Consider the following 144179-nt stretch of genomic DNA (forward strand, 5'->3'; position numbering starts at 1 on the left):
CATGCAAAATGACTTTGTTATGCGTCAACAAGTGCCTGAATTTTTTAAGGCCTTTTACAACAGCAAGGACATGTTTCTCAATGAAACTATACCTTTGCTCATGTTCTTCTAATCCTTTTCTGAAGAATGTGATTGGCTATTCCAATCCTTCCACATTTTTTTGTACTAACATAGCTAAAATCACGTCATGACTACCGTATGCATAAAGAATAAAATCCTTACCAAAATCAGGATTGATCAAAATGGGTGCTGCCACTAATGCATCCTTAATGGCTTGAAAATTCTCTTTGGCCTCCTTTGTCCATATGAAAACTACATTCTTTTTAAGCATGGCTATTAATGGCTTGAAAAGAGATGCGATATCAGGTAGAAACCTTTGTACAAAATTATTACGGCCGATGAAACTTTGAAGGCCTTTTTTGTGTTGTGGTAGAGGCAGCTCCAAAATTGCTGCAACTCATTCATGGTCTATTGTGATGCCTGACTTAGATACAATGTATCCAAGTAATTTTCCCTCATGCAAATAAAATATACTCTTTTTTGGATTTAATGCGATGCCAAAATTTTTGCAGCGCTCAAAGATTTATCTTAGGTGATCAATATGATCTGCTATTTCTTGTGAATAAATAGTGACATTGTCTAGATAGACTAAGAAAAATCTATACATCAGATTACTAAACACCATTTCCATGGCTTTCTAAAAGGTTACTCCAGCATTGGACAATCCGAATGGCATTCTCTTGTATGCCATTGTTCTCCATTTTGTTGTGAATGTTGTCTTGAACTGATCTTCCACCTTCACCAAGATTTGATTATAACCCGAGTATCCATCCAACAAAGAAAACCTTTTAGCCCCTGATACACACTGTAATATCTCCTCCATGGATGGAAGTGGGTGTCTATCCTTCAGCGAGACTCTATTCAAGTCTCTGAAATGCACCTACAGCCGTAACTCTCCATTTTTCTTCCTTACTGGGACCAAGTTAGCAACCCAGCTCATGTGTTTGATAGGGAGAATTATCTTACTTTCAATCAACCTGAACACTTCCTTTTGCATCAAAGGTTCCAGCTTAGGATTGATCAGCCTTTGCTTTTACCGAACTGGTTTAGCTGCTAGTTCCAGCTCTATTGTATGCTGTGCAAGCCCTGGATTGAATCCTTTTAAGTTGTTGTATTGCCAAGAAAAGACATCATATAATTCTTGGAAAAAATGAAGAAAAGCCTCCTTTTCTTTGGCTAAATTCACTTTGCCAAATTTTAGGCATTTACCCAGTGCAATTTCTAAATCTGCATACTAGTTCTCTTTGACCAGCAAGTTCTCTTTTCTAGGTTTTAGCTGACCATCTAAATTATAAATGCTTTCTAGCGTTACTAAACCCCTTGGAAACTTGTTGCTTTTTAGTTGTATCACCTAATCGCCATACTGATCTTTATATCTCTGCTAGTTAGAATTGGCAAAAACGTCTTCTTCTAGCAAAAATTGCAGAATTTGTTCATCACTGTTAAAAACTTGCCAACTAACTTCATTATCAGGAATGGAAGGCTTGGTGATGATTCTTATATGATGCTGATCAATATGTGCAGACACGTTGTTGACAATGTCATATTGGGCTCCTACAGTTGCCAGTCTATTGGCATGCTGGTTTTCTTTTCTAGGAACAACTAGTATATTAAATGCATCAAAATTTTCTAGTAAATCCCAAACACGATGTCTATAAGATTTTAAAATGTCATTTTTTGTAGCACTCAGAGATCTGATTTGATTTACTACTAGTTCACTATCACCATACACACTCAAGCACTTAACATTGCATTTTCTTGCCCATTCTAATCCCTGAATTAACCCTTTGTACTCTGCTGTATTATTGGTACAAGAAAAACTGAATCTAAAAGCAGCATAGTACCTATCATTGTTGAGTGAAACTAGCATGACGCCTCCACCAGCACCTTGTTTACCCCTTGAACCATCAAAAAACATGCTCCATAGCTAATCTTGGGACTCCTCCAACTAATTGGCGGGTTTGACTAGATTGGGAACAACTTCATTTTGTTCATGTATAATATAGGTCCCTAAGTCAGCATTTTTCATATGGTAAAACTGGTTTTCATAGGTCTGACTTGATGCCCATTCATCAAGAAGAATATCTGGGACATCATCTAGCTGGGTTCGACTTTCAATAGCTGTATGACACTCTGCTTTGTCAAATGTAAGTAGGTTTACATTGACAACACTAGGAACATAAGGCTCTATGTGGTTTTTTGCAAGTAACTCAGATTTAATCATCACTTTTGTGCCATATCTAGTCCTAAAAATCATGTGGGACCAATCGGATGATAGGTAACCACCAATCTTTGCTATGAAATCTCTAGACAAACAGATGGCAAAGTATGGAGGTAAATCTATAACATAGAGATCCTGCTGAATGGAAAAATTAGGATAGGCATGAAGGGTGACACTTGCATCTCTAATCACACCTATAGTACCCATGGATGTCCCATCAAGTTGAACAACACCCTTTTCAATGGGTTGGTATTTTAGTCCTAATTGGTCAACTATCTTTTTTGGTATGACTGAGCTTGTAGCTCCACTATCTACCATATAGTTATGGACTAGTTTAACGCCAATGATCAAGGAAAGATAGAAAGGATGTAGTTTTATTACCTTATTTGGCTCTATGGAAATTTTATTGCTATCCTCCTCCTTTTCATCAGTGTTGGTTAACACCACTCTTGTTGGTTCATCCATCACCCTTACGGGATTTGCTTCATCTAAGAGAGCCTTTTGCAAGATATCCACTTGACCAGGGATGGCTAAAGTCTCCCACATTGACATGGATGCGTTCATCTTCTTCATGTTCTCCATGATATTAAATGGTGCATCAAAGTGTGATTTCTGATGTGCTTTAAAAGCACCATGCTCTATTGGCTTGTGAACAGTTTCCTTGGCAACAAGAACGTGAGTGTCTCCCACTGCATTTGTGGCACTTGATGATGGCTCAACAGTATTAGGTAGTCTACCCTTATTTTCTGTTTTCTCTATTTCAAGGGCTCTTTTCTTAGCTCAGGTATTTGCTGATATTGGTGAGTCATTATTGACTGCACAAAACTCATCTTTCTTCTAGTTAAGGAAACTGGTTTCAGGAGTAGGTACATCATGCTGCTGTTCAGTTGCATCATAAGTGACATTTTGCTGTCCTACCACTGTATTTTGTACGATCAATTCCTGATTTATAACCCCATTGGTACATGTGGCTTGATTATGTGGTTCACTACAAGGATAACACCACTCGAAGTCCACTGCAAGGTTATTTTGCATGGGCACTATGTTTCTTACTAGATTTGTAGCATTAAGAGGGGTTGGGTTATAAGGTCAGAAAGGCCTTTGATTGATATTTTGCCTATAACCCATTGCATTACCTTGAAATGGTTGTCTTTTTCCTTGGGCCTGACCTTGATTTTGCTTTAGGTAAGGCGGATTTGCAACTAGATTCTACTGTTGGTAAGGCAGCCTAGGCTAGAACTGTTGTTTTTTAAGATTAACCAGCTTGTTACTAAAATTTTGCATCATATTTTTGATCTTGAGCTGATTGTTTTTAATCTCTTGTAGCTCTTGTGAAGGGCCTGCAGTACCCGAAGGGCCTGCCATGGTAATTTCTTGGCTGGGAACAATAGGTAACTAGTTAAATGGTGGAATTGTCAATGGTATATTTGGGTGGATGTCTAGAAAAATGGGCATTGGAGGCCTAGGGGCTATTTTACCAACCTGGATAAGACTATTTTTAGCTCTAATGGTGATATCATAAGCTTGAGGTAGTGAAACACCTCCCATAGATTGATATATCACTATTTAAGCTTCTCAAATAATAAAGAAAAACATGATCAGCTGAAGGTCTTACTGTAATGGGTATTCTAGTCTAGGTTCTTTGAAACCAGTTGTTAAAATCCATCATTTGCTCTTGTGTCACTTGCTTTATAGTTGTGAGCTGCTCTACTAGTGACAAGAAGTCAGGCTTGTCTTCAAATTTTTTTGTCGAAGTGTCACCCAAGGCATCCCATGAGCCTATGGAGCCAACAGTTAGGCTTCTGAACCACTGTAATGCTTTCCCCTTTAAAGATGCTGCCAACAACTTAGTAGCCACATCCTCCTCTATAACATGATGTACGTTGCACAAAATAGCAACATCCCTTATGTGCTCATAAGCTGTAGTCTAGTTTTCTCAAGTAAAATCTGGTAGACTCTTCAATGCTACAAGTGGTATGTCATGATGTTGGGTGAAATTCAAGGGGCTCCCTTGATTAAAAGGCACAAAAGCAAACTGTCTCACCATTGGTGGAGGTTGCTGCACACACTACTCCACTGGTTGTCGCTGTACAGGTTGTTGTTGAGTAGGAACACTATGTTGAAAGCTTGTATTTGTTGTACTAACTGGTATAAAACCAGTGTTTGCTGAATTTTTAGTAGAGTCAGCACATATGTCAAATGATTCAATACTAACTGATGGACTTGCTGAATGTCTAACTTTCCCTTGGCGTGTTCTACTGTATAAATGAACACCAGGGCCTGAAAGTTGCCTTCTTGATGCTGGCTTCACTCTGGCAAGACTCCTTCCACGTCTTTTTGGAGTTTCTAGCTGTAGATATTCAAAAGAACTAGAACTTCGTGTTTGTATCTTTCTCATAAATTCATCATTTCTCGCTGGCTAGTTGAAACATGGTCTTTAGCTGTACCAGCACAGTTGGAAAATGTATTCAAGTCCCACCAAGCATGCCAAAACTGTTAAGTTTCAGCATTTGTACCCTTTACTGAACTGAAAAATGTTTAGTAACCCTTACTTAACATGGGATTCATTTCACTATATGGGACTGGACAATGAGATGAAACCTCCAGATTCTAGGTCGGCTCCTATTGAATCTCTTCGTGATAACCTCTTGAAACTTAAAGAAAGCTTGAGGGAAAAGGGGAAGAAGATACTAAAAACAAAAACCTAAACCTTAAGTCTAAACTACGGAAGTGATACACCAAAGAGGGATATGGAAATGTAACCCACATGTGACAAAGAGGATAATATAGCTTTATAAACACAAATGAAGTACAACTTCCTATAAAGGCTTGCACAAATGATTTATAATAAGGTTTTCCACTAGAACTACAAAAAGAAAGACAAAATAATACCTCCCTTTGACTAATTTCACCCAAAAACACATGTTATAACCTACAAACAAACTTACTGTTCTACACAAAGGTGCTAAAATGAGATACAAAAACAAGGAATAATGAAACATTCACAAGTTAACCTATCTAATCATTTAAAAAGCACACAGAAATTGTAGAAAAGCAAAGGGCTCACTGATAACTTCACCAAGCATAATCACACTGCTGCAACCTATATTATATCTCCAGAAATGAATTATAGACTCTATAGAATGAAGTCCAAGACTTAGAGATTAGCCACAAACTTCCATCCACCAATCAACAACACTAAAATGAGTTGAAAAACTCATAGTTAACATCTTTTTTTTTAACTGCATTTTACCAAAAGCCATAAATGTTGGGTCGGATTCAACCCCAAAGACCAAACTTGAGTCTTTGAAAAGACTTCAAAAGGTGTAAAAAATAGCCCCAAAAGGCATGGCCTAGTAATATCATCAACTACCCCTCATAACTGCAGTCACATCTCCTAGCAGGCCTCCAAAAGTCTCAAAAATGCAATAACTCTCCTAGACCAGACCAATAACTCTGCCAAAGTATCTTGTTTTGAATTTTAAAGCTAAAGAAAATATTTTAATCCTTTATCACATTTAATTAGTAATTCATTTATCTAGTCAACATTAAATATTAATTAGATAAATGAATCATAAAAGCATTTGATACTTATATCAATTAATAATAATAACACATAATCCACAATTCTTTATTCATTTATTTATTTATAATATATATGATTATTGTATTAATGGTATTATTAAGTGATGAGTTAAATCGCTCAATAACATTATTAACACAATTGATAATATATATTATAAATAAATAAATTATGGACTATGTAATTTTATTAATAAGCGATATAAGTGTCACAGGATAAAAATATTTATTATGTAATTTATTATTATTATTATTTTAAATATTGATTAGACTAATGATATTATTAAAGCGACTCAAAAAACATCACTTAATAATCTCATTAATATAGTCAATATGTAAAAATAAAGATAATAAATGATATAATAGACAATTAAAAGTGATAGGATTAAAACACTTGTTCTACTTCGATAAGCAAAGGGCAAGAATGTTTGGCAGAGTTATATACCTTATAAAAGGTATGCTTTGAAAGGCCATGTTTGGAATTAGTAAGGAACACCCATAGGATAGGAAAATAAGACTTAGGAAATATTATAAAAAAACATTTCTCACAAATGCCGACCGAAAGAAGAAGCTTCTATGAGCATATGAAACCTAAAAAGACATTAAAGCATTTCATTTTGACACTTTCATTATTTAGAGAAGGCTCTGCTACTATCATGAGGAAAATGAGGGTTCGCTGGAGCCTGTGTGATGACATTTTGTAGCTCGAATCTGGACTTTCTAGGCACTTTCATGTGATATCACTGCTGTTGGAGGTAAAGCCATTCATTTCTTCCATTGTCTTTATCTGTTGGGCTGCTATAACAGAAGAAAATGAGAGAAAGGTTACTTGCTGTGTGTTTTCTGCTCCTTTCTTTCAAATTTATTCTTTTTTTATTTGTTGGCTACCATAGAAGGAAAGAGAACAAGTTGTTGAAGCTTTTTTGAAGCTTTTGGGGTTCAAGTCTGACCATTTTCTGTGCATTTTTGTCATCCAAGATTGTTGAGTCTTCTGATTATGACCACCATGAAATTATTTTGCTTGCTGTTTGGGCACCATTTCACTTCTATTTGCAACTGTTATATGGGTTTTGGACCCCATTTCCGCCCCATCTCTACTGTAGTTAAACACCAGACACCTCAACTCATGGCACAAAAATGCACTTAGTAAGCATTGTTTTATCTTAGCATGCTTAAAAATAATGAAAATGTTTTATTTATTTATTTCCTTTCATGTGGGTTTCTCATTGCTACATTCAGTAATTCTCTCTATGCATCCTGAATATATGCAATTTTCCTTTTAAAACACTAGTCCATAAAAAAAAAAAAGTGCTTGTTTTGGTTCTCTTTTGAGAACTCACTTGTAACTGCTCATCTCCCTTCCAAGCCTTCTGCCCAGATTTTCTTTCTTTAGCTTCCTCCTCCTTACATTGCTTCTACAGTTTGAATTCAATCTAACTTAGTTTTCTCAATGAAAACTCTGTTGGCATCTTGAACTTAATTTTGGGAATCTTGTGCTCTTCCATCAAACTTACATTTTTGGTCTTCTGAACATCTGGATCAGCATTGGTGCTTGTTGCAGGGGTTTGACAGGAGCTTTCTTGTGTGTGCTTCACATATGCTACTATAGGTGTATGTTTCAACATTTATCATTTTTTAAAGGTTGTGCTGGAAGATTAATTCTGAAAGTCATATTTGTTTCCATATTTAAAGACAAAAATAAAATGGGGTTTCTCCTATAGCATTAGCTTTTGTTTGATACCAATATCCTGCTGCCTTCAAAGTATGAGATGGATATTTGGAAACCACACTTCCTTTTCCCAATTTCATTTAATCCTACTAATGAATTTATAGGAGAAGATTATTTTTCATTTATAGAAATTGGTGTTCTAGCTCCTATGCCCTATTCACACCATTTCTTCATGGCCTTATAGCTCTATATTGACAATGTTTATGAAGGCAAATCTTATGCTGAAAAATCTAAAAAACCTCAAGTCAGCCACCTCATGATGTAAAAATGTCAGCATCAGTGAAAGAAAAATTGTATTTTCCTTTCTCAATGAATTTAGCCAGCTCTTCTATTCCATTTTTGTCTATAAAATAGTCATTCTTGCCATTATATCACTGTTTTGTCCTTTGATATGCATGTTTAAAAGATGGAAACAACATTCCTCAGTATCCCTATTTGCTTGTTGCACATGTTTATAAATAACTTCATAATAAGATTTTTTAGTCTATTCATCTTCTCTATCTCATAGCATATCTTATGAGGTTCGAGCACGGGCTCATGACGCTCACGAATGGTTTTATTTCTTTTAGCATTGAATGCCAATATCACTGTTTGTTTTCTTTCATGATGGGATGCATTGACAGGTAGAATATGTAGTTGTAGAGGTAGGTAGTCATTGCTTAGATTCCTTGAGATCTAACATTAGTTGCTTTATGTTTTTTGCAGCTGCTAGAGAGCATGGAGCTTAGAGCTGGACAAGTGCGGTAGGAAAAGAAACCATAACCAGTCAAAGCAACAAGCAATGACTAGTTATCTCTATTCCTATTTCTTTCATGTATATATTTATCTATTAGTGTATTTCTTGATGAAAGATAATTAATCAGTTATCCTCATGGCTTGTGTGAGATTTTCTCCATTCAACACGTTAATTCATTCATATTGAAAAAATGAAAATTGTATGTATTAGTGATGATCTATACAATGAACATTTGTATCTCTTTTGTGCATGGTTTCATAAATGATTGCAAAATGATAAAAATGAATAGAAAATAAATACTTTCTTTTGCAATGTTTTTTGCGACGTCACTTGAAGTAAAAATTCAGCATGTGTGAAATTTTGGTAACATGTACTACATATTGCAATTTTCCAATCATGGATCTATACAATGTTTGATTAACCTTAGTTGATTCACCATTCTTTGATAGTTTGAGTGTTGTTACCATAGACCTATACTTACTGGTTTTGAATCCTCAAGTCCAAATTTTTTTCAATATCTCCTTGATATATTTTGACTGAGTAATATATATACCATACTTCATTTGATATACTTGTAGTCCCACAAAGAATTTAATCTCACCAAACATTGACATTTCAAACTCTTGCTTCATCTAATTTGCAAAATCTTTACAGAGAGTATCTTGTCCTCCAAATATAATATCATCAATAAATATCTTAGATAATAGTATACCTTTTTCTTCATCTATCTTCATGTACAAAGTGTTGTTATCATCTATCCTTTCAAATCCAATCTTAACAAGATAAGTATGAATTCTCTCATACCATGTTCTTGGTGCTTGTTTCAATCCATACAGGACTTTGTGCAATTTTCATACCATGTTCTTACTATTTTTTTCCACAAAACCTTCTGGCTATCCTATGTAGACTTCTTCTTCTATTATTCCATTTAGAAATGCAGACTTAACATCCATCTAATAGACTTAAAAACCTTTATATGCGGCATAAGCAAGCAGAATTCTTACTCCTTCCATTCTTGCAATGGGGGAAAATGTTTCACCATAGTCAATTCCTTCTTCTTGAGCATACCCTTTGCAAAGTAGTCTTGCTTTATTTCTTGTCACTTTACCATTATCATCTAACTTGTTCGTGAATACCAATTTTGTGCCAATCACATTCTTGTCCTCTAGTCTTGGAGCTAGACTCTAAGTCTTGTTCTTTTCTATCTGCTAAATTTTTTCTTCCATAGCCTTGTACCAATCATCATCTTCTAATGCCTCTCTCACTGTCTTAGGTTCCTTCATGCTTAGAAAATGTGCTTCACCTCTCAACCTATTTCTTGTCATTGGCCTTGCATCTTTGTCTCTAATGATTTGATTTACAGGATGATGTCTTTTGACATATTTGGACAATCTAGGCTTAGTTCTTATAGCTCCATTTGGTCTCTCAGCTTCTGTATCACTATGTGCATCTTTGTCAGGTATCTTAGCATCTCTTTTATGTGTGATAATCTTAGAGTCAAATTGTACATTAACCTCATTTTGCAACTCAACCTCTGAATGCAACTCAACATTCACATGATGTGACTTAGAAGTTGTTGAAACTTGTTGTTGACTTGTTGCATGATTTGTGACATCTTCTTCAGTAGGCATTCCTTCATAATAGTATGCAAATGTCTTGTATTCTTTTGGTTCTTTTGTAGTTTCAACCTCGTGCTTTTTTAAGCTCATCAAAATTCACATTTGCACTTTCCACAATTTTGTTAGTGTTAGTAATCAAACACTTATAAGCTTTACCTCTTGTGGAGTAACAAAGGAATATACCTTTTTTTCTCTTCGCATCAAAATTTCCACTCCTTACATCTTTGAGAATATAGCATTTTCTTCCAAATACCTTAATATATTTCACATTAGGTGGATGACCATACCATAGTTGAAAACATATTGAGTACCTTTCTTTACTTGCACATGTTTCAAAGTGTATAATGCAGTACTTACAGCTTCTCTCTAGTATTTTAGAGCAAAAATTTTCTCCATCATTAGTGTTCTAGCATAGTCCATTGTTGACCTATTTCTTCTTTCAGCAATTCCATTTTGTGGATGGGTCCTCGGTGCTAATGTCTATCTCTTGATTCCTCTGTCATTGTAGAACATCCCAAGTTCATGTGAAGTGAATTCTCCTCCTCTGTCTGATCTTAAACATTTCAAGATCTTACCTGTTTCTTTCTCAACTCTTGCCAAGTACCATTTAAACATTTGAAAAGCATCTAATTTTTTTTTAAGAAACATGACTATCATCATTCTAAAGTAATCATCAAAAAGTAGCATTATATACCTGTCTCCTTTGTAGCTTTGCACTTCAATAGGTCCACACAAATTAGTATGAACAATTTAAATTATTTTCTTAGAGGTGTAAGATTTACTTTTAAAGCTTTACTTTGTCATCTTTCCTAGGTAACATTGTTTTCACATTATGTTTTCTGGTTTCTTTAACTTAGGAAAACCTCTAACTCTTTTCATGTTACTTATACTAATCAGATTATCAAAGTTAACATGACATAATCTCCTGTGCCAAAGCCATACATCATCAAATTTTTCAATAAGACAAGTAGCATCTTCTATATCCAAATACAAAAGATTACTCCTAGTTTAATCACCTTTTCCATTTAGATTTCCATTTGTATCATATATCTTGGCTGATTTGTTTTCAAACTCAACTTTGCATCCCAAATTATTCAATTGTGACAAACTTAACAAGTAATAATTCAAACCTTCAACATTGTAAGCATTATCACATGTGATCTTGTCTATAAGCTTGATAGACCCTTTTCCTTTTATTAAACATGGTGAGTCATTACCAAATCTTACAGTATTTGTACCATAATAGGTTAAGGTAATGAACTTACTTTTGTCTCTACTCAGGTGATGTGAGCATCTACTATCAATGATCCATTTGTCATTTTGTTCACACTAGTCATAAGTGTAATAGCCTCATCCTCATCTAATTCATCCTTCATTGCAACATATACCACTTCATCATCATTTTCATTAGAGTCATTTTCATTAGAAATGTAGCATGATTTCTTGCCTTTATCTCTGTAGTCTCTTCCATCATCTTCTCTTCTATTTTTGTGCTTGTTCCCTTCTCTAAAGTTCTTCTTCTGCATACATCTTATTGCAATTAAAACAAATAAAAGACATCTTATCTTTGAATTTACCTTTTCCTTTATGAAATTTCCTTGCTAACAATGCCTCCAATTGTTCAATGTCTTCCTCATCTGTACTACTGTCATTGGATGCATACTTTATCTTTCTTTTCTTCTTCTTTGGCTTTACCTACTTAGAATCCTTCAGCAACAATTTTGCTTTGAAAGTTGATTTATTACTCTCTAGTTGGTAGTTGTCAAAATTGGATAACTCAAATGCAGTGAGTCTACCCACCAGACCTTCAAGGGTTAAATCATTTCGTGGTATACATCTTAACTCTTGAATTGTAGACACTCTAATGGAAAACATAGGAAATAATGTTCTCAAAACTTTACTTAGCATAGTATCATCATCTATTTTATCAGTTGCACCTTTTATTGCACTAACAACTTCTTTTATTCTAGCAACATATTGAGCAATGTTTTCACCTTCTTCCATTCTCATGTCATCAAACTTACCTCTGAGGCTCTCTGACTTAACTCTTGGAACATTTTTGTCTCCTCCATAGATGGTGGTTAGGGCATCACACATCTAATTTGTATTTTTAAGGTCTTTGATATCATCAAACTTAGCATAGCTCAAGGAAGAGGCTCCTGTTGGTTCAACACATTCTACTATAGTGCAAGTTTGTGCATAATCTCTAAGTCTGCCACGGTGTAGCTTCATCAAACTTTGCCATGCTGGAAAGTTATCTTTGTTTAGCTTGGGTACCTCTCTTTTTGACATCTTGATCTTTATGCTTTTAGTACCTTGAAACTAATCCTCTTAAGAAACTATGCATTGATACCAATTGTTGGAATTCTTTTTATATTAACTAAGGGGGGAGGGTGAATTAGTTAATCAAGGTCCAAATGTCAAAATAAAACCCCATTTTTAATTCAGTGAACCCATATGACATTCTTAACCATGCATGCATTCCTTGTGTGTTAGCCAAAACTAATATGTTACTGTTAAACTAACATGTAGAAATGTAAAGCATAAAACACAACACATCCATTAGTACAGTTGACACAATGATTTAATGTGGAAACCCAATTTGGAAAAAAAAAACTAGTAACATGCTACTCCTTTCTCACTCTTCTAAAGTGATACCTTGTTAAAGGCCAACCCTATTAAAGGTTACAACACACACTATTAAATGTGACCCGGTTAAGGGATTTCAATCACCTTGTTAAAAGTGAGCCTTGTTAGAGGACTTTAGGACATTCACTTGGAATGCCACCTTGTTAAAGGATTTTCCAATGACTATTAAGTCAATCTTTCTCCAAAGGATTTTACCCTAATATGATACAATTGTTAGAGAGTAACAATAGAGTTTGATCTGATACAACTTACAACCTTACTTGCAAATTATAGATCACTATTTAGTCCTCAAATTTTCTTAGCTTCTAATCTTTGTAGTTCTAATAGCTTGTTCACTCTTCAAGAATTCATCCTTCTCTAGCCTTCTTGTTTAGCTCACCATTGAAAACTTCTTTTTTTGGGTCACTTGATGAAGCAAACCCTCTTCCTTCACCTTATCAGATTTTCACATTCAAAATATCTCTGACCTCCAACTAACATCCAACTTAGCTTCATGACCAAACATCCCTAGATATAAGGAATTAGAACTCCTTTCCCCCCTCATTATCCATCTCAAAATTTAGGGTTTTCGATGGATTAGGTAGGATACAATGTATCTACCACATATCTTGTCTTCTCTAGAAACTTCTCTTTGAATTTTCCTCCAAAACAATTTACATAATATTATGTGCCTCTAGCTTATCAATCTTATCTTCCTCTTGATTCACAAGTTCCAAGAAAAAAAACTTGTCAGCTTTTATTTGGCGAATCTTTGATCTTATTCATAATGCAATAGCTTGGCATTATCAATTTACTAATGCTTCACACATACTACATTAATTGGCATCAACTAGATTTTAATAGTGCTCGGCACATACTAAAAATTACTTGGCATCTACTAACATTCTTGACACCTATTAGTTTGCTTGACATCCACTAGAAATTGCTTTCACTTGGCTCCAGTTGACTTTTTTCTTAGCTTGCACTAACTTTACTTGACACCTTCTATCAACTTGGTCAAGCTTAGAAAATGAACCTTGTCCAATCTTTTTCTTCTAAACTCTCTAAGTGTAGCCAAACATTTTATAACCCTAAGTAGATCATCAAGAGATTATGTTATCACTGTCTTAACTAATTCTTGCACTTCAATACATAACCATAACTCAACCTTTCCTCTAGATACTTTTATTACATCTTGTTGATCAAATCCTCTTCATCAATCAACTAAGTGATAGTGCTTGAAACATATAAGCAATTGTCTTACCAACATATAGTAGGTTTGACATTAGTGACAAAACAATGATTGAAAACACTTCTTCATCAATAACATCTTTCTACTCAAATGATCTTTTCGATCATATATCAAAAAAAAATTTGACCATAACTATCTTTAAATTCTTATCAAAGTTCAAAAATTGTTGATTTCAAAAAAAAGGTGTCCACTTATACCCCCCTTTTGGTAGCACAACTTGGTGCACTTACTTGTATACATTTTTCAACCATGCCTTGCGTACATGCCAGATACATAGAAGTACTTGACAATTGAAGGATAATCTACAACTTAAATTACAAACATTTATAAGTATAATTCTCAAAAAATTAATTATTAAACTATAAATTAAATATGAAATATATAGTTTTAAAAATTACATGTTAAATATGAATTCATAAATATAATTGGAGAGTAATAAAACCTGATTGCTTCAATCTCTACACTAGCATCATCCTTTATAATTCCATTGATTTTCCAATATCCTTTACATTGTTAGTCTCTTTTGTAGACTTTTGCTAGCCATCCATTTATGTACTCTACATTATTTCTTGAGGATATGGCCCATGCAATAGGTACACTAGCCTCTTGTTTGTCAAATACAAGAAATGAATATAACTCATACTACACAAGAAGAAATCAATGATAAATTAAGATGCAATTTTGATTAAATAGAAATAGGTTTTAAAGGACCTAAAACCTTATACATAGTAACAAAAATCTAAAAAGATAAGAAAAAAGCTAACAAAAAGGTATAAAATTATAGATCAACATAAGTTGGGCCTCCAAAAAGAGCAAATAGTAGGCCACCCAAAAACACATCTGTAAAGGAGAGCAAAAAGATAGCAAAAGACCAGCACCTGACAAGCTAGATAGTCTTTATCAGGTCAACAACTTGGTCTGCTAGAATGTGCATATTCTTCATAGTGGCCTTCACCTTTTCCATCTCGTTCACTTCCTCATTCTTCTTAGATTTATCCCAAGTGTGCTTAGTAGGACCCTAGTTCTCTACTACCAATGAGGAGTCTTTTCCTTTGTCTTGCTCAAAGTTTTTCAAAAGATTGCCCACATTCTCTGCCATAGTCTTTAGAGATTTTCTAGTATTGTCTGCCATTTTCTTGATCATCTTTCCAATATTGTTCAATTTGGCTTCTAGTCTAGTAACCTTCCCTTGATTATCACTATTAGCCTTCTCCAACACCCTATTTTTAACTTCAACCTATGGAATCTTGTACATAAGATTTTTGACTTCTTCAGCATTTCCAATTACCTCTAAGAGTTGGTCAATATGTTGTCCTAGGGTATGCTCTCCTCTGGCTAGTTTGCTAACCTACTCCACTACCTTACCAATAAACTACATTTTCTATTTCAGGATGCCAATCTCCTCCAGAATGGTCCCAAGGTTTCCTAACAAAATTTTGGATGAACCAATCACACCCTCTATTTTATCATCAAAATCTAGATTTTACTCTTGAACCCCCTCATCCTCTTTCTTTGGCTCCACACTCTTCATAGCATTATAAATATTCTCCTCTTGAAGCCTTAAAGATTTTCACTTCCTCTCCATTCTATGACCTAAAAGTTCATCATTAGATGGGGTAGAAGTCGAAACATCATTGTGATCCTTGAAACCCTTTCCTTGACCACCACTCCTCTTCTTCTAGTAATCTCTCATCATTTCCTCCACAAAATCACTTTTTTGATCAAACTCTCTCCCTTCAACCATATTCTTCTTCTTCTTCTTGTGAGAGCTACCCCTAAAACCTCTTTTCAAACTCTTGCTACCCCTCTCTGCCTCATCTTGAGTATCCGAGTCATAACCTTTCTCCAGGAGACTTCCCTCCATGTCATATTCTACTGCCTTCAAGCTACATCTAGGTTTCATAGCCTTTTTGGATTTTAACACCTTCATAACAAGAACCATAAGGCCCTCATGACACACATGTTCTCTATTCAGATCATTTTGAATTTCCTAGATGGAGAAGCTCAAATAAAAGGGGAAATTGATCCTCACATCATGCCTAAAGTAATTAGCTAACATAAAATGATACCCATATAGCTTGATAAATCTACCATCCAAAGTAAGGTACTCCATAATGACAAACAATAGAAGCAGCAAGAAACAAAGGCTAGGTTGAAATAAGAATTACCTATTTTCACTGGTTAGTTTCTTTCATTCTCTGACTCCACAAATTCATTAATGGCCCTATCTGATAGCTTCCTATCCTGATAAAATTTGATGCTATCTATATCCAACCCCATAGCCTCCACTATCACCTCTTCAATCACTTACATATGCTAGTTTCCAACCATGATAGATTCATCCCTCCAAGTTTTGATGAATTGCTGAGTAATGGCTGGATTATTATCTTTGAGCCTTTCCATATAACCTATGAAATTCTTGTGCCTTAAAATGTCCTAGACCTCCATTTTCTTCATCCACTCCTTGCAACTTGCCAGTTCCACTCTGTTCCTTTTTCCTCCCGTATTCCTCCCTTCAATGTCACTAGATTTCTCTCTCTGAAGCACCTGATACACACTACTACCAAAAACAATACCACATTCGAAGTACAAAATGGTAACAACAACCCATAATCTATGCAAAATAAAGCTTAGCTTTCTAAAAATTGTAACCTAGTACACCTTGAGAGTGATCAACACATAATTACAAATCTCTGACACCATCATTCTTAAAACATTTTTTCTTATACCTCAATTTATCATAATCGATAAATTGGTGCCCATTAGTAGGTAAAGGTTCATTATTATCCCAAATAACTTTATACTCACTTAAGCATACCACGTTAGTTGCCCAATTAGTAGTATGATTAGCTTTCCTATAGCTGTGGGTGATAATACATATATCAAAAGAACTAAAAATATGTATAGACTAAAAAATATTATTACTAATAGTACATAAGGGTTGAGTAATTTTATTAAGACAATCTGTTATGTTGAGAGAGTCTCCTTCCACCCAAACCTTCATCAAATTCAAAATCTTTGCATAAATAAGACCATGAAGAGTAGCACAAGCTTCAGCTATGTGATTAGTTTGACTACCAATAGGAATAGCTAAGCAACCACTTTATCAACATAAGAATTCCTAATAATAACTCCACACCAAAAAATGCTCGGGTTCCCTTTAGAAGCCCCGTCAAAGTTTATCTTGAAACAGTTCATTGGAGGGTTGTTCCATCTAGCACTATCCCTTAGATTAGGTTTCTATTTATCCTTACACAAGCTCCTTAGGTTCCATTTATGAAACACGCAGTCTTCCCAATCATTATGAGGTTGTTGTCCCGAACCATTAGTTTTAATTTTCTCTATTATAAGGGCCTTGATTTTATGAAAAACTTGATCTGAACTAGATTCCCCTCCTCCAAAGACCCTATCATTTCACTCCTTCCAAATACCCCAGCAAAGGTAAGGAAGAATGAAATCCCATAGTTTTAATATCAAAGCATTCTTTGAAGGAGGTTTCCAACTAGTAAAGAACAATTGAATAGTAGCAGGGAAAACCCAATCCATATGCAATAAGTTACAAACCTTATCCCAAAGCTTTTTAGTAAAGGAGCAATGCAAAGTAATATGGTTGACTAATTCACAATCATTCTTGCAAAGAACACACCTTTTGATAATGATGAAGTGTCTCTTCATTAAATTGTCAAGAGTCAATATATTATTCTACAAAAGAATCCAAAAGAAGTTATTAATTTTGGGTGTCAAGCCTTTCACCCAAGCCTTAGCCCAAAAAGGTTCTTTATATAAGTAAAAAGAATTAGCATACACTGAGGATATAGAAAATATTCCACTAGGATCTAACTTCCATATCAGATCATCCTCCTTTTGACTTAAAGAGACAACATTCAAACACTTATTAAGATCAACCAAGTTATCATTCACCCTGTTAAGGTCCAACCACATATCATTCTTCCAATAATCCACCAAAAAATTAATAATAAGATTCTTATATTGCTCCATATAAGTGTTCCACCTTGGGTCATCACAAAGTGGGTGGTCCAAGATCCAAATATCTTCCCAAAAGAGAATTGTTCTTCTATTTCTCACCTTCCATCTAACCCCTTTCCTTATAATGTTTTTAGATTTTTGAGCATTTTTCTAGATCATGGATCCCCCTTGTTCCAAATCAATATTAAGGAAATGATTAAAATCATAGTTATCCCTATTATATTTATCAACCCAGATGTTCTTCCATTCCCCTTCCTCTTTGTGCTATCTTGATAATAATTTGGCCAATAAAAATTCATTCATTGTAGTAATTCTTCTCAAACCAAGCCCACCCTTATTATGGGACATAAAAAAATTTTCCCAAGCAATGAGTGGTAATCTTTTTCTATCTTTGTTCCAGTCCATAAGAAGGTCTTCTAAATTTTCTCAATAGCCACAACAAATATCCTCAAAATTTTAAAAACACATAGAGTGAAACACTTTGCAAGGTAGACTTGAACACAATTACCTTTCCAGCCTAGCTTAGGAGGAAGCCTTTCCAACAAGTAAGTTTCAAGTGAATTTTATCAATCAATGAGTTTGAAAAGCTATCAAGAGGGTTTAAACCTAGAAGTAACAACATATAGGATCTAGGAAGAGAGCCAATCTCAGAGACAATAATCTTTTTGATTTTATTTTTCCTGGCCTCACTAATATTAATAAAGTACATCACACTTTTGCTCCAATTAATGATTTGGCCAAAAGCATTGCCATAATCAACCAAAGCTTATTTGATATTCCTAGCATTTCTAACCAAGGCCTCCCCCATAACTATAGATTCATCAAGAAATTATTGATGAGAGCATATCAAAGCAAAAGAGGAAGGATTAAGACCCACAAAGTCCCCCTTCGTCACCATATTTTCCACAAATCTCCCCAAACATTTAGCCAAAAGAATGAAAAGAATAGACGAAATTAGGTCTCCCTATCTAAGACCCCTAGAGGCCTTAAAGAATAGATAGGAGATCCATTAACAAGCATCAAGAAGGAAGCTGACTAAACCAACATGAGAATCAAATCCTAAAATATCTTATTAAACCCAAACACTTCAATACCTCAGAGAAGGAAGTTCCAATCCACTCTATCATAAGCTTTGGAAAGGTCAAGCTTAAGAAGAAACCCTTATTTATTGGACACTAAAAGGGAGTGAATATTCTCATGAATAGTAATAATGGAATCCAAAATCTATCTGGCAGGTGAACCCATTTTGTTGTTTAGAAATGACAACTAGAAGAAGAGCAGAATTCTAAGGGTCAACACTTTGGAAATAATCTTATAAAAGAATTACATAGGTTGAGAGGCCTAAATTGATCCAAGCTATCCACTCCCAGCTTCTTCAGGATAAGAGTAATGAAAGTACCATTCACTTCTTTAAGAATATTCCTAGAACGAAAGAATTCCTTAACCCCATTACAAACATTTGAACCAATGATGTTCTAGTACTGATGAAAGAATAGAAATAGGACACCATCAGGACCAAGGGCTTTATCTCCCTCAAAAGAGAAAATAGACTTGGAAATCTCATCTAAGGAAGGGATAGAAGTGAGAAAATTATTATGATCCTCAGTGACACAAGAAGGGATAAAATCAAGAAACAAATTCTGCTTTCCAAATTGAAATCGGGGTCACCTTGACGTAAGTTACTAAAAAACTCCTTAGCCTCCCTTTTAATAACCTCCTCATTTTCAGTAAATCCCTCTTTTATGTTAAGTCTTGAAATTATGTATAATAAAATTGTGATTTAGTGAAAGTAGAATATAATTGTTGTAAACAAATGATTAGTTTCATTAAATAAAAAAACATTTTTATTGATATTAATTAATTTTATTGATTCTAGTATTAAAATTATTTTAATTTAATTAAATTTTGATTTATTGATAGTAAAAATTAAGTTAAAATATTGAAAGAAGTAAAATAATATTAACTAATGTTAAAATTTAAGAGAAAGTGAAGTTCTATATAGTTTAAAAGATTTTAAAGTTATTAATATTAATAAGATTATTAATTTATCTTTAGTTGAAAATATATTTCGTAACATTTAATAACATAGGTCTATTACATAAATGTAATGCTTCTTGTGAAGAGAAATAATGACTTTGTTTTTCATAATTTGAATTATTGTATGAAATTGACATTTTGGGTATTCAATTGAAGGTATTTTAGTAAAAATAAAAATAATTTTTTAATTATTTTAATTAAATATTTACTAGGCACATATGTGTGACAGTATATGACTTCACTTATATATATGTATGTATGTATGTATGTATGTGTGAGGCCTCACCCTGACCCTTCGTAGCCTTAGTTGTTACTTTATCATTTTGATACTCACGACTCGGGATGTCGAGACATTATCTGATGCATAGAACATACTTTATTATTTCATGTTGTGTGATGTTATTTTCAGATATATTTGATGATTGTCATTTAATGTTTCATATATATGTATGTTGATGAAATCAGTAATGTAGGATTGATATTTTGGTTAAGGATATTTTAATTGGTTAAGAATTAAGTAGGATGAAACAAACCCTGATTGATGTATGTTTCAATTTATGTAAATTTTTGATACGTATATATGTACATGTGATTTTTGGGACTACTGATGTGTGCAATGAGTGTGCGAATATTTTAGCCCAGGAAACTGATGGAGGAACATAACTGATCTCTATGTGTTAATTTTGGAAACCTTGTTGTTCGTAGTTCAAGTATTTTAAATTGAGATGTATGTATGTATCCTTATGTGATCAGTAAATGTGAATGTCTCGTAATTATGTTCTTTTAGTGTCGCTTGACACTCATAAATTGGTTATGTTCTTCAGTATGCCAAATTAAGGTTAGTTGTGTTACCTTTGGACCTAAGTCGGTGTAAGTTAGTGTCAGTTTGCTAATTGAGTTCTTAATCGAGGTTAGTCATCCCTAATCTAGATTAGTGCTTAATCTGCATTGTTAGAATTGTTAGTTGGTCTTAATTTATTTCCTAGCTTTTTTTTGGCTCTAAACCTTTTTCTAAGGCTTTAAATCATGGAATAATTATACCCAAGGGGTATGGGTATGGGTTAGGGGTCTTTTCCAACCCCTAAGCCCCTTTTGTTGACTTTGGAGATCACTCAAAAAGTCCCTTTTTGCCTTTGTGCGAAAATTGCTTGTGGTTATCATGAGTTGTCTTACCCCACCTCCTTTTAGTGTCTAACCATAGTGAGGGTAGAGTTAGGAGTTTCTAGAATTGCTAGTGGGTGGGAGACATTATTGATCCCCTTTGGTGGTTGAGTTTGAGGCTTATTTTAGAGGCCTTTGTTGGACTAGTGGAGGTTGTTACCCAATCTCTACATTTAGAGAGAAGCTTTTGAAGGTTGAAGGAAGGAAGTGGAAACTCTACTCAAACTTGTTCATTGCCATTACCTCTTTGTGAAGGTTGGAGTTCTCATCTCCCTTGTTCAGATTTCATTCTTGTTTCATGCTTATGCTACCTTGCTGTTGTTTCAATGTTTGTATGTTTGTGGGTATGTTGGGAAGCTTTGGAAACCATGTTATTTTTGGTTGATTTCCTTTCATGTTTATGTTGCAATTTTGAGATTTTTCTTGCATGGGTGTTTTTGGTATTACTCACCCTTGGAGAGGGCAGAAGTGACCAATTTTAGGAAAGGTCTATTTAGTCAGACTCCATCCAGTGTAGAGTCTCTTCTCAAGATGAGAAGAGGGAGAAAGGGTAGGGTGTTATGGGACCCTACCTGTCAGCACAAACCTGGTATGATTCTGGTATGTTGAAATGGAAGAACGAAAGTTCTTGGTATATAGCCCCGATTGGGCATCTGTATTGTGTTGTGCTTGACTTCTCCTGGTTGGAAGAATCCACCTTTTCCTATTTTTGATTTATTGTGAATCCTATTGTGTAAACCATGTATGATTATGCTTGTTTGATTGTCTTTTGGTTATGCTTGGTTGTCACCCAATCAGATTTTGTTCCCTCTATGGTTCTAGAAATGTATTGCAAAATTGGATGTGGAACCCTTGTTGAGCGTCATGAAGGAAATTTCATTTAAGTGTTGTAATTCAGGATTGAATCCTATGTAAGTCGTATCTCAAAACTTTGTTGGATTGGCAATGAAGCTGAGTTTTCTTCCTGATTCTTTCCCGACTGAGCCTTTGAATCAGGTTGGCCAATAAAATTGGTGTTAAGTATAATTTCTTGTCATGTGATTTAATCGTAAATTTTAAATTGAATGGATGCATATCAAAATAGGATAGAATTATGATGATATGATTTTAATTAAGCAAATTTTTCTAGTATTCCTTGTATGATATATGTGAAAAACTATGTTGGGGAAAGGATAATGGTTAAGGTTGATTTAGTTTAATCCAAGTTATTTAGAAGATCAAACTAATCAAGTATTATTGTGACAAGATTATTAACACCATGTTTAAATCCATTCAATTCTACTCCCTTGTATAAGTGATGGAAGGATATTGATCAAAGTATGATTTGTGAATGCTCCTACATGAAATTTGGTGTGAATTGAATGACGAATTTAGTCCTTGGTTAATCTATTTTAGATGTGATAAGAAAGTGTATTAAGAAGGAAAGTTTAGTTTCTGTGATTATTGGAATTAGATCAATTCCTGCATTGTGCTTTATATGGATAATTAAATCTCTTGACTTATTAATTTATAAGTAGTCTTCATAGATTTACCTTAAAAAAAATATATATATATAACCCCCTCCTAGTTAATAATCAACTTCAAAATTCTTACTTAGAAAAATATAAGACAAAAAAAAAAAATGTGCTAAGAGAGCAAAAAACTCTCTGGATTTTGTATGGGGAGCAATTTAAATGCTCCCCCTTGAGACAGAGAATCTATTAGATTCTCTTATTATCTTATTGTTTTGTGAATATTGTTTGTTTTAAACTAAATATAATAATGGAAGAAACAAAGAAATTTAAGAAAAAGAAAATTCCAATATAACAAATATCCTAACTTACCTAAGAAACTTTATGTCATCAATGTCTAGCTTTCCCCTTAGGCATCAGTTTGAGATTTGATAGAAAGGGGGGGGGGGGGGGGGGGTTTAATTTATCAAAGTCTTTTGTCATCATGAGGATGACGTTATTCACCCCTGCCCTTTCATAACTCCTGCTAACTTCGGTATTAGAGTTTAGTGTTTAAATTTGTTAAGTTTTTAAAGAAAGTTTGCTTTTCTCCTTGGGTGGCCATCTCGGTTTTCACCCAAGACATGTGAGTGTGGGGGAGGGGACTATCACTGACGTAGGTCAATGTACTTGGGAAGCGCTCTGAAGTGCTCAAGTACTTGTGGTAAGAATGTTTAGGGTGATGGGTTGGCATCATATTTTTTGGCAAGAAAGTTTAAAGTACATGGTGTTTAACTTTGCTATGTTATTCTCCCTTGGTCTTAGGTAAGCGCTCCATTTTGGGGTCAATTTGACATGGGAGTAGGGTAGGATGTGAGGAGTAGTTGGTGTATGCGATTTCTAGGGGTTAGCTGTTAGTTAGTAGGCAGGTTTAGTTAGTAGTTTTATAGTTGTGTTAGGATATTATGTTAGTTTAGTTTGTTGAGAGTAGTATTAAATCTAAATGTAATTTTAGATTCAGTGTAGTTAGTAATTTAAAATATGGCTTAGTTTAGTTTAGAGTTAATTTTAATTAGTATAGTTTATCTTTAGTTTTAAGTTATTTAATTTTTTAGCATGTTAGTTTAGTCTAGTTTTTTCTATATATTGTTAAAGTATAATTAGTTTAATTTAATAAAGTTTTAAGGTTATTTTATGTTTTGTTAAGGACTTCTATTGTTAATTGTTAATAATTTTTAATTACATAGTTATGTTTACTTTTGTAAATACTAATTTAGTTAGTTTTAATTTAAACGTAATCTAATTATTTTATTTTACCATTAAGTAGATTAAATTTATCGATTAATTGGTTATTTAAATAAGTTTTAATGTAGGTTTGATTAATTTGATATTGCAAGTAATTTTAAATCTGAATTCATTTACATTGTTATTTAAGAAATTTTTATTACATATCATTATAAGTTAATGTAATATCATAATTTTATCAATATTAATCTAATAACGAAAATTTCAAAATTTTAACGATGTTATCGTCTTCATGTTTAAAATCTTAAGACGTAACAAAGAGAACCTTTACTTAAACTATGATCGCAAAACTTATCAAACATGAGTATTATAATAATTATTAAAATTAGAAAAAAGAAAAATCATAATAATAGTTTGTGTGTTTTTGCCCTCGTAGTTTGGGCATGACATTTTGGTATCAGAGCTCGTGTTTCAACACTAGGAACCTTAAACCCTTACGCTTCTGAAATTTAAAACTAAACATTAAAATGTGTAGGATGCCTCCTATTACTTGAAGCAACCCACGAGGCAGAGGTTGCAAGGTGAGCGGTGGTAGAGCGGGACGGGGAGATGGACCACCTCCACCACCACCACCTCCACCACCACCGAATCTGAACAAAGACATTATAGATGCACTTCAAACATTGATTGGTGTAGTTCAGCAGAGAGTAGTACCTGTGGTTCAGCCAGTTCAATAGATTCCAGTAGTGGAAGCAGAGGGACCCAGAGGAGGCGAGCCCAGAGGAAAAGAGAGGACTAGGAGTTCCCCACCGAGATAGTTAGAGGGGAAAGATGAGCATGAAGGTGAGTCAATACACTAGAGAGGACCCCCACTTGTCAGACCTCCTAAACATATAGGAGATGATATCAGGGAATTGATTCGACTTGGGCCACCATTATTTACGGGTACCACTGAGGGAACAATAGCAGAGGCATGGTTGCAGAGCCTACAGTTGTGCTTTGGATTACAACCCTATGGGAGTAATCTAAAGGCACGCCTAGCAGTTCATCAGTTGAGAGGGGATGCCTCCAATTGGTGGCATCAGGAGGAGATCATAGGTGGAGTGAGGATGGATACCCTCACATGGGAATCATTCCTAGAAATATTTTGAGAGAGGTGCTTATCAGAGCATTTTTGATAGAAACAGATAGAGGAGTTCCATTATCTTTATCAGAGAGGTCTTATAGTGGCTCAGTATGAGAGTAGGTTTCTCAAGCTCCTCCCTTATGTAGAATACATGAAGGACGAGAAACTATGAGTACATCGCTTTATCATGGGTTTGAATTTCTCACTTCAGGGTCCAGTTTGGATGGCCTTCCCTACCACCTTCAGATAGGCAGTGGAGATAGCACTAGTGGCAGAGGATACTCGGGATAGACAGGAATCATGGGATCGATCTCAGATTTGAAACTCTACCCGGTAGAAAACCCCTTGGAAAGGGAATCAGAACTATACACCAGGGTCCTCTAAGGGCCAATAGTCTCAGTAGTAGCAAGTACTCTCACAGGGTTACCAGGGCTCCGAGCCCAGGCAGTGGTAGTCATAGCAGGATAATAAAGTACATACACCACAGTCACAGTCAGTGCAGACTCAGCAGTCTTCCCAAGGTGGATACAATGGGTCTAGTAGGTTAGGAGGCCCACAATAGTTAGGATCACAGGATACACGATCTTATACCCGAGGGCCATGCTATGCTTGTGGTGGCATGGGTCATATAGCTAGAGAGTGTCGACAGGGATAGTCATCCAGTGGTCAGAGAGGGGCTTTTTCAAAGCCGACAGTGGGAGACTTGGGCAGGTCCCACAGAGTTTTTACAGCAGTTGACAACCGCCAGATTGAGCATCAAGGTATAGTTATTGAGGCTACAAGTGGAGTTGGTTGGCCAATTAGTGCTAGAGACTATCCATATTATTTCTTGACAGACCCTAGCTCCTTGAGGTTGAGAGCTGGACCAAGTTAGGGTCTAATAGGAATGTTGAGATCAGGTCATGATCTCTTGGGAGGATGCAGCACGGATGTGATCTCTATACCCTTGTCTTTTGATGAACTCTAGGAGGAAGTTCATGCTTAGTGGGGGAGGATGTGAGGCCTCGCCCCGACCCTTCGTAGCCTTAGTTGTTACTTTATCATTTTGATACTCAGGACTCGAGATGTCGAGACATTATTTGATGCTTAGAACATACTTTATTATTTCATGTTGTGTGATGTTATTTTCAGATATATTTGATGATTGTCATTTAATGTTTCATATATATGTATGTTGATGAAATCAGTAATGTAGGATTGATATTTTGGTTAAGGATATTTTAATTGGTTAAGAATTAAGTAGGATGAAACAAACCCTGATTGATGTATGTTTCAATTTATGTAAATTTCTGATACGTATATATGTACATGTGATTTTCGGGACTACTGATGTGTGCAATGAGTGTGCAGATATTTTAGCCCAGGAAACCGATGGAGGAAAATAACTGATCTCTATGTGTTAATTTTGGAAACCTTGTTGTTTGTAGTTCAAGTATTTTAAATTGAGATGTATGTATGTATCATTATGTGATCAGTAAATGTGAATGTCTCATAATTATGTTCTTTTAGTGTCGCTTGACACTCGTAAATTGGTTATGTTCTTCAGTATGCTGAATTAGGGTTAGTTGTGTTACCTTTGGACCTAAGTCAGTGTAAGTTAGTGTCAGTTTGCTAACTGAGTTCTTAATCAAGGTTAGTCATCCCTAATACGAATTAGTGCTAAATCTGCATTGTTAGAATTGTTAGTTGGTCTTAATTTATTTCCTAGCTTTTTTTTGGCTCTAAACCTTTTTCTAAGGCTTTAGATCATGGAATAATTATACCCAAGGGGTATGGGTATGGGTTAGGGGTCTTTTCCAACCCCTAAGCCCCTTTTGTTGACTTTGGAAATCACTCAAAAAGTCCCTTTTTGCCTTTGTGCGAAAATTGCTTGTGGTTATCATGAGTTGTCTTACCCACCCTCCTTTTAGTGTCTAACCATAGTGAGGGTAGAGTTAGGAGTTTCTAGAATTGCTAGTGGGTGGGAGAAGTTATTGATCCCCTTTGGTGGTTGAGTTTGAGGCTTATTTTAGAGGCCTTTGTTGGACTAGTGGAGGTTGTTACCCAATCTCTACATTTAGAGAGAAGCTTTTGAAGGTTGAAGGAAGGAAGTGGAAACTCTACTCAAACTTGTTCATTGCCATTACCTCTTTGTGAAGGTTGGAGTTTTCATCTCCCTTGTTCAAATTTCATTCTTGTTTCATGCTTATGCTACCTTGCTGTTGTTTCAATGTTTGTATGTTTGTGGGTATGTTGGGAAGCTTTGGAAACCATGTTATTTTTGGTTGATTTCCTTTCATGTTTATGTTGCAATTTTGAGATTTTTCTTGCATGGGTGTTTTGGTATTACTCACCCTTGGAGAGGGCAGAAGTGACCAATTTTGGGAAAGGTCTATTTAGTCAGACTCCATCCAGTGTAGAGTCTCTTCTCAAGATGAGAAGAGGGAGAAAGGGTAGGGTGTTATGGGACCCTACCTGTCAACACAAACCTGGTATGATTCTGGTATGTTGAAATGGAAGAACGAAAGTTTTTGGTATATAGCCCTGATTGGGCATCTGTTTGTTGTTGTGTTTGACTTCTCCTGGTTGGAAGAATCCACCTTTTCCTAGTTTTGATTCATTGTGAATCCTATTGTGTAAATCATGTATGATTATGCTTGTTTGATTGTCTCTTGGTTATGCTTGGTTGTCACCCGATCAGATTTTGTTCCCTCCATGGTCCTAGAAATGTATTGCAAAATTGGATGTGGAACCCTTGTTGAGGCTCATGAAGGAAATTTCATTTAAGTGTTGTAATTCAGGATTGAATCCTATGTAAGTTGTATCTCAAAACTTTGTTGGATTGGCAACAAAGTCGGGTTTTCTTCTTGATTCTTTCCCGGCTGAGCCTTTGAATCAGGTTGGCCAATAAAATTGGTGTTAAGTATAATTGCTTGTCATGTGATTTAATCATAAATTTTAAATTGAATGGATGCATATCAAAATAGGATGGAATTATGATGATATGATTTTAATTAAGCAATTTTTTCTAGTATTCCTTGTATGATATATGTGAAAAACTATGTTGGATAAAGGATAATGGTTAAGGTTGATTTAGTTTAATCCAAGTTATTTAGAATATCAAACTAATCAAGTATTATTGTGACAAGATTATTAACACCATGTTTAAATCCATTCAATTCTACTCCCTTGTATAAGTGATGGAAGGATATTGATCAAAGTATGATCTGTGAATGCTCCTACTTGAAATTTGGTGTGAATTGAATGACAAGTTTAGTCCTTGGTTAATCTATTTTAGATGTGATAAGAAAGTGTATTAAGAAGGAAAGTTCAGTTTTTGTGATTATTGGAATTAGATCAATTCCTGCATTGTGGTTTATATGGATAATTAAATCTCTTGATTTATTAATTTGTAAGTAGTCTTCATAGATTTACCTTAAAATATATATATATATATATATATATATATATATATAACCCCCTCCTAGTTAATAATCAACTTCAAAATTCTTACTTAGAAAAATATAAGACAAAAAAAAAAAGTGCCAAGAGAGCAAAAAACTCTCTGGATTTTGTATGGGGAGCAATTTAAATGCTTCCCCTTGAGATAGAGAATCTATTAGATTCTCTTATTATCTTATTGTTTTGTGAATATTGTTTGTTTTAAACTAAATATAATAATGGAAGAAACAAAGAAATTTAAGAAAAAGAAAATTCCAATATAACAAATATCCTAACTTACCTAAGAAACTTTATCTCATCAATGTCTAGCTTTCCCCTTGGGCGTTAGTTTGAGATTTGATAGAAAGGAGGGGGGGGTTTAATTTATCAAAGTCTTTTGTCATCATGAGGATGATGTTATTCAACCCTACCCTTTCATAACTCCCGCTAACTTTGGTATTGAGTTTAGTGTTTAAATTTGTTAAGTTTTTAAAGCAAGTTTGCTTTTCTCCTTGGGCGGCCATCTCGGTTTTTACCCAAGACATGTGAGTATGGGGGAGGGGACTATCACTGACACAGGTTAATGTACTTGGGAAGCTCTCTGAAGCACTCACGTACTTGTAGTAAGAATGTTTAGGGTGATGGGTTGGCATCAAATTTTTTGGCAGGAAAGTTTAAAGTACATGGTGTTTAACTTTGCTATGTTATTCTCCCTTGGTCTTAGGTAAGCGCTCCATTTTGGGGTTGATTTGACATAGGAGTAGGGTAGGATATGAGGAGTAGTTGGTGTATGTGTTTTTTAGGGGTTAGGTGTTAGTTAGTAGGTAGGTTTAGTTAGTAGTTATATAGTTGTGTTAGGATATTATGTTAGTTTAGTTTGTTGAGAGTAGTATTAAATCTAAATGTAATTTTAGATTCAATGTAGTTAGTAATTTAAAATATGGCTTAGTTTAGTTTAGAGTTAATTTTAATTAGTATAGTTTATCTTTAGTTTGAAGTTATTTAATTTTTTAGCATGTTAGTTTAGTCTAGTTTTTTCTATATATTGTTAAAGTATAATTAGTTTAATTTAATAAAGTTTTAAGGTTATTTTATGTTTCGTTAAGGACTTCTATTGTTAATTGTTAATAATTTTTAGTTACATAGTTATGTTTAATTTTGTAAATACTAATTTAGTTAGTTTTAATTTAAATGTAATCTAATTGTTTTATTTTACCATTAAGTAGATTAAATTTATCAATTAATTGGCTATTTAAATAAGTTTTAATGTAGGTTTGATTAATTTGATATTGCAAGTAATTTTAAATCCGAATTCATGTACATTGTTATTTAAGTAATTTTTATTGCATATCATTATAAGTTAATGTAATATCATAATTTTATCGATATTAATCTAATAATGAAAGTTTCAAAATTTTAACGATGTTATCGTCTTCATGTTTAAAATCTTAAGATGTAACGTAGAGAACCTTTACTTAAACTATGATCGCAAAACTTATCAAATGTGAGTATTATAATAATTATTAAAATTAGAAAAAATAAAAAAGTCATAATAATAGTTTGTGTGTTTTTGCCCTCGTAGTTTGGGCATGACAGTATGTATGTATGTATTCATTCATTCTTGTCTAGCTTTATTGTTTCTAAATTATTTCAAATGTTTAATATTTAATTTTTGTAACTACTAATATAAATTTATCTTCTAAATCTTTGTTGGAATGGTAGAATCTAACAAACATATATAGAAAGGTCATTTTAAGCTATATTGAATCTATTGCAACTATAAAAATATTTAAAACAAATGTGTATAGTATTATGTAAATTACAAATATATTAACACCCACAGCCTCATTTTTTCCATTTACAAACTGAAAAAAATCTTTCGTAAACAATAAACAATAATAACATCTTAAACAGTGATGTAAAAATATATTTCTTAAACAGTAAACAATAATGTTGATCTTAAACTTAGAAAATAAACAATAAACAATGATCTTAACAAATCTTTAGTAAACAATAATAACATCTTAGATCTAAAAATACCAATGTTTACTTTTATTACAAATATATTAACACCGAGGCCCTCATTTTTCCCATTCACAAACCAGAAAAAATTATTCTGATAATGTTTGATAATACATAAAATTCATAACTAAAAAAATGTCTAAAGACTACCTACCTCTTCTAGCACTCAGTCCTCCCTCTTCCAACACTCTATCCTCTTCCAACCCCTTCCAACACTTTGTTTGACTCCAACACTCTACCCTCTCTCACCTACTAGAAAAAATTGAGAAATTTATTGATCGAGCTTTCTCCCTCCATTTTCAATGAATTGCAACCTTCCTAGGCCATTTTGAAAATATCAAGTCATAATGCCATAATTGTTTGGTATCACCTACACATAAAGATTGGACTATAGGCTCAAGGAACTATAGTAGTGTTTAATGAAAAGACTGGAGGTGACTACAATGTACTATGCCTAAGGCATGGGGGATGACCACCTTCATGATGGACCCCATGCATCTCATCCAACTCGAATGGGGCAATGGCTAAAACCCAAACTAAAACATAAGGGAGAATGCCATTGACATGCACGTCCCATACCCATACATGTTTGTGTCCTACTCCATCATCCTTTCTATACCATGTCTAGATTTGACAGAAAAATTTGACATTTTAGTCATGGTCATTTGTTCAACATTTGTATAGGTTCAAGGTTATATTTGAATTTGAACTTTAAATCACTATCTCCTGCCTGGTCCACCCATAATACATTCGACAAGCTCAGTTCTATGAAATATTTATTTTTGTCTTGCATCACCTACCAAAGTAGCATTTTGCTTTGATGTTCTCTTCACTCTCTATTGCTTCTTACTTTGATGTTACTTCATATGAAAATGAGGATTTGGATGGATTCATACTACATGCACTAGAAGAAGAAATAGTGAGGCTCTATGGACTTGTCCACATGGAGCACAAAACATATTAATAAGATGAGGACCTCCTTCTATGAAACTTTTTGCACCACTTAAATGAAGATTTTTTATTTTCATCAAAGTTGGGAGGTGTTAAAAAAGTATTGAAGTTAAATCACCAAGGAGAAGATATTCAAAACTCTGCAAAGTAGATTAAGCTTACCTATATTTAGTTACAATATTAATCAAATCTATGCACTCAACCAAAGAATTTGTTAAGATGTTGGCCAAAGAATAATAAAAACTAAAGTGATGAGATATATGAACCAATTCAAGGGTAAAATAGTAGTGTACATAAATAAAAAGATCTTATAAAATGTAGCATCAATGATGTTTAAAATATTGGGATAATAGCACTATATGATCAAATGAAGCTTGGATGTTTAAATTGTTGCAATAGTATTATTGTATTGTTAAATGAATCTTGGTTGTTTTTGTTTATTTTGCAGTAAAAAAAAAATATTAAAATATGTTAGATATTATATAAGTCTTTTGTTTTTAAAAATGATCCTATGATAAAATTTCACATTTAATATTATTGGATTTGTATATAACAAGTAAATTTGTGGAAAATACATTAAGTACAAATTTCATAAGATTATCTCAAAAAAAAGTATCACGGTTCCAAAAATGACATTTAGGGGACTCTTTAAATTTGGTTATAAACTAGGGTTGAAGTTTTGATGTAGAAAAATTAGTGTACATTCAAAACTATAACAAGTGTCATGTAGTTGCGTTACTTGCCATTTTAGTGATTTGTAATACAAATAGAAGTGTATAAGAATAGTAATAGTTTTTATTATAAGATTATTATTTTTGTTTGTTAGTAGCTAAAATTTAAGGTAATAATTGTTTATTTTAATTTTAAAACTAAAATTTTATTTGAAGTATAATATTTGCTCATGTAATTCAAAATAGTTTTGTTAAGCCGTGAGATGATTAATGTACTTGAATTTAGATTTATAAATTTAGATTTATAAATATATCCTATTTTAATTAATCTAATTATCATCAATTTAATTGTTCAATTTATTAAAAGCTTTAGAAATATAAAGAATAGATTTTCATTAAAGTTGAAATTTTTTAAAAAATCATGTTCATGATAGGAAAATTAAATAAAAGTAATCTTGTAGTAAAATAAACAATAATGAAAATCTATAAAAATAAATACTAGCCCAAAAATTTAGCATAAAAAAATACAATATGGAAATCCTTCCAAAAAAAGGGCTCCTATAACACAAAAATGACTCAACCAATCATATAATTTGTTTAATAAAAAAAACTCAAATATAAATAATATAACTTTAGACATATTTGAATTATTAAAAAAGCTAGTTGCATGTTATTGGTTGAAATGATAGAAATTAATTAAGTTTTCAGGAAACTAGATGCAATAGTATTTGCCTATGACAAGTACAATAAGAGAGTTTGGTCTTTATTTAATAAATAAAAAGAGAGTTTTGTCTCTATAATGGTGTGTATTTCTTTAGAATTTGTAAAATAAAAAATTAATTAAAATTATTAAAGTGGGTCAAAATCATGCTTACTATATTTTTCTGAATTTTAAGATAAGAACAAAAATTCATTTATAAATAAAATGAGAGTTTTGTTTGTGTAAAGATGAGTATTTATTTACAATTTGTAAAATAAAAAATTAATCAAACTATTAAATAGGGGCATAATCATGTTTAGTATTTTTTTTTGAGTTTTAAGATAAGCGTTTAACAAAAAGTTAAGATAAGTTCAAATGAGAAAGAAACAAGCAATACAAGAAATAGTTCGCATTAATTAATAAATATTTTAAATACTATTGTATAGGGAACAATATTATGCATGTCTCACATACAAAAGCTTAAAATACAAAATATTCAAGAGTTTCTCATAGTTGAAATATATAACATAACTGATATCTTTGAATGGGTCAAATTAGATGCATCATAAATGTAGCACATATAGACATACATTGTTAACTCTATGTATATGGGTTAGGGTTAGGAATAAAACCATCTTTTATCAACATGTTTAAATAATGTCTGATAACATTTAGACTATACTTATAGATATATAATAAAAAATATATGCTTTTGGAAAAATGCAAAGAAATAAGAATGCATCATGAAATATAATATTTGAGATTTTTGTGGGATCATTTCTCCACATTTTAACTCAAAAATTACAACAATATATCATCATGATAATGAAAAAATAAATTTTAAAAATATTACTATTTCAAGGTTGTATTATTTATATGCATACTACTTCTTTATATGCATAGATATTTTACAAGAGGGCTTGGCTCTATTAGTGATTCTAGACTTTTATGAAACTTGGGTTTCCATAGAATGTGTAAAGGTGGGAGAGATTAAATGGGCATCTAGTGTTAATTGGCTCATTGAATGTAAGAGAGTACATTATTGGCAATAGAGGATATCCATTGTTGACATGGTTAATTACACCTTTCAGTAGAGGTCTAAAAACTAGTCAAAGAGAATTCAATTTTAAGTTGTCATCAATACATATTATGGTAGAAGTGCATTTGGTAGGCCAAAAAAATGTGGCAAATTTTTGAATGTGGTATCCAAATTTGGATGTAGTTCCAAAAACTATTTTTTTTTTTTTGTATATTGCATAATATGACATTAAATGTGCTAGATGAAGATGATACATGTGATTATGTTTTTTACAAAAGAAAGAAAAATATGCCAACTAATGAGTCATTGGATCTAGTTGCAATGATTCCTCAATAAGCATTAATGACTTTTGTAAATGGTGACATTAATAATGTAAGCATGTAGAGCTATTAAGAAATAAAAAGTTAATGGTAATTTGAATCTATTTTGTAAAATTTAATATTAGTTTTTGTCAAGTTGAATGTGTTGCAAATTGATATAGTTTTTTTTATGATGTATAATATAATAAAAAGGTACAAAAATATATACACAAAAATTGATAAAAGTGAAATACGTATAACTTTCAAATAATGTAAATAAATTTTAAAATAAATTATTAGTATTCTAAAGAAACTCATATACAAAGTAATTTACCAATTAAGAACACAAGAGACACCAGTTTCAACATTGATACCCAATATGGGAAAAACCACCAATGTAACTTTTTTCACTCTTCTGAAGTGAGCCCTATAAGGAGCCAACCCTGTTAAAGGTTACAAAAACACATTGTTAGGTGTGACCCTGTTAAAGGATTTAATCACCCTGTTAGGAGTGGCCTTGCTAGAGGTCTTTAGAACAATTCAACTGAACTGTCACCTTGTTAGAGGATTTATTGAATGGCTATTAAACCAACTCTGTTAAGAGATTTTGAATACACTGTTACAATGGTTAGAAAGAAACAATGAAATGACCTGATATAATATGCAACTTATCTTTGCTGATTGCAGATCTCTGTTATGCTTGACTGGATCCTTACTGATCAAATACAACTTTGTAGCTCCTTTAACACATCTGATCCTCCATCAAACTTTTCTCAACATTCGCCTCTTCATACTATAATTCACATTCATAACTTTTTCATAATCACACACTTTAATTCATAACTTGAATGACCATATATACGTTTTAGATTATCTTAGTCGGCTCAAATCACTGACTAAAACAAACAATTACAATAGTCGGCTAAAAGTAATTAATTAGAAAATCCCTATACTGGCCGACCTAGCACGATGAACTTTGTTCAGAAAATAATTCCTGTGTTAACCGACTGAGCTCAGTTGATACAGTGAACTTTGTGACAAACCATCAATCACTGGGAGAACTCAATAATTACTGAGTTTCCTGAGATAACCAAGTGAGCTCGGTGGAAACTAACCTTTGGAGACCGAGTGAAGCTTGGTTAACACTAACTTTTCCATAATTCATTTGATGACCGAGTGAGCTCGGTGGAAACTAACCTTTGGAGACCGAGTGAAGCTCGGTTAACACTGGCTTTTCACATTTCTTTCGCTGACTGAGTTAGCTCAGTTAACACTGTCTTCCACATTTCCTTTGATGACCGAGTGAGCTCAGTTGGTACTATCAATTGCATTGCAGACTGTCTGAGCTCGGTGAATTTGGGACTAATGACTGATATGACTTTTGTGTGACATCAAGGACAAAATTATCCAAAAATCTCCCTCTTTGGCATTGATGGCAACACAACATGTCATAAAAAAAAAAAAATTTTGAAAACAAGTTCAACAATATAACAGACTTCTCCCTCTTTCAATAATCTCCCTCTATTAAGGGACTTCATGGAAAACTTTTCAAAACTTCACAAATTTCAGAAGGATATGACAGTAAAATCTCTCCCTCTTTGACAACACATGCCAAAGACAATAGAAGTTAAGTGATTTATAATGTACCTTTAGTATTGATTCATATGCAATGATTTCTAATGAAATTGCATCAATAGATAGATCTTCAATCCTGTATACGTTGATGCATTACTAGAACTTATTTCTAGTGGATTTCAGATAGGGGAATGACCCCTAACTTACCTCTGAGATACAAAAATGCATCCTTAGGTAAAGGCTTTGTGAATATGTCAGCAATTTGTTCTTTTGTATGGACATATTCCAATCTGATCTCCTTGTCTTGTACCAACTCTTTGACAAAATGATATTTTATTGCAATATGCTTGGTCTTGGAATGCATCACTGGATTCTTAGATATGTTGATTGCACTAGTATTGTCACAGAACATGACAATTGGTTCTTTGATTTCCATCTTTATTCTCTGCAATAACTGCTTAAACCAAACAATATTTGAATAGTTTACTGCTACAGCAACATACTCTGCCTTTGCTGTAGATTGGGATGTACAATTCTACTTTTTGCTTGTCCAGGAAACCAATCTTTTTCCAAGAAAGAATGCTCCTCCACTTGTGCTTTTTCTGTCATCAAGGTTTCTTGCCCAATCAACATCAGTAAACACTTTCAAATCCAAATTACCTCCAAATTTGTACCATAATCCATAATCTGTAGTTCCTTTCAAATATCTCATTGTTCTTTTGATTGCCATCAAGTGAGTTTCTCTTGGCTTTGCTGAAAATCTTGCAACAATACCAACTGCAAGGGCAATATTTGGCCTGGTATGAACTATGTATTACAATTTTCCAATCATAGATCTATACAATGTTTGATCTACCTCTTTGGTTTCATCATCTTTGGTAAGTTTCAATCCAGTACACATTGGAGTTCCAACAGGTTTATAGTCCTCCATACCAAACTTTTTCAATATCTCCTTGATATGTTTTGATTGAGTGATGTAGATGCCATTCTTATTTTGTTAAATTTGAAGACCAAAAAAGAATTTTATTTCACCAAACATAGACATTTCAAATTCTTTGTTCATTTGTTCTAAAAATTCTTTGCAAAGATCATCATGCCCTGTGAAAATAGTATCATCTACAAATATTTCTGCCAAGACAATCTTATTATCTGGTCCTTCCTTTATATACAAGCTACTATTATCATTAGTTCTTTGAAAACCAATATGAATAAGATAGTTATGCAATCTTTCATAGCATGTTCTAGGGGCTTGTTTTAGACCATACAATGCCTTATGTAATTTGCAGGCCACGTCCCTTTTATTTGGATCAACAAAGCCTTTAGGTTGTTCAATGTAAACCTCTTCATCTAATATTCCATTGAGGAATGCTGACTTGACATCCATCTGATAAACTCTGAATCCTTTGTGAGTAGCATATGCAAGTAAAGTTTCGACTCCTTCCAATCTTGCAACAGGAGCAAAGGTTTCTCCATAATCTATGGCTTCTTCTTGAGAGTATCCTTTGCATACCAATCAAGCTTTGATTTTGGATACTTTACCATCTTCAGTCAACTTGTTTCTGAATACCCACTTGGTTCCAATTACATTCTTATTTTTAGGCCTGGGTACTAGAGTCCATGTCTTGTTCTTCTCTATCTGTTCTATTTCCTTGTTCATTGCCTCAATCCAACTATCATTTGTTAATGCATCTTTAATGCTTCTAGGTTCAAAATCAGCAAGTAAACAAGTATTTTTCAATTTGCTTCTTGTCAAAGTTCCTTCAGACTTGTCTCCAATGATCTGATTTGGTGCATGATGCCTTCTGACATATTTAGCTAATATAGGTTCTTTGCCTCTTAAATGAGTTTCATTGCTATCTCCTTGTGCTTCAATATCATGTTCAGGCTATTCTGGTTCGGTAAGAATTGGCTCAAGTGCTTCAGACTCGGTAGATACTTGCTCGGTAGTGTCTGAATGTTGTTGTGGCTTGTTTTGAACTTTTTGCAGCTCAGTTACTGATGACTCAGGAGATGAGGATTCTTGAGTGAATGATATGCTTGGTATAGTATCTGGTTCAATGTAAACAAATCTTCTATAATTCTCAGGTACCCTTTTGTTTTCTTTTTCAGATTTGTCTGCAAACTCATCAGCTTTCACATGTGCACTTTCTATAACTTTGTGAGTGGATAGATTTAAACATCTATATTCTTTGCTTTTGCAAGAATATCCTAAAAATATTCCTTCATCACCTTTTACGTCAAATTTTTCTTTTCTTGATTCTTTCAAAATATAACATTTTCTTCCAAATACTTTTAGATAACTTACATTGGGTTTGTAGCCATACCATAATTCATAGGGAGTTTTGAATGAGTCCTTCTTCAACTGTACTCAGTTTAAGGTATGAACTGTAGTGCTGATGGCTTCCTTCCAGTATTTGATAGCAACCTTCTTTTCTATCATCAAGGTTCTTGCACAATCCATAATGGATCTGTTTCTTCTTTCAACTATTCCATTTTGTTCAGGAGTTCCTGGTGTTGAGACCTATATTTTAATACCTTTTCAATGTAGAAGTTGTTGAATTCATGTGAGATGAATTCACCACCTCTATCTGACCTTAAGAATTTTAGTCTTTTTCCTGTTTCTTTTTCTACTCTTGCTAAATACCATTTGAATTTCTCAAATGCTTCTGATTTGTTCCTTAGATACATGACAGTCATCATTCTTGAGTAGTTATCAACAAAAAGAATGAAAAAATTTTCTCTAGTATAGCTTTCTATTCCAATGGGTCCACATAAATCAGTATGCATAATTTCATATATATCTTCAGACTAATAGTTCTTACTTTTAAAACTAGTCTTTCCCATTTTACCAATCTGACAATTCTTGCATAGTCCAACCTCAGGTTTCTTAATGTTAGGAATGCCTCTTACCTTTTTGAATTTGCTTATTTTTACCAACTTATCAAAATTGACATGACACAACCTTTTATGCCATAACCAACTTTCTTCAATTTGAGCAATAAAACATGAGCATTCACTAAGTTCTAGATAGAACAAGTTACCTTTAGTTTGGGTGCCAGATCCTATTAGCTTTCCTTGCTCATTCAACAGTCTTGCTTTTCCATGCATGAATTCCACCTTGAATCCAATATTGAGTAACTGTGCCACACTTAGCAAATTATGTTTAAGACCTTCAACCCAATAGGCATTATTACATATAAGTTCTTTGGTTAGACAAATTCTTCCTCTTCCTTTTATGAAACAAGGTTCATTATTACCAAACCTTACACTGCCACCATCATAGTATTCAAACTGATCAAACTTAGTTTTATCACCAGTCATATGATGTGAGCAACCACTCTCTATAATCCATGTATCATTCTTACTTACATGAGAGACAAGTGCCATTTTATCTTCCTCATCACTGTTAGAATCATCTTTAATGGCAATATAAACAATTTCATCCTCACTATTATCAGAATCTTTAGAATTTTCAGCCATGAAGCATGATTTCTTACCTTTGTTCTTGGATGTTTTGAAGTCTTTCTTGTCATTCCATTTTTAATCTTTCTTTTCATCATCATTTTTCTTGTTTGGGCACCTTGCTACAATATGACCAATTTTTTCACAAGAAAAATAGATTAGAGGAAATTTACCTTTGTATTTTCCTCTGCTTCTAGAGTATTTTCTTGCTAGGAGAGCTTCAATCACTTCGAGATCACTGTCTGAACTTTGGCTTGATTCATCTTCACTTTCTGACTAAGATTCCTTCTCCTTTTTGTTTTTCCCTTTGAGTGAGAGCTTGTCTTGAAATGCTGATTCAATGTTTTTGGAGGTTGGAACATAGTTGTCAAAGTTATCTAGTTCAAATGCAGTTAGTCTTCCAACTATGGCCTCAAGATTTATCTGATGATTTGCTTCACACCTTCTTTCCTGAATTGCAGAAACTCTGATTGCATAAACATGAAGCAAGGTTATGAGAACTTTGCTTATAACTGTTTCTCCTTTGATATCACCTCCAGATGCTCTGATTGCACTCACACATTCTTTAACTCTTTCAACATATTTTGCAATGTTTTCATCCTCATTTGATCAAATTGTCCTCTTAGACTTTTTGCTTTTTCTCTTCTTACATTATCATCTCCTCCATAGATCTCTTTTAGCTTGTTCCACATCTCAAAGGTAGTTGTGTAGTCCTTAATGTCATCAAATTCTTCATAACTGAGAGCGGATGCTATGTCTATCATCATATTGTTGTGAGTCTTCTTTTCAACAATGTCATTGACAGACAATGTGCCAGGAGGTTCTTCATATTTTTCTTCAAGGTATTCTAGTCCAGTATCACCAACAGTAGCCAGATGAAGTCTCATCAATCCTTTCCATGTGGAGAAGTCATCTCTGTTGAGTTTTGGAATTTCTCTTTTTTAAGACATCTTGATCTTAGGCTTAGATCCTTGAAATCTTTTCTTGCAAGCACTAAAAGATCTGATACCAATTGTTGGAAATGAGAATAGAGTAACTGAGAGGGGGAGGGGGCAAATCAGTTACTACAAAAACTTTCCACAGTCCCTAAGATGTATGAATATACCTTTGATCTGATTAATAAAATGTTGAAACTTGATAATGCAGAAAATGATAAATATTAAGAACTGATATGATATCATGCACAAAGTAATTTAGTAATTAAGAACACAAGAGACACCAGCTTTAACGTTGAAACCCAATATGGGAAAAACCACCAATGTAACTTTTTTTCACTCTTCTGAAGTGAGCCCTGTTAGGAGCCAACCCTGTTAAAGGTTACAAAAACACACTATTAGGTGTGACCCTATTAAAGGATTTAATCACCCTGTTAGGAGTCTCCTTGCTAGAGGTCTTTAGAACAATTCAACTGAACTGTCACCTTGTTAAAGGATTTATTGAATGGCTATTAAACCAACTCTGTTAAGAGATTTTGAATACACTGTTACAATGGTTAGAAAGCAACAATGAAATGACCTGATATAATATGCAACTTATCTTTGTTGATTGCAGATCTCTGTTATGCTTGACTGGATCCTTACTGATCAAATACAACTTTGCAGCTCCTTTAACACATCTGATCCTCCATTAGACTTTTCTCAACATTCACCTCTTCATACTATAATTTGCATTCATAACTTTTTCATAATCACATAGTTTAATTCATAACTTGAATGACCATATATACCTTTTAGATTATCTTAGTCAGCTCAAATCACTGACTAAAAAAAACAATTACAATAGTTGGCTAAAAGTAATTAATTAGCAAATCCCTATACTAGCCGACCCAACACGGTGAAATTTGTTCAGAAAATAATTCTTGTGTTAACCGACTGAGCTCGGTTGATACAACGAACTTCGTGACAAATCATCAATCACTGGGAGAACTTGGTAATTATTGAGTTTCCTTAGATAACCGAGTGAACTCAGTGGAAACTAACCTTTGGAGACCGAGTGAAGCTCGGTTAACACTAACTTTTCCATAATTCATTTGATGACCGAGTGAGCTCGGTGGAAACTAACCTTTGGAGACTGAGTGAAGCTTGGTTAACATTGACTTTTCCATAATTCATTTGATGACCGAGTGAGCTCGATGGAAACTAACCTTTGGAGACTGAGTGAAGCTCGATTAACACTAACTTTTCACATTTCCTTCATTGACTGAGTTAGCTCAGTTAACACTGTCTTCCACATTTTCTTTGATGACCGAGTGAGCTCGGTTGGTACTATAAATTGCATTGCAGACTATCTGAGCTCGGTGAACTTGAGACTAATGACTAATATGACTTTTGTGTGACATCAAGGACAACATTATCCAACAAATGGGTCTCTCTATTTGTATGCCTCCATAATAACCACTAATAGAGAGAGAAATAACATCAAAGTAGAACATTGCTTTAGTAGGTGATGCGAGATAGAAATAAATATTTCATACAACTGAGCTCGTCAAATGTATTATGGGTAGATCAGGCAGGAGACAATGATTTGAGGTTCAAATTTAAATATAACCTTGAACTTGCACAAATGTCGATCAAATGACCATGGCTAAAATATCAAATCTTGTTGTCAAATCTAGACATAGTACAGAAAGGATGCCAGAGCATGCCACAGACATGTATGGGTATGGGACATGCATGGCAATGACATTCTCCCTTACATTCTAGTTTGGGTTTTAGCCATTTCTACTCCATACATTCCATGAACCCATGCCCCCTCCACACAATGCATTATGCACTTTGATGCAGTATCTTAGTGTATAGGAAAGGACTAACATTGTCAGCTTCTTAATTATTAGTCCCCACCTCTTAAATATTATTTTCTGTAGTAGGCAAGAAAATATAGCATTCAATGCACTTCAACTTTTTAATTGGTTTGTCCAATTAGAACAATTTATTATTCAAATAGTTTTGAACTATAAAGTTTGCATATTTAATGCATTAAAAATAATTCAACACAATATATTTATTGATAATTTGATTGGTTATTTTCTGCTACAGTAGAGAGTGCAACTTTTACATATGTTTGTCCAATCTAAATAGTTTATTATTCAATTACTTTTTGGAACTATAACATTTTAATATATATTATAATTGAAATAATTCACAAAAATATATTTATTGACAATTTGATTGGTTGTTTTGTTATACAATTTAATTATAACTGTAGACTTTTTATTCAAATTTTTAACATTTTATTTGCAATTTTAATTTATGTTGATTTTTTTATAATCTAGAAGAAATTATTTATCTAGCATGTTTTTGTTTTTTTGATCTATAAATGGTTGAAGCCTAGATTAATTATTATTTGTTAAGCTAGGGTGGATTCAAACCCATGACCTCCCACATGAGAGGCTCACAAGTTACCATTGCATCATAGACTTTTGCCTATTTACCTAGCATGTTCATAAAATAAATCTATCCTCAATATTTGGTACCTTCAAGATAATGAGAAATTCTAAAAGTATTTTATTTTTTCTAAAAAAAACTATAACATTTATCATAATTATTAAACAAAACTTTGCATTGATATTACTTATTTCCATTAAACTCAACAAAACTCAAAACTACTATCCACAACACAAATCAAAACTACTAAACTACTATAGGTAGGAACTAGATGCATTGCATCTTTGTTAAAATAGTATTTTTATTTCAAACTTCTTTCAACACTTAGTTCTTTTTTTACTTACCTTTTTCTCATGCATTCTCTTGGTTTATCAAATATTTTTTATTAATTTAAGATTAAGATAATTATAGAAAATCTAATTCTTTATATTGTATAATAAATAATATTTAATAAAGGATATTTAATTATAATTTTTTTTAAAGGTAAATATAATGATGAAATTTGATATTTATAAATCAATTAAAAAATTATTAAAAAATTATTTTATTTAATTAATGAATGTAAAATGATATTTAGATTATAGAAAATAAATAAAATAAATAAATGATATAAAAAAATATAGAGAAAATAAAAACTTTCCATGACAATTCATATATTAATTATTTTTATATCCACTATACTCAATTAAGTTCTCTTACATGAAAACAAAATAAAATTTAAATTTATCAAAATCTAATAATATATCATCCAAAATAAACAAATAATTAAATATATACATGTGTGTGTGTGTGTGTGTGCATACATACATACATACATACATACATACATACATATACATATATATATGTGTGTGTGTGTGTGTGTGTGTGTGTGTGTGTGTGTGTGTGTGTGTGTGTGTGTGTACATTTATACACACACACACACACACACATGTATATATATATGTGTGTGTGTGTGTGTATATATTTACATATGTACATATGTGTATGTATATGTGTATATATATATACATATATACATATATATACATATACATATACATATATATACATATATACATATACATATATACATACATATATACATATATACATACATACATACATACATACATATATACATACATATATACATACCACTAGTAAATTTGGGCTTGAATTTCGACACAAAAAGGTCAAACTTTTGACAAGAGTAGGTCGATAAGGCGACCAAGCTTGTTGTCGGTCTTTTTTGGTTAGATTTTTGCCACATACATTTTGCATCAAAATTTTGACAACATAAAGGTCGACTTATCGACACAAATTTTGTCTCATTCACTGGTCCAAGCTGAACTGATATTACCTCATTTGCCAGTAGTGCTCGTCAAAATTTTGACGTAAACCTTCATAGTGGTGCGTCAAAATTGCGATGAATCCAATTCACATTTCTCCTCTGGTGGCATATACGTGACACCAAAGTGGGCCAGTTTTGTGTCAAAATTTTGACCAAAATATTGCATTTTTGCCAAAATTGTGACGAAAGCGTTTTACATTTTTCTGTCGGTGCCATACTCGCGAAGCCAAAGTGAACCAGTTTTCATCAAAATTTCGACCAAAATATTGCATTTGTGTCAAAATTGAGACGAAGATATGTAGAAATTTCAATGAGCTATCCCATTTATTCTAAAATCTTTGCTCTCATAGGAGACTTCTAAACTGCACAAAACTTGATTCTAAAGCATAATTGCTTGGTGCATGAGAGTCAGGGTAGCGTGCACATTTCTATATCCACACCATTGTTTCGTTTGTCACATGATTTATTTCATACAAAATAATGGGAAGGAGGAAGAAATGTGCACGATATCCTGAGTCTCCACCGAGCAATTATGCTTTACAACTCAAATTTTGTGCAGTTTAAATGGCTCCTATGAGAGAAAAGCCTTTGTAATAATTGGCACAACACCTCTAAATTTTGGTTCATGTAGGGAAGAATAAAATTAGGAAAGAATTATTTATTAGGAATGAAGCCAATAATTTCATCTATTTTTCAAACAGATAAACGTGACAAAAAAACTTACAGTCCCAATCACATCATCATAAGAGCACATATATAACTATAACTATGTCTAAAACCAACATAATTTACAAATATCCACAATTCAAATATTATCCTTTGATGTTTTCTTTGATGCAAAGTATTAAGTCAACTATGTTATTGCCTTGGATGTAATATCGAACTGTCATTAGGCTAAAGACTGCAACAAGATTTACGATTTACAAATGCAAGAAAAACTACCCAACCAAAGTAGAAAATGACATGAAAAGTTAACAATCTATCAATTAACAATCTAGATGAAATATTTCTAGCAATTGAACTATACATTATAGAAACAAAAAATTGCCTTAAAATTGACACCTCACCAGTTGTTCATTTGCATCCATAATGGCTTCACAAAAGTTGAAAGCTTACGATTTGTCAACAACACAAAAAGCACTCGTAGTTCAGCTGCATCAATAAAACTAAAGTACTTCAATTGCATGGTGAGGGCAAGAGACTGTCAATATCGATTATGGAGTTGCAGATAGGTAAGAGATAAACATAAAAAGGTAGTACAAGATTTTAATAGCAATTGTGTTTATTTTATTATTTTACTAGATGAAAATTTTAGTGCTAATGCATGTCATTTGTCTTGTTAGGTGTGTTGATATTTGATTCAGTTTAGTTTGGATCACTTTTTAGTTCATTATTCTTGCATATAGTTATTGCATTTTTTTGCAACTAGAAAGAAAGATTTAGTAAACTAACTGAACCTTTCATAAAATGATGAATTACATGGATCCTTTAGAAACTCAATAATTGCAATTAAATAGCTGAAACTTGGACATCATGTATCATTTAGGGATTGCAAATGGATTTAGAAATTATTCTAAAATATTGTGTTTGTAGAAAAACACAAGAAAAGATGTGCAGTCAATAGACACTTAATAAAACTGATTTAAGTGCAAGTACTATGCAACCATTGAGAAATCCAAGTATGCTTAAGGGTTGAGGGTAGTAGGGAGGAATTATGTACGTAGTTAATAGTAGTGCAACATAGACTGGTTATGAGGGGCACTATGTTATACACAGTTCTACGTTATGGGCACTTTGTGGAATAAGCAATGACAAAGAATTAGGGCATCATTTAAGTATTCTAGGTGGTACTGCAAAATTGCTAAAATTGTTGCCACATGGTCTGGACAGAGAAATAAATTCCACATCCTTCAATCTAACCTTAGTTCTCTTTTGAAACTCTGAGTGGATTTGTGTGTTAAAGCTTTCCTAGCATTGATTGTAATAGCAAGAATGGATATTCAAAGACTATTGCAATGAAGGAAGTATCCTAGTAGAGATACAAATGGTATTGGGGAATATCAATGATGATGGAATAAAAGCCTTACAATCCTCTCAAGGTGATGGGATTGGGCCTTAAACTCATCCTGTACAATGCTTGAGCATATCCCAGTGTAGCTCCAACAGACCAACCAATTGATCCATACTGCATCTGAAACTTATACCTACAAAATCAACATTAGAATGAATCATTCAACATTGACAAAAGCCTTAAGAAAAATAATGTCACAAATTACTGATTCTTCAAACTAAACCTGATAACCAATTCCAAATAGGGGCATAAATAATTGCAATAAATTGTAGGAACTATTTTAGTGCAAATTTGCGACTTATAGGTAACAAGCTAGTTAGTTAGACAAATCATGTATGATAATTTTATGAACTTTGTTGTTCAAAATTTTGTTGTTCAATAGTTTCTTGGTTAGATCAACATTTTAAATCATACACTATGATCCATCATCAAAATAAATGAGTCAGAAATTTAATTATATAAACTTTTGCGAAAGATTTTGCATTACCTGCATTTCTCTGAGAGTTTAAGCTTATGGAAGTTGAACCAAGAGTCACCAGTTTCTACAATGACAACTGTCTCATTTGATAGCATGGCCTACAAATAAGAAGTGTTTACTCATTTATCTATAGGAACAAAAACAAAACCAAGGATTGAAGTACCAACTGAACATAAGTCATTTTATGATATGTAGTGATTCTCAATAATTTTACCTAGATGTGTTTGAATAACAATTTGACTCTAAGAGCCTCCTTTGGAGCACCTTTCAAGAGAACACTATGAGGCACAAATATATGCTAATAATTATTGAAGGCCATTGTATTGTGCTTCAACTTCTTTGCGATGGCTTCTAAGAAGTCTTTCATTAATATACACCCAAAAGTAGGTCCATTTGTGATAGTTACTAGATTAGTCTGCACAATTGTAACTTTCTCCTTCTTCAAGAGTAATGAATATCCCATTGAGCTATATTCATTAAAAATGGGCCCTGCAAATAAGTAAGCATCTATAGACTCAACTATTTCAGCACAAAATGCAGTATCGACTACACCCCAGTAAGTTCTTATGAAATGTGGAAGAGTCTCTGAAACTGTACCCTTAGTCGATGGCATTGCGGTCACAACATAACCTAAAGCATTTTTCAATTCCGTAAATGCATCTTTTTCCTTAACAAACCTTAGCTTTGGACCCCTAACCAACACTTGCTTAACTGTTGCATTTAGGAAATCTATAGTTGTTTCCACAGCTACTTCCAAACTTCTTGGATTGCTTAGCCTATAGTTCATGCTAGCCAAAAAAACTATTTTAAAAAAAAGTAACAAGTGGCTTCAAATGCAATGAGCAATGCAAGATTCTAAATAATGATGCTAAAAAAAGTAGAATCAAATCAAAAAGTCCATGTAGAAGAAACTAATTTACCTAAAAGGAGGAAAAAAGCCCACTTGGGAGTGAGCCATAATGGAATAGGCTCATCACAGAATGTATGGTGTGGAATGCCAGGGAGATTATAGCTAATGCTGATATAAACTGGCTTACTCTCAATAAGCACTACAAAAATGGCATGATCAGTAGCTTCACAATTTTTCTTAGTAGTTTTGGGTCATTAAATTGGATAGAAAATTGATAGTAAAATGTGAAAGAGAACACACATAATGTCACATCAAAATAAGTTTGCATCCTACATATGAGTATGCATCAAAACTGAATTTTTACCTCCTCAATCTATCTGTATCAATAAAGAAATAAGATGTTTTTGTAATACAAAATTCTTTAACCCTATTCGACTGTAATCTTTCAAACCTGCAAAATAAAACAAAATCCATAAGAACTAAAATAAAAGGATTTATTTCTAACAAAAAATCACATATGCTTTGTATATACCTTAGGACATGATACAAGCTGTTTCACAAGCAACACTAAACATTCCAATTTTTTTCTCATTTACTAGAGTGATGATAAACTATATGCAAAGTAGAAATAGTGCAACATAATAGATGATTAGTATCTAGAATTTTTAATACTAAAAATTATAAAGAATTTAATCCTTACAAGTGTCGTTGCCTAAGAGAATGCAACCCAAGTTTATCATGATCTCTGCAACATTCATTGCATAGGGAATATCCTACTTATTTGCAAACACCAATAACACTGCATCTTGTAGTTCATCTTGCAAGAACAAGAAACTTAAATGATAAAAAATAATTCTACGGATAACATGAAAATAATTGTTAAAAGAATGAGGCCAATTTTACACATAATAACCAAAGTTGCCACCCATGAGAAAGACATGAAATCTTCTTGATCCATTTTCCAATTGTATTTATACAATCCTAAAAATTCACTTTGATAGTTCTGACTAATTATTGTTGGAAGGATTTTATTTTCTTCATCAAACGAGTGTATATTGTAGTCTTGGCTTCTTGTATTTTTCAAGATAGTATCATTACTCGTCTAGTATTGTTCAATCTAAAAGGATGATATTGATATGTTGTTTTTCTATAATAGCCAAAACAAGGGGTTGTTAACCTTTACACAAACAAGGGATGAAAGCATAAACATAGGGCATCAACAACACAACAAAATAAACCTTTTCCTATGCACTTGGACAAAAGTCTAAGAAATGCTATTGTTAGGATTGCAACAAAGGAAACTCCACTACAACCTATCAAAAAGGCCCAAGATTGATTATTTAAGAGTCAGCATTATCAGTAGAATTTTGTTCAAAATAGAAGTGGGAGTAGTAACTTCAACAACATAGGCCACAAGGCTAGTGGATATCACACCTGAAATACGGTCTAACATCCAAAATTGTGACAAGAATGGAAGCGATAGAAGTCTAGCTCAGACCAATAGCATGAGAAGCATCAATATAATCAAAGAAAGTTTCTTCTTCATTAGAAAACAAGTCCTCAAAAGGAAAATCTAAAACATAATCAAAAGCTCTAATTGGAAATGGTCATTTCCCACGGCCCTCCATCAAGTGACAACACCTATCCAACACAAAATGGCAATCATTAGGCATGTATCCTATAGAGATGCAATCTCTACAAAAAAATGGAAAACTCTCATATTCAATGCTTCACCCGTGGCCTCTCATCAACCACGATTGAAGTGGAGAGATCTCTATTTCAACTAGAATACAAACATAGAATAGCCCAAAATTATACTAGATCCATCCAATTTTTGGAACTAGCAAAGGGAATTTCCAATGGTCTTGGGCAAAACAACTCACAAAAGTGAAATGAATATGAGGAAGGAAAACCCAAACATAACTCACATAGGTATAGCTCAATGTCACCAAACATTAGGGACTTCAAAGAATTAGTCACCCAATGGTGTAAATCTTAGAGGCACTAAAGACTCTAAGAATTTATAGACCATACTTATGCACTGATAAAAGTTCATGTTATCACCACAAAATAGGACAAACTTTGCATAAGACTTGACAGCCCAAGCATAGCTCCTTCAACCAAAATTTGATAGACAATTATCTAAAGCATTCAACGGGTTTAGAACCACCAACAAGAGAAAATATCCTAGCACCTAGAAGTGTAGCTTAGCGCTACACTAGGAGAGTCAAACCCCAACAAAAACCATCCAATGGATCTCTTCTGATGGGGTGTGTTATGAGTATATTAAGTTCCCCTCTTTCTCTAGAGTGGAAAACATCATGAATTTTGAGTTTAGATCTATGTTATGTAATACTGCTTTACTCATGTTTAGAGACCCTTACAGTATATTCAGAGATAATTATTATATTTACTCTATAATAAATGGCAATGTAATAGCATACTAGCATCAGAGTTCATAACTCACATCAAAAGTGGTTAGTTACACAAGAAGAAGCATCGAACATGGGACATGAGAAACAAATTCAGATTGATTTGTCCTCTATTATCAGAGGATCATAGTAAGGCACAACACAAATTCTCAAATATAAATAATAGTCAACTGTCATTTTACTTAGATCCCTATGAAAATGTAGCATTGAAATACAATATACATTGGATTTAGGAATTTGGTTGACAACCAAAATCAATTGAATTGAAATAAGAAACTTTACCAAAGAATCAACTAAATATGTAATTTTAAGCATATTTTGCTACTCAAAATGTTATGACTTCTTCCTTCTTGACCTTAAACTCATGACATTTTCTAGTTTTACAAGGGGAAACACGATCTCTCCAACTGTTAGTTCTAAATGGCTTCCACCTTAGGCACATAGAGTTTTTGAACTAGATAGATAAAATACACAGCCATGCTGAAGACCATGGAAATAGAGGATAACATGAAAAATACCAAACAACAAGTTGGATGATGATGAAGACTACAGTGAAGGTTGAAGATCCTAGACATCATCAATTAATACCAAACTACCAAATGGAGTATACAAACTTGAAAAGATAAGACACACCTTACAACTAAATGAAACTCTAGAAGATACCATCAAATGGCATGACATTGAATCATTACCAATAAATGAATACAATATAGAGAAGCTACTAGATATGGTATTTCTATTCATTTTTCAAATAAAAGAGTGCAATAGGTATGCAACCACAACTAAGGAAAGTGCAATTTCACACCATTTGCCATGTTGATGTTGAGATACTAACCTGTGCAATCCAATCTCCCAAGGAATAGATAGTACCACTTATCGCCATCTTTGCCAAAACAAAATTTTGTCATAAAGCGATGTTAGAATAGTTACTAAAATGGTCATAAATTATGTTGTTATAGTAAAAGAATACTTTAACTTAAGAAAAAAAACTATACAATATTAAAACATGATATTGTGCTTTAAAAACTAAAAAGGTATCTGTAACAAAGAACTTCATTTCGACTTGCTAATTGGTTGTCACTATTAACTATAAGCTTTCAAATTAAAATTTGAGCTTCACTTGGTTTCGAGAATAGTTAAATATTCTCTACTTAACAGGGCCAGCCACGTGAAGGTGGAAGCTCATTTGCCCCCCGCCCCCCCCCCCCCCCCTCGACATCACTCTAAATTCCCTATTAACATTTAATAACATTCAATTCATCCATTTTTGAAATATAACATTCAATCATTATAATCACATGATAACATTCATTAACACGTAAAATTCATAAACACACAACATTCATGAATAATTCAAAAGTAAGTCATTCATGAATAATTCATTAACACAATATTCATTAACACCCAATATTAATGAATAATATTCATTAACACAATATTCATTAACAATATTCAAGAGTAAGTCATTCATGAATAATCATATCTTTTTTGCTTTCTTTCTGTATCTTTTTTCATAAAATTTTTAAGAGGAATATCAATGTCCTCGTCATCCCCATTAACATTTAATAACATTCAATTCATCCATTTTTGAAATATAGCATTCAATCATTATAATCACATGATAACATTCATTAACACATAAAATTCATAAACACACAACATTCGTGAATAATTCATTAACATGCAACATTCAAGAGTAAGTCATTCCTAAATAATTCATTAACACCCAACATTAATGAATAATATTCATTAACAATATTCAAGAGTAAGTCATTCATGAATAATCATTTCTTTTTTGCTCTCTTGCCGTTTATTTTTTTCATAAAATTTCTAAGAGGAATATCAATGTCCTCGTCATCACTCTCCTGTATTGGTTCTAACACATGTCTCCTCCTCATCCGTTCAAGAACATCATGAGGCCATTGCACCAAAGGGGGGTCTGCTGCAATAAAAAGTACTCCATGAGTTAAATTCACACCATTTTATATTAGTGAATTACGAGTTTTATTTAAGTAAAAGAACTATAAATCAATAAATTAATTTAAAAGAACAAAACATAGATTTTCTTTACTTGAATGTGAGACATGATCTACCTAATGATCAGTCTGAACATCCTTCAGCACTCATTCAGCACGACATGATTCTATATCCTCAACACAAAAAGGTTACACCAAGTTCAATTAAAGATGTTAAATTGTATTAATAATTATATAATTAGTTTTAAATAACAAATGAGCACCTCCATCGATAGTACAATGCACATCAGGGGCTTCATGATGTTGCATATGATCTATGTCACGATTAATAGGCTTCATTACAATGTCATGCACATTATTATCAAATAAATTGTTGCTCAAGTATTCAATTTATAATATATATGTTGGCATATTTACCTATGCACTTGATGCAAGAGACTATTTGGTTGGGGCAATGGAAGTTTTCCGTAGGCATTCAGCCACTGCTACATAGCCTTGCTTGAAGGCAATTTTTTTGTGTTCTTCTGTGGCCTCCAGATTAAAATCAGCACCCTGCATTTTTTTATTAATTAAAAAAATTATTTCCATTTTATAAATCATTTTTCTTTGCAATTCATTTATTGCTACTTACAATGCGTGCTTTAATTTTCAAATATCCCCTAGAGCCAAGTCTATGCTGCCCAACCTTTTCTAGCCTCACCTTTGTTGCCTTTGATGTGTCTTGAAATCTATGAAAAGTTTGAAATATGTTAGATGATATAGATATAAAGATCAGTACTAAATGGTGGATTATTATACGGTATGAAGGTTTTAGCATAAAGTAGCATGTTCCACCAAAAATATGAAAAAAGAGAAGAAATTATAGCATCATACCTTTAATTGACATGTGTAATCATGCTATTTATCCATGGAGTTCATGCTAAGTATTTATCCATATTCTAACATGCCTCTCCATAAAATTACACATCAATTTTGACAGTCTATATTATCCATTGTCACACAAAGTAAACGATAAGCTAAAAGTTGAAATAGCTAGTAGATTTTATAGATTAAATTTTTATCCCTACATTCCACACTCAAAGTGTTTTTATCCCCAAGGCTAGAATAGGTATAAACTTGAGGGCGGATGTCAGATTTAAGATTGTTTTAGTAGCATTCCTTTTTACCCGTACCTGAAAAGTAAGTATTTTTTTCTTTTCAATTCAAAATACATCACCTTTGTGCATAAAGTGCTTCTTTAGCCTCCACACTGCATGGAACTGATTTTATAAATGGTGGTTGTAACTGAAACAAAATCCCCACTGATTTGCTAAGATAACTAGCAACTAATAGGAACTACCTAGCATTGTTCCAACAAAAGACTCATGACTTAAGACTTGTCTTAATCTATGTTAATTTTGATTGCTTCTAGCAGTGGAGCACCATTCAGAATGTTTGAGAAGATCAGAAACATTACATCATAGTTTGGAGGATGTTTCGTATAGTCTACATCCACAATAAATTATTTAAAAATTGACACTTGGATAGAAAACTATTTAGATAAGCTTCAACTATTCTTAAAAGTCACATAGTAAAAGAAGAATTAAGGATAGAAAAAAATAAGAAGTCAACTTTAACACTTTTACTGTAGAAATTAAGAAAATTAGTACGAGAAAAAATTGTCACAAGAACTACCAGTGGCCATTATAATGGTATCTCCTCCCTCAAAGGATGTTCTTGTGGTTCCTGAACATCAAGGTGTGGTGCCTGACTAATTACCCCTATAGGATAAGTTATATGAGGAAATGAATGTGTGGCCAAATGCTCTATGTACTAGGGAGTGACACCATCATTCACTACATCTAGAAAGTAGTCCCACCTATAAATGGTAAGGCCACTAACATCTTCCATACATCTAATTGTGTCCAATTTAGGAGAACAACCTTTCTTTACCTCCTTGGTGAAGCAGGTGTAACTATAGTACTCCTGTGGTATACTATATTGATAGTTGAACTGTCTCTAGACATGGGTTAGCGGAAATCTCTCTATCTTCAATGAAGAATGGCCATTCAGTGGCTAAGATACCAACATGAATCCTAGCTAGGAGAAGACATCATCTTATGGCTCTATGCCTAGCCATGGTCTATAGGTAACATACATAATGTCATCCAAATGAAGTCTCGAATAGTTTGTCTTACCTAGTGTAGGCTAGATAATCTCTCCACAATACCAATAAATATAAATCTACAAGTGTTGTTGTTAGTCCTCAAAGATAGGAATGTGATTGTTGTCTTTAACTTGTGTTTTTGGCATTGAACGTGATGCTTATTACTTTTAGGAGACTGACCATTAGCAAAATTCTTGCAAAGTTTTTCAAAAAAATTGTACTTGTCATTACAATTACTGAATATCATTTATCACCTATACTGCTAACACATACAACTATGGTACATCTGGTTGAGAATTACTATATTTTCAAGACATAATATAGCTATATGTGAAGTTATAAGTGCACTATTTATATCTTATGTAGGATTTATGCCCAGATTGAGATATATACAGTTGTGTTAGCATTGAGATTGAGATTTATAAGCAATTGTGTTAGCATATGAATTTACGATTTATAAGCAGTTGTGTTAGTTATATCTTATGTAAGATTTATGCCCAGATTGAGATTGAGATTGATATTTATAAGAAATTGTGTCAGCATATGAATTACATACCTTTCATCAATAGATAGATTAAATTGAGCTAGTTGAAATTGTTGATACTGAAGTTGAATCCTAAATTTTCTCATTAATGTACTAGTAGTTAATACTATTGCATACCTTTTCGGATTTGCTTGCATACTTTCTTTTGGATTTTTTGGTGTACTTTCTTTTGGATGTTCCCTTTTCTCCTTTGCATCCAAAATGAACTCATTCCAGTCACTCACTAAAACAAAGGGAGGACACTCGTACTTTGGGTTTAGGACGAGGCTCTTTCTATATGTGTCCCTCACAACCTTAAGATGTCTGGAAGCTTTTTGTAACAATTTCTTTTGATCAAAAATATTACTACCAAACTCATGCTCTATATCTTTGATGAGCTCATCTTTTAATTTTTGATCTTGGTAGTTCCACCTTTTAAGAAAAAACACAAAATTGTTAGATATAGCTAGTATAAGAAAAGACCCAAATGAAAGGAAACATGTTGCACCAATTAATGATATGAAAAAAAAAAGGGATAAAATTAGTTTAGTTATGATGTTCCACCTTTTATGTATGGTGGGTCCGAATCTTCGCAGCGTGAGGTCATAAAGCCTCCTATAAAATGTATTGTTTCCTGCAAAAAAATGTCATGGGATAATTAATAGTAAGAACCATTAAAATGAATCATGAGAAGAATACTTTTTATAGTGAATAAAAAATATATAAAATGAGATACATTTCATCTTTTTAGTGATCTATTTCAGGGTTGGAGGATCAACTTGACCAAAATTGACCAAAAAAGAAGATTGGAAAAAAATTTAAAATGTCTAAAATCAGTCAAACTCTACCAGGGTTCTATTGCTGCTGTTTTGAAACTAAAAAATGTACCATTTGATGGATTAGTAATAATAAATTAATTTAGATGACCACTAAATCAAAAAATACCTGGAATAATTAGTTTCAACATTATGTGCTCTCTCTTTATGGACAACCAAGGAGGTATTTTATTGTTGATAACAAAAATAGGCCACACTGAGTAAGTAGATCTCATCTCTCCATAAGGATTGACACCGTCTGCTGCCAATGAAAGCTTGAGATTATGAGGTTCTTCTTTAAAGTGTAGCCATTTTCCCTCTAATTCCTTAAATGCCGAACCATCTGTAGGCATTCGCATAATGTCATCTTGACTTCTATTGCATGCATGGTAATCCATAAATTGTGCCAAGATATTGCACTTGAATAATCGTTGCAGACGTGGAATAACGGGAATATGCCAAAGAACCTTGTGAGGCACCTTTTTTGTTAATCTATCTGATTGATATCTACTGATATGACAAGTAGGGCATTGTGTTGCAAATTCATGATTTTTATGATATATAATATGATCGTTCGGACATGCATCTATTGTTTGATACTCCATTCCAATATCTTTCATGATGGCAGATAATTCTCGGTATGAGCAAGGTAGAATGTTTGATGGTGGTAACAAACACTCACCTATCAACCTACAACCAAAAATATAATTTCTTAATTTAAAGAATATTAATTGCTACACGAACCCAATGTTAATTGTAAGGGAACTATGAGTAAAATAATGAAAGAAGATGGCATACCTTAACATACGTGTCATTGCTACATTGGATAAACCATTGATAACCTTCAAGTTCACCAATAGCAATACAGTGGCAAGAAGAGTTATTTTGGAGCCTTCATATAGGGACTAGTGGGCCTTCTCAAGTAAAGGTACATCAAACTCTGCATCATTATCACCATCATCATTATCATCATTATCATCTTGATCATCGTGATCATTTTGATCATCATGATCTTCATCATCCTAATCTTCTTCCATGGTATGATTACCTTCTACTTCAATATTCACACCTCCATGTTCCCTCATTTGGAAATCCGCATTCTCCAAATTGTCATGGTCCATAACATGAAACTAAGGGATGTTGACCTATATGAAAATGATGACCTTATATTAACCATGACCATGATGTCATCATCAAATCATGTCTTATGTAATTTATAAACTATTAAAATACATACCAATGTGCGATACTCATTTCCCCATTCAATGTGACCATGTTGCCTACAATGTTGCTCAGCTGTTTTGATTAGATATCTTCAAGTCTTTTAGCCCTTACACATTTTGCAAGGACAATAAAATTTTCCATCACCTTTTCTTTTTAAGTTAGACCATAGTCTAGCAATTGTCTCCCTATTTTTTTGTGCATTGATATCATCAAACATGGTCTTTCTTGAATGTAATGACTTGTTGGTGGAAGAAGGATGATTTGTTTGCAACTTGTAGATGGAGTAGTAAGAGGAAGACTCATATAAAAAGGAGTTAGGTCTCTAAACCAAGTAGGAGTTAGGACATGTTGGAGTGAGGTCAGCCCAAGATATTTTGGAATCTTGAAGAACCTAGTAAAGGGTATCTGGAAAGGTGAAAATAAACAAGTATTTTTAAAGCTACAAAGGAGGAATCGAGAGCATTATAAATAATGAAGAAGAAACTTAAATCCATACAACTTCACCTCTATTTACAATTAGACCTTTCTGCAAGTGAAATATGACAATATACAAAATTTCCAATCACATTTTCACTTAAAAAAGAACACCAAATATACCTTTGCTACAATATCTTCTTCAAATTCTTCACTATCAAATTCTTTAGAACTATAAACTCCTATGCAGAAAAAAGATGAGATGTAATCAGTAATTTTTGATGGGCAATATTTAAACAAATCAACTATCAAAAAAACAATTTATGAAATTCAATTGCTTTATTATGTACTGAAGACTTGGCAAGATGTTCCCAAGTCTATCTATAGAATGCCTATCTGCATGGTTGTTTGCAAATAGTCTAGTATGGTGCCGCTTTTGAACAACAAAAAATATGACTGGGGCTGGTAATTTGGCTCAAGAGATGCACAAGCTTGTTGACACCACAGAACTTTTAGTTCATCATATACCATTCAGCTATCTTCTTTAACAAAATCCAAAGAGAATACAAACAAACTAATGAGCTGTGTCTATCTCAATTGAATAGCAAGTACTATAGTGAGTATTAGGAAACTAACCTTGCGAATAACATCCAGTTCATAAAGTATTAGGAAAGTGACCTTGCTAATTAGTTTGACATAGATTGGTGAATAGAAAATTCATAATAAAAATCTGATTTTTTTCCACACTTGTTCAAACCATATACTGAAACAACAAAAAATGAATTGTATACAAAGACCATATTGTAGGCTATCCAAGTTGAAAGTGAATAGATGACCTTTATGGGGTGCTGTACCAAGCGGAGCAAGTATGTGAGAGCTTGAAGATGAAGGGATCCTATTTTAGGGCCAATATTTGGTGGTTTCGAGGAGCCAAGGGAGAACCTTTGATGCTAAGTCTTAGTTATGTAGACTTTGGCGAATCTGGTGAGCTTTCTACGAGTTTGTACCTATTGTATCAACAGCCACTATGCCCTATTTCAGACCTTCAATATTCTGATTGACATCAATTATAAGTGTGCATCCAGATGTTAGCTACAATTGATTGGGGTGGCTTTTAGTGTGTATCAGTCTAATTTGACATGTGTGATGGCAATATCAAGGTGTTATCAGTATCTTACATTATTTAGAAGAGGTGTAGTTCAGTGGGTAAATGTTTGATCATTGTGGGAATGGTATTCTATGCTTTCTGTTAGGTTAATTTGTGTTGTTGCAGCAGTCTGATTTTATAATTTGAATGTTGTATCAGTTTGTTTCAATAATGTTCTTGTTATTTTGCTATATTGTAATGCATCTCGCTATAATGTCCCCTTTTTGACATGACATTCAATAATAAAAATAAAAAGTAAAAATATAAAAAATTAAAATAACATGTAATATAATTATAATTTAATTAAGTTTAGTGAATGATCAAAATGAATGCAATAAAGAGTTATGAGTATTGAAGGATTAAGATATAAAGGAGAGACCATTCTATGAGAAGAGAACATGAAGGAAGCAAACAATCATTTGGAAATAAATTATTATTCCGTGAGGCAACAATGAAGGGTGGCGACTCAATTCCTTTTGAAGGGTGGCAATTCTTTTATAAATAAAATATAAAAGGAAGATCAATAGAAATTCACCATCAAATGTTATTTCATTCAACTAGATACAAAATTAGAAATCCATTCAAGAATCAATTTATGAAATCATTACACACCAATATATCAAAGTAGCATTCATTCAATCATCACTATCAATATTTTTTAAATCATCAATCCTGAATCCATCAAAGTAAACCATTCAGTTGTCCACCTATCATCAATTGGGAATCAAATATCAAAATAACCAAACAATCAAACCAGCAAGCAAATAATCAGTCACTTATACAGGCAAATATCAACTATTCGAGTATCAACCATTCTAGCATCCAATCATTTAAATATTTATAATTAAGACATCAATTGGTTAAGCATCCATCCATCAATCCTTCAAGAAACGATAATAAAGAGAAATCAGACAATTGACAATGATCTATCAAATACATCAAGATATTGGTTTTGAATTCTAGTTAGTACTTGCAAACTGGACAGGTTTTGGGCCCATAGGGTAGGCTAAGGATTTGAGGCAATATTTATGATACATATTCCACAAAAATTAGCATAATTGGTATAAATACTAGGTCGTTGCTGCAGAGCGTAAAAACTAGTTGATTAAGACATTTAGCAATTCCTAATTTGGGTACTCCATTTCAATTTGTTTAAATTGTTTTGTCCAACGTAGGTTGATGCTTTTTAGTTTCAACATTGAAACCCAAAGTGTCATATTTGGTAGGAATGTTTGTTCTTATAGCCTTAAATTCATTGACTGTGATTTTAAGAAAAATCTACGGTGAGACTTCTTTTTCAGATGCATGATGAGAAATGATTTCCACATTGAAAAGTTTTATGAGAATTCATAGGTTCAATAGCTATGTCTTTTCTAGGGCTTATAGCATCTCTTCTTTTGAATTTATGCAAGTGACAAAGTATGAGAAGGGTAGACTTTAGCAATGGCTATTGCTTTTGTTATTATTCCATTGTTTATTATTTTTCTTATCTCATATCTATGTTTATTTTACATTTTACATTTCCACATAAATTGTAGCCTGAGGGGCCACACCTTTTTGTATTGATTTAAGAAAAAAGATCACACATAAGGGTGCATCTATAGCTAACTACTTAACATATAGAATAATACTAACAAAAAGGTTCATATTCATTCTCAAACATATTAAATTGTACATTAGCATAGCCACCAGGGCTAGCCTCCAAAAGCAATCTAGAAAATTTCCACTATTCAGAAGGGTGACAAGAATCATAGTCCATCTTGCAAAAAACATTTTCCAGATCGATACACAGGCTTTCTCAAGAGTATAGAGAATAGCCCAAGCTTCCATCTAATTTTTAGAATGAGTACTTAAGGAAGTAGAAAAGGAAAACTTAAACAGGGCTTAAAGTTCCACTACTAGTACCACCCATTCCCGTTGGACATGGATTACTCCTTGAAAACCCATCTATATTGATTTTGAGGAAATCATTTGGGAGGGGAGACACTAACCTAGATGGTTCAATTTCTTGACTTGCTAAACTCTGGGACCAAACCTATTTTGTGAAGAAAGAGAAAAGCATTGATCCAAGTGATTAGCAATGTGGAGATCCAAATGAATAGTTGACTGAGATAGCTCTTGTTTCAACAGACCACCCTCTCATGAAATCTCATTCATATTATAATCTTGCACGATCTTATCATAGCAAAGGTGATTATGAAATTGCTGGCCGCTACTACATGGCATCAGACAAGGAAAGCCAGAAGCCACAAGATTTTGTGTTGCCATACTTTGGGTTGGGACAGGTTAAATGAAATTGGGAGATCTTAAGAGTTCTCTCTCAAATTTTGAAAAGGTTCTGGAGGTTCACCCTGAGAACTGTGAGAGCTTGAAAGCTATAGGCCATATATATGCTCAACAAGGGCAGTGAGAGAAGGCTTTGGAAATTCTAAGAAAGGAAACTCGCATAGATCCACGTGATGCTCATTCCTTTATTAAGATGGGTGACTTATTGATTTCAGCAGACCCCGGTGTAGCCTTAGATTCTCTTAACACAACAAAGTCTCTTCTGAAGAAGAGCAAAGAAGATGTACCCATTGAATTGTTGAACAACACTAGGGTTCTTCATTTTGAGCGTGATGAACTAGAGTTGGCTCAAAAAACTTTCATGGAGGCATTAGGAAATGGTGTTTGGGTTGAATTCATCAATAAAAGCCCCAGTATATATTTTGAAGTTTTTCTTGTGTGTTTAAAGGACATGACATTCTTCCATCAACTAGAAGAAGAAGGTGTTTCACTTGAGTTGCCATGGGATAAAGTAAAAACACTATTTAAATTGAGTTTCTTTTTGAATACCATTTAAATATAATTTAAAATATGAATTTATCCATGAGAAATCCAATGAATAGGTGCTCCTGCATCATAGAAAGAGATGCTGATGCAAGGTATGATGTTACTGACTTCCCTCTTAGCACCCTAGTCCACCAACTCATACATGAAACCATGGGGCAAACAAGAAAAAATGTTGGATTTAAAAGCTTTTTTGATCGGTTATTAGGAGTATGAATGAGGTCTGCATGTCAGATTCAAATGAAGCCCTAAGATTCATTCAAAACCCCCACACCAATATCGACATAGGGGCTTCGAGTGAAGCCCCTTGGGACCTTCATTCAAAGATTTGGCTTCATTTGAAGCCCCTAAAATTTAGCTTCCCCACTTTCCATCTAATTTCTTCATTATGGAAAGTGGGAACCATTATTGTGGCACTACCCAGGAACAAAATTTTATCACCTAATTTTCCTTTTGTTGACTTCATGATCTTTCTATGAAGAAAATAAAATAATAACTAACATTTTCTATGTTTCAAACTTCTATGTTGACTAAAAAACATCTACTGAAATAACTTTATTTGACAAATTCCATTAAAAAATTATAACCTTTTTCAACCTAGACTTATATTAGACATTTTATAAGTTACACTAGATTAACATGTTTAAAAGTAACTACACATATCTAAATGTGTGCACTACATAAGTGTGCGATAAAAATATATATGTATATTTCAATCTATCTTGACATATGTTCATAATCACTCATATGAAAAGGAATGTATTCAAATATTTCAAGGTCATCTTTGTCATTTGGCTCCCCAAAAATGTGCATACAAGTAACTAAATATTATAGAAAGTCAAGTATTCAAACTATTTGCTAAATGTTACAAGTGAATCATAGATCGTTCATTGTTGAATATATAAAATATTTCATTTACCACAGAATAACTATTTTCTAAATGAAAACTTTCATACATGGGATGAAGCATTTTGGTTGTTTGAAAGTCTATTGGACATTGTGAGCTTGCATAAAAAATATTACAATAGTCCTTGAATGCTTGAATGTTCTTTTTTCACCTATAAGTAGTGGTGAATATAGAAATAATGAGACATTTTATTTAATCTACTATATGGATTTGAAGCAAAAAAAATTATTATGGCAACTCAATGCAAAGGAAAATCAATATATTTAATTTAAAATAGTCTAAAATGTGTTCATACAAAAACTATAAATGATTATCCCTATTTAATTGATCTTTATATATTCCTAGTTTTTCAGCTAATGACCAGCCAAATGAAGCCCATAAAGACAACAAGACACAATTTATACCCAAATTAGCATTTTAGAATATTATGAGTGAACCACTTTTCTTTCTTTGTAGCCTATTTTATCTTGGAAATAGGATACCAAATCATGTTGTTATCCTTGATTTATAATCTTATCCTAGTTGATATTTTCTAACAAAAAATTCAATAATCTATTTAGATAACTTGTCTTTTATAGTGTTAACCATTCTCCAAAAATACATATTTTTTTTCTAAAAATATCTTCGAACTCAATGGAAAGCTCATGATTCAACTACCTCTTGTCTCCTATTGAGGTATTTTGGGGATGATATAATAAATAATTCATTCCATCCTACATTGGTAATACTTCTTATTTGGTGAATACATCATTTCATCAAAAAGATTCTTTGTGTGGTAAACCTTTAGTATTTTACCTATACAGTAGATAGATCAGAAGCAACAACATATTTAAATAAACTAAATATCTCTAGAAACATATATGTATATATGTAAAATGTAAATCAAATCAATCTAGAATATTTTCAAGATATAAGTTAAATTCTCATGGATCATTTAGAAGTCATATGTCACAAAAATCTTCAAGTGGGTTACAATTTCTTATTTTTGAAAAATAAATCAAATATTGAATAAATTTGAACCTAAGATTTATTTAAAATAATTTTAAGATATATATTCAATAAAAAAATAAAAAAATAAAAGATAATAGAACTATATCATTGAACATAAGAGGAACAAAATTTCATCACTTGATTTTCCTTTTGTTGACTTCAAAATCTTTCTGCGAAACAAATAAAAAACAAATAACATTTTCTACGTTTCAAACTTCTATGTTGACTACAAAACATCTTCTCAAATAACTATATTTGGTGAATTCAATTTAAAAGATTAGAACCATTTTCAACATAAACTTATACTAGATTTTCAACAATTTTCAAACTTCTATTTTGACTACAAAAGATCTCTTGGAATATAGATCATCCATTGTTGAATATGTAAAATATTTCATATACCATACTATTTAATCTTGCCAGGCTATTTGAATAGCTACATGACATTGAAAAAGAAAATCTTTTGTACAGGCTAATATTGTTCAAGTTTCTTGATTATGTGGATGCATATCTATGATTTGCAGCCATGGCCTAGGCTTGAAATGAGATCCAACTAAGCCTAGAATTGATTGGGGAGGCACTTAAGGTGGACAAAACCTCAGTAAATGTGATTACCATGCTTGGCAATCTAGAACTGAAAACAGATGACTGGCTTAAAGTAAAAGAAACAATTAAAACTGCACAAAATGTATCAGATGGTAAGGATGCTTATGCTGACATTTCTCTTGGAAACTAGAATTATTTTGCAGCTTCACGCAATGAGAAGAAGGATCCAAATGCGGAGGGAATACATCTTGATAAGGCTAGGGAACTGTATTGTAAAGTGTTGGCTCAAAGACCTGGAAATGTCTATGTTGCAAATGGGGCAGGCATTGTGCTAGCCGAAAGGGGTAATTTTGATATTGCAAAGGAAATTTTCACATAGGTTCAAGAAGCTGCAGCAGGAAACATCTTTGTTCAGATGCCTGATGTGTGGGTATATCTAGCACATGTTTACTTTGCAGAAGGACAGTTTGGGCTTGCAGTGAAAATGTATCAAAATTGTTTGAGAAAATTCTATTTTGGCACTGACACCCAAATTTTATTATATTTATGTAATACCCCGCCAAGGGATCCAAAGAATTTCACTAAGTTTGCCAAAGAAGTTTTTTTAAAACATGAAAGTAAAACTATTCATAACACTTGCGGAAGTAATAGAAACAATTTGAATGAAAGTAACATAACATAGATACATAACAGATTACATTCTTTAAGGATCCCTTAACGTTGTATCACATCTAAATTAACTATTCATCTAACATCACATCCTTATGAAATAACAATGATACATCCAATGTTCCTAACCAATATACAAGTGTCCTTTTAGAATTTATATTTTAGTTTAGCTTAATCATCCACTGCACATTTTAAAAGGTATAAAAGAGTAATCATCCATGTAAATAAAGTTCATCATCATCCAATATTAATCCATGATGCAATTAAAGTAAACGAAACCACATATCATACATGATACATAATCATCATAAAGATATAAACATCCATCATAAAAGATAACCATATATCATAAACATAATTAACTAAGTGCATGGTTCCTCCCAACCATAAATAGCATCATTAGACCATCGTGGATCCTAGCCATCCCTCCGTGCATAACATTCCAAAGCACCGAAGAGATCATCGGTATTAACATAGTAGAAATGTCACTCCTAAAACATCCTACTAACATGCAAAGTAAAGCATAGGATATCATCATCTAACATATGCAAATCATCAATATAAGAAACATACCAATAAATACATCCATCATAAGGTATATCATCTATCATAATGCTCCATGATAAAAAAAAAGATAAATACCAACCAAAAATACTCCAGCCACAATGTCTTAGATGGATCTCAAATGATAAGAGTGGAAAAACACTACCACCCGACCGCATGGAACCTAAGTGGTCCACTCCCACCGTGCTGAGGAGATAATCTCAAGTCCCAAATAGGCTATCAAAACCACAAAGAAAAAATTTCTAATAGTCCAAGAATCCTAAAAGTATACTACTCAAAGGTTCCAACACACACAAAATTGACATCTAATTCCCAGAGGCACAACAATGACATGTAGGAAACCTACTATGCAAGCGGAAAAGTGTCATCGCATTTATCACGTACAAGTTACCCTGGCAGTTAGCTAAACTCCACAAGTCCATATTGATCTCATGCGGCCGCTAGTATCCTCTCATATTGATGAGGCATACTACGAAATGCACGGTTGCAACCATGTGTTCTCACTACTCCCATCCTAGCCTGTACAAGCACTCAAGGCATGGGCGAGAACATCAAAAAAAAATATTTTTTTAGGTTCATTTAATCCCCATTTAGTGTGTAAATGTTATCACTTATTAACCAAACTTACAATGAGTTACCCTGGCAGCCACTTAGGGCCCCAACCCCCATTGCAAGCCACTTCTTGACACTACAAGTAGATTACCTACCCTAAGCTCATGGAATCATAAATCACCACAGTCCTGTACAAGCGACTGTAAAGAAAATCCAAAAGATAATCCATAAAAAAGAATCATCAAATATCCACAATATAAGCACCAAATATCCATAATAAGAATCATCAAATCTCCAAGATAAGAATCATCAAATCTCCATGAGCATCTGAAAAAGAATCCATAGAAAATCATGATCACAACAGTTCTCTATTGGAAACTGAAGGCATCACTGATAATCATAATAATGATTGGTTCTCAATAACCAAAATATATTTCAAACAAATCACAATATTCATTGGCTCTCAACAAGCAACCAAGAATATCTCAAAATCATACTGATCGAAGACTCCAAAATGGTTGAGTCAAACATGTCACAACATGACATCATCAAGATATAAATCCACATTTCAGTCCCATCATGGTGATTAGAAAATAATCCAAGGATAACTGATTGATGACTCAAAAATGATTAGCTCAAGTGTCTCATACACATACATCTCATCTTCACACATGAAGACTGATGAACAATAACAATCAGTAAATACAAACATTTCATAGAGCATATGATCACATTACCATGGTTGGGTTTATAAAGATCGAGACCAAATAAAATCAATATGCTATCACATCTCATAACCCCCGAGCCTCTGGTAACAACCTAGGACTGGTCAACACTAGTTAACCCAAAACCCAAAACAAGAAGCATATAGAATACACAATGCAAACACATATTTTAGTTTTCTAAATTCACATAGTTGAATAATGTGTAGGGGTTTCCAGTTTTCTGTTTGCAAGTATACTTTCAAGTGTCTTAAGTTTCATCATTTGACCTACAAGTCAACTCAATTGATTCCTTGATAGCATTATCCTTCCATTATTAAGAATTACATTCTAAGAATAACTTATGGATTAATATTTACTCATTAAATTGATAATCATTGATCCTTAATTAAATTATTATTTTTATTTAACTATGATCCATATTCTAATTGATTAACTCTTCTCTAATGTTACTACAACTTTTCGAGATAATCAAAAGATCATTATTCGTTAAATTATAAGAGAATCAATTATCAACCTTCGAATAAGAAGATTATAACTTTATTAAAATGATCAATTAAATCAATCAACTAACATAGGTACACAATCCATGGCCTTTAAACATTCTAAAAGTTTTCAATTAAATATTACTAAGCCTCACTATTAAAACATAAAAGGTCATTATTTAAGTCATTAGAATAAGACCTACCAACTTTGATATCAATATTTTTTTTTTACAATCTTGTTAAAAGAATTATATCAACTAAATCTCTATTACATAATTATTAATCAAATCCAATTAACTCTAGTTAATTGATTTAATTAATAATTACACAACCATACCATCAACCTAATGAATATCAGTTGGCTAATAACTAACTATAATTTGTACATTAAAAGTCATACACAAATATTCATATTCATAGATCAATAATAATGACTAGTTAATATTTAATAACAAGCTATATTGGAAATCTTAATAGTAATTCTATAATGACCACATTCATCATTCTATCCAAGAATACAAATTATTTCCTTAACAAATTTGTATTATCGATAGTCATTTCTAATAAGACTCTATCACACAACTATACTCCAAATCCAAAACTAATATCTTTTACAAATTTCAATAAAATAATCTCCACTAGGTTAACCCTAATCTAATTAATTACAACTATTTAAACCATTTATACTATTATTTATTAATAGTTTGTTAGACCCAACAAACATTAATAAATAATAAACTCATCAAAACTATAAATAATCGATTTAGAGAACTTTACATAGACTTTATTGGTTAACTCTAATCACCATTAAGGTATTTCAATAGTTTGTTTAATAATACATCATGTATTATAATAACATAATAACTCAAATCGTAGTAATGTTATAACAATGTTATAATGTAACCATGACATCTAGTCAATAGATCTTAACCAATATCGTTAAAGTCTCTTAATTAAAAATCATCATAATAATCATCATTAAATATCTTTACCACCCCTTAATTATGTAATATATATTAAATAGTATTTAATATATATTAAATAATATTAAAAGTCCACTATATAAACTATATTAAAATCTCTTTTCTTTTAATTTTTCCACGTTTAAAAATCCATTTACTTAGATTGACTAATAATTAATTACCTAATCTTAATTAAATTTGATTTAATTAGATTAGATAATAAACCATATAAAACTAATGCATAAAAATAAGATTCTACTAAGGGAACATTGCAATAATATCTTTAATTCATTCCATACTTTGATATATATTATTTTTGTGAAGTTTAAGCATAAAGAACTCTTGGTTATGGAAAATGGAGAAATATCTGTCCTTGAATAAAATAGTCCCAGTATGAGGGCCATATCTCCCTAATGAACCGTTGGATCGGGCTGAAATTGAAATATGTTGGAGAGGGCCAAGTTGCGCCATTTCTAATTAGAGCGATCGAATAAATTCGATCATGATAAAAAGTTATGAATGACTGAGTTCAGGTCTATCCAAGGTGCAGCGACATGACAATTTGTGATGAATTAAGAATTTCCTCTTAAAAGGTAGTTGTTCTCTAAATTTATCCAATAATTTCACTAATGGATTTGGCCATAAATCTTGAAACCATTTTCAAATCTATTTCAATTTGATTCTAATTCAAACCCAAACCCGTTTAGATCTAATTTCTTCCTTAATTGGATCTAGGGTTTTCTAATGAGTTCTCTATTGTTTTCTTTTCAACTCTATATATCTAAATTCTAATTTAATTATAGATTCATTCACAAGAAGTATTCACACATATAAGAGATATGATGAAGATAGGAAGAGAAATAGTGCAAATAGGATATGAGATTATCACGAGTGCACTTGGACACTGATGCTAATCTGCCATGCCTCAAAAGTCCATAGAAAATCTCTTCCTTCTCTATCATTCGCAATTTCTCCAAGATCCAAGCCAACCGAAAATATCCAAGTGACTAGAAGAGCTAGAAGAAGCATAGAAACATATAAAAAATATATGAGCATATGAGCTTTTCCAATGCAGGTAAGCTTTGAAGCTTTCATTTTAGCTTGTAGCTTGTAGCTTCCATTTAAGCTTTCATTTAAGCTTGTAGCTTGCTCCAAACACACTAAGAGAGCCTCTATTTAAAGGCCTCTAAGATGCATCTAGAGTGTCTCTAGAAACAACTAGAAGATAAGCATGACAACCAAGCATGGGTCTTCTTCAACCTTCTAGATAAGTCTTAAAGTTGTAGACACCATGTGCTCAAATAAAATACTAACTTCTAAGTGTAGACAACTAGGGCATTCTTAGAGTGCAAACCCCTATGTTGTCTACATGAAAATTCTCAGAAATTTGCAAACTCTTAAATATTAAAATAATGCACAATCATTAATATAATATTTATTTTATTCTTTCCAATTTAATTTATTAATTTATTAAATCTCATGCACTAACTTTAATAATTCCACTTTTCAATCTTAATATATTTATATTTTAATCATATGAGATTTAGAATCTTTTAATAATTTAAATATATTTTTCACTTTTAAATTTCATTTTCTAAAACTTAATTGCTAAAATATTTATTAGCTTTAATAATATTATTATTTAGTCATTTATTTAAAAATGAACTACAAATATATTATTATTAAAATAAATATTGTCACATTCCAAATTTAAACTTTTAATTTTTATTTTCAAATTTAATTATTTTTATTTTATTAATTTTTCAATTAATTAAATAAAATAAATATTAAAATACCATATTAATTTTCCATTTAATTAAACCATTAATTAAATCTTTTAATTAGGCTTAATTAATAGAAAATATATCAAAGACTCACAAGGTAAAATATGAAAACCCATCATAGCCAAAATACATACAAAATCAAACCAAGTGTTAATATCATGAATTATGTCATCTGACATATTCAAAGGGTACTCAACTCAGATACTTGTCCTAATTTTTTCAATTAGAACAAATGGCTTAAAGGGTTGGGATTTGGACTTGAGAATTTATCTCCCCTCTCTTATCATTGAGATAATGTGATAGGGTATGCTCATCCTGGCAATTCAGGGAAGTCGATACCCAGTACCTACAACCTGCATAAAAACCATGCATGTACAAGCACAATATATACTAAACTAAATAGGCAATGGAAATAAGTGGTGCATCGTGTAGATCCCGACTAACAGGTGACTACGACTCCCTTCCTTAACCACATTAGACATGCCATACAAAAGAAAACACGCAAAGCAAACATGCACACCATACACATGCAAGTATGGGGTAAGTATCCATAAGAAAACACATATGATAATAAACCATCTAACTAATCATCATTAATAACTGAAAGCAATGTAATGATCATCATCAATAATTGCAAACACTAAAAATAATCATCATACATACATCAAATGTAAAGTCTAAGTAATCTCATCACATAATAAACTAAATCCATAGCACAATATTTGATAATCTCAAAAGAATGCTGCTAACCAACAACATAAAACTAGCTCCAAAAGAGTTCAGCAACGATAACAAAATGCGAACCAGGGCAGGCACTACAATTTAGCTCGATTACATTATGAAGCAGAACAGTGGCAAGATTGTAAAAGAACATTATTAAGAGTAGTACATTTGGCACCCTCAAATTACATGTTACGCTTTGATGTTGGTGTTGCCATGCAGAAGTTTTCAACTTCAACACTTCAAAAGCAAAAAGGTACTACTAATAAGGTTCGTCAAGCATTATCTGAATTAAAGAATGCATTCCATGTGTTTAGCCAACTGTTAGTAGTGTGAAGCCCTCATACACATGGTAGGTTTCAAGGATTAATACAGGTCGGGAACGTTGCATCCCTATATGATTGCTTTCACAACCTACCATCTCCGTGCATTTTTTCTATATGTATGCTAATTTGATTTAAGGAACTGTCAGGCTATGTAATTGTATGAATTGATCATGAGCAAAACTTTGTGGAATAATGAAATATGATACAAGAAACAAGGAATATGCACTATGTTTCAATGAATTTTTAAAAATGTCAAGGTTGATTTTGCAAGATGAGCATCATAGAACTTTACAAAATTATGAAGACAAGGCAGATTTTGTGTTGTTAAACAAGAAAGCATATTTGTAACTGAAGTATTGACATAAAAAGTTTAGTAACTATCCTAGAAAGTAATCTTGACAAAAGAGAGCATATTCTTAAAGTAGTGGCTTGGCAGAAATCCATTAAAAGTGTCCATTAAAAAACACAATACAGCCTGAATATGCCAATATATGGCAGAGAGTTTTACATGGCATTCCTAGGATAAATAGAATAGTAGTCAAGCCCTATTCAAGAATGAAAAAGCTTGTTATTTTCCAAGGAGAGGACTTCTATCAAGACAAATCATTAAATGTGGAGTGCACTTTGTAACAGACACAAAAGATTGCATGAAAGTTGTGAAAGGGGTGCAGAAGATGCTCACTTTTTCCTTGCAGAGTAACAAGTAGTTGGTGTTGCTATTTCTATTAGTGTGAATTATGCAAAGTAGCCAATTGCGTTTGATAAGAAACTCAGCACGTCAATTTAGATGACATCCATTTCAAAGGAAGAAGACCTGATAAAGATAAGGCTCTTCAAGCCCTAAGGAGATCAAAAGTGTTCAAAATTCTAGAACCCTACATAGTCGAGAGAAGACAGAGTGTGCAGAGTTTCCCCTAATAGTTGAGATCATGAACATAATCCAAATAGGCAGTTTGTGGAAAGTCGCATAGTATGAGTGAAGAATCTAATGAGATGATACACTGCATATCATAAAAAGTGGAAAAAAAACCCCAAAAAAAACTTTAAAATACCATGTGATCGGAGCATGAAGGAGGTGGAAAGAACAAGAGCTAAAACAAAAGGGAAAGCATAAATGGAAGTCTACAATCATAGCAATAAGTTGCAACAAAGTTTTATTACAATGTTCTACAATCAAATGCACCCGTTAATGATCTGTAGCAGACATGCCCTTGTACCCTTTTTGATGGAGACCATACTTTTTTGCTTCCCTCGCGCCAATATTTATGGAGATCAAACTTTTTTTCTTCCCTCACACCAATGTTGATGGAGACCGAACTCCCAGCTTCCCTCACGCCAATGTTGATGGAGACCGAACTTGCAACTTCGCCAAATGAAATGTGAATTACATTTTTGCCATTTTTTTTGGGTTTTATGCTGCCGTGTGTGTTGCAATTTTGACGTAATTAATTTGTCACAATTGCGACCAACACAGGCATGTTATGAAAAAAAAAACAAAAATTGGCTTTATAACGAAACCAACCAACCCATAAACTTGGTCGCAATTTTTTGTTGCAATTTGGGGTGAAATGCACTAGTGTACATACATACATACATACATATATATATATTAAAGAGGTAAATATAATGATGAAATTTGTTATTTTTAAATCAATTAAAGAAATATTAGAATATGATTTTATTTAATTAATGAATGTAAAATGATATTTATATTATAGATTTTTTAAAAAATTGATATGAAAAAATATAGAGAAAATCAAAGCTTTCCATACCAATTTATATATTAATTATTTTTATATCTACTATATTGAAATTAAATCCTCTTCAATCAAAATAATATTAAATTTAAATTTGTTAAAATTTAATAATATATAGTCTAATTTTTTATATAATTATTTTAAAACTACATAAAAAATAAATAAATGTGTGTGTGAGAGAGATAATATAAAAATTATTATAATTCCTTATTATATATAAGTAAATACAATATGTTTTAAATTCTATATCATTCTATATAATTTAAAACTTATTGTATTTATTTATATATAATAAGTAAAAATAATAAGTTTTATATTAGGATATATATATATATATATATATATATATATATATATATATATATATATGTGGACATATTAGTTATATATTTTACTCCATTCTTTAAATTCTATATCAATCTATATATATAATTTAAAACTTATTGTATTTATTTATATATAAGTTATATATTTACCCCATTCTTATCATAGATTTATACTTTATTAAAAAATAAAAAATGAAAAGCAGCCACGTTTCCAAAATAAAACAACTATAATTCTTTCGTTATTGTTGGACAGGACAGTTGCCCATTTGCATGCTTGAATATTTAGTCTCTCCATTATTAGTATTCAATGCCACATTAAAACCTGTAGTTGGCTTCACTGGATGCAATGTTCAAAGCCAAGATTAAATACTACAACTAGATTTAGTTCGCCTTTGTAGTTTCTAGAGTAGACTGTGGAGATTTTTGGACTTTCTAGGTTTTCATCTTTGTCTTCCTCTATCAAAATTGGGTCACCTACATTTGTTGGGGTGGGAAGCTGAGAAATTGGTGAGTATAGTTCATATTTTCTTTCACTCCCTTAAGCTTTCAGTTGTTGATTATCACATTTTATGGTGATACTTGAAACATTTTTTAATGACCTTTTTCATCTATGTTTTTTATTAGTATTTTCTTATGGGTGTTTAAATTTTGGCAGTGTTTGTCTCGCTAAGAGTTTGACTTCCATAGTGACATCATCTCATCCAATTTTCTCTTGTGGATTTGAGGGTTCCTCTTAAAAATCCAACTTTTTTCTTTTTAACAACAGGTAAATTAGGTATGCAAAATTATTTATATGCATTTGCTATTCCAAAATTTATAGGAATGGAAACATCAATCATGCAATAGTTTTAATGATCAGCGCCCAAATTTTTATGCAAGAATTGATATTTTTTCATTTTTCACTAAATTTTTTCTTTTCTTAATATACATGAGAATCAATTAAGATGTTGTATTTGAAAACATTTTCTTTTTCATCTAGAGATTGTAGAAGAAGATTTTAGGTTATTGTGAAATTTGAAGAAGGGGAATCTTTTGTTGGTTATTTTATCATGTTTTCCCTTGATTGTTGTAGGGAACTTTGAGTTTTGCATTTTGGCATTATTTTATCTGATTTCTATTTGCCATGCACTTTTTTCAAGAGCAAGCCTCCATAAATCTAAAGGTATGGAATCTAACTCACTCACCTCTATTTCCTCTTTCAAAAGCCACATCATTCTTGAATTCCACTGCTAGTTTAGGATTCATGGAGCTAACACTTGTAACTTTTACTACCACATAATCTTGACAATCCAAAAATTTCCTCTTTATAGACTTGTTTGAAGCCAAATGAGACCAATTTTGCATACAAAATACTTGCATGTTGTTGCTAATATGAAGCTTCTTCTTCTCGCCTCAACCTTAGGTGCACACCCTATTGCTACTCTTGTGTTCTACAAATCTTAGACATAGGAAGAACTAAGGAAAATAAATTTAAGGGTTTTGAAAGAAGCAAAAGGTGTGAAATGAATGAGATAAACAAGAAAATTCTAGAGGAAATGCTTGAGTGTGAAGAGGGTATTCAAAGTTTTACCTATTCAAAATACTTGCTCAATCTGAAATCATAAGACTACTTTTCTATTGTTTAGGAACTAGGGGCTTCTCATAGAGGAATTAAACCAATATAAATATAGAAGAAACAAAATTATAGTTGTGTTTTAGAAATAAACCAGGTTACTAGAGGATTTAGGGGAATCATGATAGAGTGCAAATTTGACTTCTTATGATTGTGACAGTAATAATAAGAAAGATGTACTTATTTTTTATACAAATAGAAGGTTAAGAATTATTAATAGATTATGGAAAATATTTTTCTTTATCTCAAATCTGTAGAGTAGTTTGATAGACTATTTTGTCCTATGCAAATGATTTTTCTATCCTAGGATATTTTCTTTATCTGAAATCTGTAGAATAGTTCGAGAGATTATATTTTCTTTCTCAATAACAGAACTAGCTTTAAAATATTTTGACAAGTTTTGGTACTTGTTAATGATTTTGGGGCCCTCAAGTCTGTGCAATAATTTTTTAATTTGATCAATGTAATCTTCCTTTCCTACAACTTCAAATCTATTTCCCTCGAATACATTTTCAGAGTCGTTGGTAATGATTGGTTATGTAAGCTGCAATTAGTAGCAATTTGGTGGGAGCTTGACAATTACTATCAATGTTTTATCTTGTTTTACACATGCATATATAGATATTTATACGCAGGAGCATAGATGTAGGTATTAATGCAAACCTAATGTTTACAAATCTCATATAGCATATTGAAGTTTCTAAAAGTTTTGGCAATTGACATTTCTTAGGCTTTAACTTGTTTCCATAATTCATGTTATTGTTAACAAGGAAAGACATCTAGAAGTGACTACCTATGCAAAGCTAAAATTCTAACCTGGCATTGTTAATATTACGGTTTTTTGAAGTAGTATAAGTCAATTTAAAGAGATAAGTCAGTTAGGGTCTGTAATAACACGTGAAGTAAAGAAAGATTATAGTAAGATCTTTGTATAGCACAAGAAAATTATAATGAATAACATGAACACTAGAATTGTCATTCTTATAACACTATTTATTGCTTCTCATTTATGATGTTGTCAACTAACAAGCAGTTGAACCTCATATTGTGATTATGAGAGCCAACAAAAGCATCCTCTATGGGAGCAAGACTAAATCTATGTCATGGTTTAACATACTAATATATTTTACAATTTCCATTTTTAATGTCAAATAAATCAATAGTTCTACCTATTGATAGAACTGAAAATATTTTAGATCTTTAATTATTTCAACCATTGGAGAAAGCCTTGGAAGTATCCAAGTAAGACTATTTCAATTGACTACCTAATTGAAGTAATAAGTACATGAACATCGAGAATCTAGTGGCAATTTAAAAATGTAAATAAAATACTTGTGTACAAGATAACAAATTAGACTAATAGAAACGAACATATTGTGGAAGAAAAACATATCCAAAGCAATCATTTCTAACATAATACATAACTACCAACACATAACTTCATAATCTATTATTTTCATCATATTTTTGGAGTTGTATTTATATTTAGACAATAGAGATAAAATAATATTTTCTCCAAAGATCTTTAATAGAATGTTATTTCAGATTAGGTTGTATCTAGGCATTTATAACTCTGACTCTTATTCAGAAAGAGTCTATTTCCATGTCATATCTCTTCTTCAGATTGATGAATGTATCTTAGAATCAGAAACAGATGCTAGGAGCCATGTAAATAAGCTCTTGGCAGGTCTCCCCTACATAAACCTAGAATTATCCCATATACCATTTATATATAGAAGGAATTAGTCTAGTAGGCATCATAGCTAGGACAATGATTAGATATTCTCCTAAACATGGAATTGTAGACAAGAACAAAATAACAATTCTATATGCATATATATTACTAGATTTGTATCCAACAACACTTTAGTGTAGATACTTTCCATAGAAATAAGTGAAATGAGTTATTTTTCCATAAGGACAAGGATTTATATAAATTACAATTCCAAATTTAGAAATCAAACAAATGCAAACAATGCCTCTACTAGGCTAGAGTCATTACCTTCTGCAAAGAGCATTAACAGACTTTGATGGGTGGAAGGAAAGTTGCTTCTATTTTTTGTTCATGTCTTCTATAGATTCAAAATAGCTTAATTTACATATTCTTATATATATATATATATATATGCATTTTATTAGATTGACCAATCTATAAAAAAACTATCATAAATATTGGATTAGATTTATTCCAACTTTAATTTATTATGTGATTATCTTGATATATCACAATTCTTTTAAACTATGATTTCAATAGATAAACTATATATCAACAACTTATTATCTATTTTTATAGATACATTGTATATTTCCTCATACAAATGTATCTATAATTGTGATAGTGCCACCTAACAGACAACAATAAAATTTTCAAAGCCAAATAAAACTACAATTGGTTTGCATTTTTAATCTTTAAAATATTGGTACACTATGACATACCCATTACACCCAAAGGTGTGATCGATTATTAATATGTTAAAACAAAAGGAATATATTAGTACACACACATGGTGTGATCGATAGTTAATATGTTAAAAAAAAAGGAATATATCAGTACACACACATTTGGAAGGATAATTATGTGCTTTCGATGCTTTATTGTACTCTTTTATCTTTAATTATTTAGTACATCACATAACAAGAAATAGGGAAATTGATAAATCTTTCAACAAGTAGGGTACATGGAAATTGAAGAATAGACGAAACACTGTCTAGGAAGTGACTGTAGATGTGGACGTGGATGAGTGAAATGTAAAATGCGGGCGGTACTTCAAACTCTAGCTACATGTCTTAGAATCCACAAGTCTAAAGAAAGCTATACCAAAGTTTGATATTATTCCACCATACAATCAGTGATATTTTTCCACCAAATGTAATGCCTCGCCAAGGGATCCAAAGAATTTCACTAAGTTTTCCAAACAATTTTTTTTTTTTTTAAACATGAAATATATAAACCATTCACAACTTATACATAGTAACGGAAGCAATAATAACAATTCAAATGAAAGTAAACATAACATACATAACAGATTACATTCTTCATGAATCCCTTAATGTTGAATCACATCTAATCTTAACCATTCATCTAACATCACATCCTTACGAAATAACAATGATACATCCAACATTCTTAAACCATATACAAGTGTCCTTTTAGTAATTACATTTTATAATTACTCAATCATCCACTGTACATGTTAAAAGGTATGAAAGAATAAAAATCCATGTAAATATAGTACATCATCATACAATATTAATCCATGATGCAATTAAAGAAAATGAAACCATACATTGTACATGATACATCATCACAAAAGATATAAACATCCATCATAAGAGATAACCATATATCAAAAACATAAATAACTAACTGCACGATTTCTCCCAACCATAAATAGCATCATTAGACCATCATGGATCCTAGCCATCCCTCCGTGCGTAACATTCCAAAGCACTGAAGAAATCATCAGTATTAACATAGTAGGAATGTCACTCCTAAAAATATCCTACTAACATGCAAAGTAAAGCATAAGATATCATCATCTAACATATGCAAATCATCAATGTAAGGAACATACCAGTAAATACATCCATCATAAGGTATATCATCTATCATAATGCTCCAAGAACATAATGAAGATAAATACCAACCAAAAATACTCTAGCCATGGTGTCTTGGATGAATCTTAAATGATAAGAGTGATTAAACACTACCACCCGACCGCGTGAAACCTAAGTGGTCCACTCCCACCGTGCTGAGGAGATAATCTCAAGTCCCAAACAGGATGTCCAAATCACATAGCATAAGCCCAGGAATCCTAAAAGTATACTAACTCAAGGGTTCCATCACACAAAACTGACATCTACTTCCCAGAGGCACACAATGACATGTAGGAAACCTACTCTACAAGCGGGAAACTGTCATCGCAGTTATGACATACAAGTTACCCTGGTAGTTAGCTAAACTCCACGGGTCCATACTGATGTCATGCGACCACTAGTATCCTCTCATTCTGATGAGGCATACAACGGAATGCAAGGTTGCAACCATGCATTCTCACTACTCCCATCCTAGCCTATACAAGCACTCAAGGCATGGGTGAGAACATCAACAATTATCTTTTTAGGTTCATTTAATCCTCATTCAGTGTGTAAATGTTATCACTTATTAACCAAACTTACAGTGAGTTACCCTGGAAGCAACTTAGGGCCCCGGCCCCCATTGCAAGCCACTTCTCGACACTACGAGTAGATTACCTACCCTAAGCTCATGGAATCATAAAATCACCACAGTCCTATACAAGAAACTGTAAAGAAAATCCAAAAGATAATCTATAAAAAGAATCATCAAATATCCACAATATAAGCATCAAATATCCATGATAAGAATCATCAAATTTCCAAGATAAGAATCATCAAATCTCCATGAGCATCTGGAAAAGCATCCATAGAAAATCATGACCACAACATTTCTCTATTGGAAACTGAAGGCATCACTGATAATCATAAGTACCCATTGGTTCTCAATAACCAAAATATATCTCAAGATAAATCACAATATCCATTGGTTCTCAACAAGCAACCAAGAATATCTCAAAATCATACTAATCGAAGACTCTAAAATGGTTGAGTCAAACATGTCACAATATGACATCATCAAGAAATAAATCAAAATTTCAATCCCATCATGGCGACTAAATAATAATCCAAGGATAACTGATCGATGACCAAAAATAATAGTTAAGTCAAGTGTCTCATACACATACATCTCAGTTTCACACATGAAGACTGATGATCAATAGCAATCAGTAATTACAAACATTTCATAGAGAAAACAATCACATTACCATGGTTGGGCTTATAAAGATAGAGACCAAATAAGATCAACATGCCATCACATCTCATAACCTCCGAGCCTCTGGTAACAACCTAAGACTAGTCAACACTCTTCAACCCAAAAACCCAAAACAAGAAGCATATAGAATACACGATGCGAACACATGTTTTGGTTTACTAGAATCTCACAGCTGAATCATATGTGGAGTTTTAGTTTTTCATTTGCAAGTATATCTCAAGTATCTAAATTTCATCATTTGACCTACAAGTCAACCCATTTTTTCCCCGAAAGCATTATCCTTCCAGTAATTAAAATAATATTCTAAGAATAATTTAAGGATAAATATACTTTACTCATTAAACTGATCATCATTGACCTTAAATTAAATTGTTCTCTTTATTTAACTATGATCCATATTCTAATTGATTAACTCTTCTTTAATGTTACTTCAACTTTTCGAGATAATCAAGGATCACTATTCATTAAATTATAAGAGAGCCAATTATCAATCTAAGAAGAATTATAACTTTATTAAAATGATCAATTAAATCAATCAATTAACCTAGATGCACAATTCCATGACTTTTATTATTCTAATAGTTCTCAATTAGAAACTTAATTAAGTATTACTACAGTTTGAGTCTTTTAATTTAATAGTTATCATCGTCGACAACCATATAATATCTAAAGTCATAATTCAAGTCATAAGACTTATCAACTTCGATATCAATATTTCTACAATCTCATTAAAAGAATTATATTAATTAAATCTCTATTACATAACATAATTATTAATTCAATAATAATAATTCTATAGTGACCAAATTCGTCATGATAATTATTTCAAGTTAAAACTCCATCGCATATAATTATATTGACAACTCAATGAACATCAATTGATTAAAATCAATTATAATCCAAATCCAAAAATTATTATGTTTTACAAAACTTCAATCAATAAATAATCTCCACTAGATTAACTCTAATAAAATTTGTTCATAACTATTTAAACCATTATTTATTAATAGTTTGTTAGACTCAACAACCATTAATAAATAATAAACTCATCAAACTATATTTCCATAAACCCCATTAGTTAATATTTAACTAACCTTTAAGGCATATCAATAATTTATAATCAATACAATAATTCAAATCATAGCTATGTTATTTGTCAATTTAATAATACTTAATTAAATCTTAATCCATCACTAAAGTCTCTTAATTTAAAACCATCCTCATTAAACAACTATTATTAACGTAATATAAAATTACCACCTCTTAATTATTTAATATATATTAAATAAAATTTAATATACATTAAATAATTAATATTAAAAGTCATCTATTCTCTAATCCCACAATATACAAATTAATAATTCAAAATCTCTTCTCTATTAATAATAATTGACAAATTATTATTAATCAATTATCATTTATCATTTTCAATAAGTCAATTGAGATCCTCAAAATAATAGATAACTGAAATATTTAAAACTCATTCTATTATCACTTATTATAGTTTTTTTGACTTAATTGATTACTTAAATAATAATAATAATAATTATTATATATATTTAATAACTTATCATACTTTAGAAGTCGAATTTGCTATATATATATATATGATGAACAATAATTAACACCTCAAAATCGAATTACATAACATAAACCTTGCAAATATTAATATGTATGCGAATTATAATGCAAGCACGGGTTTTTAAATTGTTGTACCCGCCCTGCAAATATCATTATTGTTTTTATCTCAATTTATAAGCAATTACATATTGCTAGCCGACATTCTTAAAAGGTCATGTCTTACTGCGACCATAGTCGCTGCGATACATATGGTCGTGTGATCTTGTAATGGCTGTGCGGCGGTACACATGAAGATTGTCCACGCACACTACTGTGAGCTGCAGACAAATAAAAAGAAGCTGGGGGTGGGTAAACCCGCCCCTCCCTTAAGCAATTAAATATTTTTAAATTTTTTTTTCCATAACATTTTTTCAAAAACGTTTGTGGCATGTGCGATTTGAATTACTTCAAATTGATTTCTTTCACTGCGATTATATATATATATATACATATATATATACATATACATACATATATATATATATGTACATTTGTATATGTATATGTATATATATATATATATATATATATGTATGTGTATATGTATATATATATATGTATGTGTATATGTATATATATATATGTACATTTGTATATGTATATGTGTATATATATATATATATACATATACAAATGTACATATATATATATATATATGAATGTGTGCAAATTTGTAACATAAAAGTATATCTATATTTCAAGAATAGAAAGGGTTGTTTCATTACGATGGATTAAAATTTTTCTAAATTTTATCCATAAATTCTTCTAATAGATTGACTATAAATTTGAAACCATTTTCAAATCTATTTCTCGATATGACTCTAATTCGAACCCAAACCCAATTTGGATCTAATTTTCGCCTTAATTGGAACTAGGGTTTTTAAATTGTTTTCTTCTCAACCAAATAAAATATCTAGATTCCAAATTTCAAATTATAGATTCAATCACAAAGAGTATTCAGACACATATAATAGACACGATGAAGACAGGAAGAGAAATAGTGCAAAGAGAATGTGTAAATATCACGAGTGCACCTGGACAGTGATGCTAATCTTCCATGCCTCAAAAGTCCATAGAAAAAAATATCTTCCTTCTCCATCATTCACAATTCCTCCAAGATCCAAGCCAACCGAATCCTCCAAGTGACTAGAAGTGCTAGAAGAATTTTAGAAGCATGTAGAAACATATGAGCATATGAGTTTCTCCAATGCATGTAAGCTTTGAAGCTTCCATTTTAGCTTAAAGCTTGTAGCTTGTAGCTTCCATTAAGCTTGTCCCAAACACACTAAGAGAGCCTCTATTTAAAGGCCTCTAAGATGCATCTAGAATGTGTCTAGAAACAACTAGAAGATAAGCATGACAACCAAGCATGGGTCTTCTCCAACCTTCTAGATGAGTCTTAAGGTTGTAGACACCATGTGCTTAAATAAAATGCTAACTTCTAAGTGTAGACAACTTGTGCATTCTTAGAGTGCAAACTCTAGTGTTGTCTACATGACAACTTTCGAGAATTTGCCAACTCCTATGTGAGCAAATATTAAAATAATGCACAATCATTAATATAATATTTACTTTACTCTTTCCAATTTTATTTATTTATTTATTAAATCTCATGCACTAACTTTAATAATTTCACTTTTCAATCTTAATATATTTATATTTTAATCACATGAAATCTAGAATCTTTTAATAATTTTAAATATATTTTCCACTTTTAGATTTCATTTTCAAAACTTAATTTGCTAAAATATTTATTAGCTTTAATAATAATATTATTTAGTCATTTATTTAAAAATGAACTGCAAATATATTATTATTAAAATAAATATTGTCACATTCCAAATTTAAACTTTTAACTTTTATCTTCACATTTAACTATTTTATTTAATTAATTTCTCAATTAATTAAATAAAATAAATATTAAATACCATATTAATTTTCTATTTAATTAAACTATTAATTAAATCTTTTAATTAGGCTTAATTAATAGAAAATACACCAAAGACTCACAAGGTGAAAATATGAAAATCCATCATACCCAAAATACATACAAAATCAAATCAAGGGTTAATATCACGAATTACATCATCTGATGCATTCAGAGGGTACTCAACTCAGATACTTGTCCTAATTTTCCAATTAGAAAAAATGGCTTAAAGGGTTGGGATTTGGACTTGAGAATTTATCTGCCCTCTCTTATCATTGAGATAATGTGATAGGGTACGCTCATCCTGGCAATTCAGAGAAGTCGATACCTGGTACCTGCAACCTGCATAAAAATCATGCATGTACAAGCATAATATATACTAAACTAAATAGGCAATGGTAGGAAGTGGTGCATCGGGTAGATCCCGACTAGCAGGTGACTACGACTCCCTTTGTTAACCACATCAAACACGCCATACAAAAGCAAACATGCAAAGCAAACACGCACACCATACACATGCAAGTATGGGGTAAGTATCCATAAGAAAACACATATGATAATAAATCATCTTACTAATCATCATTAATAATTGCAAACACTGAAAATAATCATCATGCATACATGAAATGCAAAATCTAAGTAATCTCATCACATAATAAATTGAATCCATAGCACAATATCTGATAATCTCAAAAGAATGATGCTAACCAACAACATAAAACTAGCTCTAAAAGAGTTCAGCAACGATAACAAAATGCAAACCAGGGGTAGGCACTGCATCCACCCACCCCACCCCCCCCCCCCGAGATTAGGCTTACTCTTAGAAGCCTACAAGAATGAAAAAACTAAGATACTCACTATGTGGGTCCCATTGATCCCTTTTCCTCCCTACAGGGGGATATGATTCCATTGGAGATATTACAACACTCTTAGAGCAATATGATTCTAGTTTAATGGTAAAATGAAAACCATATCGATCCAACATCATTCTTTTAACAACTACTGAAATAGATCCCCTAATACATTCTAAACAAGAGCAACTTAATGCGTACAAATCAAAGGCATACTACCTTAAAACATAGATAGAATGATACATGTTTTGCAACTAGAATGAGTTTCAATTTTCAGTTTTTCCCTATTTTAGGTTTAGGTAAAATTTTCAGTCTTCAAAGCTAAGTGTTGAAATATGAAAAATATGCAAGCAATAGTTTTAAGTTCTATTATAGTTCACTTAGTTTCAAGTTTTTAGTCTGAAAAAGATACACATGATAGTTCAAAGTTTTCATTTTGTTAAACTAGTTAACAACAAGTGGCATTCAAATATACCTAGAGCTCCCAATGTTGAAACTCGAGCTCTGATACCAAATGTAATGCCCCACCAAGGGATCCAAAGAATTTCACTAAGTTTGCCAAACAATATTTTTTTTAAAAACATGAAGTATATAAACCATTCACAACTTATACATAGTAACGGAAGCAATAGCAATAATTCAAATGAAAGTAAATATAACATACATAACAGATTACATTCTTCATGAATCCCTTAACATTGAATCACAGCTAATCTTAACCATTCATCTAACATCACATCCTTATGAAATAACAATGAGACATCCAACATTCTTAAACCATCGACAAGTGTCCTTTTAGTAATTACATTTTAGAATTGCTCAATCATCCACTGTACATGTTACAAGGTATGAAAGAATAAGCATCCATGTAAATATAGTACATCATCATCTAATATTAATCCATGATGCAATTAAAGTAAATGAAACCATACATTGTACATGATACATCATCACAAAAGATATAAACATCCATCATAAGAGATAACAATATATCACAAACATAAATAACTAAGTGCACGGTTCCTCCCAACCGTAAATAGCACCATTAGACCATCATGGATCCTAGCCATCCTTCCGTGCATAACATTCCAAAGCACCAAAGAGATCATTGGTATTAACATAGTAGGAATGTCTCTCCTAAGAACATCCTACTAACATGCAAAGTAAAGCATAAGATATCATCATCTAACATATGCAAATCATCAATGTAAGGAACATACCAGTAAATACATCCATCATAAGGTATATCATCTATCATAATGCTCCAAGAGCATAATGAAGATAAATACCAACCAAGAATACTCTAGCCACGGTGTCTCGGATGGATCTCAAATGATAAGAGTGATTAAACACTACCACTCGACTGCGTGAAACCGAAGTGGTCCACTCCCACCGTGCTGAGGAGATAATCTCAAGTCCCAAACAAGATATCCAAATCACATAGCATAAGCCCAAGAATTCTAAAAGTATACTAACTCAAAGGTTTCATCACACAAAACCGACATCTACTTCCCAGAGGCACACAATGACATGTAGGAAACCTACTCTGCAAGTGGGAAAGTGTCATTGCATTTATGACGTACAAGTTACCCTGGTAGTTAGCTAAACTCCATGGGTCCATACTGATCTCATGTGGCCACTAGTATCCTCTCATACTGACGAGGCATACAATAGAATGCAAGGTCGCAACCATGCATTCTCACTACTCCCATCCTAGCCTATACAAGCACTCAAGGAATGGGCAAGAACATCAACAATTATCTTTTTAGGTTCATTTAATCCCCATTTAGTGTGTAAATGTTATCACTTATTAACCAAACTTACAATGAGTTACCCTGGCAGCCACTTAGGGCCTCGGCCCCCATTGCAAGTCACTTCCCAACAGTACGAGTAGATTACCTACCCTAAGCTCATGGAATCGTAAATTCATCACAGTCCTGTACAAGTGACTGTAAAAAAAATCCAAAAGATAATCCATAAAAAGAATTATCAAATATCCACTATATAAGCATCAAATATCCCTGATAAGTATCATCAAATCTCCAAGATAAGAATCATCAAATCTCCATGAGCATCTGAAAAAGCATCCATAGAAAATCATGACCACAACAGTTCTCTATTGGCAAGTGAAGGCATCACTGATAATCATAAGTATCCATTGGTTCTCAATAACCAAAATATATCTCAAGATAAATCACAATATCCATTGGTTCTCAACAAGCAACTAAGAATATCTCAAAATCATACTAATCAAAGACTCTAAAATGGTTGAGTCAAACATGTCACAACATGATATCATCAAGAAATAAATCAACATTTCAGTCTCAGCATGGCGACTAAATAATAATTCAAGGATAATTGATCGATGACCAAAAATAATAGTTAAGTCAAGTGTCTCATACACATACATCTCAACTTCACACATGAAGACTGATGATCAATAAAAATTAGTAATTACAAATATTTCATAGAGAAAATGATCACATTACCATGGTTGGGCTTATAAAGATCAAGATCAAATAAGATCAACATGCCATCACATTTCATAACCCCCGAGCCTCTGGTAACAACCTAAGACTGGTCAACACTAGTCAACCGAAAAACTCAAAACAAGAAGCATATAGAATACACGATGCAAACACATGTTTTGGTTTACTAGAATCTCACAGCTGAATCATGTGTGGAGTTTCAGTTTTTCATTTGCAAGTATATCTCAATTATCTAAATTTCATCATTTGAACTACAAGTCAACCCATTTGTTCCTCGAAAGCATTATCCTTCTAGTAATTAAAATAATATTCTAAGAATAACTTAAGGATAAATATACTTTACTCAAACTCATTCAATTGTACAGTGTTTAAATATGTGTGTGTGTGTGTGTGCGTGTGTGTGTGTGTGTGTGTGTGTGTGTGTGTGTGTGTGTGTGTGTGTGTGTGTGTATAGATGAATGTGTGCAGATTTGTAACATAAAAGTATATCTATATTTTAAGAATAGAAAGGGTTTTGTCATTACGATGGATTAAAATTTCTCTAAATTTTACCCATAAATTGTTCTAATAGATTAACTATAAATTTGAAATCATTTCCAAATGTATTTCTCGATACGAATCTAATTCGAACCCAAACTCGATTTGGATCTAATTTCCTCCTTAATTGGAACTAGGGTTTCTCTATTATTTTCTTCTCAACTAAATAAAATATCTAGATTCCAAATTTCAAATTATAGATTCAATCACAAAGAGTATTCAGACACATATAATAGACATGATGAATATAGGAAGAGAAATAGTGCAAAGAGAATGTGCGAATATCATGAGTGCACCTGGACACTGATGCTAATCCACCATGCCTCAGAAGTCCATAGAAAAAATTCTTTCCTTCTCCATCATTCACAATTCTTCCAAGATCCAAGCCAACAAAATCCTCCAAGTGACTAGAAGTGCTAGAAGAAGCCTAGAAGCATATACAAACATATGAGCATATGAGCTTCTCCAATGCATGTAAGCTTTGAAGCTTCCGTTTTAGCTTGTAGCTTCCATTAAACTTGTCCCAAACACACTAGGAGAGCCTCTATTTAAAGGCCTCTAAGATGCATCTAGATTGTGTCTAGAAAAAACTAGAAGATAAGCATGAAAACCAAGCATGGGTCTTCTCCAACCTTCTAGATGAGTCTTAAGATTGTAGACACCATGTGCTTAAATAAAATGCTAACTTCTAAGTGTAGACAACTTGTGCATTCTTAGAGTGCAAACTCCAATGTTGTCTACATGACAAGTTTCGAGAATTTGCCAACTCTTATGTGAGAAAATATTAAAATAATGCACAATCATTAATATAATATTTACTTTACTCTTTCCAATTTAATTTATTTATTTATTAAATCTCATGCACTAACTTTAATAATTCCACTTTTCAATCTTAACATATTTATATTTTAATCACATGAAATCTAGAATCTTTTAATAATTTTAAATATATTTTCCACTTTTAGATTTCATTTTCAAAACTTAATTTGCTAAAATATTTATTAGCTTTAATAATAATATTATTTAGTCATTTATTTAAAAATGAATTCCATATGTATTATTATTAAAATAAATATTATCACATTCCAAATTTAAACTTTTAACTTTTATCTTCACATTTAATTACTTTATTTAATTAATTTCTTAATTAATTAAATAAAATAAATATTAAATACCATATTAATTTTCCATTTAATTAAACCATTAATTAAATCTTTTAATTAGGCTTAATTAATATAAAATACACCAAAGACTCACAAGGTGAAAATATGAAAATCCATCATAGCCAAAATACATACAAAATCAAACCAAGGGTTAATATCACGAATTACATCAACTGATGCATTCAGAGGGTACTCAACTCAGATACTTGTCCTAATTTTCCAATTAGAACAAATGACTTAAAGGGTTGGGATTTGGACTTGAGAATTTATCTGCCCTCTCTTATCATTGAGATAATGTGATAGGGTACGCTCATTCTGGCAATTCAGGGAAGTCGATACCCAGTGCCTGCAACCTACATAAAAACTATGCATGTACAAGCACAACATATACTAAACTAAATAGGCAATAGCAGGAAGTGGTGCATTGTGTAGATCCCAACTAGCAGGTGACTACGACTCCCTTCCTTAACCACATTAGACATGCCATACAAAAGCAAACAGGCAAAGCAAACATGCACACCATACACATGCAAATATGGGGTAAGTATCCATAAGAAAACACATATGATAATAAATCATCTTACTAATCATCATTAATAACTGCAAACACTGAAAATAATCATCATGCATACATGAAATGCAAAATCTAAGTAATCTCATCACATAATAAACTGAATCCATAGCACAATATCTGATAATCTCAAAAGAATGCTGCTAACCAAAAACATAAAACTAGCTCTAAAAAAGTTTAGCAATGATAACAAAATACGAACCAGGGGCAGACACTACACTAAACGTGGTCCTGAAGTCAATCTGCACAGTAATCATGGAGACTCTTTCATCAATTATAGGCCATATTGATTTGCGTGCACCCTCTTTCGATGTCGATGGGAGTGGGGTGGTTTTATTCTTTGGGTTGCAACCCTCTAGAGGTTCCCTGCACAAGCATGGAAGGTTCTTCTTGAATGAAGTTGCATTGAATGACTATAGTTGGGTTCCTCTTGGTATCTGTCCACAAAGCCTGTTGGAAGATAGATCCAATGAGGCCAACTTCGTCAATAGAGATAGATCCTCTAGAAGTCTCCCCTCCAGCCTTTTATCAGACAAATCTAGCTGCTCCAGAGTTGATATCCACCCAAGGGAACCTAGTATCTCACCTTCCTAATGGTTTCTAGACAAATTCAACAATCTGAGGCTGTTCATATTCCCCATGCTTTCTGGTATCTTGCCGCTAAGATTGTTACATGATAAATTAAGTATGGTATTTGATGTCAGTACATATTCCACCTTGTACTCATTCCCTTTTATTATAATGGGCAAGTCCTCATATAGTGTGTTTCCACTCAATTTTGGATCTCCCAGCATTCCGAATCCCTGGAGACTGCCAAGATTAGTGGGTATTCCTCCATCAAAGTTTTTGTTTGATAAATCTAGCACCTACAGATTTGTGAGGTTTGCCATGGACGGAGGAAGAGGACCATGGAGCTCATTATACCTCAGGCTCAAGACTCTCAATTTCTAAAAAATCGTCAGATACAAAGGAAGGTCACCTCCAAAATTCTGCATCAAATAATTCAAATTTTTGTTATTAATTTATTTGTCTCAAATTTTACACTAGGAAAGTTTTGATGGTAATTATAGTTACCTAAAAGAAATTACTTTATAAGTTTATAGTATTTAATGATTTTAATTACAAATGTTTTAGGTTATTCCCCTCACACTATCTACAATATTTTTTTTTTTTTATTGGAGTCATTCAAATCTTAATATTTTCATTTTTCGAGATATATTTTCATTTGAAATTAAATACATTATTATGTTTGTAATGAATTTTTTTGAAAACAATAGAAAGGCATCAAAAATCTTACCGAAAATAATGCAATATGGCAAAAGTCCAAAAAAATCATCCCTATAACACAAATTGGTTTAAAGTTATCAAAGTGCAAATAAATAGATTTTTTATTACAAAAGACATATTAATATAAATTTAAACTTTGTAAAAACTATTAATTGAACGTTTGCGCAAAGTGAATGCAATAGTATTGCCTATGACAAGTACAATAAGTGATATATTATATTACTAAGATGTTTTTATGGAAAGTAAATTTCAGATTTTAATTTGTTACATCAGTGTGACTTGTGTCTACTATATTAAGTACTTCAATGGACTATAATATTTTTTAGTTTTCAATTATCTACCATATTGTAAATTGTTGAAATAATGAGTTGTACTCAACTTTGGTACTACAAATATACCTATAAATGCCTAACATTGTCTCAAATGAAAAGCAACATTTGTTACTAATTTTTCCTCTCAATGAATTTTGATGTGGAGTAAATATCAATATGGATGAAGCTCAATTATTTTAGTTGATTGGTACATATTCACATTTATTAATTTTACATATGTAGATTTATGAGAGAATTATTAGTAACCATTTTTCACGCATGTTAAAATTTTCCTAAAAAATAATTGTGATAAGTGAAGAAAATTTTATATTCTATTGAATTAAGATAATTTTATCAAAATTATAATTTCAATTTTTTATTCTCAATTATGATTGCTACACCCATAAGCCCCACTTCCATTATTGTTTACAATTCAATCCTTCAACTTTGGTTTCATGCCCCAGAAAATACATCATCACAAGTAGTAGTATAATGAGTTGTTGGGTATGTGCAAGATCGTGGTGTACCAAAATATGGCCTTAAGTGGCAGTGAAAAATCAACAAATCAGGTTTATGTCAACTCGACACATAATTTTTAAATGGTTATGGACTTTATATCAAAAAGTTGTAAGAAAGTAATTTGTAGAAAATTGAATGTAGTTTCTAAACTACTAGGCCTTATCAGGAGAAAAAAATAATTTTTTGGTCAAAAGTTTGAATTTTAATGCAGTACTAAAAAAATTTCAGGGCCAAAATAAAAAGTAGGTGTATGTCTGACCACCTTAATCAAAATCAAATCATAATATTTTTTTAATATAATTATATATATGAAAACTAGATTCATGCTCGCATGTGACACATATTTTTTGATATTTTTATTCCAAATAAATAATTAAATATAAATTTTCTACCAAAACTTTTTCGGATTAAAAAAAGTCCCATGTCTGACCACCCTAACTAATAGAAAATTTGATCAAATTTATTATTATTTTTTTCTTATATTAGGCGAAGTATAGAATGTGACGCAACTTTTAGATTTAAAAAATGTTATACCCTTTGAAAGTTATAGCTATTTTTCATTCAGTATGTCAATCAATACTTTACAATAATCTTCATTGATAATTAACTAATAAATACTTATCGAACTCAGAATTTGACAGAAATTATATTGATGGAATCTAGAGAGCGATATTAAAAAGCCCATTTCATTTCATTCAATTTTGATCAAAATAACATTGTCAGACGGCTACCCAAAGTCTGAGTATCACTAAAACTCTCTATAAACACGTCTTTGGGGTTCACCGAGCAGGCTTGGTAAATACCAAGCCTGATCGTATATCCGATTCGAAATCGGATATCCGATTTGACATCAGATATCCGATTTCGCTCGGTAGTGAAATTTCAAAAATCTTCAAATTTTGGAGGGAAATTCGATTTAAATGTTCTAGTTTTTTATTTTTAAATTATTTCACTTATATTAATATGTAAAGGCATATTTTAATATATTATATATATATATAATAACGTAACGTAAACATACAAGATATAATCTAGTAATATATAATAATATCTTATGTTAATTTTATTACAATCTATAAATATAATATATATTATTATTATTTTTACTAAATATAATAAAGTAATATATATATATATATATATATAATACGTATTATATATTATTATATCAATATGTGTGTTATTAATATATCTATATAATAAAGTGATATTTTCATTAAATATAATAACCTAATATGTATATGTATATATATATATATATATATTATTATATCAATATGTATATTATTAATATATAAGAGTCAAAGTTGACCCATTAAAAGACGATATATATCTCTAGGGGTCCTAGGACCCCTTGGGACATATTCGAATGGGTATTATGGGTCAAAAGAAGTCATAGGTCATAGGGTGACCTATGACCCTCTTTGACCCATTAAACGATAACATATGTCCTTAGGGGTGCTAGGACCCCTAAGGACATAGTCGAATTGTTCATATGGGTCAAACGAGGTCATAGGGTGACTTATGACACCCTTTGACCCATTAAATAATGACATATGTCCCTAGGGGTCCTAGGACCCCCAAGGACATAGTCGAAATGTTCATATAAGTCAAAGGGGGTCATAGGGTGACCTATGACCCTCTTTGACCCATTAAACAACGATATACCCCTAGGGACATATTCGAATAGGTAATATGGGTCAAAGGGGGTCATAGGCTCACCTATGACCCTCTTTGACCCATTAAATGACGACATATGTCCCTAGGGGTCCTCGAACCCCTAAGGACATATTCGAATGGGTAATATGGGTCAACGGGGGTCATAGGTCTCTTTGACCCATTAAATGACGACATGTGTCCCTAGGGGTCCTCGGACCCCTAAGGACATATTTAAATCGTTCATATGGGTCAAAGGGGATCATAGGGTGACCTATGACCCCCTTTGACCCATTAAACAATGACATATGTCCCTAGGGGTCCTAGGACCTCTAGGGACATATTTGAATCGTTCATATGGGTCAAAGGTGATCATAGGATGACCTATGACCCCCTTTGACTCATTAAACAATGACATATGTCCCTAGGGGTCCTCGGACCCCTAGGGACATATCCAAATGGGTAATATGGGTCAAATGGGGTCATAGGGTAACCTATGACCTTGTTTGACCCATTAAACAATGACATATGTCCCTAGGGGTTCTAAGACCCCTAGAGACATTCAAATCGTTCATATGGGTCAAAGGGGGTCATAGGTCTCTTGATCCATTAAATGATGATATATATCTCTAGGGGTCCTAGGACCCCTAGGGACATATTCAAATGGGTATTATGGGTCAAAGGGGGTCATAGGTCTTTGACCCATTAAATAATGACATATGTCCCTAGGGGTCTTAGGACTCCTAGGGACATAGTCAAATCATTGACATGGGTCAAAAGAGGTCATAGCATGACCTATGACCCCCTTTGACCCATTAAACGATGACATATGTCCTTAGTCGTCCTAGGACCCCTAGAGACATATTTGAATCGTTCATATGGGTCAAAGGGGGTCATGGGGTGACCTATGACCCCCTTTCACCCATTAAACGACGACATATGTCCCTAGGGGTCCTACGACCCCTTTGGACATATTCGAATGGGTAATATGGGTCAAATGGGGTCATAGGGTAACCTATGACCCTCTTTGACCCATTAAATGATGACATATGTTCCTAGGGGTCCTAGGACCCTTACGAACATATTCAAATTGTTCATATGGGTCAAAGGGGGTCATAGGGTGACCTATGACCCCCTTTGACCCATTAGACGATGACATATGTCTCTAGGTGTCCTAAGACCCCTAGGGACATATTCAAATAGGTAATATGGGTCAAAGGAAGTCATAGGTCTTAAATGATGACATATGTCCCTAGGGGTCCTCAGAGCCTAAGGGACATATTCAAATGGGTAATATGAGTCAAAGGGGGTCATAGGTCCTCTTTGACCCATTAAACGATGACATATGTCCCTAGGGGTCCTAGGACCGCTAGGGACATATTCAAATCGTTCATATGGGTCAAAGGGGGTCATAGGGTGACCTATGACCCATTAAATGATGACATATGTCCCTAGGGGTTCTAGGACCCCTAGGTACATATTCGAATGGGTAATATTGGTCAAATGGGGTCATAGCGTAACCTATGACCCTCTTTGACCCATTAGACGACATATGTCCCAAGGTGTCCTAGGACCCCTAGGGACATATTCGAATCGTTGATATGGGTCAAAGGGGGTTATAGAGTGACCTATGACCCTCTTTGACCCATTAAACGATGATCTATGTCTCTAGGAGTCCTAAGACCCCTAAGGACATATTCGAATGGGTATTATGGATCTCTTTGACCCATTAAATGATGAGATATGCCCCTAGGTGTCCTAGGACACCTAGGGACATAGTCGAATCGTTCATATGGGTCAAAGGAGGTCATAGGGTGACATATGATCCCTTTTGACCCATTAAACAATGACATATGTTTCTACGAGTCCTAGGACCCCTAAGAATATATTCAAATCGTTCATATGTGTTAAAGGGGGTCATAGGGTGACCTATGACCCCCTTTGACCCATTAAATGACGATATATGTCCCTAAGGGTCTTCGGAACCTAAGGGACATATTTGAATGGATAATATGGGTCAAATGGGGTCATAGGGTGAGCTATGACCCTTTTTGATGCATTAAATGACAACATATGTTCTTAGGTGTCCTAAGACCCCTAAAGACATATTTGAATCGTTCATATGAGTCAAAGGGGGTTATAGGGTGACCTATGACCCTCTTTGACCCATTAAATGATGATATATGTCTCTAGGGGTACTAGGACCCCTAGGGACATATTCAAATGGGTATTATGGGTCAAAGGGGGTCAGAGGGTGACCTATGACCCTCTTTGACTCACTAAATGATGACATATGTCCCTAGGGGTCCTAGGACCCCTAAGGACATAGTCAAATCGTTCATATGGGTCAAAGGAGGTCATAGGGTGACCTATGACCCCCTTTGACCCATTAAATGATGACATATGTCCCTAGGGGTCCTAGGACCCCAAGGGACATATTCAAATGGGTAATATTGGTCAAAGGGGGATATAAGGTGACCTAGATCCTCTTTGACCTATTTAACGATAACATATGTCCCTAGGGGTCCTTGGACCACTAGGGACATAGTCGAATCATTCATATGGGTTAGAGGAGGTCATAGGGTGACCTATGACTCCCTTTGACCCATTAAATGATGACATATGTCCCTAGAGGTCCTAGGACCCCTAGAGACATAGTCGAATTGTTCCTATGGGTCAAAGGGGGTCATAAGGTGACCTATGACCCCCTTTGACCCATGAAATGATGACATATGTCAGTAGGGGTCCTCAGACCCGAAGGGACATATTCGAATGGGTAATATGAGTCAAAGGGGTCATAGGGTGACCTATGACCCTCTTTGACCCATTAAATGACGATATATGTCCCTTGGGGTCCTAGGAACCCTAGGGACATATTCAAATCATTCATATGGGTCAAAGACCCATTAAACGACGACATATGTCCCTACAGGTCCTAGGACCCCTAGGGACATATTCGAATCGTTCATGTGGGTCAAAGGGGGTCATAGGTCCTCTTTGACCCATCAAACGATGATATATGTCTCTAGGGGTCCTAGGACCCCTAGGGACATAGTCGGATGGGTAATATGAGTCAAAGGGGGTCATAGGTCACCCTATGACCCTCTCTAACCTATTAAACGATGATATATGTCTCTAGGGGTCCTAGGACCCCTAGGGACATATTCTAATGGGTAATATGGGTCAAAGGGGGTCATAGGGTGACCTATGACCCTCTTTGACCCATTAAACGATGACATATGTCCCTAGGGGTCCTTAGACCCCTAGGGACATATTTGAATATGTAATATGAGTCAAAGGGGGTCATAGGGTGACCTATGACCCTCTTTGACCCATTAAACGACGACGTATGTCCCTAGTGGTCCTAAGACCCCTAGGGACATAGTCGAATCATTCATATGGGTCGAAGGAGGTCATAGGATGACCTATGACCCCCTTTGACCCATTAAATGATGACATATGTCCCTAGGGTTCCTAGTACCCCTAGGGACATAGTCGAATCATTCATATGGGTCAAAGGAGGTCATAGGTCACCCTATGACCTCCTTTGACCCATATGAACGATTCGACTGTCCCTAGGGGTCCTAGGACCCCTAGGGACAGTCGAATCGTTCATATGGGTCAAAGGAGGTCATAGGGTGACCTATGACCCCCTTTGACCCATTAAACGATGACATATGTCCCTAAGGGTCCTAGGACCCCTAGGGACATGGTTGAATTGTTTATATGGGTGAAAGGGCGTCATAGGTCACCCATTAAATGATGACATATGTCCTTAAGAGTCCTAGTACACCTAGGAATATAGTCGAATCGTTCATATGGGTCAAAGGAGGTCATAGGGTGACCTATGACCTCCTTTGACCCATTAAATGATGACATATGTCCCTAGGGGTCCTCGGACCCCAAGGGACATATTCGAATGGGTAATATGGGTCAAAGGGTTTCATAGGGTGACCTATGACCCTCTTTGACCCATTAAATGATGACATATGTCCCTAGGGGTCCTAGGACCCCTAGGGACATATTCAAATCATTCATATGGGTTAAAAGGGGGTCATAGGGTGACCTATGACCCCCTTTGACCCATTAAATGACAACATATGTCCCTAGGGGTCCTAGGACCCCTACAGACATATTTGACCCATTAAACAATGATATATGTCTCTAGGGGTCCTAGGACCCCTAGGGACATATTCGAATGGGTAATATGGGTCAAAGGGGTTCATAGGCTGACCTATGACCCTCTCCGACGCATTAAACAAGCATATATGTCATTAGGGGTCCTAGGACCCCTAGGGACATATTTGAATGGGTAATATGGGTCAAAGGGGGTCATAGGTCACCCATTAAACGACGACATGTGTCCTTAGGGGTCCTCAGACCCCTAGGGACATATTTGAATGGGTAATATGGGTCAAAAGGGGTCATAGGTTGATCCATTAAACGATGACATATGTACCTAGGGGTCCTCACACCGTTAGGGACATAGTCGAATCGTTCATATGGGTCAAAAGAGGTCATAGGGTGACCTATGACCCCCTTTGATCCATTAAATGACGACATATGTCCTTAGGGGTCCTAGTAACGCTAGGGACATATTCGAATCGTTCATATGGGTCAAAGGCCTCTTTGACACATTAAACAACGACCCTCTTTGTATTATATATTATTATATTAATATGTATAATAATATAATATATATATAACAACGTAATATTTTTATTAAATATAATATATATTATAAATATTATTATATAAATATGTATTTTATTAATATATCTATATAATAACGTAATATTTTAGTATATATAACGTAATATTTTAGGATATACTATTTATACTATTTTAGGATAATAATTATAATATAAATAAACACTAAATATTAATATTATTATATGTATAGTAATAATAATATCATTATTATAGCTATAATAATAATATATATTAATACTATATATTGTAGCGTAATATAAATAAACACTATATATTTACACTATTATATCTATATTAATAATATTAATACTATTATAGGTATAATAATAATATTGATACTATAGGTATATTAATACTATTATATATTAATATTATTGATATTTTATACTAATACTAATATACTATTAACTTAGTTATAAGTTAAAGTCGTTTGCCTCCAAATATTTTCATACTATTAATATTATTGTGGCAAAGGAGGGAAACCTTAGGAAGTTTTCCCCCTAAAAGTCCTTTTCCTATATGGGATATCCAATTTCATATCAGATATTTGATTTCTTATCGAATATTCGATTTTGCTGACATCAATTTCAAATATTTGACTGTCCCTACATACCCGACAACATTACTTTTTTACCTTTTTTTCACGAGATTTGTAAAAAATGGCATTTTGGGGCCCAACCAATCGAAAAGAATTCAAAAATATAACCTTAGGTGTTCGAATTTGTCATCTGAATGGGGAGCAGCACTTGTTGAAAGATTAAATGTAAAAGGAAGATATCCAATGAAGACATTGTGGCATATAGGGAAAAGGACAAAATGAAACACTGAAAAAAAAGGCAAGGTATGCTAAATATCAATCAAGTTGACGATGAATTAATAGAAGGTGAAATCATAGAGTCAGATAATGAAAATGTACAGTTGGGGAATAAAAATGTACCTATTGAAAATGATAATGCGAAAATTGAAAATGTAGAGATTGAAAAGTTTGAAGAAGAAATGCCACCAAGTCATAATCTAAATTGCACAATTAACCATGTCGAAGATGACAATGCACATGAACCTAATGCACAAGAACCTTACATATCTCCTAATTATAATCAACATGAAGGTTCTAAAACACCAAAATGGATATTTGAAATTGATGAAACGATTATGACTAGTTTGGAAAGAAAAAAATCAGAAAGAACCATTCGGTTATGGGCTTCAAGACTATATCAGATGTTTTTCAGCAACAAGACAGTGGTAGAGAAATGTCAGCTTTTCATGCACTTATTAAAGATGCAAAAGATGAGACCTATGCTTTCCAAATTGAAAATTCTTGTCAATAAAAAGTTGGAAAGAAATGCCATTATTGTGAAGAATCTTTTGAGTGCTCTCAATAGCGTTGGGAAAAATAGCAGAGAGAAGGATAATAGAGCTGCTCGAAGGGTTATTACAACCTCTTTGGTAAGTCATCATTTGAGAAATGGTAGATATATGAGACAAACTTGTATTGATTTGAATCTAAATCATACTACTTTGAGAAGAGCACTTAGTCGACGAGAGAAAATTGATGATCCTCTTCAAAATGAAACATGGGCATTTGGTGGGAGACTTCCACATTTTGATAAGAAGCTATCTGACGATGTAAAGGAAGAAATTATACAATTTTGGCACTCTAACTCACGAGTATCACCCAATGCTAAAGATGTCTTAAAGTTGAGAATTGGCATCAGAGACCGCACGCCACATCCTAAACACTATTTGGAGGTAAGTCAAACTATGTTGTTAAAACAATTTAGAGAGAGTCATCCAAGTGTTCATATATCACAAAGGGCTTTTGAATCTTTGAAGCCATTTTATTGTGTGCCACTCAAAATTTGAAATACATGTTGTTGCAAATATCATGTTGAGTTTTCTATGCACCATGAACTATTACGCTCCATCCATTCTACTTTGCATAGTAAAGAAATGTTGGAGGATTGTGGGGCTAGTGGGCTTCCAAAATCATCAAGAGACTTGTTAGATCAACTCTTATGTCATAGAGTTGATGGTTGTTCCTTTTATAAAAATGCTTGCTTAAATGAGAAGTGTTCAAAATGTGGTGGCTTATACAAGTTTGACACATGTTTCCATGAGGGGTGTGAACAAGATCTTGGAAAGACAATAGTGAAAAAAAGGGTCTATGAAATGGTGAAATACACATTGAAGAGTGGGAGTGAGAGCTATAGATGTGAATTGGTTGGAAAAGATATCAATTTGGCTAATTTTATTTTAGATTTCAAGGCAAATCTTTTTTACAAGTATGCAAGACATAGTCATAGGTCTCAGTGGTTGGATCAACAATTTAGAATGTGTAAGGAGACTTTTCCCATTGGCACTATTATATTAGTTGTTGATTTTGCTGAGAACTACACATTGCAACCTCAAAATGAGACACAATCTCAGTATTACAACTCTATTCAGATTGCAATTTTTGTTCACATAACATATAGACATGCCCCTGATAGTGCGGAAGATAATCGAAAGATTATTAGAGAGTATAATTTTTATATGAGTGATGATAGATCTCACTCTCATGAGTTTCTGCAACATTATTTCGAGAATTTTTTTGATTTCTCACATGAGCATGCAATTTTTATGGATAGGCATATCATTTGGTTAGATAACTATACAGGTCTATTCAAGAGTTCTCGCATGTTTTATTGGTTGTGTAGGATGCACATAGAGAGAGGGGTGCCTCATATTTGGAGTTTTTTTGAGTTTGACCATGGAAAAGGGGAACATGATGGAGCAGGGGCATGTGTGAAGAGAGCTCTAGTTAAGGAGCAACTGAAGATTTCAACAACAGAGCTTCTTGATGCTTGTAGCATTGTTGATTGGTGTAGTTTAGCATTATCACAGGGGGGGACTCTTAATTCAGTGGTATGCAGGTTCTTTTGGTTGGTTGAGGAAGGGTCCATAGGTGATAGATTAGATTGTGCTACAGTGAGAGACTCATCAAAAATGCATTCATTTCAAAGCTCTAATTCTAGTACATGGACCATTTGGACACGACAACTAGCTTTTTTTTGTCGTACTTGTTTTTAGTGTGATTGGGATCACTGTGAGTCAAGTGAGTGGGTGGACACGTGGGCTTCACATTATCTTACTCCATTGTCTATCATACCCTTTATCAAAAATGATGACATGGAAAGTTCACTTGAGCATAACCATCTATCAGATCTACTTTAGCTAATACATGTCTTTGCATTGGTTGCACCACAGGGGAATGGTGAGAAATTCGATTATTGGTTAGCACGTTGTGTAAGAGGCAAACAAAAACTTGCACAACCGATCATAGATGCTGATGGATTCACGTATCCTACTGGTTTAGTGATTGTTGCTGGAACATGGCTGCAGACATACATGCTTAGAAGGAATAGAATTCCTACATTCAAAGACTATCAGAAGCACAAAGTAATTCTCATATATTCGCATCTTATTATAGCAACAAATGTAAAGTTATTGAAGCATCAAGGAAGACCAAAAGTAAGAGAAATTTTTACTATTGCTAATGCTGATCATGAAGCCTTGTTGGAGACCCTAAAATAGAGAGAGGACCCTATTGGAATACTCGACTAGGTATATATACTTCTTATGTTATTTTCTTCATAACGATTTAATGAATTGATGATTATCTTGTTTAATACAATAAGTTACTAATTTTTGTATGATATTGGAATGTAGGTACATGATGAAGAGTTAGAGGGGGGTGGTATTGGGGAGAATTTCTAAAATTTATGATGTATTATGATGTAAAATGTGTAGTTTTTTGTATATGGTTTTTGTATTTTGGTAGGTTCTTTGTAAGGAATTATAAGAGGAATATATTGAACAAGTTCTTCCAAATCATATTTGCATGTGATACAAGGCTATAATGACAATTTTAAGAGCATTTATAACTATATGAAAGATAATTGCATGCGGATATCTTATTACAAATTTTGTTTTCTCCTTATTTGACATAAAGCTGACATTATGATTATTAAAACTATTTTTATCAAACTAATCAAATAAAAAAAATCTAGAAAGTACGGATGAACAATTAGAATACTTGATTTCATCCATTTTGCAACCAATCATAGCATTTGAAAGCATAAAGAGTCATAATATTGTATAATGTTTTGAAATACTTTCATATTGAAAAGTTGTATGAAGTACATTTGGGATAAGCCATGAAATCCATGAAAGAAGATAGCATGTAGGATAAGCAATTAAAGCCAATAAGCAAGATAGTGTGTACATAATGACATGATATGAAGTTGGATATGAAGGCTATGAGTGGATGAGTCATTAGAGGTATCAAAAATCCCATCATAAATGAGATCTTGGATTTTATGTTTCAACACTATGGAATCTTTAGTTTTATGAAATTTTCTTCCATAGAGATTAATTTAAGAATGCCCCGTGTGTATGTAAAGGTCTTAAGGGAGATTAATTTAAGAATGCAATATTCTCCTCTAACCTTTTCTCAAGTTTAGAATTGATTTCTATCATGTGCTTAGAGAGATGAAGGTAAGAAAGATTATTTGTCTCTTCTAGCTCTTTGTATTGAACATATAGAAAGAGAGATGACAAGTGAACAAATTTAAGTGTAGTCAATAGATCAAGGAAACCATTTAGTGAAAGAAATTCTTAGTATGCATATCATAGACCATGAAGTTAGAAAATACCAATAGCTCTAAGACCAAAGAGCCATGTTAAGCATGTTCAAGCACTAGAGACATAGAAAATCAAAGTCAATTTATGAAACTCCCCTTAGCAAAAAATGCAAACAAATATTTGCATTTGACATTTTGACTTGGTTGAAAAAGTTTGACAATAATTGATAATATTGCAAGCTTGATGTTCAAAAGCAATTTTTTTTCCAAGAAAGATAGTGACACATGGAGTAGTCTTCAAACAATCATCCATCATTTGCGGCCACCTTGTACCGAGGAGTCTCCAAGGTGCTCTAAGTGCATTTGGAGGTCAGCCTTTCAAGGGTAATAACTCAGAGCTCGTGAGGGCTATCGATGAACTGTCAAATGCTACAGGATGATGATCCTGAGGCCTAAAATAACCTATCTCATTTTTGAGAGATCACATTCCATTTGGATTCAGCACAACGATCTTGCTCGATGCCAAAACTTGTAGTGTGCCTCAGTTCATAGGTGCTCCACAGCGTAACTTTGAAACCACTGATCTTGGCATCAAATCATTAGTGCCATTAGCTCCGGATGGGTAGGTGAACCCTAGTCACACCCTTGTTCTGGCCACAAAGACCATCCATCATTTGCATCCACCCTATACCAAGGAGTATTCAAGGTGCTCTAAGTGCATTTTGAGGTCGATCCTTCGAGGGCCATAACTCAGAGCTCGTGAGGGCTATCGATGAACTGTTAGAGGAGACAAGTTCATAAGGATGGAGTGGCTTAGTGTTTTTGCTAAAATAAGTTAGTGGGAAGGCTTTATTAGAGGGTCTTGGCAAAACTAGTGGGGCGTTTTCCCACTCTCTAATTTTAGAGACACGTAGGTTTTGGAGGGAGATTAGGGGAGCTCTACTACAACTATCCTTACCCTAGCTTGGACCAAGGTTAGTATCTCAAACTTGCTTCTTTTCCATTTCTTTCTTTTAGCATGGTTAAGCAAATATGCAAGTGTGGAGTTTATCAATGGAGTATGCATTGCATTGCATTGTGGAGTAGCATTCATGTGAGTGCTTCAATGGTGTTCATTCCATGCAGATTAGTGTGACACCATTGTGCATCTTGTTGTATTATGTGGAGTATTGTGAGTATGAGGTTTGGATTTTGTCTATTTCCTTGTTTTATTATGGGTGTTGATATTGTGTTGTGAAAATGTGATGTGCTCTTGAAAATTTCTTGTTTTATTTCTACTTGGTTTTGTTTTCTTGTTTTGTGCTTGAGTATTGTTATGGGCGTGGGACTTACACACACCCTTGTGGGAAGGGAAGAGAAGTCCAAGGTGAAGGGCTTAAGTTGGGTTCAAAAAATGTATTGAGAACCTTGGAGTATGGGCTCCATTGTATGCCATAACATTTCATATCTTGCTGGGGGTGATAAGGAAAGTATGGTGTAGAAAGGAAGTTTGAGGAGTTACAGCTGATGGTAGTGGGTTTGGAGGAGGAAATGTGGAGGCCCCAAGAGGGCATTAAATGGTTCATTTATGATAGCCCTAAGAGGGCATGAAATTTGGTGAATTATGATAGCCCTGAGAGGGCATGAAAATTGTTTATTGCAAATATGGTTTGGTATGGCAAGTCTCCATTTTAGAACACACCTTCACCCTATGTTTATGGATCCATCTGTGAAGCCATTGTGAAATAGTCTTGGGGGGAAATTGTTCAAGTTTGAAATGTAATGTTTATGCATTGAAAGATTGTATGTGTATCCCATTTTGAGCCTTGTTCCCTAGTGCGGGGGTGGTCTCTTTGATGCCTATGGTTGGGTGGAAAGCACCCATGGTCCTTGTTATTTTTTTGTGTTGCATATGCAAATTTGTGTCCAAGGGAGCAATGGAAATGGCTTGGAATGATCATCTTACAGATTGATGTTGGATGAGAAAACTTGACATTGTGTCCTCATTTGTGAAGGAGGATTCACCAGCTTGTTCATGTTCTCAATGATCATGTTGGACAATGTTCATGCTACTCATTGTCCATATCTTTCAATGTCCATGTTCCTTATGATTTTGAAAAGTACCTTATGTTGCCCCATTGTGATGGAAGGAGATTGTATCATTGTTACCTAATGTACATGTAGAAGAAATAATTGATAAGGTTGTATATGCATGTTTCATTTGGAGTTTATATTGTTATGAAAGCATTGGTATGAGTCATAGATTTTCTTTGACATCATTGTTATCATTTGAAAATGTGAAAGAAAGTTTTCTCCTTGTGGTGTTGTAAATGACTAGTTGATAATAACAATCCATAGATGTTATGTGATACCATTGATTGTATAAATTTAAAACTTAGTAGATTGCTTACAATCTTGTTGTGCACTCAATAATTTGGAAGGAAATTTTTATGTTCATATCACATGCATGGATAAAATTGATTTTAATTACCAAGCTTAATGCAATTCTAAGCAATAAAATCATCAAATTAATTTTATGATGTAACAAAATGAAGTTTTTTGTAAGAGAAGACATAATAAAATCTATGAGATACATTGTTGTAGGCATGCATTTTCCTCTCTAGAAAATGTATGGTAAAGGAAAATAAATCCCTTCCTTAATACAGAGCAATAAAATATTGAAGAATATTCCCAAATTCTAGACTGCTATCCAATAAAAATAAAAATAATAATAGCATATAGAGATTAATGAGTGTCCTAGACTAATATATTTTCTAAGTGACAGAATGGTACACATTACAATCTTGTGACCTCTAAGTCACATCCAACACTCAAATAATAAATTAGTAATTAAATAAATAAAGGTATATTAGTGTGCATGTTAGAGAATATGACAAATTTAAATATTTAACTCAAAAATAAAATAAAAGCCAAGATTGATTGGATGTACATATAATAGGGTTTTAATATGAAGTAAGTTGTCGGGATGATGGGATTGGAGAATCAAGGATAAGGATGGATGGTGGATTAAAATAATAACTCAAATCTAGTTTTATCTAGTCAATTAAGCACATTGATACATTGATACATATATGTCAGAACGACAAGGTATGTTATATACAAACCTTATTTATACGCTTGCACCTAATCCTTGCATAAACAATTCATCTAACAAATTTAAATTGACACACTCAATACAATGGTGTAGTAGGATGTGTTTAAATATAGATCATGAATTATTATTGAGTTAAGTACTTTGAATTGGCCCTTAGACTTACTAAGATTTCCTCATTTTTATGTGCTTACTAATTCATACTATGAAACTACTTTGAATCTTAACATGCTTTGATGATAATAATATTGATAGTGAGAAAGTGAGCTTATGGTGAATAGTTAGATGTAATTTAATGTAAAAAGTAAATGTAATAGTATAGTAATTATAGTAATTAAAATAGTAAATTTAAAAGCATGGCAATGTAGCTAGATTAGTTAGTAGTTGATGAGCTAGATAGTTAGTAATTGTCTTTTGTTAGAGTGAGTTTAATTTATGTATTGAAATAGTAATTTTTGTGTTTAGAAAACTATAGTGAGTGCTAGTTTGGTGAGGAAGCAATGTTGATAGATAATGAGGATATAGTAATATAGTAATATTCACATTAATATATATTGTAATGATTAATGAATGTGTGTACATTGGTAATGAGGATAATAAGTAATTCTGATCCCCTTCCCTTACATGCTAGAATCACGACCTAGTCCATATGATACAACTGACAGAACCTAATAGAATATTAGTATTAGAGGCTTGTTAGGATATGAATTACCTCACTAATTTATGAGTGTTGTATCTTGAACTTGCTCGTTTGACTCGTGACGCTAACTTGAACTAGACTGTCATCTAATCTATTTGAAAACCACCTGTGACTAAAATGTTAACACCTTCACACTATTCACATGAGTCTTGAACTCCTATTCAATGATAACCTTGTTTTACAATATTTAATTTATTATGTGACTTCATAAGCTACAAAAAAAATAATTTTTTTTGTGTTTTTACTAGTAAAATTTAGGGCATGACACATGATACACGATACTTTGAACAATACTAGATACTAAATTAATATGTATATCATTGTGCACGTAAATGACAAAAATATATATCAAAATACATGTATCCATAGACAAAATTTTACACAAATATATATCAAAGATCATCTATCCATAGACAAAGTACTCAAATATATATATATATATATATATATATATATATATATATATATATATATATATATATCAAAATACATAGATCCATATACAAAATGTGGCTGATCCTGCCATCAGAATGTGTATAATATCAATGTTTCTATATACAATATGGCATATGCCATCTCAAAATGTCTCATGATGCATCCTACAAAAACTATACTATCCTAGGGTGCTGGTGGATGATCAAAATGTAGCCTCTTCATTGCACTAGGTGGATCGGATGCCTCCTACATAAACAAAAAAGGAAAACCCAAAGTTAGATTACTAAATTTATATGATTCTACATATCTAACATTGAATTACTCAAATGCATAATGGTATTTTCCATATTGGAGATTAATACTATCAAAATTTCATAATAAATACCTCTCTCGTCGACCTCCTGCACCGGTCAGGAGTCCTCTCGTATGCCCTCAACAATGCTGGTACCTCTATGATTGTGGGCTGTATATGTTCAAATACCTTTGTCAGATGAATCTACAATTTAAACTATAACATTATAATTCATAGCATGCTAAATTTATAACATATTTAATCATGAATTCAAACTACAACTTACTATTGTAGGCTCCTCCTCAGGAGTGAGTGGCTGCATCATCAAATCTACATAACTATCCCGTCGAACCTCATGTGCACTAGGAGTCTCCTATGAGATACAAAATAGTAGTTGTTAATATCACAGAGATCAGTTTTGAATTTATTTATGAAGATAAGTGATGCAAGAGCATCCCATGCTCATCAGGGGAACATTGAAGATCCAAGGCATTATAGAGGTCATGGAACATCTCTTGAAGTCAATTGCACCAATTATGGCTCATGGAAGCATACAAAGTTATAATGTTGGACTCATATGTGGAAGAAAGTTGTAATTGGGCATGAGATAGGATTTTAGAATTTCATATGGTAGATGAGTCATTTGATAGGTTCATGTAGGTTGGCATGATCATATCTTGTCATTAGACAAGTAAAAACGTTCTAGAATAGAGTTTTGGGGTTTGAACAAGTAGGCCCTAGTTTTTAAGCCATTTTAAGGAGGGTTTTGAAGTTTGGGTGTTTAGGAGTGTGACCAAGACCTATAATCTTGAAAATCCTTAGTGTTCTGGTCCCTTTGTTGAAGCCTTGGTGTGTCTAATTCCTCCTTGTGTGTCCTGGAGTTGAAAGGTACATAAGTGGTGTCTAGATATTTCTTGGTGAGGAAAGAAAGAGAATCAGTGAGTTGGCCCTTGGGAAGGTAGAAAACTTGTTGTGAAAATGCCTCCTAAAAATCAAATGGCTAGAGAACTTGAAGAATTGAGAGAAGAGTTGGCAAAAGAGAAAAGAGAGAGGAGAGAACTTGAAGCATCTAGAGTGAGGGAAGAAAGACAGATGAGAAGAGAGAGGCTGAAGCTTATTGCAAGGATAGAATCCTTAGAAAAGGAAAGGCAAGAACCTAGAGGAGAAGAGGTTAGAGGAAGAAATCATGGAGAGAACCATGAAGAAGAAGAGTTTGGTAATGCAAGGCAAGAGCATGAGACAATAGATGATCCTGAAGAAAGGAGATTTATGAGAATCATTAAGGCAGTACAAGGTAATGGTGGGAAGAACCATATTGATTTTCCAATATACCAGGTTAAAATGGATAGTGAAGAAGTGCTAGGGTGGATAGAGGCCCTTGAGAACTACTTTGATCTTGAAGACATAGAGGTAGATAAGAAGGTAAAAGTAGAAACAACAAGAATGAGAGGAACATCACTCACTTGGTGGACTGGTGTTTAGAATGAGAGAGAGGAAAGGTGGTGCAGGGCACCTAACCTATGTGGTAGGGGGGAACAAGTATCTCTATTGCCGGACACCTTGCCACTCCATGAAAGCAAGGATTCAAGTAGATTAGGAAGTTGGAATAAAGGTTTGGTCCATATTTTACAAGTTGGTCTATGTTTTGTAATAAAGGCACATGTAAGGCCCACAAGCATTTTGGTGTGGTTATAAACCGAGTGACTCCATGGGACCAAAAGGCCTTAGAATAGGGTATTTAGAGTCTAAACAGTATTAGAAAAAAGTGGTTGTTTGTTTGTTTTATGGTTGGGAACACCTATATGGTTGTTCCAACGATCATGTAGACCTTTATATATGTCAGATGTGATCTCAGTTGAAAGGGGGGGATCAGAGTGTACGGTGGTTTGGAGAAAAAACAATAAAAACTTTAATTTTCTAGAAATTTACTTAGTTGCATTTAATAAATCCATATGACCAATTTTGAGTCAATGGAATAGTTTAGAAAGTTAGGGAATGCATAAAAACTATAGTTTCAAATTTGAATTTCAAATTCAAACGGTCATATTAGTTTTGGAGGGAAAGTAGTAATTTGGTATTTGTTTTATTAAATAAACCTTTGTAACCAACTTGGTCGGTTGGACAGGTGCATATAAGCCTATTTAAGTTGTAACGAACATATGCAAGACATGAATCATTATTGGTATGAAAAAATCATAGAAATTGTATAGAACAACAATCATACTTTCCTCTGCATCAATTAAAAAAATAAAAAATAAATGATACTTATACATACAATGGGGCTCTCTGTGCGAATGAAAATCCCTGATGATCTAGGACGCCGAATCTGTATAGGCTCATCTCTAGTAGCCACACCTATATACAATAAATAATGTAATTAAATGAGATTACCACAAACATTTTACAAGAATGCATCAATATTTAATCAATTAGAAAACATCTAATTACCTTTCCTTTGTCAATGCATGCTGGCTCACCCCTCGCACTTTGTCCCCCCGAGGCAGGTGGTATTTGCAAGAGAAAAGAAAGATTAGCAACCATATATGCTACAATATCAAATAGAAAAAATAAATGTGAACACAACATAGTGTACCGTAGATTTCTCAAGGCCAAATGAAATGGCTGAGAGTGTAGCATCATCTATCTGTCTGAGCTCCTCCTCGATCATCAACTAAACATGAATGAAGATCACATACATGTAAAAGTCAGTATGTCTTAAAAATTAAAATTACTCTATTATAAAAATTAACTTTAAATAACATATGTCATGACAAAAAAATGTATACATGTACCGACACCGAAGGAGTCCATGCCTCTGCATTCCCCTTCTCTCTCGCATCAGGGTCTGTAGCCTCTGCACGTGCGTCTGGTGTATCCTCGTCTAATACAAAATGATACTTAGGAAGATCACCTATGAGACCCAGGAAAATATTCTTGCATGTAATGCAAGTGTGAGGCACACAAACGTGTGATGAGCTAGCCGATGATGAACTGGCACCAACATCATCAATACGAGGAGGCAGGTTTGACCTAGCCTGAGATATCATTAGGCTACTCAGCCTATGAATGGCTCTGATGGTCTGAGAGCTAGCCTCTACCATAATATCTGGATGCTACACTCGAGGACGGGGGGAGATATTAGGGGGGGACAAAAGTGCCAAGTTTCTTCCGTTGGGAAGAGGGTCTATCGTGAGGAGCTCCTAGTCCTAAGCCCATGTTGAGCTTCATGCTCCAATAGTTCACTTTATGTTTCAACACAAATTTTGCATATAATTTTCTAAGGAAATAAAATGGTATGTCTAAATTTCCATGTGGAGGGATATCAAAGACCATCCACCAACGGTCCCAAAAATTTGCACGTATGGCGTCATTTGTGCACCATTTAATCGATAGTTTGGTTTTTTTTGGGTCAACTGGTATACCCATTTTTGGGTTAGCAAAAAGGCTTGCCAAATCGTCTTTGGTTATGTTGAGGGCTGCAACCTCATCATAATCCAAACCATCATCAAACATCTGGTGCATTTCATCGCGCCAACAAAGAGCAACATTTTGTTGGTTTGTAAGGGTTTCAATGTTATCCACTATGGTGTTTAACGTGGATAACATAGGAGCTAGTGCAGGTACATTATTGCATGTTCTATGCAAACCTCTCAACTTAGTGAGAGTTTCATTTATCAAATGCTCGATTTGAGGAGGGTTTTGAGGAGGTAGAGGATCATTTGGTGGACAGTTTTGTGGGGATACTGGATCGTTTGGTGGTGGGTTGCGAGGAATATTATTCCCTGCCTCAGTGTCATCATTTTGATTAGCCATTCCTATTGAATTGAAAAACGTAATATTTATTAAAAAAATATCTAAATTTTAACCATTTTTGTCAAAAAAACCATAGATTCAACTAAAATAAACAAAATCATCTTAAAATCTATTAAATTTAGGTTAAAAATGAGTTGGGGGGGGGGGGGGGGGGGGGGACATACCTAATATCTGATATCCGATTTGCTATCTGATATCTGATCTGATTGGCCCAAATTCGTGTAAAAAAAGGGCCGCGGGTCTGTGATTTTGTGTTTAATCCAATGCACAGGTATCGGATATCCGATATGACAATATATATAATATAACATATATATTACATTTTATATATTTGTATATTATATTTTATATTTATTATATTAATTTAATATATATTATAATATATGAAATATTATATTATATTATTATAATATAATATGTTATTATAATATTATTATTATAGTATAATATTATACGATCATAATATAATAATAATAATATTATTATATTATAGTATAATAATTATTATAATAATAATATTATTATAATATAATAGTATGATATATTATTTAATAATATTATTATTATTTTATATCAATATTAATAATATTAAATAATATATCATACTATTATATTATTTTAATTATTAGTTGGATATTGGATTTAAAATTGGATATTCGATACGATATCAGATATCCTATAAGGCTCGGCTTAACCTTCCAGGTTTGGTTCCTAGATAGGTAAAAAAAAGTCAGAGCGGATTTTGAAGTGCTTTTAGGTGTCTTCAAACTCTTTTTTTTTCACATCGCCACTTTTTGGCACACCATGATCCTGCACATACCCTGTTTACATTGACATATCATGCCTACCAATTAACAAGAAAGTCATAATGTTGAAATTTAATGCGTGGAGTCATCATGCATCAAATAGAGAGATTTTTTTTAGTTTTTATTAATTTTTGTAAAATATACTTTTTGGAACTTCCATTTCATATTGTATATTCCCTATGATGATTTCCATACCATAAGCCCTACCTGCATTATCATGTCAAGAATAAAAAATATGTAAATTATTATATATTGTATTACATAAATTTGAAAATATTCTAAGTTATAATATGATATGTTTTCAAATTTAATTAAATAAGTTTTTGAGGACATCATGAATGAAATATTATCATAGTAATGTTTAATCTTAAGGAGAAATAAAATATTTAATGAATCCTAAAATCTCGTCGAAGATTATGAATATGGAGCCCTGTCTGAAAAAAGGGTTCCTATAAGAGAAAATTCATTGAGCCAATTAGAAGTGAATAAAATTAATTATATCAAATTTAAAATTAAGAAATATTTATTAAAACTTTAGTAATGATGAAACCCCAAAATATAAAATATATTTGTATACAATAGCATGGATTGTTAATATTAATAATTTTTATAAATGATATGTTTCTATTAATGTGGGTACTCCCTCCTAAAATATTGGCTTGTTTCATCAAATTCGTGTTTAAGATGTGAAATTTATTAGCCAACCATTGCTCAGATAAATGATTTTGATCATTTGATAATTTAAAAACGAAGCATGTTAACTTTAGAATTTTTTTTAAAATTAGAAAAGAAAAAATAAGAAATAGTAATTGGTGGAAATAAAAAGTTTTAAAAATGAGTTAAGATAAACTCATTACAATAGTATGTAGCCTTTCGACAAATTCTAAAAAAGGGACAATTCAACTGAAAGATATCCATATGAATACAAAAATAAAAGTACACATTAAGACAGAAATAAAAGTACACATTAAGAAAGGGCAATTGTATATTCAAATAAATGATTTTGTAAGTACAAAATTAAACATAATATAATATTAAAAATATTATTTTATTAGATCAAGTATGTAGAAAAATAATGTTAGATCAATCAAAAGAATAATGTAGGGACACATCTAAAACACATTTAAAAACAAAATCATACAAATGATTATTTTAAAATAATTTTTATTCTTTGAGATAACCTAACTTTATGAAACAATAATTAAAAAAAAAAATTAATGACATTGATAAGTAGGAGATAATTTCCACAGCAAGTCAAATTGTGATGTGAATATCAGGATTTAACTGTGTGATATTGAGTCAAACTCGATGACCCATGTTTCATGAGCAGTGATTCAACATGAATCCATCTCTCATGAGAATAAATCAAACATTTAGCACTCATTGGATCTAGGTGATGCTCACAGGGTTGAAGCACTGAGACTTCTCGGGAGGTCACCCATCCTAGTACTACTCCATCCTGAGCGCGCTTAACTACAGAGTTTCCTCCATAGTTTTGCAACCCCATTTGCAAAACCTTCACCAAGTGTTGTGCCTTATGAACCATTCATTAGAAAGCCCCTTAAGCTCATCAATTGATAAGTAGGAGATAATTTCCATAGCAAGTCAAATTTTGATGTGAATATCAGGATTTAACTGATGTGAATATCACATAGTTAAATCTTGATATTCACATCACAAATTAATGACACCATAACTGTGAGGCCTCGCCCTGACCCATCATAGCATAGTTGATACCTTATCATTTTGATACTCATGACTCGATATGTGGGGACTCTATTTGATGCACTGAACATTATTATGCTATTTTATGATGTGTGATGCTTTACTTTTAGATATTTTATTTTGTCATTTAATGCTTTATGAACATGTATAATGATGAAGTAAATGAATACAGAACTAACACGTTGATTATGTAATTTTTGATGGTCAAAATATGAGTAGAATGAGATAAACAACTGATTATTAGAAAGTTGGATGTTTTAAATTTATATGATTTTCCTAATATGTAATTTACATATATGCATGTGATTTCTTGAACTACTGATGTGTGTAATGAGTGTGCAAGATATTTAGCCAGGAAACCTAATGGAAAGATGGAACTAAACCCCTTGCTAATTTGTGCTAATTTGAATTATTTTTTTAAAGGTTGTTAGATGGTTTTACCATTTTCTCCTAGCTTTTTATTGGTTTCTATTAAGTCTTTAAGGCCTAAAAACATTAAATTTAAGTACCCTAGGGGTAAGGGTATGGATTAGGAGTAGTTTCGACCCCCCTAGCCTCTTTGGTTGACTTTTAGGGTCACTCAAAAACCCTACTTTTAGTTGATTGCGAAAATTGATTGTCTCCTTCATGAGTTGGTGACTTAAACCTCACCTTGAGGTTTACCTAATGTCTAGTTGAGTTAGGATCATATTTAGATGCACTTTTGGAGAAGTTTTGGTTGTTACCCAATCTTTAGTTTTAGAAAGAAATTTTTCAAGATTGACGGTAAGGAAGGAAAAGCTCTTCTCAACTTGTTCATTTTAACATAACCTTATTGTGAAGGTAGGAGTTCTTCACTCTTTTGTTCATGTCCTTCATATTGTTCATCCTTTGATTCATGCATAAGGCATTGTGTTGTTCGTTGTATTGCTTGTATGTGTGTTGAGTTTTCTTGGGAGGGATCTAAACTTGTTCTTGGATGTATTTCTTATGCTTTTCTTTGAATTTTGAGGGAATTTTATGAGAATTTTTTGGCATTACTCACCCTTGGATAGGGAAGAAGTGGCCATGTATGAGGGAAGGGCCTTAGTTGGACCTCAATAGTGTAGAGTCTCTTCTCACGATGAGAAGAGGGAAAGAGGGTAGGGTGTTATGGGCCCCTACTTGTCATTACATGCCACGTTTTGAAAATTTTAATTCTTGAAGAAGAGAAGAAATGAGAATCCCTATTGTATTGGCCTTGAAAGGGCACTTGTGGAAGAACTGAAGTTCTTGAGTTTTTTGCATTGAAAGGGCTATGTTATGGTATGGTGATTGACGTCTCCTATTGAGAAAATTGACCTCCCCCCTAGTCTGGTTCAATGTTTGAACCTATTGTGTCATGCCTGACCTTAATTCTTCCTGTTTCTCTTCGTTGCTTCAGTTGTTGCTGTGTTTCAAAGTTCATTTTTATGACACTATCAAACATTATTTATCTATTGGTTAATTTAGTTAGCTGAAATGTGGTCTGTGCTAATACAGTTATAGTGATCATTATCTGTTTATGTTAGTTTATTGTTTTGAGGATTCAAATTGTTTTGATATGTCTAAGTACGTTGATTCCTAGTTCATGTTTGAACTCAGATCTAATACTAAAGTTTGAGTTAGATGGTAGTGAATTTAATTTGATGATTAATTGCTTGACTTAAGCATTGAAATAATATGTATTCAGCATAGTACTTCTAATTCGAATAATGTTAAGAATTAATTTTATTCTTTTAAGATGAGCTTAGATGTTTTATTGAGTTTTGGAAATAAATCACACTTAATGAGCATATGTAATATTCATTCAGGTGTTATTGGGAATTTCTCCTCTATAATGATGTTTTTATAACTTTTGAGAAATTCAGTTCACTTATATGTATTAGACCTATGTGAATATATATATATATATATATATATGTGAATATTTAATGAAAATTCACACACAATTCATATAAGTTTTAATGTGAAATAATCACTCATATATATTGATTCACATAAATTAATGTGGGAGATATTCAAGTTAACTTTGCATATGTTTGATTAATTTGTAGTCTTAATATCTATGAAGGTTTATTCTCCTTAAAACCCTAGAGGGTTTCAAATGTTTTAATGTAAAATTATGTTAATTGTTTGTAAGCCAAGTTTGGCGGTGGATTTGGACTGCCTTCTGTACTCGAACTGCAGTTGAAATTAATGCTCTTTTATGAGGGAATTAATGGTACCCAAGGACTGGGTCGGCCAGTTCATTTGATTTTGTGTTTGTTTGGTTTTGGTCAAGTTTTGGGCCGCTTGCATTGTGATGTAATACATCTGTGAGACATTGCTATTGCATAGGCAACATGTTTGGGGAAAAAACTCTGTGTTATGAGGCCGAGAAGGTTGAATTTCACACAACCTCTGTTATTCTTGGTGTTCAAGGTTTCTCTCAAGTTGTCAACTTGGGCATTTCGGGCTTTTGGCATCAAGTTTTATTGTGTTCTACCTCTTTTAGTGAACAAAGGTAGGGGGCCTTCCTTAAACCATATCCTTTTACTGTTATATTTGTGTTATATTGAATTGTAAATCTCGAATGTTAAATTTTCTTAATGAAAGTATCACATATCGATATCCAAGGTTGGGGCGTATTCAGGGTTTGGCAATAAAATTGCCAAGGTTTGTATATTCCCAAGTTTGGATGTGGATATTGGGTACTTGCTATGATATCTAAGTTTGCAGATGAGTTTTTGTTGAGTGTGGTGGAATTGTGTAATGTTATGTGTGTTTTTTTTACTGGGTATGTGATTTAGTTATACAGTTTTTATGCGATGTTTTATTAGTCATACAGCTCTAAGACATTACTACGATGCTTGAATGAATCTGGGTTGGGCATTATAGTATTTGAATTGCATGTTTTGTTAGGGCATGATGGTTACTCTAGCAAGGGTATTCATATTTAAATTGCAACAATGTATTAAACAACAATATTAGAGTTATTGACATTTTGTTAAATGGTGGTCGAGTTAGTTTATGAGGAATGATTTTAGTGAAATTTTAAAAAAAGTTGTAGACACTATCATAGATTAAAGTTGACACCTATGGGTTGTATGACAACACAAAGTTATTTGTTGTTTTTGATAGTGGTTTGATGCTTTTATGGAATTCGGTGTTCTATAGACATATTGTTTCAACCATGGGAAAAAAGAACTAGTTAATAGAGTCGTATCAATTTTCTGTTTATGTTTGTAGATATTGACATTTGTTTTGGAAGATGGTAAGCAGTGGTAGACAGAAATGTTGGAAGCTTACTTCTGTAATTTGAGGAATTGTGCATTTTTTATTGTTAAATTTCTTATTCTGCAGTCGACATGACTAAGTGAATAAATAATGATTTCATTCAAGTTGTAGTTAGGATAAACAGGAAACTTAGACATTTTAATATAGGTTTAACTTGAAACATGGTTATGGTTCAATAATTTTCTTTTGTGACAATATGGTCTTTAAAACATTGTTGTTGTATTGGAAGGTATGTTTTGACTTATCCAAAAGTTGGAATGTTTTGTGATGGGAGTTTGAATCCTGTTTGTAAACATAGGAATTATTGAAGTCTATAAATCAAAATTATTATAAACTATTGTTTAATGATGATTGGAAACATAAGTATAGTATAGTTTTTCTGAATCTAAAGATATACTAGGTTGTGATGGAACCAATTTATATAGTGCTGTTAATAGTGTCGGGTTACAACATAGTTATGATGTTTTACAGTTACAACCCGAGACACTAAAGTAACAAGGAGGCATAAAAAGGTATTTCTGTTATTTAAATGGGCAATCATTTAATATAAATACTTGACTGTGTTTTAGATATTGGGAAAAACATAGTTACAATCCTATTTGTATCATGTGTATTATTGAATTTTAAGGCTTTTCACTCAATTTGTATGCTGATTATAATAGAATTGCTATTCGTAATTTAGATTTAAGGTAAAACAATAGTTTGGCATTATTGATTAAGAAATGTTTATATGAGGACATTGGAAATGATCGAACTATAGTTTAATTAATATTGTAGAAAACTGTTTATGTTGGTTTGTGTCAAATTGATGATTGTAGTCAGCAAGGTATTGTATTGAATATTATTGTAATCTGGAATGGAATGGGATAGAGATATTTTCTTTGTGAAACACATACGTATGAACATTGGAATTATTTTCTTATATGCTATTCTGTTCAGTATTAAATGGTTATTGTAATCAATTATTTTCTTATATGCCATTTTGTTCAGTATTAAATGGTTATTGTAATCAAAAGTTAGATTTATGATATTAGTTTAATGAAAGTCAATAAAATAGAAATATCATATTTACTATTATTCTATTATCATAGTCATTTGTAAAAGATGAATCTAGTTTATTAAGACAGCAGGGTACGATTCTGTAATATTAAGATTTGGAAAATGTCATTATTGTGATATGTTTAAATAAATTATATTTACGGGATCTTAATGCTATAGTTTGGTTCCTATTGTTATAGTAACCTAGATTACTTTTGTAATTGACAGAATAAGATGTGGTTCAAATAGTTTAAAGGATGTAGTATCATGTTGAATACTGATTTATATCTGTTGCATGAATGTTCTTTTGTAAATCTATATGATGTGTATTTTATGAATAGCTGTGATGAACATATATCGAGGTGGCTGAATTTGGTTTATCCTATTCAGTAAATTAATTCAATGATAACTATAAAATCTATTGGGTGGGTTAATTACTTATAAAAGATAATTGGCCTTACCTATGACTTAAACCTATATGGTTAAGTATGAAGAACAAGGCATAACTCTATTCTGTCATTGACAAGTAAAATAGAGTTTACCGTTATGTGAGACTATGAGCATACCATACATGGATGCAAAATCTTAGTGCCATAATGATGACACCTCTATATATATATTGTTCATTTGTGGGTTATTCTTAGTGCGAGTTTAATTTTGCATTGTTAAGTAAATGTCTACTTCTTGCATATTAATTTTGAAATTGGACTATGTTAAGTGAATTAGATATTTGCATTAAGATTATGCATATGCTTAATCTAACATGTACGTAGATGGATTACGCTTTTCAACTCAGTGTATACTGAGACCCCTTTTTTTTGTGTGTTGTTGCATTCTGTGTGGTTTTCAGGTGCTTTGAGATTTCTAGTAGCTAAGGATGTTTATTGAAGATCATCTTGAACTAGTATTCAATTACTAGTAGGGTTTGAATGTTGGACATAGCTGTTCTAGAATGATATTGTACTTCTTTATTGTACTAAACTCATTATGTATTAGAATCTTTATGAAATCATATTTGGATGATGTCTATTTGTATTATGAGGTTTTTTGATTAAGAGAATCAAACTGTGTATGTGTACTTGCATTAAGTGGTATTTGTTTAATAAAAAAAATATTGCATTCTTTGTTCTTGTTATTTGATTCTTTTTTATGCGCTTGTTTTTGGTAGTGTTACATTTGGTATCAGAGCCAGGTTTAGAATAACTAGGACTCTTGGGTTATAGGGTTTAACCCGTCATCAATGCGTATTAATAGGTTTTTGTTTTTAGGTTTCTATCATGCCTCTCATTACTAGATAAATTTGAGGATGTGGCATTCCTGAGGATAACCTTGCTGGCAGAGGCAGAGGCAGAGGTAGGGGCAGGGGCCGTGGTAGAGGTCCTAGGTACCAGAATGATGATGGGAATGATCAATTTGATCAGAATGATGGGGTTCGAAACAACCAGGATAACCAAGCTGACCAGGCTTTGGTACTTTAGAGAATTTTGGAATATCTTGATAATATTGAGGCTAACAACCAGATTCCTGGTGGGGGAGCGAATGATAGCAGACCTCTTGTACAGGGTGTTAACCTTCCTGTAGAACAAGATCCAGTGGCAAGAGCTCAGCTCAAGGATCTTTCCAAGATGAAAGGACCATTATTTTATGGTACAGAACAAGGTATAGTAGCAGAAGCTTGGCTGCTAAATATTAAGCGATGTTTTGTCTTACACTGTTACATGAGTAACGTGAAGGTAAGATGGACAGTGATGCATTTGAGAGGATTCAGTTCCTTATGGTGGGAACAGGAGTTGGAGAAGCTTGGCATTGATATCTCTGTAGTTACTTGGGAGCTCTTTGTTGAGCGCTTCAAGGAGAGATTTATGTCTGAGTATTGGCATCAGGCTCGTGTAGAGGAGTTCTTTTAGATTATGCAGTCCGACTCTACAGTGGAAGCTTACGAACGTAGGTTCTTTGAGCTTAAGAAGTTTTTTGGGTGGGATGAAAATGATAAGGCCATGATACAACATTTCATCAGGGGGCTTATGCCTAAAATTGGGGAGGAAGTGAGAACTTTTTGACCTTTTTCTATGTAGGAAGCCTCAGAGTGAGAAAAGTTAATTGAGATGAAGTCTGGTTATCATGGGGCTGCTTACAAAACTCGCATGAATCCACCTACTCCTGATGTCAATAAGAATCAGAAGCCTCCACAGAGTAGTGCAAAATTAGGATTTTCAGGTGGGAAATTCAAGAAGAGGAAGTTTGATAAGAATTTCAAGGTTTCAGAACAACCTAAACCATCTCAACCACCTCAGAGTGTGTAGAGTAATAAGCCATTTCCTAATCCTATGAGTCAGAACTTGGAATTCAAGAAATCTATTAATTGATTTCATTGCGGACAGTTAGGGCACTATCAGTCTCAGTGTCCTAATTGGGATAAGCTAAAGGTTGGACCTAAGCCAGCTAGGTCTGAAGCGACAGTTGGTGATTCTGCCAGGAACCATCGCATCTTTGTAACCTTGGATTAGAAGCAAGCCGAGCATCGAAACATGGTTATTGAAGCTCAAGGTAATACTCAAGGTATGAAAGTATCTATTTTATTTGACTTAGGAGCTACAGACTCATTTATTTCTTCTGCTTTAGTTGCACATAGTGGTATTCCTGTGGTTAAGGCAAGGGATAGATGGCAAGTGGAGTTAACATTAGGGTCTAAGGTGAACACTGATATTATTGCTCCTAACTGTGAGATTCATATGAAATCTTTCAAAAATTCAAAAAACCTTAGGGTCATATGTTTAGGATCATATGACTTAGTTTTGGGTATGGATTGGCTAGCTCAGCATCTAGCTGTAATGGATTGCAAGAATAAGACAATCAAACATGTGGATGATTTTGGATCAACTAGAGTTATTGTGGGAATCAAGAGACCTATCTCTTTGCAGGAAATTTCTGCCAAGCAATTGGCTAGGTGTGTTCGAAAAGGTTGCAATTTATTTGCCATTTTGGTAAATGACTTAGAAGATTCCACTGTTAGGGGTCCATCTCTCGATCATCCAGTCTTGTAGAGGTTTTCAGATGTCTTTGTTGAAGAGATTCCTGGAATACCTCTGAGAAGAGAAATTGACTTTCGAATTGATTTGGTGCCAGGAATGGAACCAATTTCCAAGACTCCATACAGAATGATAGCTCAAAAGTTGGTTGAACTGAAATCTCAATTGGAGGAGCTTTTGGAGAAAGGTTTGGTTTGTCCTAGTGTTTCACCATGGGGTGCTCCAGTGATCTTTGTCAAGAAGAAAGATGGTTCCTTAAGACTTTGTATTGATTATAGACACTTAAACAAAGTCACTATTAAGAACAAGTATCCTTTGCTTCGAATTGATGACTTGTTTGACTAGGTCAAGGGTGCCCAAATCTTTTCAAAGATTAATATGAAATCTAGGTATCATCAACTTAGAATCCAGGAAGCTGATATTTATAAGATAGCTTTCGCACCAAATATGGACACTACAAATTAACAGTGGTACCAGTTGGGTTAACAAATGAACCTTCGATGCTCATGAGCTTAATGAATGGTGTATTTAGAACTTACCTAGATAAGTTTGTGGTGATATTTCTGGATGACATTTTGGTATATTCCAACTCTATTGAGGAGCATGAGTAGCATTTAGAGTAGGTTTTGGAATGCCTCCGTAGGAATAGATTGTATGCCAATCCTGGAAAGTGCGATTTCTTCAAATCAAAAATTTGTTACTTAGGACATATCATTTTAGGTGAGGGAATTTCTGTGGATCCTTCCAAAATTTAGGCTATTGTTGATTGGCCAGCACCTACGAATGTTTCTGAGATTTGAATTTTCATGGGTTTAACAAGCTATTACCGCAAATTTGTGTCAAATTTCTCCAAAATAGCACATCCTATCACATCTCTTCAGAGAAAATGGAAGAAATTTGTGTGGAAAGATGAGTGCGAGGCAACATTTCAGAAACTTAAGGAATGTTTGACCAGTGCACCAATTCTAGTAGTTCCTAATTCAACTAAGGAGTTCGTGGTTTGCATTGATGCATCATTGGATGGCATAGGGGCAGTTTTGATGCAAGAGGGATGTGTCATAGCTTATGAGTCCAAAAAACTTAAGAGTCATGAGGTGAATTACCCTACTCATGATCTCAAACTTGCTGCAATTATGCATGCTTTGACCAAGTGGCAACATTTTCTTCTAGGTCAATGTTTTGAGTTACATTCGGATCATCAAAGTCTTCAGTATCTTTTCACACAACCATACCTCAATGCTAGGCAACAAAGATGGATGGAATTCTTGTGTGAATACAAATTTGAGATTAAATATGTGCAGGGGAAAGAGAACATAGTTTCTCATGCTCTTAGCAGAAGGTGACATGAACTATCTTCTTTGACCCTAACAATGGATCTTAAGGATAAGATTTTGTAGAATCTTTCTGCAGATCATTGGTTTCAGGATGTTAAGGCTATTATCGACAGTGGCAGTGTCTTGGAAGGATGATTTGAGGGGTATTCAGTGAATTCTAAAGGTTTGCTATTGTATAAAGGGAGCGTGTACGTTCCTGAGATGGAAGACTTGGGGAATCTGATTATGGTTGAGGCCCATAGAGCACCATATTCGGCTCATCTAGGTGTTAAGAAAATGCATGCTACCTTCAGGCAGCATTATTATTGGCCTGGAATGAAGAATTACATAGCTAATTTTGTGGCTCGATGCTTGGAATGTTAGCGAGTTAAGGCTGAACATTAGCACCCTGCAGGATTATTACAGCCGCATAGTATTCCAAAATGGAAATGGGACACCATTTCGATAGATTTCATTACTGGATTGGCTATGAAAGCTTGTAGGCATGATGCTATAATGGTGTTAGTGGACCAATTCTCCAAGGTTGCTCACTTTATTCCTATCAGATCATCCTATAATGCAGTAACGGTGGCCAAGATTTTTATGGAGCAGATAGTTAAGTTACACAGAATTCCTAAAAAGATTATTTCTGATAGGGATCCAGTGTTTACTTCATCTTTTTGTGAACCATGAAGCGAGAGTTAGGTACTTAGCTGAATTTCAGTTCAACTTATGACCCAGAGACAGACGGACAAACTAAACATGTCAACCAGATTCTGGAAGACATGCTTAGGATGTATGTTATGGATAGACAAAATAAATGGGAGGAGTATCTACATTTGGTAGAGTTTGCATATAAAAATGGATATCACAGTTCCATAGGTATGGCACCATTTCAGGCATTGTATGGTCGACCTTGTAGGACTCCGCTTGGTTGGGATAATTTGGAAGACAAGACTCTGTTAGGACCTGATATGTTGCAAGATTTGGAATAGAAGGTTAAGAGGATCAGAGAGCATCTTATTACTGCTTAGGATAAGTAGAAGAAATATGTTGATAAACATAGAATCAATCATCAATTCTTGGTTGGTGATAAAGTGTTTCTCTGGGTTAGGCCGTGTAAGAGTCTGATTCATTATGGAAAGGGGTCCAAGTTAGCACCATGATTTGTTGGTCTGTTTGAAATTCTGGGATGGATTGGACCTGTTGCCTACAAACTTTCCTTGCCACTAAGTCTTTCACGCATTCATAATGTTTTTCATGTTTCAGTCCTACATAAGTATATACCTGATATTGCTCACGTTCTTGATTGGAAAAATTTGCAGATTTTGGATGGACAGATCATGCAAGGTTGAACTATGAGTTTAAGAGGAAGAGAAATAAGGCAGGTAAAGGTCCTATGGGACGCCAATGATGAAACATCTACTACCTAGGAAGACACTAAAATGATGAGAGCAGGTCATCCATGCTTATTTGCTAACTTCTAGGAGAAAGTCAAGACCTAGTGGGGGAGGATGTCATGCCTGACCTTACTTCTTCTTGTTTCTCTTCATTGCTTCAGTTGTTGCTGGGTTTCAAAGTTCATTGTTATGACACTATCAAAATTTATTTATCTATTGGTTAATTTAGTTAGCTGAAATGTGGTCTGTGCTGATACAGTTATAGTGATCATTATCTGTTTATGTCAGTTTATTGTTTTGAGGATTCAGCTGTTTTGATCTATTTGAGTATGTTGATTCCTAGTTCATGTTTGAACTCGGATCTGATACTAAAGTTTGAGTTAGATGGTAGTGAATTTAATTTGATGATTAATTGCTTGACTTAAGCACTGAAATAATATGTATTCAACATAGTACTTCTAATTCAATTAATGTTAAGAATTAATTTTATTCTTTTAAGATGAGCTTAGATGTTTTATTGAGTTCTGGAAATTAATCATACTAAACGTGCATATGAAATATTCATTCAGGTGTTATTGGGAATTTCTCCTTTATAATGATGTTTTTATAACTTTTGAGAAATTCAGTTCACTTTTATGTATTAGACCTGTGTGAATATATATATACATACATATGTATATATATATACATACATATGTATATATATATACATACATATGTATATATATATACATACATATGTATATATATATACATACATATGTATATATATATACATATGTATATAGATATGTATATATATACACATATAGATATGTATATATATATACATATAGATATATATATATATACATATATATATATGTATATATATATATATATACATATATATGTATATACATATATATGTATATATATGTATATATATATATATATATACATATATATGTATATATATGTATATATATATATATATACATATATATGTATATATATATATACATATCTATATATGTATATATATATATATCTATATGTGTATATATATATATATATATGTATATATATGTATATATATATGTGAATATTTAATGAAAATTCACACACAATTCATATAAGTTTTAATGTGAAATAATGACTCATATATATTGATTCACATAAATTAATGTGGGAGATATTCAAGTTAACTTTGCATATGTTTGATGAATTCATAGTCTTAATATCTATGAAGGTTTATTCTCCCTAAAATCCTAGAGCGTTTCGAATGTTTTTATGTGGAATTATGTTAATTGTTTGTAAGCCAAGTTTGGCGGTGGATTTGGACTGCCTTCTGTACTCGACACTGTAGTTGAAATTAATGCTCTTTTATGAGGGAATTAATGGTACCCAAGGACTGGGTCAGCCATTTCATTTGGTTTTATGTTTGTTTGGTTTTGGCTGGGTTTTGGGCCACTTGCATTGTGATGTAATACATTTGTGAGACATTGCTATTGCATAGGAAACATGTTTGGGGAAAAAGCTTTGTTTTATGAGGTCGAGAAGGTTGAATTTCACATAGCCTCTGTTATTCTTGGTGTTTGAGGTTTCTCTCAAGTTGTCGAGTTGGGCATTTCGAGCTTTTGGCATCAAGTTTTATTGGGTTCTACCTCTTTCAGTGAATAGAGGTAGGGGGCCTTCCTTAAACCCTATCCTTTTACTATTATGTTTGTGTTATTTTGAATTGTAAATCTTGAATGTTAAATTTTCTTAATGAAAGTATCACATATTGATCTCCAAGGTTGGGGCGTACATAGGGTTTGGCAATAAAATTGCCAAGGTCTGTATATTCCCAAGTTTGGATGTGGGTATTAGGTACTTGCTATGATATCTAAGTTTGCAGACAAGTTTTTGTTGAGTGTGGTGGAATTGTGTAATGTTATGTGTGTTTTATGTTACTGGGTATGTGATTTAGTTATACAATTTTTATGCAATGTTTTATCAATAATACAGCTCTAAGACAATATCGCGATGCTTGAATGAATCTGGGTTGGGCGTTATAGTATTTGAATTGCATGTTTTGTTAGGGCACGATGGTTACTCTAACAAGGGTATTTGTATTTAAATTGCAACAATTTATTAAACATCAATATTAGAGTTATTGGCATTTTGTTAAACGGTGGTCGAGTTAGTTTATGAGGAATGTTTTTAGTGAAATTTTAAAAAAAGTTGTAGACACTGTCATAGATCAAAGTTGACACCTGTGGGTTGTATGATGACACAAAGATATTTTTTGTTTTCGATGGTGGTCTGATGTTTTTATGGAATTTTGTGTTCTATAGTTGTATTGTTTCAACCATGGGAAAAAGGAACTAGTCAATAGAGCCGTATCAATTTTTTGTTTATGTTTGTAGATATTGACATTTGTTTTGGAAGATGGTATGCAGTGGTAGACCGAAATGTTGGAAGCTTACTTCTATAATTTGAGGCATTGTGTATTTTTTATTGTTAAATTTCTTATTCTGCAGTTGACATGACTAAGTGAATAAATAATGATTTCATTCAGGTTGCAATTAGGATAAATGAGAAACTTAGACATTTTGATATAGGTTTAACTTGAAACATGATTATGGTTTGATAATTTTCTTTTGTGACAATATGGTCTCTAAAACATTGTTGTCATATTGGAAGGTATGTTTTTACTAATCCAAAAGTTGGAATGTTTTGTGATGGGAGTTTGAATCCTGTTTGTAAACATAGGAATTATCGAAGTCTATAAATCAGAATTATTATAAACTATTGTTTCATGATGATTGGAAACATAAGCATAGTATAGTTTTTCTGAATCTAAAGATATACCAGGCTGTGATGGAACCAATTTATACTGTGCTATTAATAGTTTCTGGTTACGACATAGTTATGATGTTTTACTGTTACAACCCGAGACACTAAAGTAACAAGGAGGCATAAAAAGGTGTTTTTGTTATTTAAATGGGAAATCATTTAATATAAATACTTGACTATGTTTTAGATATTGGGAAAAACAAAGTTATAGTCCTATTTGTATCATGTGTATTATTGAATTTTAAGGCTTTTCACTCAATCTGTATGCTGATTATAATAGAATTGCTATTCAGAATTTAGATTTAAGGTAAAACAATAGTTTGGCATTATTGATTAAGAAATGTTTATATGAGGACATTGGAAATGATCGAACTGTAGTTTAATTAATATTGTAGAAAACTGTTTATGTTGGTTTGTGTTAAATTGATGATTGTAGTTAGTAGGGTATTGTATTGAATATTATTGTAATCTGGAATGGAATGGGATAGAGATATTTTCTTTGTGAAACACATATGTATGAACATTGGAATTATTTTCTTATATGCTATTCTGTTCAGTATTAAAGGGTTATTGTAATCAAAAGTTAGATTTATGATATTAGTTTAATGAAAGTCAATAAAATAAAAATATCATATTTACTATTATTCTATTATCATAGTCATTTGTAAAAGATGAATCTAGTTTATTAAGACAGCAGGGTACGATTGTGTAATATTAAGATTTGGAAAATGTCATTATTGTGATATGTTTAAATAAATTATATTTACGAGATCTTAATGCTATAGTTTGGTTCCTGTTGTTATAGTAACCTAGATTACTTTTGCAATTGACAGAATAAGATGTGGTTCAAATAGTTTAAAGGATGTAGTATCATGTTGAATACTGATTTATATATGTTGCATGAACGTTCTTTTGTAAATTTGTATGATGTGTATTTTAAGAATAGCTGTGATGAACATATATCGAGGTGGCTGAATTTGGTTTATCCTATTCAGTAAATTAATTCAATGATAACTATAAAATCTATTGGGTGGGTTAATTACTTATAAAAGATAATTGGACTTACCTATGACTTAAACCTATATGGTTAAGTATGGAGAACAAGGCATAACTATATTCTGTCATTGACAAGTAAAATAGAGTTTACCATTATGTGAGACTATGAGGTTACCATACATGGATGCAAAATCTTAGTGCCATAACGATTGCACCTCAGTATATATATGGTTCATTTGTGGGTTATTCTTAGTGCGAGTTTAATTTTGCATTGTTAAGTAAATGTCTACTTCTTGCATATTAATTTTGAAATTGCACTATGTTAAGTGAATCAGATATCTACATTAAGATTATGCATATGCTTAATCTAACATGTATGCAGATGGATTACACTTTTCAACTCAGTGTATACTGAGCCCCCTTTTTTTTGTGTGTTGTTGCATTCTGTGTGGTTTTCAGGTGCTTCAAGATTTCTAGTAGCTAAGAATGTTTATTGAAGATCATCTTGAACTAGTATTCAATTACTAGTAGGGTTTGAATGTTGGACATAGTTGTTCTAGAATGATATTGTACTTCTTTATTGTATTGAACTCATTATGTATTAGAATATTTATGAAATCATATTTGGATGATGTCTATTTGTATTATGAGGTTTTTCAATTAAGAGTAATTAATCTGTGTACTTGTACTTGCATTAAGTGGTATTTGTTTAATAAAAAAAAATATTGTGTTCTTTGTTCTCGTTCTTTGATTCTTTTGTATGGGCTTGTTTTTGGTAGTGTTACATATTGTACAAAATTGGGGTGGGGATGCATGCTTGTATTGTTCTTCATATTATGTTGTTTTACCTTCAGGTTAGTTATCGTCTTCTCCATGATCCCCCCTTGATGCATTGAAGATATTAGAAAGGATCTCTTGTGAAGGACCTAGAAGAGAATTCATTTGAATTGTAACATTATGTAAAAATGTATTTAAATTTTGATGTATTGGCAAGGATGTCCGATTTTTTTACTCGTTCTTTCCTAATGGAGCCTTGAACAAGGTTGATTAATAGAGAGAAAAGATTGAGAGAGAAAAAAATGTTCACCCCGAGGAGCAATTTGCTCTCTAGAGTTTGTATGGGGACGCAAAATTTAATCCCATTGTCAATATAGCATATTCCCCTCTTGATCCCCTTTTAAAAATCTTTATTCAAGTTCCTCATTTATAGAAATAAATAAAGTTGGGTTTCAAGCAATATTTATATTTTAAGAATGACCCCTTTTTCTATGAACTCACCTAATAAACTTTAAATCATTATTGCTCCACCCTTTCCTTTGTTCTTACTACACCCCACTCATCCTACCCAAGTGTGGTTAGAGCTTCCTTCATTACTCCAAGAAAATCAAGCCTCCCTCATGCCCGAATCCTTTGTGTCAAAGGTACATGCGAATGTCATGTGGGGGTAGGTTGAAATACACTTGTTTTTAAAACTTAATGAATTTGGGCTATCAAGTCATCTAGCAATAAATGGTAATATGAAGTTTGTCTTTATTTTTGTTTTAAAAATATTGTTCCTTGCCATGTGAAATCCTCTACCAAACAAACCTTTGGACCACGTGCCATGGCTAGACTATCATGGAGTCATGTCAAAGTTTGGGATCAGCACACAGTTTGGTTGAAATAAGTGTTTGTAATGTGATTTGAATAGAGCCTTATGTCTTCATTTTAGACCTGCGTACCTTCTTTCCCAATCCCTTAAAACCTATGTCCTTGTTGCTTGGGCTGCGTGAGCTACCTCAGGTGGTGCCTAGGCTTGGAGAATGGTTTAAAAACTTTCCTTTCAATATGATTATCCCCCTTACCTTAGTGTCTAGTTAGCTTGCTTTAAGTAAAAGTAGAAGGGGGGGGGGGGGGGAGGACAGGTCTGCACATGGTCAGACCTTGGATCACATGTCAACATGGGGGAGAAAAAGAATAAGGAAAGGGAGATTAGCGAGTTAGGTTTGGGGGTGGGATTAAATTAGGTTAGTTTTAAGTTAATGTTAGTTTAGTTTGTTGTTTGATCTATTTATTATGTAAATGTTTTTAAATTTATATTAGTTTTTATTTTATTTTATTAAAATGTTTAGTTAGTGTCTTAAGTTAGTTGTTTTTTGTTATTATTTATAAGTTTTTTTTAAATTAAAGTAGTTATAATTTAAGAATAGTTAAATTTATGTTGGTTTAAATTTAGTTAGTTTAGGTATTGAAAGAATATTAGTTAGTTTAGATGTTAATAAATTTAATTTGTATGTGTTAGAGTATGAATTAGTTTTTAGTTAAATGCATTATTTATTAAGTAATATCATTAAGGATAACATATTATATTTTATGGCATTATTATTTTTATTATTATTTTCTTGTCTAAATATAAGGATAAAGGAAATCAATTTAAATAAATGGAGAATTCGTTGATTATGTTTTAATTAACTATAAATTATTTAATATTAGCCTTGATTTAAAGAATATTGTTTATATTAGATTTATATTATTTAAATGGACATTCAAATTAATTAATCTTATAGGTTAACTGATAATTTGCTTAATCAAAGTTTTAATGATTAATGTTAATATAATTTAAATTAATTATAAATAATCATGTGATAGGCCTCTTAATTAATTTAATTTAATTTATTTAAATTAATTAATTGATTTTATCAAACAAACTTTTAAGTTTAGCAACCTTATGCTACATGGTGATTTTATCTGAGTGGTAGTCTCACAGTATTGTTAGGAGATCTTATATCCGTCTTGTAATGTACCCTAGTCTTATCTGAATTTTAAACATATCAAACTCTAGCAAATTAATTTTTAATTATTAAAAAAAAATTGTGTGTGTTTTGCCCTATATTTTGTGCATGACAATAACTGATGATGTGAAAAAAGTTTGGAGTAAGACTTGATGATAAAATGGTTTGAATTTTAAATATATTTCTAAAAAAACACTTGCTGAGAGTCTAAATAATAATTTGGTATTAATGTGCAAGTGAAGAAAAACTTACATTTGTATTCTTATTAGAATTTTATCAGAAATGATTTTTTTAAGGATAATATTAAATATGCGATTTCTCATGTTTTTGGTAATATTTGGGATTCTCACTCACTTAAATTATATGTGATTCAAAATATATTTTTGTGTAGGGAATCCAAATTTTAGCTACAAACTTCTATAATTTTTCATCCACATTATTAACACTCTCTTTTCAAATATTTTTTGTTATTACTAGTCTTGTTTTCATCATTATCTTGCAGTCACTTGTAAGTTTGTAAATTTTTTAACTTGACTACCTAACCTTTATGTATCAGAATACATACAAATTGTTGATACATGGCCCCAATCTTATCCCTATACATCATCACACACCTCATATTATTTGTACAAATAAGTACACTTTCATTCTTCTATCCATTATTCATTGAAGGTTGCCCCACAAATTTGTATTTGTAGGCACACACACGACTGGTGTCTTTCTAAAATATAAAATTTAAATTTGGTTAATTGACTCCCTTTACTTTTTCAATTTGAAGTGATTAATTGCAAACTTTTTAAGGTTGTTTTGAATTATGATTTTGGCTATTTCAAACTAACATTTAAAAGCATTCATTAATATTCTATAGTTCACAATTCCTCTCATTCTTAAGGACTATAAGAGACCTAAAGAATGAAACACTTACTGTTGGTACAATCAATGGAATAATAAAATTATATGTATTATTATAAGAGAAAGAAGTAAAGTAAAGATAGCCATATGAATACATAAATAAAAGTACACATTAAAAAAGGTCAATTGTGTATTTATAAAAATGATTTTGTAAGTAAAAAATTCAATTAAATTATTGAATTTAAATCTAATATATATATCTAATAAACACAATATCTTTATTTTTAGTTGACATTCAATAATCATAACTATCATAAATAATTAAAAATTCAAATATAAAATTAAAGCTACTTATTTGAGAGGTATACATTATTATTTCATTTAAGCATTCTAAAGCATACTCATAAATTTCTAAGGTAGTGCATACTCATATTTCATTTGATTAATCTAAAAGAAATAATATTATATATTTAAAATGTATAAGAAACATTAAAAATTAAAATTAGAAAGTAAGATATACTTTTTAATTTTGCCCTTAATCCTTTTATACATGTCTACCAGGAAAGTAGGCGCACCTAGAGATTTCCATCTTGATATCTTCAAATTGGTAATTTTCATCTTTGTTGCTTTAATAACCTATAGGTAAATCCACGAATTTCTCTAAAGCTCACATTTTGGCACAGATGGAATGATGCTGTGAAAGATTGCATAACCTTTCATTTAAATTTGATTGAAAATTTATGAATCCTCTACTTGCATATCATCCACTATTGAGTTGGACGAGATGACATTTCCAGTGGGGAATTTTTTTAAACAACTATTATGCCTTGGTGCCCAAATTTTACATAAACATGGTATTTCCATTATTAATTAATGGATGTTCACACCCTTTTCTGAAGCTCCCATTGTTCCAACTACATAACCCATTCATGTAAAAAAAATTCATGAGTTACCCTTGTTCACAATCAAATCTCCAAGGAAGCCCTAAATTGAGTTGCAAGATTACTCTTTCATGGCTAGGGAACATAGACATGTATGTAAGGTAAATATCAAATCCAATGGAGAACAAAATTTCATGGGCATTCACTGTACCTTTAGGTGGGAGTTGATTGAATTTGAACAAGTAACAATGATAGCCATTTGAATGATGACGAATGTGGAAAGGAGCTAGGCTCACACCAACCATCGTAGTGGTCAAAGATTTGAGTGTGCTAGTTAAGCTGGGCTGGCTAGATGCCCCATATGGCAACGGGTAAAACCTAAACTAAAACATAAGGGAGAATGCTATTACCATGCATATCCCATACCCATACGACACTATCTATAGTACAACTTATATGCACCTCTTTTGAATATATTTAATTTGTATATTAAAGAATTAAGACTATTTAATATTAGTCTAGGTGCATATAAGTTGTACCATAGCCACTACCTACCCCTACATGCCTACACCCTGCTTTGCCATCCTTTTTGTACTATGTCTAGATTTGACAGTGAGATTTGACATTTTAGTTGTGGTCATTTGTTTGGTGTTTGTACAGGTTCAAGGTTATATTTGAATTTCAACTTCAAGTCATTGTCTCCCACTTGGTTTGACAAGCTTAGTTCTATGAAATATTTATTTCTGTCTGATGTCACTTGCCAAAGCATCGTTCTACTTTGATGTTTTTTCTCTTTCTACTATTGTTGAATCTAATGTTACTTCATATGGAAACCTAGATTTGGATGGATTCATACTATCAACACTACAAGAAGAAATAGTGAGGCTCTATAGACTTATCCACATGGAGGACCTCCTTCTGCAGATCTTTTTGCACCATGTAAATGCAGATTTGTTGTTTTCATCAAAGTTGAGAGGTGTTTAAAAATTATTGAATTTAAATCACCAAGGAGAAAATATTCAAAGCTTTGGCTTACCTATATTTAGCTACAATACCAATCAAATCTATGCACTCAACCAAAGAAATTGTTAAGAGATCGGCCAAAGAATAATAAAAACTAAAATGATGAGATATATTAACCAATTCAAGGGTAAAATAGTGGCATATATAAATAAAATGATCTTATAAAATGTAGAATCAATGATGTTTAAAATGTTGGGATAATATTATTGTATGGTCAAATGAATCTTGGATGTTTACATTTTTGGCAAAATATTATTGTATTGTTAAATGAATCTTAGTTGTTTTATCTATTTTGTAGTAAAATACTAATATTAAGTAAATTTTTAGAAGATACATTAAGTACAAATTTGATAAAATTATCTCAAAAATAAGTATCATTGTTTTTAAAAATGACATGTAGAGGACTCTTTGGATTTGGTTATAAACTAGGATTGAAGTTTTGATGTAAAAAAAACATTTTACATTGAAAACTATAAGAAGTGTCATGTAGTGGTGTTACTTGTTGTTTTAGTGAATTGTAATACAAATAGAAATGCATAAGTATAGTAATAGTTTTTATTATAAGATTATTATTTTTGTTTGTTAGTAGCTAAAATTTGAGATAATAATTGTTTATTTTAATTTTAAAATTAAAATTTTATTTGAAGTATAATATTTGTCATGTAATTTAAAATATTTTTTTAAAGCTATGACATAATTGATGTGCTTGAATTTAAATTTTAAATTTAGATTTACAAATATATACTTTTTAATTACTCTAATTATCATCAATTTATTTGTTCAATTTATTAAATTTTTTAGAAAGATCAAGCATAGATTTTCATTAAACATAAAATTTTAAAAAAATCATGTCCATGACAGGAAAATTATAAAAGTAATCTTGTAGTAAAATAAACATTAATTAAAATCAATAAAAATAAATACTAGCCTCGAAATTTAGCCCAGGTAAAGGGCTTCTATAAGGCAAAAATGGCTCAACCAATCATATAATTTGTTTAATAAAAAAACTCAAATGTAAACAATCTAACTTTAGACATATTTAAATTATTAAGAATTAGTTGCATGTTATTGGTTGAAATGATAGAAATTAATTAAGTTTTCAAGAAACTGAATGCAATAGTATTTGCTTATAGCAAGTACAATAAGAGATTTTGATCTTTATTTATAAATAAAGTGAGAGTTTTGTTTCTATAATGGCGAGTATTTCTTTAGAATTTGTTAATTAGAAAATTAATCAAAATTATTAAAGTGGGTCAAAATCATGTTTACTATATTTTTCAAAATTTTAAGATAAGAAAAATAATTCATTTATTAAAAAAATGAGAGTTTTGTTTATGTAATAATGAGTATTTCTTTGCATTTTATTAAATAGAAAATTAATCAAATTATTAAAGACAGGCATAATCATGTTTAGTATATTTTTTGAAATTTTAAGATAAGATTTTTAAAAAAAATAAAAATTAAGATAAGTTCAAATAAGAAAGCAACAAGCAATACAAGAAATAGTTGGCATTAATACATAAATAAATATTTTAAATACTATTTCATAGGGAACAATATTACGCATGTCTCACATAAAAAAACATAAAACTTAAAATATTCAAGAGTTTCTCATAGTTGAAGTATATAACATAAACAATATCTTTGAATTGGTCAAATTAGATGCATCATAAATATAGCACATATAGACATCCACCGATAACTCTACGTATATGGGTTAGGGTTGTGAATAAAACCATCTTTTATCAATACATTTAAAGAATGTGTGATAACATTTAGAATATACCTATAGATATATAATCAAACATACATGCTTTTGGAAAAATACAAAGAAATAAGAATGAATCATGAAATATAATAATATTTGAGATTTTAATAGGATCATTTCTCCACATTTTGACTCAAAACTTACAACAATATATCATCATGATAATGAAAAAATAAATTTTAAAAATATTACTAATTAAGGTTGTATTATTTATATGCATATGAGTTGGCATGTCATAGTCCTAGCCTTGAAATAGTTTCTAAGCATAAACAATTTACAAAAAGTGTATAGATGTGTAATACACTTTCTAAACTTATTTGTGAGAGGAGATATGAATAAAAAATGAGCAAATTATATAGTTACAAGAAAATAAACATAAAATAATCTATTATAACATAGTAATCTATATGTAGAAAATAATTTTGGGTGGAAATACTCCTAATCCAAAATAATTCAATGTTTATAATATACTTGTAAAATTGAAGCCTTTTGCAAGAGTGTCTCTAAAACAAGATCTAATGTAATTTTAATGACATAATAGTAAGTACACAAATCACTAAATAACTCATACTCAATCACCAATAAAGGGAAAAGTTTGAATTATGAATTGAATAGTTCATTTACAAAGAATATTGGTTAAAAATGACTCATAATTGCACTATAATTAGCCCAAATTATAATACTAAGAAGAATCGTGGCATGTATTTGAGTTTTCCTTTCTAGAGAATAATGAATTTGAGGTAATTGAAGAATTTTCTTGAGATTTCTAGGGATATTTGTTAGAATTGAGGCAAAATGGAGTAAAAAGGTGACTTAAAAACTAAATCATGAGATAAAACACTCCAATCATATACTTACAAAACTCAAGAGAGTGATTCTAAACATGAAATTGGTGCAAGTGTTTAACAAACAAGATAAATAGAATATTATTATTGATGAAATCACTACTTGTTCTAGCCATTACCATTATAAATAAATATTGGAAATAATACAACATGAGGTGTTCATAAATTATGAATAATTAGATTCAAGAGATTAAAATATAATCATAATAGATATACCCTTAAATTGATCATAAATAAGTAAATAAATAATTTTTTATGAGTATCACATAGATTTTTTATAAATTGAAATATTTTATTAAATATTTGTAGATTGGAAAAAATCCTTTTTACACCTAGCATGGATTCATATATGCATAGATTTCCTCTATTCACGGTTTATCTTTGCAACAACTATGTGTAAAGCTCTCTCTGGATTAGCATTGCATTTTCTACACTCCTTAAACATTAACGCCAATATACCAACCTGTCATTATTTATTTTCTTCCAATTGTGGCTCCAATATTTACTCATTTATCATTTAGATATCCAAAAAAGGCTTATTTAACTCAAGGCCCATTTGGTTGTAGGAATAGGAATACAGTAATAGGAATACACATTCTAGATTTGTTAACCTAAGAATAGAAAATGAGAATACGTATTCCTATTCTTTGTTTGGTTCACACAGATTTTGATGGGGAATATGTTTATTCCATGTTTGGTTGTGTAAAATTGGAATTGGAATAAGATTATTTCTTTTTTAAAAAAAAATTAAATTAAATATTTTTTCCCCTTATTACCACCCAATACAAACTAGTAAGTTTATGTTGAAGAAGCAGATTTTTTCAACAATGTGATTATAGTCTACTCATAATGTCAAACACATGATTATAGTCCGCTCATAATTTCAATGCTCTAGTTGATCTGCCTAGCTTTAATGTGCTATAAAGGAAGCCATTGTAGTTGGGAAAACTACCTTCACTGAGAATTAGAGGGAACATAGCAATGAGGTTTCTTATAGACATTCTGATTATATTTGGAATTTTCTTTTATAAACATAAACTAGTTTTGAAGCCTGTATATTAGAAAAATTGATTCTAGATTTTATTTCAGCTAGTTTTTTTATTTGCAAGTTGGATAGTTAAGAGTCAATCTAAGAAATTAGTTGAAAGAAGAATTAGGGGCGATAAAAAATGCGTACACCTTTTGTAATGTCCAAAAGTAATGGAACATAGTAGGATTTCCAAAAATTTGGAGATTTAAGTGCTCTATATTAGCTAGAACTACACACTTGTATTATCTATTAAATTTTTTGGAAAGCATTCAGAAAATATTATTCATGTTCTTCCTTGAGCCACTCGCAAATGAAGATGTGGTGCCCATCCTCTTAGAGAACACGATTGTGATGGCTGAACCACTCTTCATTATGCAGTTCCAGCAGCAAAAGGTGACAAATAGAAATTTCCTAAAGTGTTTCTCAAGCGATGTGAATTAGAATAAGAGCAAGCACTCCTCTTATGGGTCTAATCAGTAGACTTAGGTACTGCTGAACAAAATTTAAGAGAAAATGATCCATTTGACAAAGTTCTTCTAAAAATGAAGAGATAGAACTAATTCCTTTTATGAGAGAGCATACATATTAGTTAAACACATTTTTCCAAAGTTATAGCTCAAAATGATAACTAAAATAAAAGTTATTACTCTTCTCGCAAATTACTCACATAAAAATCAGGTTCAGACTAGTCTGCACTCAAATGCTCATAATTTCTTCAAATCACAATGAAATTCGACCAAACTAAAGAAAAAAGAAAGGTAAATCAAATAAAATTTTGAAAATATGAGTTTCAGGTCTGTATCTATTCATATGAATTTATACCAATAGAAACAATAGTCGGGTTTCTGGAAAATTACACAAAAAATTCACATAAAACTAGCAAAAACAAAACTCCTTTCATTTCTAGTCTTCTCAAAAGGATTTCCAACCACTCCGATCTATAAATCATGACCATTACATGATATTTTATTATCTTTTCAATTTCCATAGCTATTGGATACATCCTATGACTCTTGACCTTCCTCTTTACATCAACGTTTCATATTGCCAAATTTTTGTGACAATATTTTATTACATATTTGAAAACTTTTACATTTTCTCATAAATGAAATTTTAACTTTATGAAATTCCTAATAATATATAAAAATAGACTATATATGACATTTTATTATATTTTACCCTTCCATGGGTTTATTTACATAATTTGAAAATACTTAGAGACAACTTTGACAATCTATTACAAATTTATTCCAAGGCTTAACATAGCCTTACATGTAGACTCAAATATATTGACAAAAATTAACTTGACATTTTAGAACAAACATTAATGAGATATGTAATATTTATGTCCATTTTTCTAGGTGCTCTTGCACAACCATCACAGAAAGTTGAGCGTCAATATTGACAAAAATGAGCGGCACAATTTTCACGGACCCAAAATTTTGTGTTTTTAACAAAGTAAAAATTGGAATAGGAATAAGTATTCCAATTCCACCTATTTAAGTAGAATTGAGATACTCATTTTTTTGGGAAAAAATGGAATAGGTATTCTTATTGTATTACTATTCACAATTCCTAACTAATGGACCCAAACAAAAGATTTAAACATTTTAAGAATAAACATATGTCTATTCCAAAAGTATTCCCACTGCCAATCGAGCCCTTAGAGATTAGTTTTCTCCCTCATTTTGGAAATTATCTTATCATTTTAAAGGAGATGTACTTGAAAATTTTGTTTAGACTTCAATATAGTTATAGTGATGTATAATTTTTTTTTGTTATCTGTTTATTGTACAATTTTTTTTTACCTTATTCATGGGGATGTAAACACCAAAATGGGAGTTTAGGAGCTCCTAGAAAAGAATCTAAACATAGTGACTTCCAACATTTTTTTTTGGTATTTAGTGTGCACTAATGATGAAGGACATTGGTTGTAATGGGGCATCATTTATTGTATCTTACGAATATTTTTTTGTTTCCTTTTTCTATCTTCATCAATTTAATTATTCCAAAAATTCACTTGCATTCTTGTATTTTTATTACATATAATTTTTGGTCTGTGAAATACTTTTCACTCTTTAAAAAAAGAGTATTGGTATGAGACTTATTTGCATATAACATTTGTGTGTTGTGTTATCATCTTACACATGTTCTCACATCCTAGATGAAGATCTCCAATTTGTTTCTAGAAGGTCCTTATGAAATGATTTTCATTTCATGTAGACTAAATAGTTTAGCCAATTATTCTAATTGGTCAAACACAAATCTCCTTACATTTATCCTAGTTTTAAGCATATGAATAATATACATTTCAAATTATATGAAACATGAACACTTCTTTTTGTGGAAAAATATATTAATATTTTCCTTTGTGACATCTTATTGTTTAGATATGTTTGAGATCAATATTTTGAACACCGTCTTGGATAAAAAAAATTATGGTCTTTAAAATATGGGAAGCCTAAATTAAAATCATTAAAAAATATACTACACATAGACATGATATTTAAAATATAATTACAACTGTCGACAATTATAAATTGTATTTTATGAAAAAAGCCAACCATTCTTGAAAATATATCATAAAGACAAACTATAAAACCTCTGTTGGTGTGTATTTTGTGATTTAGTTATAAAAAATAGAATGGATATACATTAATTTTATTATCTAAATTAAACTTAGTACTTTAATTAATTTTAGAAAGGCATGAGAAATCTGAAGTATATTTTTAGCAACAATAACTTCTAATAAGTCAATCATATATTTGTCTACTTCTAGTTAAAAGTTGTGTTAATGTGTATCCATGATTGTGCAGTACAATTGAAGTTTTAATTGAAAAGTATTATTATTATTATAGTGGATTCTTTATCTTTGTTAAAAAGGTTAATTTATATTATGTTGTTGTTATGTTCAAATTAGAATTGTAGTTATTACTCTTTTTATGCGATTTTTAAAGTCTTAAAAACATATTTTTTTTGTATTTTGTTTGATGGTAGGATGGAGTACAATAATACATAAGGAATTCTAATTCAGCAAAAAAAATACTTTTTGTTTTTGTATTAAATGTTATCCAGTTGGCATTAAAAATTTGGAATGATACTTAGAATTCAAAAATCATACAAAAAAATTGTAAGAAACATAAAGTTGATTTAATAGGGTGGAAAATTTCTTAGTTCACATCATGCACTTAGTGTCCACTATGCTTTACCTAAATGCAAACAAACAAAGACTAGAAGATTGATGATGAGGAGGTGAAAACAAACCATGATCTTTATGGCATGACTGGCTCTGACTCATACTGGGAAATATAAGGAATCCTTGATAACTCTTTTGTTGGTGTGGTTAGATTTTGTTTTGATATTATGATATTTAGGTATACTCTGAGCCCTTGGGCTCCTTTTAGTTTTAATCTCTAGACTATTAGTAGGGTCAATATTCATATGATGGCCATGACATTGTATATTGTTAAAACTTTCAATGTTTATGGTACTATTTACTTTTCTTATGGGAATGCGTATTTTTTTGAAAAATTGAAAGAGGGTAGGATGATCTTGTGGTAGGTAAAGCCAACTAATCTTTGGATAGTTGTTCCTTTCTAGTTTGGGTCAAACCCAATTTTGGTTTCTTAAAAAATATAAAGCATATTTTTCTAAAATGATAGAATTGTCAAACATGGAATTAGATGACATTGAAATAGTCTTCCATGCAATCAATTATGAGCTTGAAGGTGAGATTATTGGAAGTGATTTATCTATTTCTCAGTGGGAAGGAAGAATTCAAGGTGAGTGTTATGTCAAGCCACACTCTTTACATTTGTGGAATCACTATATTGCTCAAGTTAAATGCGATGATGAACATTTTTACAACATTTTTAGGTTTCCTTATTTAACAAGCTTTGTCAAAATTTGAATTATGACTTGAAGAAAGATGTAATCTATGTTCATTAGCTACTAGCATAAAAGTAGAGTACTTTTAGTTAAGAAACAAGTTGTTGTATAGTTTTATGTTTGTCATCTAGAATGAAAATTCTTTTAAAGATTAGTGAACTATTTGGTTTTAGTAAGTCCACTATGGAAAGAGTTGTAAATAACTTCATTAATGTATTTTAAAGATGATATTGGAATCATTGTCATGCCCAAACTATGAGGGCAAAAATACACAATTTGTTTTTTAAAATTATAATTATTAATTAAAGTGCTCTAAGTTGAAAAGATTGTGATAACAATTAAAATACAGGTTCTCTACATTACGTCTTAAGATTATAAATATGAAGACGGTTGCATCGCTAAGGTTTTGAAACTTTCGTTATTAGATTGCTATCAATCTTAAGTTACGTTAATACATTAACTTCACAATAACATACTAAAGTTATTTAAATAACAATGTAAATAATTTTGAGTTAAAATTAATTGAAATATCTAATCAAGGTGTAATTACAAGAAATATCATGTCTACCCGTTCATATGTATATAATAAAATTAACTTTATGCAAATCTCAATTTTTATTTAACCTCATAATGCTATTTAAGAATTAAACATATCAAAATATATTAACAATATAAGTTACACTTAACTTTTGACTAGATGATAAAGAAAACAATTCAACATTTTCTATTTGTCTAACAATTACTAATAAATATTAAAAAAAAAATTAAAACAAATAACCTAAAAATAAATCACAATTAAAAAAACATAATTATTAACTAACTAAATAACAAAATGATTATAAATTAATTTCAACATAATACTAACATAAAACTTTATTAAATTAAACTAATTGTACTTTAACAAATTAAGACTTTATTTAAATTAAACTAATTACACTTTAACAAATTAAAACTTTATTTTAAGCTAACAATTTAAAACTATTAATAAATAATAATATAAAAAAAGAAACTAGACTAAAATAACATGCTAAAAATAAAATAACTTAAAATTAAACTAATTAAACTAACTACTCAAAACAACTCACAATTAAAAATTATTAATAAATAAATTTATAACACAAAACTAACTATCATACAAGCTAACCTAACTAACTAACCTACTAACTCTACCCTTTTTCCCCCTACACACCTACACCCTAACACTACTCTACACCCTAACACTACAGCCCCCATGACATGCGCTTCTCAAAGCTCTTTAACCTATGCGCTGCCCAACGAGGGCCGATCGCTGACCTAAGCCTGTCAGCGCAGGCCTGCCCCAATCCAAAAAGCATGAGTGGGGAAAATTTAAGAAGGGTCAGCGCTAGGATAAAGGGAATGAGGGTCAGTGCTAGGATAAAGGGAATGAGGGTAAAAAAATGCAAGTTAAAAAGGTAAGCAAAAATCTTAAAACAAATGCAACACCAACCCCCCCTAAATGCCCATGTCAATTTGACATGCGTACTTGCCATGGTAGGTGGTTGGGGATTCGACTTACAATTTTATTATTAATTTATGTTTTTAAGCTTTGCCTCCTAGCTTGAGTTAATGACAAAGTTTTGTTGTTGGGTTAGGATATTTTAAGATATTGCATAGTGTTTATTTAATCATGCATAATCTTTTCTTTTAATATATAATTTCCAATTTAATAACAAAAATAAAGAATCATAGAGAATATTCTCTGTTGCACAAAACTATTTGATTGCCTCTCCCATACAAAGGGCAGAGAGTTTTACTCTCTTGCAACTCATTTTTTAAAATTTTTTTTATCTAAGTATAGAATTTCAAGGCAAGCATAAATTTATATAATTAAGGTGTGTATATATATTTTTGAATAGCTTTTAAACATTACTACAATATTTTGTGTCTTATAAATACATGATTAAATTTTATCTCCTAAACATTCTGAATAGAACTATTAACTATAATCCTCTTTTCTTTCTTTAACATGAATTTCATTTTAATCATATAATGAACATATAAAGAACTTGAAAATTTTGCTCAAATCAACTGAATCTACTTCCATGGTATAATTTTCATTTTTTTAACATAAAGGAAAACCTTGAAATTTTTACCAATTTAAACATCATCAATTCCATCCAAATTTTAAAATTCATCCATCTAAATTTAAAATTTACAACTACATCACATGACAACAATAATACTCAACACAAATTTTATTTGCCAACCTCATTCAAAGGCTCGGCTGGGAAAGAATCAGGAAGAAAACTCGGGTTCGTTGCCAATTACAACAAGGTTTAAAAATACAATTTACAATAGGATCTCAATCCCAAATTTCAACAATTTAATCAAATTTTATTCATGACCCTAATCAAGGGATTCATATCAATTTCTGCATCATATTTCTAGTACCTTGGAGGGAACAGAATCTGATCAAGTGACCAAAAGCATGAACAAGAACAATTCAAAACATGCATATTTAAACAAGGTTTTCACAACAAGGTCTACAATAAATCAACACTAGGGAAAGGTGGATTCTTCCAACTAGGAGAAGTCAAGCACAACACTAAATCAGATGCCCAATCAGAGCTATTAACCAAGAACTTATGTTCTGTCATTTAAACATGCCATACTCATACCAGGTTTGTGCTAACGGGTAGGGGCCCATTCCACCCTACCCTTTCTCCCTCTTCTCATCCTGAGAAGAGACTCTACACTGGTTGGAGTCCAACTAAACAGACCTTTCCCAAAATTGGTGACTTCTACCCTCTCCAAGGGTGAGTAATACCAAAACACCCATGCAAGGAAAAACTCAAAATTACAAACAAAAAACATGAAAGGAAAAAAAACAAAATAACAAGGTTTTCAAATCTTCCCAACATACCCACAAACATACAAACATTGAAACAAAAACAAGGTAGCATGAGCATGAAACAACCATTAAAACTGAAGAAGGGAGATGATAATTTCCTACCTTCACAAAGAAGTAATGGCAATGAACAAATTTGAGTTTCCACTTCCTTCCTTCAATCTTCAAGAATTGCTCTCCAAATGTAGAGATTGGGTAACAACCTCCACAAGTCCAAGATGGGCCTCTAAATAAGCCTCCAACTCAACCACCCAAAAGGAATAATAACTATTTCCATCCACTAGCAATTCTAGAAACTCCTAACTCAACCTACACTATGGTTAAACCCTAAGTGGAGATGAGGTGAGGTAACACAAGATAACCATGGTCAACTTTTACACAAAGGCAAAAAGAGACTTTTTGAGTGACCTCAAAAGCCAAAAAAAGGGTCTTAGTGGTTGGAAAAGACCCCTAACCCATACCCATACCCATACCGTTTGGGTATAAAAATTTCATGTTTTAAGTCTTAGGAAAAAGGTTTTAGAGCCAAACAAAATCTAGAAATAAAATAGGACCTTCTAACTACTTTAACATGCAAATTAAGCACTAATCCAAATTAGGGATGACTAACCTCAATTAAGAACCTAATTAGTAAACTGACACCAAATAAGCCAACTTGGGTCCAAAGGTTAAACAACTAACCCTAAACAACAGACTGAATCACATAAACATTTTATGAGTGTCAAGCGACACTGAACGAAAATAATTACGAACATTAACATTCATTGAACAAAGAAGATACATACATATATCTCACAATACAATACGTGAATTATGAACAACAAGGTTTCCAAAATTAGCACAAGGAGATCAGTTATGTTCCTCCATAGGGTTTCTCGGCTAAATATCTGCACACTCATTGCACACATCAGTAGTTCCAAAAAATCACATGTACATAATTGTATACATATCAGAAATCAAATAAATTAAAACACACATCAATAAGAATTTCTTCATCCTACTAAATTCTTAACCATTTAAATCTCTTAAATCAAAGTCTCAATCCTACATTTACTGGTTTCATCAACATACATATACATGAACATTAAATGGCAATCATCAAATATATCTAAAAGTAACATCACATAATCATGAAATAATAAAGTCTGTTCTAAGCATCAGATAATGTCTCAACATCTCGAGTCTTGAATATCAAAATAATAGTAATGTATCACTATGCTACGATGGGTCGGGGCGAGGCCTCACAATCATATCCAATGGCCTAGTAACCAAATGTCACTTGATAATGTAAAAGAAGGTTTTTATTAGAAATGAGGATTTCCAAATTGTTGTGAAGTAATAAATGTAACTCATATTCAATTTCATCTTCCACCTAATGAGAGCTCTTCTTATTGGTTTGACCATGATCATAATTATAGCATGTCTTTAAAAGTAATTATCAACAATAATATGTGTTTCATGGATATTTTTACAAGAGGACTTAGCTCTATAAATGATTCCAGACTTTTATGAAACTTAGGTTTCTATAGAATGTGTGAAGGTGGGATAGATTAAATGGACATCTAGTGTCAATTAGCTCATTGAATATGAGAGAGTACATTATTGGTGATGGAGGATATCCATTGTTGACATAGTTAATTACACCTTTCAATAGAGATCTTACAACTGGTGAAAGAGAATTCAATTTTAAGTTGTCATCAATATGTATTGTGGTAGAAGTGCATTTGACAGGCTCAAAATAAATGTGGCAAATTTTAGAATTAAAAATGTTGTATTCAAATTTGGAAGTACTCCCAAAAACTATTTGTTGTTGTTGTATATTGCATAATATGACATTAAATGTGGTAGATTAAGATGACACATGTAATTATGTTTTTGACAAAAGTAAGACAAATAGGCCAACTAATGAGTCATTGGATCTAGTTGCAATGGTTGCTCAAGAAGCATTAATGGCTTTTGTAAATGGTGATATTGATAATGTAAGCATGTAGAACTATTAAGAAATTAAAATTTAATTGTAATTTGAATATGTTTTGTAAAATTTAATATTAGTTTTTGTTAAGTTAAATGTGTTTCAAATTGATATAGTTTTTTAATGATGTATAATATAATAAATAGCTACAAAAAGAAATACACAAAAAATGATAAAAGTGAAATAAATATATCTTTCAAATAACATAAATATTTTTTTAAAATAGATTATCAGTATTCTAAGAAAACTCATATACATGCATACTAGCATATTATAAAATTAAAAATTTAGTTATGATTGTAATAAAATAAGAGTATCATAAATTTAAAAAATTAAGTTGATTTTATTTTAAAATTCATAGGACCCACTTCCTTGAATTTAAGATCTCTTTTTTCAAAGAGAAACACTTTCTTTTGTATGGTTGCTATCTTAACCAATATTTGTATTATTGTTAAACTTAACAAAACCTTTTAGGAAAAATAGAATGCCTAGAGCCAAAAGCTTGATATGATTTAAATTATCATTAATCCCTCATATTATTGCTAGAGAGAGTTATTTTACAAAGAAGGTTGTATTGTTGGAGAGAGTTATTTTACAAGGAGAGTTGTATTATTGCTAGAGAGAGTTATTTTACAAAGAAAATTGTTTACATTACAAATAAAAAACTTAGTAGAAATAAAAGAAATGTTAATAGAAGACAATGAACCTAGATGAAGATGGTATATATAATCCATATAAACTAGGCCATCTTTACAAAGGCTACAAATAGATGATCGAGATAGTTGACTATTTTAAGTCATTCAATAATTATTGATTATACAAAAATTGTGAGGAATTTGAGCACAAGGTTCCTAAAAAGTCCAAAACTGTCATTAATCCAAATGTAATGTATGCTTCTAATATGCATTTTCACTCTTTGAAGAAGTGCAATTT

General features: G+C 32.3%; 2 pseudogenes; one reads left to right on the forward strand and one right to left on the reverse strand.

The window, feature by feature from the left end:
• Nucleotides 1-4349: 4349 nt before the first annotated feature.
• LOC149542533 (pyruvate decarboxylase 2-like) lies at nt 4350-47825 on the reverse strand (annotated as a pseudogene).
• A 12060-nt stretch (nt 47826-59885) lies between these two features.
• On the forward strand, nt 59886-117599 carry LOC149542534 (protein CTR9 homolog; annotated as a pseudogene).
• Nucleotides 117600-144179: the final 26580 nt, after the last annotated feature.

This window comes from Cupressus sempervirens, chromosome 8 (genome assembly GCF_028749045.1).
Source record: "Cupressus sempervirens isolate cs-2001-9-10 chromosome 8, ASM2874904v1, whole genome shotgun sequence".
Classification (NCBI taxonomy): Eukaryota; Viridiplantae; Streptophyta; class Pinopsida; order Cupressales; family Cupressaceae; genus Cupressus; species Cupressus sempervirens.